At 34.5% G+C, this 144,179-nt stretch overlaps 2 non-coding genes and 2 pseudogenes across 2 annotated transcripts; 1 reads left to right on the top strand and 3 right to left on the bottom strand.

Annotated features, from left to right (window-relative positions):
• Positions 1-5,423: 5,423 nt before the first annotated feature.
• Positions 5,424-63,519, bottom strand: LOC120247658 (annotated as a pseudogene).
• Positions 28,041-28,147, bottom strand: LOC120247668. Its single transcript, XR_005532382.1, has one exon. It is a non-coding gene; the product is annotated as a U6 spliceosomal RNA (small nuclear RNA).
• On the bottom strand, positions 55,595-55,808 carry LOC120247665. The gene has a single exon (XR_005532379.1). It is a non-coding gene; the product is annotated as a small nucleolar RNA U3 (small nucleolar RNA).
• Positions 63,520-65,728: 2,209 nt separating the features above from the next.
• On the top strand, positions 65,729-66,443 carry LOC120247659 (annotated as a pseudogene).
• The last annotated feature ends 77,736 nt before the right edge of the window (positions 66,444-144,179 follow it).

Below are 144,179 nucleotides of genomic sequence, written 5' to 3' on the forward strand. Positions count from 1 at the left end.
CCGGGAGCTACAATGGCGGCAGGCGCGCCACCACTCTGAAGTCTAGCCTCCAGGAGTAGCACAAAGAAGCAGTTTGTGTGCTCAGCCCCCTCCAGGACCAGCTGGCGCGAGGGGACCTGGTGTGCAGGTATTTGGCAAGTACGGTCTTTCCAATGGAGGTTTTTCTCCCGTTAGAAGGCTCTCTCAGTGGATTCTGCGTCTTTTTTCTCCCAATCTCTCAGGTTTTGTAAGGTTTCCAATGTCTTCGGATCTTTTCTGTGTGATGTATGGGCGCGAGTGCAAGTACGGAGCTCCTTACTTCTCCGCCATCTTGCCCTCTCCCAATAACTACACATTTTAATGTCCTTAACACATGAAGTAAATTTAGTTAAAAGACAAAGATTTATGCTAGTTGGACACCTATTAAACCAGAAAATGATTAGAGAACTTGTTAAATGTTACAAACCTGAATTAATTCAATATGTATTTACTGTGATTCATTGAAATAGTAAAAAGGATTATCTAGAGACTACATAAAAGTTGCACCCAGTACAGAAATCGGTTGCATTTTTATACACCAATAATGAAGCAACAGAAAGAGAAATCAAGAAACTGATCCCATTCACAATTGCACAAAAAAAACATAAAATACCTAGGAATAAATCTAATCAAAGATATAAAAGTTCTGTATGATGAAAACTATAGAAAACTTATGAAGGAAATTGAAGACACAAAGAAATGGAAAAACATTCCATGCTCATGGATCGGAAGGATAAATATTGTTAAAATGTTGTTACTACCCAAAGCAATCTACACATTCCATGCAATCCCAATCAAAATTGCACCAGCATTCTTCTCAAAGCTAGAGTAAACAATCCTAAAATTTGTATGGAACCACAAAAGATCCTGAATAATCAAAGTAATATTGAAGAAGAAAACCAAAATGGGAGGCATCATCATCCCAGACTTTAGCCTCTACTATAAAGCTATAATCGTCAAGACAGTATGGTATTGGCTCCAAACCAGACACACAGACCAATGGAGAAGAGAGAACCTAGAACTGGACCCACAAATGTATGGCCAATTAATCTTTGACAAAGCAAGAAAGAGTATCCAATGGAAAAAAGACAGCTTCTTTAACAGATGGTGCTGAGAGAACTGGACAGCAATGTGTGAAAGAATGAAACTAGACCACTTCATTACACCATACACAAAAATAAACTCAAAATGGATGAAGGACCTGAATGTGAAACAGGAAACCATCAAAACTCTAGAGGAGAAAGCAGGAAACAAACTCCTTGACCTCAACCACAGCAACTTCTTATTTGACACATCCCGAAAGGCAAGGGAACCAAGAGCAAAAATGAACTATTGGGACCTCATCAAGATTAAAAGCTTCTGCATGGCAAAGGAAACAGTCCATAAAACTAATAGGCAACCGATGGAATGGGAAAAGATAGTTGCAAACGACATATCAGATAAAGGGCTAGTATCCAAAATCTATAAAGAACTCACCAAACTCCACACCCAAAAAACAAACAACCCAACGAAGAAATGGGCAGAAGATATGAACAGACACTTCTCCAAAGAGAACATCCAGATGGTCAATAGACACATGAAACGATGCTCAGCATCCCTCCTCATCAGGGAAATGCAGATCAAAACCACACTGAGATACCACCTCATACCGGTCAGAGTGGCTAAAATGAACAAATCAGGAGACTAAATGCTGGCGAGGATGTGGAGAAATGGGCACACTCCTACCCTGTTGGTGGGAATGTAAACCAACCAGAGGTGCAGCCCCTCTGGAAAACAGTGTGGAGGTTCCTCAAAAAATTAACAATAGAACTCCTCTATGACCCAGCAATAGCACTGCTAGGAATTTACCCCAGGGATACAGGAGTGCTGATGCATAGGGGCACATGTACTTCAATGTTCATAGCAGCACTTTCAACAATAGACAAATCATGGAAGGAGCCTAAGTGTCCATTAACGGACGAATGGATCAAGAAGATGTGGTTTATCTATACAATGGACTACTACATGGCAATAAGAAAGAATGAAATCTGGCCATTTGTAGCAGCGTGGATGGAACTCGAGGGTATTACACTAAGTCAAATAAGTCAGACAGAGAAGGACAGATACCATATGTTTGCATTTATAGGTGGATTAGGAGAAACTTAACAGAGGACCATGGTGGAGGGGAAGGGGGAAAATAGTTGGGGGGAGGGAGGGAGGCAAACAATGAGAGACTCTTGAATACTAAGAACAAACTGAGGGCTGATGGTAGGGAGGGGCAGGGCGGAGAAAGGAAGGGGGTGATGGGCATGGAGGAGGGCACTTGTTTGGATGAGCACTGGGTGTTATATGGAAGTCAGCTTGACAATAAAACATAAAAAAAAAAAAGAAAAGAAAAAAGTAAACAGCTAAGAAAGAAGTTGCACCCAGTGATTTTTATTTAAAAGTAGTTCTCAAGGGTGCCTGGATGGCTCAGTCAGTTAAGTGTCTGATTCAATTTGGGCTCAGGTTGATATCATGGTTTGAGGAATCAAGCTCCTTGTTGGGCTCTGTGCTGACAGCATGGAGCCAGTTTGGAATTCTCTCTCTCTCCCTTTCTCTCTGCCTCTCCCCTCCTAGTGGTCTCTTAAAATAAATAAATAAACATTAAAAAGAGTTTTTTAAATAGTCTTTAAATTAAATAAACAATATCAATTGACTTTAAGTTTATATATCTTAATAAATTGTTTATTTACATGTATATTGATAGCCTTTTCCACTTCTACAAGTGTTATATACACATTTTATCTCTCACTCTGTTTTTGACCTTTCAATTTTTTGTACCCATACCTTTAAAATACTATCAATTGCTTTGGTGCAGTTGAAGATCAAAATCACATCCTCTCTAAGTTAATCATTGTACAGAATTTTAAAAATACATTCTAGGTTTCTTTTTTGTGAAAGGGTAACATTGTTAAGAGAAATTTATCTTTTCTTGTGAAAAATGGATATCTTATACAATACTTAGTGTAAAATGAATTGAGTCTATTGACATAATATTTTAAATGTTTCTTCTGGAATGTTCATTAAGAGAGGCAAACCATAAAACAGACTCTAACTAAAGAAAACAAACTGAGGGTTGCTGGAGAGGAGGTGGGTGGGGGGATGGGTTAAATGGGGGATGAGTATTATCGAGGGCACTTGTGATGCATCACTAAATTTTTCTCCTGAAACGAATATCACACTGTACGTTAACTAACTGGAATTTAAAAACTAATTTGAAACAAACAAACAAAGAAGACATACTTTTCTAGTGGCCCCAATGGAAAACTGAACAGCAAAGTTTACAGAAAAAGAAAACTTTTTTTTTTTATTTCTGAGAGAGAGAGAGAGAGAGAGAGCAATAGCATGAGCAGGGGAGGGTCAGAGAGAGAGGAAGTTACAGAATCTGAAACAGGCTCCAGGCTCTGAGCTAGTGGTCAGCACAGAGCCCGATGTGGGGCTTGAACCCACGAACCCGGAGATCATGACCTGAGCCGAATTCGGACACTTAACTGACTGAGCCACCCAGGCGCCCCCAGAAAAAGAAATTTTGATTGAGATTCCTAGTCAGTACTGTTCAAATAACTGAAACATGTAAACTCCTTACTAGTTTATAATAAGATATTATTGTTAGGGTTTGCATCATACTGAAATCCAAGTAGAAGTTCAGATGAAGTAATCACATATCATTCACTTGCATATAAATGATATTTGTAGAGTCTTTAATATTGGATCCATCTAGTGGTTCATATCCTTTGTTGATAAATTTAGTAAATCGTTCCCCAAAAGTGAAGAATCAAACTTAATCTAACTAAGGTTATATGATGAAATGCATCAAGCCAAACTTCTCTCAGAAATAAATAATCCAATTTCTTCTATTATTATTAATGAGTACAGGAAGATCCTGTCACAGACACATGGCAGAAAAGTACTGCACTCGTTATGATTTTATCTTCCAATAAGTATAGCAAGAGTCCCAAATATCAGGAAGTCTAACTAGTTAGTTACCCATTCATAATTACTCAAATGAGAGCTAGGAGCACAAATGTAGGGAGTTGGTTTTAAAAGTGCTAATTTGTGAGCCTCTTTCTAAAGTTCTTCAATATATTTACTGCATGTAAGAAATCAGTCCAATATTGTCCACAATTAAACCTTATTATATTACATCTAAATAAAATAAAGCAAACATAACAACTATTTTTTCACTTTTTAACTATAGCCTCAGAATTAGATAAACCTAACAGTCAAACCCAGAATTACTCATTCCATTTCTGTGACCTTGGGTATAATTAGTATTTCTCATATCACTGGTCACCCAAAGAGTTAGAATAATTGCACCACCTTTAGTGGCTCTTGTGTGAATGAGATAATAAATGCAAAGCCTTTCCATTGTAAGCACTCAAATAGTAGGTATTATTTTGCTTTTGACTCAAGTACTTGCCTTTGTCTATATCATTAAAATAAAATACTTTCATTGTATAAGCAATTACATGGAAGGGGAAGCCTAGCCCAAGAAGTAATGGATTTGTGTTTCAAAATGTTCAAGAATATTAGTGTTTGAAGTATGACTATTTAAAAATTATATTATGGGGCGCCTGGGTGGCTTAGTCGGTTAAGCGTCCGACTTTCGCTTAGGTCATGATCTCGCGGTTCGTGGGTTCGAGCCCCGCGTCCGGCTCTGTGCTGACTGCCAGCTCAGAGCCTGGAGCCTGTTTCAGAGTCTGTATCTCCCTCTCTCTCTGACCCTCCCCTGCTCACGCTGTCTCTCTCTCTCTCTCCTAGAAATAAATAAATAAATAAAAATTTAAAAAAAAAAAAATTATATTAGTGTAAATTGGTCTTGTTAGAAAAGATGTCATTTTTTGATTGTGTTATACCTAAGAAAGTCCAAAATGAGGAACTTAAAAGACTGACGGTAGTCAAGTTATATTTAGCTCTTCTAGCTGATTTCAAATGCACACTGATTGCAGGAACAACAAAAATAATTCCTGCAATTAAATGGGTTGCCTAACTTGATAAGTACCTGTATACATTTAGCTGGATTCAAGGCTCTCGAATACATTATAGAAACTTAAGCATATAGGAACATCTAAAAATTGTGTATTTGCAATCAACATCTCTTCTAAATGATGACAAGAAAAAATATATCATTTACCTTTTTCTGAATTTCTAAAGTTATTTTCCAATATGTTTTGTATATTTTATATAAAGTTACAAGCCTATAACACTATGAAATGAAATCACATTTTCTATCAGAAAACAATAAAGTAGTACCCATTCTCTATCAAATTTTTTGGTTAAGATTTTCATGAGCAGAGTGAGAATGAATCAAATAAATCAATATCTTCATTTTGAAATTTTCTTTATTTTAAGTTGTTTCACACGTTTATTTCAGGGTTCCATTTTCATTCCTCAATGGATTTTATGTATTTCTCATATGCTTCTTCACTCATTAATTTATCTAGTTCTGAAGGATTACTGAGTGTTATCTTGATCAGCCAACCATCTTCATAAGCAAGATTTGTTGACAAGTCCCGGATTTTCTGCAAGAGCTTCATTAATCTCAGTTACGTCTTCTGATACAGGAGAATAGAGTTCCCTAGCAACTTTCACACTTTCCAAAGCACCAAATTCAACCTGTTTCTTCAATTTTGTCCCAACTTTGGACAGCCTATAGTAAACATCTCCCAAAGCTTCCTGTGCAAAATTGCTGATTCCCACCGTTCCCATACCGTTTTCTCTTGTCATCCATTCATGTCTGTGAATTTACGCACAGAGAGCAGAGTCTGCGCAGCCTCCAGGCACCATCCTTAGCCCCTAGGGCACTAACATGCAGGATGCAGAAGCCCCTCTCTCCACACAGCTCTCAGCATCGTTAGCTGAGGTCCCAGGTCTCAAGGCAGCAGCCTGCAGGAAGGGGACTGGAGTGTTCCTCGACCAGAGCAAGCTGGCTGGTTCCAGGAGTGGAGGTGGGGCCCCTATTTTGAATTTTTAAAAATAGATATTAAAGCAAACATCTGAATTGGGCATTCTCTATAGTAGCTAGCGTCCTGAAAAGGTGTGTACAAGTCATAATACACATTGGTCAGTCGCATTCTTTCATAAAGAAAATAAATTTTAGAGCTGAGTGGTGCTTTCAAAGGGCAGCAAAGAAAAAGACAGGAAACATAAATTCCTCTTCTGAAGTAATTTTAGGATTTAAGAATTTAGGCTAAGTATATATTTGAATCTACAATACTACCTGCCTGATGGTGCTCCTTGGTCTCTGATTTCTCTCTAGATTTTGAAATTTATTACCCCCTTGCCAGTTTCTTCCTCTACCTCTATCTCTCCATGTACCTCCATGAGCTACAATCTGTTCGTGGGTGCTCAGTATTGTCTATTTATATTTTTCTTGTATATTTGTTCTTGCATATACCAGGAAGAAGTCCACATCTTCAGGAACAATAGAATAGATCAAGTGTTTTGTCTCTCTTTTGGCACAACATCTTTCCTTTTTCAAAAAGAACCACTCTTCAAATTGTGATTCAGAATTTGAAAGAAAACATGTCTCTGAAATATAAAGCCACAAGATTCCTAAGTGTTAGGCAATATTTATACATTGCTTTCTTTAATAGCATGGTGTGATGGGAAGCCTAAGAGACATCCAGGGTTCAGTGGCAGAAGTGGCACATATGCAACCTCAGTAACTCGTAGGTGAGGACTAGTCAAGTTCCTAATTTTTAACCAGAGAAATGTGTGGCCCTGTGTATGTATTACCATGAGGGAATATGTGTATGTTTAACAGCGATTCCTTTGGTAGTAATTCTGTGACCCCAGAGAAGTGGTTCAAAAGTTGATGGACAAATAATAAGATGGAAATTTGATAAATGATTGAAAGATTTTTTAAAAAGGGAAAGGAAAAAAAAGGCAAGATGGGGGAAAGAGAGGAAGAGATAAAGGAAGAGGCCTGGTTGTGAAATAGATTTCAAAGATCTAACCAATTGGCACTCATTTCTTTCTGTCTTTATTGGAATTAGTTATTCATCATAAGTTTTATTCTCCAATTATGCCTATTGTGCTAACTGGCTATGGCTTTCATTTCTTTCTGAGTTCCTATTGTTGGCTCTGCTATTCTGCTCACAAATTTATTCCTCAGGCCAAGAATTGAACATAATCACAATTTTCTGAAGTCCTAAGATCTCGGTTTCATCACTCATTTTTCAAATATTGACTTTGCTGAGAGAGGACATAGCAGAAATAATGATACACAGTACATTAACATACATGGAATGTGAGGAGCTAATTAAGATGCTGATTGATCCTAATGTCTAATTGAGCTCATATCACCTTTAATTTCAATTTGTTATTTGCTCGGAATGAGATCATAGAGAAATGGAACAAAGTAGAGAAATAAATAATAAAATCTTGCATATCTCAGGATTTATATTATGATAAAGGTAAAATTTCAATTTAGTGAAAAAAAAGAACTATCCCATAAATTAGTATGCTTTTCCAATTGACTTTTGATATTGCCACAGTTATTGATATTTATTTGATATTGATTTTGAGTTGATATTGGAGCTCAGGCAAGTCTGATTCTAAACTACAAGCTCTTTCTACTTTAACATTCTATTTTGCCTCCTTAAATAGAAAATTCAGTGAATGTTTTTGGTTTTTGTGTTTAAGACATTTTTGGGGCAATTTATTAAATTTCAAAATTTTAAATAAGCCACATATAGCCAATGTTAACATGGTGTGATATTTCCTTCCAGTTCATTATCTTTACGCATCCAGCTATATCTTTTATAAAACTGGAATTGTAGCCTATAGAGACATAATTATTATTTTATATTTTTAACTTAACATTCTGCTTTGAATTTTTCCTTATGACAATTTTATAAGTTCTTATTTAACCTATGTAATTTTGTTTCAGAATATGACATGATTTATCACTCTCTTCCAGTATATGCTGTTATAAAACAAAACAATTCTATCTTGCTTTTCTTTCTTTTTTAATTTTTTTAAATTTATTTCTGAGAGAGAGAGAAAGAGAGAGAGAGACAGCATGAGCAGGGAAGGGTCAGAGAGAGACACACACAAAGAATCTGAAATAGTCCAGGCTCTGATCTGGCTGTCAGCACAGAGCCCAATGAGGGGCTCAAACCCACAAACTGTGAGATCATGACCTGAGCTGAAGTCAGACGTTTAACCGACTGAGCCACCCAGGTGCCCCTCTATCTTGCTTTTCCTTCTACCATTTTAAATGTCTTTTCTCATTCACTTCTGTATCTTTTTATCTATGTAAGTACTGTGGTTCTCTGTGTTCCATGTTTGTTTCTCTGTTCTTGACACACTAAAATCTCTTCCTTGAATGACTTTATCCAGGATTATGTCTTTAATTATCACCTATATGTCAGTGAATGCTCAAATTGCTTCCAGAATATCTCCATATGGGGGTGCCTGGGTCGCTCAGTTGGTTAAGCATGCAACTCTTGATTTCGGCTCAGGTCATGATCTCACATGTTTGTGAGATCAAGCCCTTCATATGGTCAGGCTCTGCACTGTTAGTGGAGCCTGCTTGGGATTCTCTCCTCTGTCTGCCCTCCACTCCTGACACACACATGTGAGCTCTCTTTCACCACGAATAAATAAACTTTAAAAAAAAGTAAAAAAAAAAAAAAAAAAGAATAGCTCCATATAGATCTTCTATATACTTGCTCAAACTGAAATCCGTTTTCCTAAAAAACAATGATTTGTCTTCTTCAATTTTCCCATTGCTTTGAAAAACATATTTTTCAGTTCATTATTTTGTCAATGCCCTCCAAAATTTTGTTGAGTTACAGATATTAACCAATTAGAGTAAATTCCTTTTAGATAAATTAATGCGTGTATAATTTGCAGCAAAATTATTTTGAAAGTTCATAGAGAAGGTACTTCAGTCAAAATCAGATATTTCATGAGCTTGCTATTCAGATTTTTTTGTTGTCATGGTGCTGTTACTCTTTGCTTGGCATGCTTTAGGGACTAGAAAATGAGTAACTTAATCAAACCTGTCTTTGTGTGCTAAGGTGATCTCAGAAATGCTTCCCCTGAAAACTCTCGACTCTGTTTACCATAATATTCGTGTTATTATTGTTGATTCCACAACTCTTATAGAAACATTGAGAGGGCTTAGAGCAGATACGCTAACGTGGATCCTACAAATTAGTGCTTAACCAAGGAAGTATTCTTCTTCATCCAGTCTGTGGTGGAGACTCCAATAAAAGAAATTGATCAGTCCTCACCTAAATCAATATCAAGAAGTAAATGTAAGTAACTGTGCTCCGTTTTCCACTGAGTGCTAGAAAAGTTGAATTTATAACACAAAGAATTTGAGATCATCAGAAGGAAGCAATGGTTCATCAATCTGTATAATCACTAAGCCAAGTAAGATTATGTTATACACATAAGTATTGTCACTTTTAAAAATGTAGTAATCTTGCAGTGCTGGGGTGGATCACTCAGCCATCTGACTCTTGGTTTTGGCTTAAGTCACGATCTCATGGTTGGTGAAATCAAGTCATGTGTTGACAGCTGAGAGATAGCCTTCTTGGGATTCTTTTTCTCCATCTCTCTCTGCCCTAGCCCTGCCCTACTTTTTCTCTTTCTCTCTCTCCCTCTCTCTCTCAAAATAAAGAAAAAAAAATTTTTAAGAAATAAAGTTAACTTAACAATATGTTTTTCAGTTCAGCTTCAAAAGCAAATGAATAGATTAAATAACCATTTCATTTTAGTTTTATGAGTTAGCATTCACATAATTCAACATTTAGGCTTGTAATTAAATATTGCAAAGGACTGGCATAAAACTTTTAAATAAAACTATTCTTTTTTTTTTGGACATGATAAATTACCTTTATTTCTATTAAATTAATTATCCAATTGCATTTCGAAACTATTCAACATAACCCCCCATTTACTGTGTTAACTTGGAGCAGCATTGTGACAGGCAGTTTCTGTTCATTTTGAGTATAAGAAACTTGATATCTAGTAACATTTTGGTCACTTCACATTTAAGTTTTTCTTAACATTTTGTTGTTGTTGGCATTTATGAGGTGAAACTGAACTATATCATTATTGATTTCTTTTTCAGCATTGGGATTCTTATATAAATAAAGTTTCCCATATACCAATGACATTTTTAAGAAACTTCTCAAGAATTCACATTTTAGTGTTTAACTCCAAAAAATATATGTATCTCATTTAATCCTGATGACAAACCAATAAAGCATAGGCATTATTATCCCACTTGTCAAGTGGATATAAACATTCTGAGTATGGTTTAAAAATTTTGCTCTAAGTCAAGCAAGTAGTAATAAAATAAATCAGGATTTGAACTCAAGAAACTTGAAACACAAATTCATTTTTCATTTTATAAAACAAAATTCACTGTTTTGTCTTGTTCAGAATTCTGTGATTTTGTTTTACTCTAACAGTTTTGGCATTAATATCATTCTGTTTATTTCTTATGTGAGCATTTCCTCTATAAATAATTTATTGTTCTTAAAATTATTATTAATTTTCAATATGAATAATTTCATGTGGTAGAACTTCCCAGTAGATTTACAAGTAATACAAAAATGTCTGGAAGCTACAAGATTTCCAAATATTCTAGAAATTGCTCATCATGCTCATTCTTAATCCCTGATCTATTATTCATAAGGGTATATCATAAGATGTCCAAGGAACCTTGTAATGGCCCCTGGCTTTTGTTTTTTAACTCCCAATACTAGGTTTCCTGTCTATAAAAAGTTCTGCTTGCATATGCAGAATATCCTACTCACATTATTGGTACACACAATTGTTTAAATCTCTACACAAATGCTCAGGGGAAAATAGTTGTTAATTCCCATGCTCTTTGGAGTCAACGAGTGCAACTTGTTAATTGTTGTTTATCCAGTGTACTTAAATAAAAAACAAATTTCACCTTTTTACCTAGGACATCAAGAATCTTTCTCTATGTTAGTGTGCCGCTTAAATTACACAAGTCATCAGAGTGAGAAGTTTTTCATGTGATTATGGAAAATCTTGCCTTCTGAGTAGCTTTTGCCTAAGAATCAATACAGCATTACTGTCTGACGTGTCCTCTCCATCACAGGCACTCTGTATTCTTGTTGTCCTATACTGTTGATTGCTACAAGTAAGTTCATTGTTTGGATGCCAGAGAGCCAAAGTTAAAAGTTTAAATTTTTCAGTTGAAATTTTAAATATTTATAAAAATTCAAGAAAACAAAAATTCGTATCATTTTGATACCAAACTGAGTAAATTTAGAAATGTTAATGATATTATTTGGAGAATGTCAGCTCAAAATTTATTGATTCCTAAGAAATATATAATATGTTAAACGTATTTTAAAACTGTACACATCTAAATAAAACTAGTAAGTGAGTTTAAACAATATTCTGTCATAGGGAAAACATGCACCCACACAATCACCTTAAGCGTTTTCAACTAAATTGTAAAAAATGATATGAACTCTTTTATTTTTAAATATTCTGTCCCCAAAATTAGGTCTTTGTGTTTTTTGGGGGGGAGGGCACAAATAATATTTGGGAAATCAAATAACTTGTAAAAAAAGTTATTAGTGGTACATACAAACTACTAACACATTGTGATTGTATCATATTGGCTTACATAATTAGCCATGTTGCTATCCATGTTATATGATATATTTTAATAGAATTACATGTAATCTAAGAAGGTAAAATATGCAAATATGCTTAAAAATAAATTAATTCAAGTATTTTGAAATGCACTGCATTTTTACAAAACATTTACTTTGATTGCTGGATCCATTATTTAAAGTTATGAATCTGTAGTAAATAGATCCATAAAACAGCCATGCAGTTTCTTAAACTATTTTTTTATTTTATTAGCCATAGTTCACCATGATATTGAATGCTTTAAAAATTTAATATGTGCCCTGTATATGTAAAATTATATTAATTTGGGTGAGAAACATTTAAAATTAAACCACAAATCATTGTTAAAGGAAAACATGCCTACTGAGTGGGGAGAAGGGAAAGAAAATATAGCATGCCTAGATTATGAATCATAATTAAATCAAGTGAATATGTATGATGTATATATTTGGTGGAGTTGCTTGTAGATTTTTAAAATCAATATTTTTAATCCAGCTTAATAGTACTTTAAGCAGTATACCTCAAGTCTTGAATAATAAATTTGTGGCTTTCCCATATACCACATTTTCTTTTTTAGAACACCAATGATATTTCTAAGGTGCTTAAAATCATATATGGACTGTAAAGCCATAAAATATGGCAATTTCTAATTAAATATACAAAACCACCACTGATATTTCAGAAAAAGTCAGAGTATGAATTTAAACTAGGTCATATCTCATGTTGTCTTATTGTGGATTTTAAACAGTGAGTATATAAAATTTTATTTTAGGGTGTATTTTGAATACGCTAATGACCACCAATCCTTTAGGAATTATACAATATGTAAATAATTAAATATTATGAAAAACGATCTTTAAAATTGAGAATTTTGTTTGGGTTGCAAATTACTTAGTTAGGATGCATTTTCCTGACCAACTGTTAGCTAAATTTAGGGTGGTTTTTTTTAATCTGCAGTTTTCTAAATAAATATAACTTCAAAGATCCGATAGTTTGAAAATACCAAAATTCTCAGAATAAGGGGTATACTAAAATAAATTAAATCTAAAACTCAACACAGTGGAATAAAGCATGCTTTTTAAATAAACAAAATAACGTGTCTATAAATGTGTGTGTTAGATAGTTGTTTCCAAGTTCATTAGACAGCAAACCAGGCTCCCTTATTTTCGGTAGTATTTCCATCAGATAGCTGCAGCTCCAAATTATATGTGAGCTTTTATATTGTTGTTGGTCTTTATAAGCATTATTCACCTCACCTTCGCCAACAATCTTACAAGCTCATAAAATATACATTTTTGAAAAGAGAATAGATTGCACTACCTTCTTGTGGTTTCCTTTTCAAATTGTGGACAGCTAGAGGCTCAGGAAATACAAGGATGAAATCAGTCTGCTACCTTTTGGACGATGTGAGATATTTTTAAAAATGAGCAAATGTCAATGGATCGAATTAAGAAGGTCAAAAGAAAAAGAAAGCCAATAATATTGACCAAACACATTATAATTCATTTTTGTAATATATGTTTAAGAATCAAAGATCTTTATTACATAGAATATTATAAAAGAATAAAAATTCCTTTGACTACAAGCTTTTTGCAATGTGACTGCCATGAGATCCCCAAATATAATCCCATTGCATGATGGAGGGGAAACTGAACTTTTTTGCGACTATATGTAAACAACACATTGAAAACATTTAACTTTTATATCCTGAAAAGTGAATGTACAATGAAACTCTAAGCATGACACTGTAGGAGTGAAGTGATGTTAGGAGTGGGGGGTTTGCAATTTTTGGCTATACATTAGCACTTATGAGCCACTGTGGTCACATTTCCAGTGCTGGAATAGGTCATTTACCAAATAGACTGTGAACTGAAAGAACAAACACACATCCCAAATATAAGCTGCTATTCCCTTCTCACAGTTAGGACCAAGAACAAGTTTAGACACATTTCAACTACTTGTAATTTTACTTTTAATGTTCCACACCTTTTTTTTAAAGAACATTCATCTTCATCACCTGAATATAACATGTTTATTTCCCATTTTGAGCTTGATCAAGAATGATCAGGTGTTTTTATACAGTGTAGATTTAAAGTAACATTTTAGGGCACCTGGATAGCTCATTTGGTTAAGGGTCCCAAGCGTCCCACTTCGGCTCAGGTCATGATCTCACGGCTTGTGGGTTTAAGCCCCAATTCAGGCTCTGTGCTGACAGCTCGCTCAGAGCCTGGAGACTGCTTTGGATTCTGTGTCTCCCTCTCTCTCTGACCCTCCCCTCCTCATGCTGCCTCTCTCTCTCTCTCTCTCTCTCAGAAATAAATAAAACATTAAAAAAATTTAAAGTAACATTTTAGCAGCAATTAATAGAGTATGAAATGTTACAAACTGGAAAAGTTTTACAGAAGTCATATTTATAAATTTCAAGATAAGTTCCCTTTGGATAATAACAAAATAGATTTAATGATATTTTCAGTTCTTCATTTTTGCTAGATAAAGAGAAAATTGAATCTGAACACTCTCTAGTAATCTTGAGACATAATATTTTATCATCATTTACTAAACAGGAAGATAGCTCCTAGTTTTGCACTAATTTTTAACAGACTAAATCAAAAGAAGGTATATACACTTTGCATATATATGGATAATGTGTATGTGTGTGAGTGTATCATATATATGCATATATATATGTATATATATTTCCTGTTATATGCTTATCTCTGTGGTGATCAAAAAGGCAGAAATAATCTTGAGTGCATTCCTTGGCAACCAATTATCTAAAAATACAGAAAAACAATTTTGTGCAATAGTTTCATCTATTACTTTGAATTGCTGTCTGCTTTAATATTTCATTTCCATGTGAACAAATTTTGAGCATATCAAAATGCTAATCAGTTGCCAGAATAATACCGCATTCCATGCAGAATCTTCTTCTGTGCGAGCAAACAGTAGGATCACCTTACATAACCTAGAATAAAATTTTCTTCCTAATTGGCAGCGTATATCTGTCATTTCCTGGTGTTTTCTTGCTGGTTAAAACTAACCTTTGTGGATAGTTTATTTGATCACTGAACTCTCTATATGTACACTTGTGTATGTAAATGATATATCTATAGCTATTATTTTTCAAATGGACATGACTCTGTAAGCCCATTTGGGAGGAATGACAAGGCTGGTTGATGATTTTAGTGGTCTTATAACCATCCCTCCTATACATGTATAATCAACTAGACAGTAAAAACACAGACACAAGGGGCTTTGAATAGTTTGATTTTATATTCACAATATTTCTCTGAGTGACATAGAAGTTGTTTGATGAATTAGTATTTAAAATGTGAAGGCATTTCATACTCATGCTATTTAACCTCTGCTGCTTTCCAAAACTATATTTTCCATTCATTAATTAATGCTCTTTTTAGTTTTACTGATTATTAAATATGTTTAATGGGGAGAAAATATGGAAAAATAAAATAAAAAATTAAGATCCATAATATCACTTACTATTTTGTAGACAGAAGTTTCAATATTCTATGGTTTTGACATTTGTATGTTTAAGTTTAATTTATATCGCATATACAGTTTTTACAAAGCATGAGATTTTGTGATGTCAGTGCTACTTTTTCATATATCACATATTTTATTACATTAATAGAATACTAATTACAGTATTATAGTATTAATTAGCAATACTGCTATTATTGAACATGTAAATGGTTTCACATCTCTTATTATAAATAACCCTGTGATAATCATCTTTGTCCATGTATGCATGTTTGCCTTTGTAAAAATAATTCATTACTGGGGTGCCTGGGTGGCTCAGTTGGCTAAGCGTCCAACTTCAGCTCAGGTCATGATCACATGGTTCGTGGGTTCGAGCCCCACATCAGGCTCTGTGCTGACAGCTAGCTCAGAGCCTGGAGCCTGCTTCTGATTCTATGTCTCCCTCTCTCTCTACCCTCCCCTGCTCATGCTTCCTCTCTCTCTCTCTCCCTCTCTCTCTCTCTCAGAAATAAATAAAACATTCAAAAAATTAAAAAAAATTAATTCATTACTAAGATAAAACTGCTGGCTCGAGATTGTTGCAATTTTAATGCTCTGGATGTGCAATCATACTATCTGTCCCAAGTCCTTTCCTATTTACAATCCCTCTATAAGCTCATGGAACAAAAGCCCGCTTGCCATTGTATATCATTATAAAAAATGAAAAGTGTTTGAATAGTTGCTAACTTGATAGAAATTACCTCTTCTGATTCCCAATACAACTGAATATTTTACATATTGTTTAAAAACATTTTATTCACCTAATTGTGAAAAGTGTTTCCATACAATTTGCTATTCTTTTTATTATCTTAGACTTTCAATTCTTACATCTTTTTAAAAACAAAATTTTTAATTTGTTCATTTGTAAAAATACTTTTATATTTTCTGTTTAACTTTTAGTATTGTTATAGACCTGTACAATGTGCATTTTCTTTCTAGAATTACTAATTTATCTAAATGTTCTCCTTATGCTTCCATTTATTTATTTACCTACTTCTTCAACAAATACAATTTGAGTGCTTATTATGTCAGGCAGTGTGCTAGACGATGGACATAGAACATGCCCTTAAGGATCTTATGATCTATTAATGGAGAAAAAGAGGACAAAGAGAAAAAGAAGAGTAGTGAAAAATATAGCAGCAGTAGTAGAAATCCTAGTGTGAAAAGCATAATGACATGTATGGACAGAGTGGAAAGGGGAAGGCATAGGACATCTACTTGAAATTGGAGAGAGTGAGAGAACATTTCATAGAGGAAATGATCCTTGCAAATTCTGAATTCCAAGTAGAAACTAGCCTGGGGTAAGAGAAAAGACAGACATTCAAAGCAGATAGAACCATGCACAAGTTCAACCAAAGCCACACAATCTGTCAAAATCTCAGACTGGGGTTCCAATGGAGAGAGAGGATTAGAGCACTGTGAGAAAGAAAACACTAGGCGTAAAGGAAGGCCCATTTCTGAAGGGCATAGCACACCAAATTATGGAGCTTGTACTTTATCTTGAAGGCAATGGGAACATGATTCAGGCTTCCACGTGGAAATGGCATTAGAGAGCAATGAATTATGGCAGGATGGCCAGTTAGAAGATTGTCAAAATTTAGGCTCTGGCATTATAAATGTCTTAATACACAAATTAACCTATTGGGAGTTTGTTTCTTCATCTAAAACAGGATTAATAATACCTACCATAAAATTTTGTTGTAATGAATAAATGAGATGATTATCTTTAAAGAATTCAAATTAGGCAGGTATAGAGTAGATGCTGCATAAATGGAAGATGTTATAGATTAAAGGATTAAATGTGAATTTAAATGTCAATGCTTGACCAAAATATTAAATTTTCTACTCTATATACATAGTTTGGATAATTTTATGATCTTCTAACTACTATTTATAATCTAACATCTGGAAATCCCAGTCTGGAAGCTTCACCAAGTCAACATGGCTGTTTCATTAATATTGGATCATATACTCTATGTTTGCTTTATTTTGTCTAACTATATTAATACTTTTCCAGTCTTCCACAAAATTATAAAATAATTTTTAACACTGAGTTGTCAAATAGTGCTTAGTGTGTGACTCTCTGTTACATTATACAATAGGTCTTTCATCCCAAACTCCTCATTTCTGATCTAAGACCACGGGGAAAAATGTATCATAAATCTTGCAATTAATATAATTTCTTTATTTAATTTTTCCTTTTGTTTCATGAGGGAATTTGTTGCATTGCTTCCTTAGCATGGTACACTTCATTTGAAGTGAACTTTTATTTTTTCCCACAGGTCTACTAATATTTTTATATTTTCTAATCTTTAGAAAAAGTGATCTATGTTTGTACATTATTAGGATTGTAATTGAATTTTATGTGAATTTATTAGAAATATTTATACTCTAAAATAAAAGTGGCAACCACAGTTTATCTAATTTTAGTTTGTTCAATCAAGGTTTACTTGCCCATGGGACATAACGCATGAGCAATTAGGAAGCCAGTTCTGCAAAAGTCATTATACTGGCTTCCTGGGTGGTTTCTTTTAGACACATTATGTAAAGTAATTTAACAGCCATTTCCAAATAATTCTTGGGAATGATTTATTCCCTCAGATTTTCCCATGTGCGAGCTTTACCATCAGTTCTTGATCCCTTAGGCCAAAATAACAATTTCTGGTGGAAGGTAGAGAAGGAGATACAGGGGAAATCATTTAATGGTTGGAGAAACCGCCGTTATAGCAACACATTTGGTGGTTTGCTCATTTGGTTTGTTGGAAGCAGCCTAAAAGTAGCTGTGGTATGTCCTCCCTTCCTTCTTCCTTATTATTGTTGCTGCTGTTGTTGTTGCTGTATTTTTCAAGGCCTTATTTTACTTTTTCTTAAATTTTATTCACAAAACTAATGGGGGTGGTAGCTTTTTGTTTAATGGCTTTATTGGGTTATATTTAACATACAATTCCTGGTATCTATTCCAATTGTTAAATTTGATAAGCTTTGAAATATGTACAGACTATGAAACCACTAAATTCAAGATAATAAATATGTCCAATACCCCCCAAAAGTTCCCTCATATCTCTTTATAATCCCTTTTACCCCTTCCTGCTATCCCCCCTACTCTCCAGCCGTAGGTAGCCACCAGTCACTGATCTGTTTATCTAATTATATGTTATTTTATATTTTCTTAAGTTTTATATACTATGTACCTTTTTTGTTTGAATGAGGGAGGCTGAACTTCATTCCTCAGCATAATTATTCTGAGATTTATTCATTTTTTTTCATGTACCAATAGTTCATTCATTTCTTTGCTGTATAGTATACCATTGTATACCTATACTTAAAATGTGTTTATTCTTTCACATGTATGTGGACATTTTGATTGTTTCCAGTTTGGGGCTAGTGAGAATAAAATTGTAATGAACACTCATGTATAAGTCCTTGTATGGACATATGCTTTATTTTCTTGGAGAAATACCCATGTGTGGTATCGTATTGATTTTATAATATGAGTTTCTTTGAAATTTTAAGAAACTGTCAAATTTTATCGGAAGCGGGTCATATCATTTTGTATCTCCACTCCAGTATATAAGAATCACTGTTATTCCACGACCCTATCAACACTTGTGATAAAGTCTTTAAGGTAATCTTGTGGATATTAGGTGTTAATCTATTGTGATTTCAATTTATATTTCCTTAATGTTAATGATGTTGAGTATATTTTTTATGAGTTTGTTCTCTTTCATACATTGCCTGTTTAAATTTTTGCCCACTTACTTGAGTTTTCTTATTATTGATTTTAGGGAGTATGCTGTATATTCTAGACACAGGTTCTGATAAGATATGACTTGCAAATATTTTTCCTAGTCTTTCTTTTGAAGAGTAACATTTTTAATTTCTATGAAGTCAAATTACCACATTTTCTTTTATGGATTATGCTTTCGATGACACGGCTGAGAATTCTTGGGCTTAAACAAAGCCAAAAAAAAAGTTTTCTTTCTAGAAGACTTACATCTTTAGGTTTTACATTTGGGTTTATCTTCCATTTAATAATTACTTATTATTTGTATATAGTATGAGGTATGTATCAAAATTTATTTATGTGTAGATGTTCAATTATTCTGGTGTTGAAACAGTTGAAATGGTTGAAATGACTATACTTTCTCCACTGTATTGTCTTCACGCTTTGTGAAACTCATTTGTCATATTGGACTCTATTTTGTTCTATTGATGTATTCATCTAGACAGACTTTTATATGTCAAGTAGAAAGTTAAAATATCCTACTTTAAATATGCAAATAAAGTTATTATATAGTTTCTACCAATTTATCAAGTTTGTCAACTATCATTATAAGATAAAATTGAAATTTTAGTATTAAAAATAAAGTAATAGTGTTTGCAGCAATGCCCAGTAACAACAACCTTAAAGTGTTGAGACAACTATATTGTTAAAAATCTATATATTCATGTTTTTTCTCCTCCCTATGATTTTCCATGTAATTTCTAGTTTAGTTCATATAAAATTCAGAAGCTCTCATTCTTTCTGGCAATTTTATCTGTGTTTTACTGAACAGAAAGTCTCTAAAAGATTTTGCATTGATTTTTAAATGATTTTACTCTCATAGAAGATCCTTAATGGCTATGGCCTTGTACTTTCACTGAAGACCTTTCATCACCTTATGTACCTTGTTGTTCACTTAGATCTGAATCTGCTGATTTTTTAATGTGTTCTAATCATAACCTTCAGGCAATGTGAGCAAAAATGTTTGGTAATTAGGTCCCTCAATAGGAAGTAAGTTTCATGCTGAACTTCCAAATGACTACCCTATTATAATTTTGTAAAGCTTGCTTGAAATAACACAATAGTAAGTACTACTTTAAACTATATTTCACTTTCAAAGATTTAAATTTATATTAAAAATACTCAATATATTTTGAATCTCACCATGCTAAAATATTTAATTTGCCTAGTTGAGGGCTAAAGCTAATAATTCTACATTGTGATATTTCACATGTATGCGGTAAATGGCTTTATGGCAATATAATAACAATAACATATTCCCTTGGGAAAAGACAAGAATTAATCATTACTTTTGATTTCTCACTTAAGCTGGTAATACAAATTACTCATAGCCTAAACAAGTCATATGAATATACCTATATCTATATCTGTAAGTAGATAGATAGATAGATGATAGATAGATAGATAGATAGATAGATAGATAGATAGATAGATGGATGGATGATAGGTAGATAGATAGATAGATGCCATTTTTTATTTGGTAACTTTTTCATGAAACATTTCTTATTTTTAAATAACAGAAAGAACACCTACATAGAAATAAGATTTTAAAGAACTTGTTTTTGTTATATTTTGAGAATCAGTTGATTAATTTTAGTTACACAGTTAATATGGATTTGACGACCAAAATAAGCATTTAAGAGGGTATTTCACCTTACTGCAATTACATTTTGGATATAATATGTATTCTCTCTATATAATCAAATGCCTCTCATACATACATAGTTGGAAATATTCCTATCATTCAGAAAATAATTTGTAAGTTAAATATTTATCTACACCTAGAAATTAGGTATTTAGATGTTTTCTTCATTTGTCAAATAAATGAACTCTAGCATCACTACCACCAAAACATATCCATTGCTAAATTAAAAATTACGAATTAAAAAGGCACCAGAAAACTGAGGTCAACAGTCACATCTGATTCAACCACCTACAAGCTTTTTGAGCTAAAGTAGATCACTTTATTTTTCCATGTATTTTTTTCGTAAGGCTGGTCATATGTAAGAAAAGTTCACATGTAAAGTCCTCAGGATTTGTTAGTCATTAATTAAAATTTTGTTTCTTGCTGTTCTTTCCATTGCTCTTAATAATATACTGAGAACATAAAGTTACCCATATGGCAGTTTCTAAAATCAAAAGTAGAGACAAAGCTTCAAAAAATCTTATGGTCAAGTTACGAATGTGAATGATGCTGAACAAAAAGTTTTGTCCTGATAAGATAGTTTTGACTGATCTTTATTTTCAATTTGTAAAGTTTTTTCCTTCATATACAAAAGTGCTTCTTAAAACTTGTTAATGTAAAATATCTGAAACCTGAAGGTATATCATCTGGAAGATTAATAATCAGTTGATTTTAATGCACTTGGATTATTCTAAGTTTTCTTACAATTTTTGTTCTCGATATTTCAGGTTACGTCAGTCTATCAAAAAAAAAAAAAAAAAAAAGTAAGCATATGCAGGGAAGCCAGGTCTCGGGTCTCTTAGATTGTATTTCACTTGTGTGTATGACTAATGTATTAGCAGACAAACCATGAGAGGCATCAGTTTTCAATGATTTGAATAAAAAAGATCTTTTTCCTCAATATTTCTTCTTAACATTATTTTGGATGCACAATACTGTAGTGAGAAGTTAATAAATAATTTGGAAGGAGAGGTAGGAAAAGATGGTAGATATAGGTGTACTTTGCTTTTGCAGAAGTTTAAGAATGATTCCAACTTATAGCACTAGTCTTTCTGTTTGTTTTACTTTGTTTATCACTGAACAAATTTTTAAAAATTGGTGTTGATGAAAATAACTTCAAACCATTCATGAAAGACTTAGGGCAATGATTAAGGTGTATTGTTACAATATGGCATATTAGCTGATTCTTCAGCTAAAAGAAATAAATGAAAAATGAGGCTCTTGACTTTGGAATTTTAGCAGTAAGTAAATATCTCTCAACATTTCAGATAAAAACATAGTAAGGTATGACATTACTGTCATAATTCAAATTCAAATATTTTTCCATCATTTTCAGCACTTTTGCTTTTTTTGGTAAGCAGTTCTATGAAAATAAAAAAGAAGCAAGCTGAAAATGATGCAAGCTGTTCATCAAAGTTCTCTTTTATGACAAGTTAGTAACTTAAATTTACTCCTAATGTGGCATTCTGTATTTATCAGTAGATACACTTGTTTCAAACCATGATAAAATATTAGTGTATGGTTTTTAAACTTCTATTTTAATATTTCAGCACAATAATTTTTCTTTGTTCCAGTAAAGTAAAAATTATTGACAGGACTTAGCTTCAAAATGTATAAGTTGGATAGCATGCATTTTTGCCACATTGAATTAAATGCATGTTTAAGTTTATAAATTAAGAAATACTTACTTGGCCCAGAATTAAATCACCCTCTTATTCTGCGTGTGATTCTTACTAAATAAATGGGTCAGCGGCATTTTCCCTTGGGGTTGTTAGACTTGCTTGTCTACTTAATTCCAATGCGATAACCTGGGGCTTGGTGTGTCACTTGAAAAAGTATAATACCACTTTTTGACTATTTCCATAATATTAGGCTTAAATACTCCCCAGTTCTGTTCATTTTTTTAAAATTGAAAGCCCACTGAAATTCAGAAAAATATATTTTTAAAATTTGACTTCACACTTTTAAAACAACAATGACTGCATATATTGGGGGAAAAGTTAATTTGTCTGAAGTGGTGCATCTTTTGCCAATTATAACAAAAATATTTTATATAACTGTACCTTGTGTAAAAAAAGAAAAAACACCATAAAAGGGTCCTGTAATAAAACATATGATGAAAGGTACAGTATAGCTATAGGAGAATTCTAAGCATGTTCTTAAATTATATATATGCCCCAAAGCCACGATGTACAATCAGTAACATTGTAAACTGATAAACAATAGTCCCGTGTTCATAACTAGGTATAGCATATTATATGTCACTATTTGTCAGGTATATATGGATAAAAAGTTAATGAAAATAAATACAACTCACATACTTCCTTAATTATTCAGAATTAACTGAGAAGATGCAAACTGCAGAGTGCTTTCCAGGGTGTGGATAATGCATCATGATCAATAAGCAAACACTGTCCTTAACTTAAAGCCAAATTTAAGAATGCATTATTAAAGAGGCATAAAATATGCAAACGTGCAAGTCTGATGACATTTGCATTGTGATAGGAAATGTAACTTCTTGATTCCACAATTTTTGGCAGTACAATGCTTGAAATACTACATGCAGAGGATCCTTGTCATAAGAAAGAAGAGTAATAATTTAACTATTTGACAAAAGTATCACAAAGCTAAGATTCAGTATCTAATCTGGCTTCTTATCTTCATAAAGCCCATTTAGAAAAGAAGTAAACAGTGAGTAAGTTCATCACCTAACTTGACAATTTACACAGATTTCTAAAACTAAATTTGACTTAGTTAATCTTGCTCATTAGACTTTCTTGATCAGTCTCCATTATTACTGTTTTAAAACTCAAAAAGGAACACTTATATTTGGTATCCATGTTTAAAAAGCCTAGAAAATGTTACACTTAAAAATTATGTACATTGCATAATTTACGTCACTTTGAATATTAGAAAGTTGGATTAGAATATATGTATGAAAATAAGTTTAATTTTAATATTAAAATATCTTAAATTTTCCTTTGATTTATAAATTTTACTAGTTTGAAACATGTTATCTTAGTTTAATAATGTTAATAAACAATAATTTACAATAAGAGAAATTAATTCATTTTCTAAAAATCAAATTACTAAAGCACCGATCAGAAACATAGAAATATCTTAGCTTTCCAAAATAGAAATGTAAGAAAGGCAAAAAAAAGTAATTTTTTAAATGTGGACAATAGAGAGTTGGTTCATTTATTTGCAGGGTGTCAGTCCTCATTTCCTGAATATTTAGCTTTTGATTTACGGTTTCTCTCTCTAGCCCTGCTTACTATTATAATTTCAATTTCCTAGGAGGTGTTCTTTCCAGTAACCTTTAAATAAGCTCCTCTCCTCCAATGTATTTTTTCTCCATCTTGACTTTCTCACTAATTCTCATGGAATTTCCACAGATCTTTTCATTTTTACCTGAAATTCTATGATCTCAATTTTGAATCCCACTCTGTATACCATCCCTTTGAATCTCACTACCTTTTAACCCTAGTCTTATGCCTGTTGAACCCTACAGGGATTTTAGTCCAACTTCTCCCACCTACCCGTGTGGTACACACTCACTCAGAACCTTATCTCCCTACTTATTATCTAACTGAAAGTCCAGGCCATGTCATTATAATCATTCTTCTGCAGGTATACTCAATTCCTTTGCCCTCTTTCACAATTTCCCTAGAAATCATAGAACTGCTTCAGTCTGACTTTTTGCTCTCTTTGAGATGTTAATGCAGATGAGTGTGACTGGAGAGAAACATGCAGTCATATTGACTATCGTCCCTCTAAATTTAAAGGGCTTCACATGAGCCCTCTCGGTGCGAATCATACTGTGTTTCCTTTGTTCATTCACTATCCCATTCCCCCTATAAATCTCAAGTCTTTTATTTATAAGCCAAAGTCAAAAGGCTGTGGAAACCAAGAGATTTTTATATCTCATCTGATTATGAGACTTGACCTGACCTGACCAATTCATTTGGCATTAAAACTTTACCTGAAATTGAGTATAGCTATGTATACTCTTTATTCTAATTAGTATGAATATTCATATACTTCCCTATGGATATATTATTGTTTGGATTTCAGAGTATTACTTAAGACTTCACTGGGGTTTTTCCTAACACATAAAGTATATATCACAGTATTACTCTGTCTATAATCCAAAAAAGTTCATATTTTATTTTATTTTTTTAACATTTTTTACTTATTTCTGAGAGAGAGACAGCGTGAACAGGGAAAGGTCAGAGAGAGAGAGAGAGATACAGAATCTGAAGCAGGATCCAGGCTCTGAGCTAGCTGTCAGCACAGAGCCCAACGCGGGACTCGAACCCACAAAGTGTGAGATCATGACCTGAGCCGAAGTTGGACGTTCAACTGACTGAGTCACCCAGGCGCCCCCAAAAAGTTCCCATTTTATAACATATCTGACTACAAAGGTCTTGGATAAGAATTATGGCCCTTTTATTTTTTACACAATACATTCCATCTCTATGAAGGAAATCATGATCCTATATAAGAGCTGTATTCCCTCTTATATACAGTATAAGGGCAAATACAAATTAAAAATAAGAGGCTTAATTCTCCCTCTTAAAAATAAGTGAAGAACTCCACCTCCCACTTTTTCTCAGAACCCTTACTTTAGAGTACTCATAACCTTTTTCTCTGTCTTTTAAAAATTTATGTAAATCTTTTTAAAAGCTAAATAAGCCACTTGCCAGCTGTGTGACCCAATAATGTCTTTCTCAAGGACCTGGGAGCCATGTTTTTGAAATGTAATCATCAAAACAGCATTCCGACTCCCAGTTTCTGTTGGAGGATAGAAGCCTTACGTCAGTGGGAACCTCATGCTAAGTTGCCAAAGTTCCTCTTTTCACAAAAACGTGAAAGTTATTTTTCCTTTGGAAAAAGCTAGCTAGCAAACACAGATGGCCACCCCAACTACCAGGCAAATCTAGTAAGAATGATGTGTGACCAATGGTACTGTCAAGTCCTCTTATTTAAGGACTAGTTATTGTTTATTGTGAGAACATACATGCCATAGGGTTGTATTTGGTTGGCAATATAAACAGGTAAGATTACTTTCTGGCTTAGAGTAGCCACTCTCTAACAAAGCTGTTTTCTTTCCTTCTACTTTTGTGGAAAGATTTTCTTGGTTGAAAATTTTGTTTTTAATGGTCTTCCCCATTAGCACCTCCATCTAACTTGCTTATTCAAAGACATTGCCCCAGAAATTCTTCCCTTTCTTTCATGCCTTTTAAAACCTTTTTCCTTAATTGATCTTTCTCATTAGCTGTGATTTCTTCCTTCCTGACCTAATACCACTTTCAAAAAGAATCCTTTCTTTCTACTATCTTTTGAATAAGTTATCATCTTTCAAAAGCAGACAAGCTCTTCCTGGCATGTCATTTCTGATAGACACTCTAATTAGGTTTTGACTTCATTACTAAACAAAATTTTTTGTTAGTGTCAGTAATAACCTCCAATGACAAAACTTTGGTCTTCACGTTTCTTCACTATTAGCAATCTTCGATAGAATCGATCACTCCCTCTAGCTTGAAACACTGTCTTCTTACTTCTAGGGCACCACCTCACTTATTTCCACTACGGCTCACTATCTGGTGCTTTTCATTCTTCTTTATAAATTCCTCCTTATCTCCCAAACTCTAAACCAGGGAGTGCCCTGGGATCAGCTTTGACCTTCTTATCAACTTGGTCTCCTTCAAGTTGGTTGCATTCAAACTCATAGCTTTCTATAGGACATCATACTGATAGATCTCAAATATATTTCTCCTATTTAGATTGCTCTCAAATAATCCCGACCATTTCCATATGCTTACTTGACATCTCTTAAATGAGTGAATCTTGTGAGAGATTTACCTAAATCTAAATATCTAAAACCTAAATTGTATATCTAGTATTTATTTCTAAAATCTATGAATCTAAATTTCTAAAATCTAAAATCTAACTACTTTCACCACTTCTGTTTAGTTATCATCCTGTACTGGGCTATCATTGTTTCTGAAAAGGACTGTAGTTTCCACTAATGCCCTTCTACAGTCTATCAGAACACGTAAATCCTTTAACCTACATGCTATCTCCCCATTTCTTTCAGAGCAAAACAAGTAATTCTTACAAATACCTACAGGACCTTATTTGTTTTGTGTTCTACTAACATTCTGAAATTATCATCAATGATATTCCCTCCACACTGACCTTCTTGATCTTTTAACATACCAGACATTTCACACCACTGACTTCCGTGGTTTTTCCTCAGATTTAGAATACTTTCCTTTGCATTAATGCTTGTCTCATTCTTTAACCTCTGATAGGGCTTTATACAAATGGCATATATCAGGAAAGACTGTCCAGAATGCTCCATACAAAATTAGACATGTTTTATCTGGTGTGTCATTTCTGGTCCCCTTCTGTCCTTCTTCCCTTCCTTTCTTCCTTCCTTTCTTCCTTCCTTCCTTCCTTCCTTCCTTCCTTCCTTCCTTCCTTCCTTCCTTCCTTCCTTCCTCTGTCTCTCTCATCTCTCTCTCTCATTCTGTGAATATCTACATGTCCATATACATAGAAATATCTGTATTTATAGAAATGCCCATGTATATATTATATATTATTTATGTATATATAAAGTATACATATGTAACGTAGTTTCAGAATCATTGACTGATACCATACTTACATGAAGCCAAGTAACTGAAATTCAGTATTTTAATAGTGATTTTAGTTTAAATATACAGTGAAATATACAAATGTTATTTGTATACTTTGATGAGTTTTGATAAATGCATACACTTGTAACCATGTTTTATTTAGATACAGAATATAACCATGATCTCAGAAAATTCCCTTGTTCTCTTCCTAGTCAACACTCCTATATCTAAGGCAATCACTTTATTATTTCTTACCATATTAGTTACCATACATTAGATATAAAAAATTACACATTTCTTGTCAATATATATTTTCATTTCTCTTGGATATATACCTAGGGGTATTTATCCTATGTCATATCGGTATTTATACTTATGTCATAGAACAGTTGTGTGTTTCTCGTTATAATACATTGTCAGAGCACTTTCCATTGCACTGTATCATTTTACACATCTGCCATGTAAGAGTTAGAATTAGTCTTCTTACTTGCCACTATTGGGTTTTCCATACTTTTAAAGTTCAACCAAACTTCTAATTCTAGATGGGAATTTTATCATGGTTTTAACCTGAATTTCTTTAATGACAAATGCTCATTTTCTTACTTGGTTTTCTCCCTCTCTCTTCCTCTCTCTCTCTCTTTTTATATTTTACTCCCATTTTATATCTCACTTTGTGAAGTGTCTGTTCAAGAGTTTTGCTCATTTTTTTTCCAATATGGAATGCTTCACAAATTTGCATATCAGACTTCCACAGGGACCATACTAATCTTTTCTATACTGTTCCAATTTTAATATATGTGCTGCCAAAGTGGGCACTTGACCTTTTTCTTTTTCTTTTTTTTTTTTTTAATTTCTAGGAGACAGAGAGAGAGACAGCGTGAGCAAGGGAGGGTCAGAGAGAGAGGGAGTCACAGATTGAAATAGGCTCCAGGCTCTGAGCTGGCAGTCAGCACAGAGCCTGACGCGGGGCCCAAACCCACGAACCGTGAGATCATGACCTAAGTGAAAGTCGGACACTTAACCGACTAAGCCACCCAGGCGCCCCTTGACCTTTTTAATTTATGGTCTTACTTATCATCTTATTGTTACATGGGATTTTTATGTATTTTATTTTCTTTTTTGTAAAAGTAAATTTTATAAATGATTTCTTTTGGTTGTAGTTTACCTACTAATTTTTTAAGTGCTATGTGGTAAGTTCCATTTTTTAAATTTAACAATGTCTGATTTGTTATTTACTCCCTTAAATTTATTTAAGATGTTTTGCCTCTTGTCTAAGAAATATTTGCCTGTCTCCAGGTCATGAAGATATTCTCCTGTGTTTTATGAGATTTATAGTTTTTGCTTTTATGTTTAGTTGTATGATCTGTCACAAATTAGGTTTAGTACATGGTGTGAGGTAGGGATTAATATTCTTTGTTACACAAATGGATATATAATATTCTAAATATTTGTTGAAAAGCCAATTTTACTGAATGGCTTTGGCAACCTTGTCTAAAACAATTAACCAAATATGTGTGGGTATATTTCTGGACTGTTTATTTTGTGCCTTTGACATTTTTTTCTATCACCATGTCAATATGGCTATATTATTACTATTATTACAGTTTTATAATAGTTTTGAAGTGAGATTTATTTTTAAGATTTGGTTAATTTTAGTTCTTTGTACTTCCACATACATTTTAGATTCAACATGTAAATTTTTATAAGAAATTCTGGTGGAACTATGATTGAGATTACTTTCCCTCTATAGTTTAGTTTTGGGAGAATTGATATTTTCACATTATTGACCCTTCAAATCTATAAGCATGGCATATACCTAATTATTTAAATCCTTTTTTTCTCTCAGAAATATTTTATAGTTAAGCATGTGCAGATCTTTAACTTATTTTGCTCAACATAATCCCTAGTGTTTTAGTAATTTAATTATATTAAAATTAATTTTAGTGGCACCTGGGTGGCTCAGTCGGTTAAGCGTCTGACTTCAGCTCAAGGTCATGATCTCGCAGTTGTGGGTTCGAGCCCTGCATTGGGCTTTGTGCTGACAGCTCAGAGCCTGGAGCCTATTTCAGATTCTGTGTCTCCCTCTCTCTCTGACCCTCCCCTGCTCACGCTGTCTCTCTCTCTCTCTCAATCAGAAATAAATAAAACATTTAAAAAAATAAAAAAAATTAATTTTAAAGTCTTTTTATTTTGAAATAATTACAGACTCACAGGAAATATCAGAAAGAATGCAGTGTGACTAAAATGGTTTCTAGTCACAAATGCAACACAGGTGACAGAAAAATATGGTTTCAAGTCATAACTAATAATGCAAGAGGTATAGGCTGTTTCTTGTGATATATGAGAATTCAGGTGAGAGAAAACAAAAGGTTTTCAGTCATTAATTGTAACTTAGGTAATAGAAAAAGAAGGTTTTCATTCATAAATGAAGAGTCAGATGATAGAGAAAAAAAATTTCCATTATAAATTGTAACTCATGGAATTGAGAAAGATTATTTCCAATCATAAACAGTTTCTCAGCTGATTAAGAATGAATGGTTTCTAGTCATAAATGATAACACTTATAATAGGAAAGAATGTTTGCCAGTCATGAATTATAACTAACTCAGGTGGAACAGAAAGAAGGTTCTCAGTCATAAACAACAATCAGATAATAGAGACAGAAAGACTTTCAGTCATAAATGATAACTCAGGTGGTGGAGAATGAAAGGTTTCCAATCATAAATGATAAATCAGGAGATAAAGAAATAAAGGTTTCCAATGATAAATGATAAGTAAGGTGACAAATAAAGAATGTTTCCAGTCACAAATGGTAATACAGATGATAGAGAAAGGTTTTCAGTCATTACTGATAATTCACATGATGGAGACTGAAGCTTTCTAATTACAAGTGATGACTCAGGTGACTCAGAAAGACTGTTTACAGTCATAAATGATGACTCATGTGATAGAGATAGAGGATTTCTAGCCAAAAATGATAATTTGGTAATATAGAATGAAGGTTTCCATTAACAAATGATAATTCAGATAATAAACAAAGAAGGTTTTAAGGCCATGATAACACTAGTAATGGAGAAAGAAGGTTTTCAGTCATAAGTGGTAAGTCAAGTACCAGAGAAAGAATGGTTTCTAGCCATTAATGGTAACTCAGGATATAGGGAAAGATTTCCATTCATGTTACAAAGAAAGAAGTTTTACAGTTATTTTTAATGTTTATTTTTATTTATTTATTTTGGGGGAGGGGTGAAGGGCAGCGAGAGAGGGTGAGGGAGATCTGAAGCAGCTCCATGCTCAGTGTGGAGCTCCACACGGGGCTCATTCCCACAACCCTGGCATCATGATCTGAGCCGAAATCAAGAGTAGGACACTCAAATGATAGAGCCACTCATGTCCTGAGGATTCTTCTGGTTATTTTTGATAAATAGATAAAACGACTGCTAGTCAAAAATAATAACTCACATAATGGGGGGGGGGAAGGTTTGCAATCATAAATGGTGAATCATCTGTTACAGAAGATTTCCAGTCATAAATAACAACTCACATGGTAGAAAAAATGGTTTACATGTATAAGTGACAAGTCAGATTCTAGAGAAAGGTTTCAAGTAATGAAACCTCTCTAGTACTCAGATGCTAGGAAAAGAAGATTTCTAGTCATAAACATTAAGTTAGGTAATAGGGAAAGACTGTTTACAGTCTTATATCATAACTCAGGTGATAAAAAATAAAGAGTTCTAGTGATGTGTGATAACTCTAGTGATAGAGAAAAGTTTCCAGTATTAATGATAACACGGATGATTAAAAAATGAAATAAAATAATTATAAATTGCCATATATATGGAAATAAGTAATATATAGTAAATAAACTTAGTGATCCTGAAGAAATAAATGCAAAAAAAGTTGGTTAATCTCATGCATGTTTCATAGATTCTAAGCCTTTCCATGTGAAGATCAGTTGAAAGTAAAATTGCAGTTAAATGTACTTTTAATACACTACTTATTATAGATCATGGACCAATTAAAACAAATAATACTACATTATGATGTAATGTAGGGAATATATAGGGTAAGATTAGTCAATATTGAGACTTACTGAAAATGGACCAAGATGATTTAAAAATACTACTCTCTTTAAGGGTAGCTTCAAGCCAGCTGGGCAGGAATTTTCAGATTAACATGGCAGCTGTTGTTTGGACTTGTGACCCATTACAACCAAACAGTGAAGAAAAATTTTCCTTAGTATCATACTCTAGAGCAGTTCATTCCAAAAGAACTTTCTGCAATAGACATTTTCTGTATCTGGGCTGTCTAATATCTTAGACACTAGACACATGTGACTATCGAGTACTTGATTAAGCTGGCTGATGTGACTGAAGGACTGAATTTTTAATTTAGTTTAATTTTAACTAATTTGAATTTAAATAGCTACATATAGCTAACAACTAGAGTATTGGACAACACAGGTCTGGAAGAATCCATAGTTACCTCCTTTTAGTCAGCCCATTTCAATCATCCATTCTGGGATTGATCATGGATCTAATTTTCTGCTCCAAAATTCCTTAGGAATCTACATCGTTAACTCAAAGAAATTACTGTGTAAGGTTCATTTTTATTTCCCCCTCCCAGGAATTTATATATATAAATTTATATATATATATGCATATATACATATATACATATATAAATAACATCTAACTATAACATAAAAAAGTTATGTAATATATATGTATATATATAATCTAATATGTGTATATATATGTATATATGTATACATACATATGAGTATATATATGTGTGTGTATATATATGTGTATATATATATATAATCTAATATGTATATTAGACTGGCTTTTAACAATGACTCTGGCATCTAAGCCAATAAATTGGTTTACATCCTTTAGTGATATATTAGGGTAGTCTTAAAAAAAAAAACCTCCTGATCCAATTTGGCTGTAGGAAGACAATCAACCCATGGGAATTTTGAAATAACTTAAGCAAGCAAAACTTACATTCTGCTATTATCTGCATTTTAAAATGTGCTCATTACTTAGCTTCTGGGCAGATATAAGAGGCTAATTACAATACTTAAAGGGATGTATAGTTAAGTTTCAACTTTCCAGTCTACGTGCATCATCAGGCAGAAACCTGATTAAACAGATGGGCCTCACCCCATGACCCTGAAAATCAGTACTGAGATTTTGGAGAAACAAGAAAAGAAAATGCCAAACGGTGTTCATTCTTCATGTAAAACACCCTAAGGCACCTAAACATGCTAATGCTGAATCAGCATTACACTTTGAACCTAGCAAAGGCAAAAAATGAACAACACCACAAAGACACTTTATTATGGTTCTTCAAATCATGAGATATGAGAATTATTAATATTTACTTTAATACACTAATTAATCACATTGAAGAATTTATGGACCTGCATTTCCCTAAAAGGTTATTTCATTATTGAGCTATGTTACAAACTAAGATGAGGCATAGATAAGAACCACACTGAAAGTAACAATTTAAAAGCCCAAAGACACCTTATCATAGGAAGCAAATGGCAAAAATACCAAACATGAGGTCCTGAGTCTCAGTTTATACATGGCTTAAAATTTACATTAATAGTAGCATAGTTACATACGGATAAACATTTCACAAATAGGAGTATACTTTGTGATTATTATCTGTTTCCAAAGCCACACTTGAAATTATGTCTTCTCAGAGTTTAAAGAACTCAAAAAAAAATCTTAAGATCTTTATGTAACCTATTCAGAATTAACATGGAGCAAATTCTCAATAATCTTTACTTAAGAAATCTGAGATTAGAAGCACACCAACCTTATAGCCTTTTTATTTAGATATCAACCTTCAAACTTATATATGTGCATGTAAACAAATAACTGTGTGTATGTGTGTGTGTGTATGTGTGTGTATATACACACATACATTTTTACAGACTTAGATACATACACACATACACACACTACACACTTAGGTTGTTTTAAGTGATGAGGTTAGAGGAGACAGAATAGTGGGCTATCTTTTGAGATGTCAGTCAGAACTCCAAAGGTACACGTTTTTCTCACATTTAGCTATTCATTCATCCTTACATTCATTTATTCATTCCTAAATTCATTTATTTAATACATGATCATTAAATACATGATCATTTATGTCAGATATAGGATAGGTCCTAGGAATAGAATAAATAATGTTATACTCTTCGTACTAAAGAGTCAACTTACTATAAACAGAATGACGTATTAGATACCCAGGAGGATAAATATATATATATTGTGCATATTTTCTCCTTCGAAGAAAAATTATATGCTTATTAAATTGCTTATATAAAGTCTGCATTGCTTATTTATTTGTCTATTTCTTTAGTAAGCTCCATGCCTGACATGGGGCTTGAACTTATTTCCCTGAGACCAAAACTCAGACACTCCACCAACTGAGCTACCCAGGCACCCCAGCATTGCTTTTGTAAAATATGACTTTCATGAGCTTTCAAGTGACATTTGAATCTCATTAGATGTCACTGCAGTACAAAATGTGATAACTGAAAACCAAAACACAATATAATTTTTTACATTTACTTATTATTGAGAGACAGAGAGAGACAGAGCGAGACAGAGCATGAATGGGGGAGGGGCAGAGAGAGAAGGAGACAGATTCCAAAGCAGGCTCCAGGCTCTGAGCAAGCTGTCAGCACAGAGCCCTATGCCGCCCGAACTCGCAAACAGCAAGATCATGACCTGAGCCAAAGTTGGTCACTCAACTGGCTGAGCTACCCAGGCGCCCCCCAAAACACAATATAGAGAGAGTATAAGGAACAGAATAATGACATAGAAATCACTTAGTACTTCTACTATGTTTACTTGAGAAGGATTCCACACTCTGAAAGGCCCCTAATTAGAGTATCTATTTATAAAATGTATATTCACAAGGATGAGCTAATATAGTTCCTTGACTCTTTCAAAGTTGTTCATCAGAAATAGAATATAATTCCTTAAACATTTTTCCCTCTTTCTCGTTTTACAATTTTTTTCCAGTAAATATAGAAAAGTGCTAGATATACAATAGACATTCATAAAACAGCTATTTGATGCAGGAATGGATCAATCATTCTTCATCTTATATCCTGCACTGGCCAGTTGATTGGGTTGTCAGATGTCAAATATTCAATATTGTGATCAAGAACATGGATCTTACCTCTAATGGGAGCAGAGAGAAAGATACAACTAACCTAGCACATTTAAATTGTTGTATTTCTTACTATCACTTAGTGCTTCATCTATGATAGAGGCCCTGTGGAAGGGCAAGAACTATCAATTCAGTGTTAGTCACAGATTTTGGCCTTAACCCTAATGTACAGTTACCTAAGCTGAAGAGAATTCGAGTAATAAGATGTGAGGACAGTAAAATTTTCCCTCTACTCTCTCCGAGTTTTTAAGGCTAGGCCTGAGAATTAAACTGACTTAAAACAGATTAGCAGGAGAAAAGCACAGAAATTTATACAAAAGCTTCATGTGATATGGAAACCCTCATAAAAAAAAATGAAGACTCAAAGAAAAAAGGAAAACCTACATACTTTTATATTACGTTGAACAAAGAGAAGCGATTGTGGGAAAGTAAACTTAAATGCAGAGGCTAAAGGAAGATAAAAGTTATTTGAACAAGATTTGTTTGTATAGGATTCTCATGGCTTTGACTTACTGTAGAAGAGTGTTTCTTTTCTCCTGATACAGGATAGGCACCTTTCATATGGGAGTTTTATCTTCTGTTTTCAGGAAGAAAATGAGAGATTAGAATGCCTTACACCTGCTGTTTTTTTAAGTGCCTTTAGCTAAAATAATCCTTATGTCAAAGTAGCGTATTCTACCATTCTTCAAATATATCTCTTCTTTATGTCTCTTTTTCCTCCTCTCCCTCCTCTCCTTCTCTGCCTCTTCCTCGTCCTTGTCTGTCTCCTTCTTCTTTTAAATAAACCAGAAATATGGCCAATCTAAAATCAACTCAATAGTCCACTTTTCCCTCATTCATTGGGATCACAGTCCAACTTCAAATGTATATTTACTCCTCATGAATTTAGCCAATTTTTTTAAACCCTACTATTTATTTCTCTAGGCACTGAGGACACAGGTAAAACAATGACCTTCACATAAGGTATTTATTTAGACACCGCGACTCAAAATGACAAGAAGAGAGAGAGAAACTCAGAAAAATCTTCTGGAACCGGAGGAGAGCTGCCTTCCAAGCAGGAGAAAGTTTTACCTTCCCTTTTCTCACCAACTTTGAAATATGAACTGAAAAGCAGGAAACATCACAGTAAACCAAATTCATAGGGATTCCATTTTTTGTTTTTTAATTCTCAAGATGCTAAACTAAAGTTAAAATTGTTTTACTTGCTGCTTAAATATTGCTACTGTTTCTACTTCTCCTTCCTTGTTTAGGGCTTTCCATAGCCTCTATAGCACTATTGAAATTTTCAGTGAGGAATGATTTAATCAAGGAAAAGTTAATAAAATACATTAATATATATTTAGGATAATGTTTGATCATTCTAAAAATTCTGCTTCCATGCTAATATTCACTATATCCATTTGTAGCTGCTTTTTTCAAATAATTTTGCTAAATGAAAAAAAGGACTATAAACTCCAGGGGCACCTGGGTGGCTCAGTCGGTTAAGCGTCCAACTTCGGCTCAAGTCATGATCTCAAGGTTCGTGGGTTCCAGCCCCACAATGGGCTCTGTGCTGACAGCCAGCTCAGAGCCTGGAGCCTGCTTCAGATTCTGCGTCTTCCTCTTTCTCTGACCCTCCCCTGCTCATGCTGTCCTTCTCTCTCTCTCAGAAATAAATAGAACATTAAAATTTTTTTTAATTACAAAAGGACTAGAAACTCCAGTACAATAGCTCCACTATGGTACTAGAAAGTTCAATAGAATAGACATTTTCTTAAGTTGATTTATTTATTTTGAGAGAGAGAAAGAGAGCAAGAGAGAGCACACACACAATGGGGGAGGAGCAGAGAGGGAGAGAAAGAATCTTAAGCAGGCTCTGCACTGTCAGACTCAAGAACTGTAAGATCATGACCTGAGCTGAAACTAAGAGCCACCCAGGTGCCCCCAATAGAATAAACATTTTATGAAATAACTATTGAACTATTAAGTAAAAGTATGTTGAATCTTAAAATTTATAATATAGTTTCTTCTGCAAATAAACTCGTATTTCCTGATATTAACCTCTCTCTTATCAGAGATGGAACTGACAGATGTAATTGAGGTTACTAAGAAATACAACACTTGTGTGAATTTCTTAGAATTAGAAAAAAAAAAAAAGCCAAAAACCCAGAAGACTTCCTTTGAATTCTAAACTAGTTTCCAGTTCAATGTATTCTCCTTGTTCAAAGTTATGACCCTTAGATATTAGTCCTTTGAATGGCATAAGAACTGAATATTAGTCGGGCTGATTAGAATCTACTTTCTCACATAATCTCCACTGGATTGACATAAGCATCAACCTGTTCTCAGGCTCACTGAGGAAGAGTTCAAGAAAGAACTGTCTTTCAACAGTGAAATTCCCATTTGAATTCTCTTCTAGCATAGATACATTAAGAGAAGGGTATTGGACACATGGCTTGATTAGATCTAACAATGCCCGCTTTGCCGAACTCAGAATTCTCAAGGGACTAAACTTAAGAAAAGAGAAAATAAATGCAGCATACTATTAACTCAGCCTCCTGCCAGAATGTAAAAGGCAGTAGATAAATGTGTATAGAACTATATAAAGAGTTACAGGTCAAACTAATTAAATTAATAAAGCAAGGGATTTGTTATGTCTTAATTAATGCAACTAAGCACCTATTGCCTTTTTCATGCCTTTCACTTTAGCACTAAAAAACTATCAGTTTGGGCACTTTTCATCAAAAATAGCTCGCTGTTGATTTGTAGGTCTCAGTTTTGCACATTTAAAACATTCGTTTTTGGACTCAATTTTAAGTTCCTTGAGGGCCGGACAATATCTTTTCATATTTGTCAATGTACACTTTAAACTGCTTAAATTTAAACACTTTAAATTTGTCAAACTGCACTTTAATCCCAGCCCTTTTCTCCTATTGTCAAAGGTGACCTATTACCATGACCCAAATATTTGACTCTTACATGTTCCCCTGCAGAGAGGTATAGTCTATCCCACAACCCATTACTTCTGTTCTTAGTTCTGTTTTTTTTAGAGCCTTTACATTTATTTCAAAGTTCCTTAATAAATACTGCAGATTTCACCCAAGGTGGGAAATAAATTCAAAATGTATTTTTAGTATCTATTAGCTGCTCTTAGAGAGTTTGGGTAGAGGAAAAAAATAACTAAAGTTAATTTTTAGAATTATTTGAATTATCTGAAGTTTAGAATTAGAATTTAGAATTCTAATTTTAGAATTATCTGAAGTTTTCTTTACTTCAGGCTCTTGTTCACATAAACAGATCATTCAAAGTGCAAACCAGACAGGCAGAAGACGCCCAATCTCTCCACATCATAAACAAAGCTCATGATATCCATCAGAGATATATTAGGACATTTCATAGCTGTGTGCTTACTTCAGTCAAATCACTTAGAGTAAGATCATATGGAGAGCAATATGACTTGCCATTTCTAGTAGTAACTTCTCAGGTACTGTGCTACTTGGGCAAAATCTATTCTGATTTGTGCTCAGAAACAGTGTTAGAAAAGAAACTCCAGAGTCTGTAAGGTACAAGAGATCTGGAAATGTTTCTGTGTGAGGAGGAAAAATAAGTTGATAGGAACAAGAAAAGGAGATAGGCATAGGCTACAAAAATTTTTAGATCCTGAGAAATATCAAGAAAAAGAACTGGATAGAGAACTGGCTGAAATCAGGGCAGCAGGTCCAAAAAGAGCCAGAGATGCAGTCATATTATTGGCAAAGAGCCACACATTCTAATACTTATTAGAACAAGTCACTCATCTTTTTTAAAAATAATTAACATATTTATTATTAAGAAACTGAGAGAGACAGAGCATGAGCAGGGGAGGGGCAGAGAGAAGGCTGAAGCAGGTTCCAGGCTCTGTGCTGTCAACACAGAGCCCGACACAGGGCTCGAACCCAACAAACTGAGAGATCATGACAGGAGCTGAAGTCGGACACGTAACCGACTGAGCCACCCTGGTGCCCTGAACAAGTCACTCATCTTAAATCAATGTGCATAATGAACCAAATCTGCCAGGCACAAAGTTACTGTCTCAGCCTCAAAACCACCTGCACACATTCTGTTTTATAGTATTGCAGCTAGCATTCTAAAACAACATTTCTCCTGTGCCAGTAGGGCATTATAGAGAAGGAGTTGACATGCTTTCACTTGAAAGGGCTGCATAGTAAATACTGTAGGGTTTGTGGGCCATTTCATTTGCTCTTGGTTGCAACTGTTCAGCTCTGTTTGTAGCATGAATGTACCTAGTAAATAAACAAACGAACATGGATGTGTTACAGCAAAACTTTATAGACACTGAAATTTTAATTATATATAATTTTCACCTGTCATAAATTTTTAAATTTATAACATGTAAAAAAACTATTGACTCACCAGACTACAAAAACACGAGGGTGAGATTTGGCCCACAGGCTACAGTTTGCCACTCCTTGCACTAGGTCAATATGGAGGACAGGGGGAAAGACTTGCTTCTGTTTGCTTGTCTTCCAGTCTACATGACTCCAGAGACCATGCTTCACCCTTGAAGTGGCAAACTGATCTCACTCTCCAGCTGTTTGCCTGATCTTGCTCTCTGGGAAGCAGCTCATCATGCTTTCTTAGATCTACCAGAACCAATCCAGTCACATTCAAGCCTTAGCTCCACAGTGCCCCTCCTTGGAGTTCTTGACAAGCACCTGCTGGGTGCTACTTCCCTCTGAGTGCTGCTTCCTTCTCAGAGTTCTGGGTCATAGCTCTGTGGGCCTTTCCTCCAAGATCCTTGGGAACCAGCATTCTCTTATAAGCAATCGCTGCTCTGAGATCCCTTAACCACTCCCTTGTCCCCTAAGCCATTAGGGTTAGAGCTGCCTCTTGCAGTTACTATCTCTGTGTTAACTCAGTGCTCCTTTTCTGCTTTCTTCAGTTCTCTACCAAATGTTTAACCAATTGTTTTAGTAAATTCCCTCTGTTGAAGTACCAAGTATAGTTTCTATTTTCCTAACAGGATGCTGATTGATATTCTGATAGACGTCTTCCCAGTGACAGCCTATATTACTCAGGCAGTAATTACTGATTACTAGTTTGGGGTGGGTCATTATCTTCCAGTTCTGATTATTTTCTTTCCTTCTAGAAGTTCCTGTCCAGGAATATCAAAACAGTTCTGTTCTCGCTTCCTAAGAGGTGTTCTAAATTCTGTATCTCTCTCACACTAAGGCAAGTTAAATAAATTATTCCAGTCACACAGTATCAATGATTTCTTTTAAAGTCCCCAGGCATAATTATCTTCCTAATTATATAAAACAGAAAATTTCAAGCTTTTTATAACAATAACAACCACCGACATTTATTTGCCAAACATTATGTTCAAAGAGAACGTACTTTTTGACTTTTCTTATAATAATTTGTGAATAGATAATATTTACCATTAATTTCTCTTACATAGACACTTTAGCATTTAGTTGACAATTTTTTCAGTCACATATATAATAAATATCAGAATCATCACCTAAACCCAAATATTTTGACTCCAATATCAATCTCTGCTTTTTAATCACTATCATGTATTCTCTCCCAGCATATTGACTGTTATGCATCATGCTGGTCCCCCTTTTAGACTATCAAACTGAGTCCCTTAGCTATGGGCTATGCTGCCAGTTTTCTGGAAGTTGCTCTGGTCTTGAAAGAACTGCTTCACTCAAGGTCATACTACCCAGAGGCAACTGGTATTCAGTGTCATGCTCATCTGCCTCATTATAATGAGGGACAACTATAAGGACCATACCAGCTCAAGCTCTGCATGTGGTCAGCTGAGGCCTTGAAGCCCAATTTATCCCTCTATTCAGCCCTATTTCCTTCTCTTCTTTCTATACCAGTTGATAGGAAGAGCTTTTTAATAAATTTACTGCATGTTAGTCTCAAAGGTGGCTTCCTGGGGAATAGGACTTCCAAAACCCAGGTAATTTAAATAAAGCCAAATTTATTTAACATAATTTCATACAGACATAAGGTTTATGAACTAAGGAATGAAAATCTTATGATTAACATGTAAATAAAGAATATTTTTAAAGTGCTAATCCTAAGTCTGTTATTAAGTTTGACGCCAAACATATTTTCTCTAATATAGCCATGAAATAAATAGAGCATCATCTAGTTTCAAAAGAGGGTAATTAACTTGCATAAGGTTATAGACAGTTATAGGGCTAGATAGGAACCCAAGTCTCTTAACTCTAAAATCTATTCTACTTCTTACTGTATTCTATGACTATAAACTTGCTTGGTAAAGAAAGAAGGCCATCTGTTTATGAAAGTTAAGTTAAATATACTTAAAATTCAAACTCGAATGTTTACTTGAATATAGCTAGATTTTATCTGGCAGCACTGTAAACACTTATATGACTACTATTAAAAAACAAAGCTATATAGGATTTTTTATTTTGTTAATTTTTTTCCAGAATTGATAAAAAAATGGGTTCAAAAATCAGATTGTTAATTTCTAATTTGGCAATGCATTCCGTGATGGATATATTGCTGTACAAATGAGTTGCAGGTGGGAGAGATTTCTTTAACATATTGAAATATAACAATGTATTACCTCATTTTTCCCCCCTAAATTCAGCTCATAGTCTCTTCCCTTCTGAATTTCAGTCAATTATTCTTGAATTTAATCTGCTATTAGCTTTGCTTTCATTAGTAAATAGAGTACTAGGTTGGAATTCTGAATGTAATAACCTAAAGTCCATGTCTGCTACCAAGCCCTATAGCTCACACACTTGACAGGGTTTCCCGTGGGGATGTTAACAGTAGTTGGAATAAGTATCATTCCCTATCATTTTCTGCTCTGCAACATCTCCACCAACCTCCCATCCAATTGTGCTTAATTGTCTAAGGATCTCTGGAAGGTGTTTAATCAATGTTAATTATTATTACCATTGTCTTCTTTCTTTTCATCATGTAAACTACTGCCTTAACAAATAATTAGAGATATCTTCAATGGTACTCCATAAAAGTTAGGTTAATTGGGAGAATATTAGTGTCTCTAGGCTAGGAATAATCAAGTCTCTCTTGGGTCAATGGCTAGAATAAAAAAGGGACTTTTCTAAGAGGGTGGTTCAGCTTATATTAAAGCTGGCTTCTTGAATATTTTATTTATTCTGTGAAAAAATGCAAATAAAATATCCATTCAGTTACCCTTTTGTCAAAGAAAGTCTCCTTTTGAAAAGTAGATACTAAAAGGATGTCAGCAGGAAAGTTCATCCACGAGAGCCCCAGGTAAGGACGTGAAGTCCACCTGAATTGCCTTGGCCTACTCTACACAGATAGTATGTTTCTCAAAGGCAATTCACCACTATCATTTGTTATAAAATTAAAGTAGATATAGATCCATGCTTATTTACCTGTGTTTCTATTTAGAATTCTAGAAAAGGATTTAACAGAAAGAGCCATGTATTCACTCCATAAGTCTTCACTGAGCAACTGCACAAAACACTAGAATGCAAACCATGCAAATATGAAGATGAAGCAGATACAGGCACTTTGATTATTGAATTTAGAAGAAACAATAAAACTTCACAAGTGTACATAAGAGAAGATGCTTCATATTGAGCACCGTGGGTAATGTCCATCGCACATGCCACAGGATTACATAGGAACTTGACTGTGAATCCAACCACTTCATTTGATAGATTGAGAGAAAGAATCAAAAAAGATACGTGGGGTTCCCTAAGCACCTAGTTAATTGAGCAGGTTTCCAAGTTATTTGAACAAGACTGAACTCTAGGAATCCACTTGTAATATGTGTGTATTATGCATAATTAAAATTCTTTGCACAGGATATGATAATGGAGAAGCTTCTGTTCTCACATGAACAGAGACTGGGCTTAAACTTCACCAACATGGTCCCTCAACCATCTGTCTTACCTGGAGCTAACAGCTTTTCATTGTTTTCCAGAGCCTCAGAGTTTAATAGGAAGCAATTATCTCATTAACCTTATTTTAGGTCAAAGAGAGAGAGAAATGTATACCCATATTGGGGATAAATATAATCATGGAAACAAGTAAGTGTCAATGATAACATTTGTATCAGAGTTGATCTGATACATTCAAATGCAGATCTGATCTGCATTGAAATAGACCTTGTAGTCTTAGACCTAGATATTTTAGCCCAGGTCAGTGGTTCTCAAATGTTATACTGTGTCAAAATCACCTGGATACTTTGTTAAAGTATAGATTGCTGGGCTCTGTCCCCATAAATCTAGGTGTGGCTTGAGGATTTATATTTCTAATAAGCTCCAGATGGTACATATGCATCTAGTACAGAAACCAACATTGAGAACCACTGTCATTGTCATTACTGTGCACATGTAGAAAAAGGAAATTTAAGCAAACAAACAGATTCTTTCTGAATCTGCCTTTACATGCAGAATCTAACTTTTAGAAGTACCACAAAACCAGAGGAAAATGGACAAGCACCTATATTTTTCAAATATAGCCTACGAAAGTATTTCTCTCAACACTGGAAACTTTTCAGAGACTATCTGGCTCTCCTTCTAGAATGGTACCATGTAGATAATAATGACTCTAAGGTCTTTAATTGAAAAGTGTACCTCATTGTATAATAAACCTTCAATTATTTTTGAATATCAAATATCCATTTGCCATGAAATATTTTAGCAGTCTATGTTAAAAGTTTTAATTTGCTTTACTCACAAAAAATAAAATATTTGTGCATAAGTTGAATCAAGAGAGCTCTACCACAAACCCTGAAATTCAGCAATCATCTATAAAAATGACAACTACCTATCCTGCTCATATTGCTTAACAAAACCTCTTGAAGCAGTATGGTTCCGAGGTTGAGCTAAGAAGGTGACATTTATCTATTCAGTATTTTTGGAAGATTCTTCAACATCAATGAATTCTCATATAGAAAACAATGAGTCACAGGCAAGTACACAGATTCTTTCTAGTCCAAGCTATATGAATAGCTGTATACTTCATATGATTGATTCAGTGGACCAATAATAGGCCAAAATCCAAGTTTAGCTACAATGTCAGACACTGATGTTTTCATCTAGTTGAACATTAAAGGTAAATCTAACAGTTGTCATAAACTACTTCAAAATATTATCTGTTTTGAAGTGAACAATTGATAGAGTCACGGAAGCAATGATTTACTTTTCTAAGATACAAAAATAAATCTATGATATTAAAAATCTCTTTTTTCCAGGGGCTCTTGGGTGGTTCACTCAGTTAAACCTCTGACTTGGGCTCACGTCATGATCTCACAGTTTGTGAGTTCTTTAAAATGGTGAATGTTTAGCAGCAAAAATCTTAAACATTTAAAAAATTATTTTGTCCCTTTTATATTAATAAATAATTAATCTTCCTATATTTAAAACCATCAAAAGTGCAGACATTAAGGAAAGATAATATTTGAGAACTTTATCAGGCCATTTGAGATTTCTCAGAGTGACAATGATCATACAGTTTTTAAAAAGTGCCTCAATAAAATATTTTGTTGTTGCTTTATCAGCTTTTACTTTTAAATGTGGCATTTCTTCAATTGCTAATGTGCTTTTGGCAAATATATACAAATGATTTTCTTTAATGGTATGAGTACTGGGATTTTAATATTCTAAAATTAGTTTAAGTATTTCCCCTACAGACTATTATTACTCTTCCATTTAGAGGAAAATTTCTTCTCTAGGATTTATAAATGTAACTTATCTTGATGAATCCTTTACATATTATAGAAAATAATGAAAATATGCATGCTAGGGACTAAATCCACATCGTTTAGGGTTGGGTTAAAGATAAAATATATATTCATACACCCATGGGATAAACCATGTCCTTTTTTCTTCCATCTCTAGTAATATAGTTTTGGGATCTCTGTATAAAGCGTATTTAGTGAGGACATTTATTTTATACTTATTTAGTTACTTTATTGTCAGTTGACCCATTCCTTGTCCTGAATGCTTTAGGATCATTACATCTTCTGAAATGGTAATAATTTTGTAACTATTTAATTTTCAAATTCAAATAAAAGACAAATATGTAGCATGTTTATATCAGAGTCATTACTATTACCTATTCAAAATACAGACTTGGTATATATGAGACTGCTGTATTATAAAGGAAAGAATACATAGCTTAAAGTTACAGGGCTTAGGCCTAAATCCCATCCAACCCTTTACTACTTCTTGTGGCTCTGGGCAATTATATATACACTACTAGGGAAATATATCAGGAACTTTAATAAACCATGATGTCAGACAAACTCATGTTCAAATTCCATTATGTTTTTCCAACTTGTGAATAATAATGACTTTGGGAATTTTTATAACCTACTCAGAGTTTTACTTTCTCTAACTCTAAATGGAGACAATAACATTCATATTACAGAAAAATTAATTTAGGACATAAATAAACTATCAAACATGAAGCATGGTGAATTCTCAGCAGATGCTTCTTCCTTCATTCAGTTCTGTTCTAGTCCCTCTTTGAACCTCTGTATGGATTATAAAACTTTTGTAACTTAGAGATTAAGTTAATTTTCTGCAGAACCTCTAGAATTAGAATATATTTTTATAGAATCTGAATATTTTTTACTTTGCTTTAAAGAACATTTTATAGAACAAAGTCAGATGCCTAGACTGACTGAAAAATGATTCATGCTTATATCTAATGGGTGTTGATTTAGAACCTAGCAGGTGCCAGGGAAATAGTGGTATTTTATCCAGAGAAAATAGTGATAAGCAAGTAAGATACATTCTGCTGTGTTTTGTGGACCTTTAAATGGGACAGGGAGCTAAAAACTGAAACAAACAAATTACATTTAAGTTATAATGAACTATTCAATGAAGCAATGAGAGAAAAAGAGAAACCATGAGAATAAAAGAATATATGTTTCTAACCTATCTATGGTTAGATAGGCTTCATAGAAATCCATAGTCAGAAACTGTGCTTGGAATGGAGAAGCACTAATGATATAAAAAACGGGGAAAAGAACATTACAGACAGAAAGAACCTCTTACGAAGAAGCCATTGAAGCGAGAAAGTTGAGTTTGACAGGCTTAAGGAACTGAAAGAGTATCCCTGTGCCTGTGGTTAATTATACCAAAAAAGACTAAGGGCACAAATTGGAAAGACTAGGAGGAACATACCATTCTGGGGCTTATATATTATCAGAAGATTTCTGGATTTATCTTTCAGTGCCATGAGATGCTAGTGAAGGATTTCAGGTGAGTCAATGACATAAATGATTTGTATTTGAAGATTCCCTTGCCAATAAATATAGAAAGGTCTGAAGGAAGGCCAAGGAGAGGAGAAAGAAGAAACTTAGAATGCTATTTCACTAAGTCTAGACCAAGATGTTAGCAGTAGAAATAGAATAAACAGGATTTGTTTAAGGATCAGCAAAAGAGATGAAGGCAAAGGGAGAAATAAAAGATGGTTTCTGGATTCCCACCATGAGACATCTGGATGAATGGTAATGTCCTTCACTTCATTCACTGAGGTTGGAAATATCTGGTGATGAAGCAGAGGGTATATTTAGATTGGAAAAGCTATACACATTAAGTATAATTCCAAACAGAGATTTCAAATAGGTAAATATTTTCCTTGAACATCAAGTTTACAGTGACTACCTTATTTACAGATTATTCCTAACATATGAGCTAGTGAATTCTTCACATTTCTTATTATATTTGAAAGAAACTGTGTAAAAAGAAAGGCAATATCTCTTAAGAGAATGCTTCTGATATTCTGGGGTATAAATATTACTTAATTAAAATTAAATATTACTTTAATTAAAACTTAATTAAAAAATTTTATATCAAAGAGTTTAACACAGTATAATGGGATTTTTGAAACTTCTATTTTATACCCATACCTGCCTCTAAATTTGCGCAGCTTTAATGTTATTTTATCTATATCATTTTTACTAAATGATTCTTTTGTACTAAATGTATTGCAGTTCCCTTCACTTCCTGTTCTCACATCCTGAGTGGGAATGATTTTATCTATATCTGCCTATCTGCTTAACTATAGAGCCATCTGTCTGCCCGTCTGTCTTTGTATCCACTTATACATACATACACACACATACACACATACACACACACACTCTTACAAGGTACTATATTATAGTATATATAATCATGTAAACTATATGATTAGTACATGTATAGTGTTCTAAGTATTCACAGTGCAAAATTTGGTATAAAGTGAATGTATTTGAGACCTGGACAAAGAAGTTTAAGAACAACAAATATCAAGTTTATCAATATCAATTAATTCCAATGAGGAAGGTTAGAGAAGTAAGTAACTTGTTCATTGTTATGCAAGTTATAGACAAAGTTTATCTCTCTGATCAATTTAATTCTAAAATTTATGGTACTAATCATTATACACTACTGATACTGAATTTAAAGTAATCAGATGTAGCCAGATTTGCAGTGGTATCTAATTTTCCATTATACTTATCTATGTATACATACACACATATATACATACACTAATGAGACTTACCCTATTTGGCAAATATGGGATCAATATTAGACTCTGACCAAGGAATATAATTACTGACAAATCAAATACACTATATAGAATATATCCAAGTGGAAGTGCTACTTGAGTTACTGGTATTATACTTTCTGGATTAAAATATTTTCTTCAAGAGTGGAGTGTTTGAACTCTCCAAAGGACTCAGTACCTCAGTACATAAATTATCTTTACCATGGAGTACTAAACAAGTCGTTAATTAACTTCTTTTCAGGTTATTTTTTTCAGCATTTTAAGAAAAACAATTAGCTAAGCATAAACTATGAATACCAGTAGAGAAGGTTTACAGTGCAAGAGCAATAAAGGCAGTGGCATAGGGACAAGCACATTTTCAGTGATGGTACTATGTGGACCCAAAGTCACATAAATGTGCTGACAAATCTACACTGAAGTTTTATAAACACAGAAACTGAAATGTCACTGAATTATGTACTAATTATATTTTAAAATGTTACATTGTAGGAAATAAAATGTTTTCTGAAAAATACAGGCCTTATCTTCATGTCTGTGGCATGCCACTGATATTGTGTCCACCAACAGGGTTTGCTCCCTCTTTTCCTTCTGTCAGGGATATTATAGCTATGTTTACTTTTTCATACTTACATTTCTTTAATATTCTTTAGAATTCTTCTCCCAAATACATATACTTTAATAGAATGTTTTCTCATTTTCTCATTACTCTATATTTCACTTCAAAATACATGACACAACATTTCTAACTGGAATCTTAGACCCCAGTGAATGTGGAACTCATTTGTTTTAAGCTGGATAAGTAATGAGGATAGATAATATTCACTAAAGTACCTAAGAAAAAAGTCCCTACAATTTAATGGCATAGATAAGGTTTAAAGGCTTATCTTCACTTTTTCTTGTAAAGATACATATTAAAGAATGATCATCTCCTTAAGAGATAAAAGGTTAGTTATCATTCTTTGTTAATTGTAACCATTGCTCTTTTATGTAAAGGTTCATTTGTAGCTAACTCCATGCATTTGTCTCCTAATTTAGAGCTGTCAAAACACACAGGGAAGATTCATTATCTTACATCTGACCAGAAAACAAAAAGTAACTTTTATGTCTTGTCTGAAGCTTTATATGGTACAAGTATCACAAGGAAGGGAAGGGCTACTCACAGTAACTAAGAGCCTACTCTGTATAAGAAACTGTGCTAGAAACTTCTACAGTCACTTTAATAAACCAGTGAGGTGTGGTTTTTAATACAAATGTTATGATGACAAAATCTAGAGTGAGAATGGGAAACCTTCCCGAGTTCATACAGGTAATATCAGAGTATGGTTTCCTGATTTCAAAGCCATTTTGGCCCATAATATCTCACTACTACTCTGTGTTTTTATGGCAATTTGTTCAAACAATTATTTCAAACAGTAAGAAGTTAGTAAAGTTAAAAACTGTATTCTTAACATTCATAGATAGCACCTGCTTTGACTCTCAAAAATTCAGAAGATAAATTGTATGGTTACCTTAGCTACAACAAAAGTATGATCCTATGCTACAGCACTATAAATAATAGCAGCCCAAACGGACTATGGATCAAGACAAGCTTTCTAAAAGGTACTGCCATCTTTATTTAACTAATAAAGAAATCAAAGACAATAAAATTATTTGTTTTACCCAATGTGACAAAGCTGCTGCCAAGTGGAGTCTTCACTGAGCTTAAGCCTTTAAATTTAATACAGTATTGCTCTTTCACAGTATGCAAAGACTGAAGCTTTCAGTGCAGGGCATAATTTAAGACCTAAAATCATAGCCATTTCCTATACTGGAAGAGAGTGTTAGTTCAAAAAGAATATGCCAGAGTAAACTAAAGCATCAAAAACTCATTAATTAGCCCCACTGATTAATTTCTGTGATAGTTGATATAAAACACACTTGCAATTTAATCTTTACATAGTTTATAAAACTATTTTATCTGTATCCTGCTTTACATGATGTCTTGAATAATGTTCTGCAGGAATCAGTTGGGTCCTATGTTCCTGAATTATAGCAAGCTTCCCTGTTCATTGTCAATTCCATTAGCAGTGGTCAATGGAAAGCCTTGTCCAACTCCTCCAACAAGAATCAAAATCATGGGGCGCCTGGGTGGCTTAGTCGGTTAAGCATCTGACTTCAGCTCAGGTCATGATCTCATGGTTCATGGGTTCAAACCCCGCATCAGGCTCTGTGCTGACTGCCAGCTCAGAGCCTGGAGTCTGCTTCCAATTCTGCATCTCCGTCTCCCTCTGACCCTCCTCTGCTCACTCTCTCTCTCTCAGAAATAAATAAAAAACATTAAAAAATTAAAAAAAAAAGAATCAAAATCAAATCCCACGTTCTGGATCAAACATGGTAGCTACTTGTTTCTATTCAACACTGATGACACTGTATCTAGTCAAAGATGGTTCATGAGCCCAGAGCAACAATTACCTTTCCAAAAGTTCATTTTTTTGCAACAATTACCTTTACAAAAGTCAATCTTTTTGCTTTAATTGCCATTGATCAGGAGAAAGCCCCAGATTTCCATTTCTATTTCCTAATACTCTAAATATCATTAGAACTATCTCCCTTGTCTAATATAAATTGCATTATCTTCTTTGTACCTGTAGATCTAGTCTACAGGGACCACATGAAAGGCCCAAGATTCCAAAGTCATGTCTTCATGTTGTAAATTCTAATCTTATGAATTTATCTAGTTACCTTACCATAAACCCATCACATCTCTTTACATTTTAAAATACTCCCAGTGTCTTCTTTGAAATTTCCAAACCATCATTACCAAAATCTCTATAAACATAGTCTCTTATCTGAATGACCCAGTTTTTATGGAAACCTACTCCTGAGAACACCAATTTCCCTGTAACCTTTTCAAGTGCCAGTGGGTTTTATCCCAGAGAAACACCCTTTTTATAATCTGTCCTCCACTATATTCCAGACTCTCATTCCTTTGTTTATAACCCTAAATAGAATATCACTAATAGATGTCATCTGTGACACGCCTCTCATTCTCTTCAATACCCTCTATTTTCCAGGTAGAGGAATTTTTGCTTTGTTGACTTCCTGAAGATAGGGTGCCAATCTGTTGATTCTGTTACCTATTCACATACACTGCCATTTCAATTATGTCACCACTAATGTAACTTCTTCCCGCTGCACTTAAACTCCATAATGAATCTTATAAGTCACCCTATTGTATATATCCTCAAACTCCCTTAACCTTCATTCATTTTTCTTTTTTTTACCTCAGTAAAAACACAACGCTGGTTAAATCTAATTCTCCAGTTACACTACACTTGTACCACTCACAAAATCAAACTGTTAACGAAACAATATGTAAAGCAATATAGTAGCCTGGATTGGACAGTCATCTGCTTAACATCATCAAATAGTTTTCATTTCGATGCAAAAGTGAGCTGGAGTAGAATAAGCATAATAGTGGATGACAGATGAGGTCAGACATACAATGGAAGGCTCAACTGTCAAAGCATTGTGGACTACAAGAATTTGTGCTCAATCATAGTGGCTTCTTTGGTGATTTTAAAATACATGAGTTATTGTTTCATCTCAGACCCTTTGAACAAATTTTCCTACTTTTTACAATGCTCTTTCCAAGGAGACGGCTCATTACTACCTCAACTTTTTCAAAGGCCACTTCTTTAAAGAGGGCTATACTCATTTAAATTTGCAAATGAACTTCCTAAGGAATTATAGAATAAAAATGGTCTTTAATAGCCCTATGTTTGGATCCCATTCACCCACATGGCTGAATGCCACTTCAAAGCCATATAAACAAATCAATTTTTTTAAATGGCATTAGATGGCATTTTTCATTTGACATATTTTGTGATATCTGTTTTATGCTTCTATCTATTTGATAGTTCATATTTGTGCAATGTGATATAGTATTTATTCTGTAAAAATGGCAGCAAAACATCAAAGTGTTAACAATGTTTAATTTTAGGTGAAAGTAATATAAATGATTGTTATTTTATTTTACCCTTTTCAATGTTATTTAAAATTCAAAAATAATTGCCAAATCTTCTGTGACTATATTAGTGCTCAAACACATTTTGTTAATGTTAAGTCTTGTGTTCGTGTCCTAATTATGTGACATTATATTTCACTAATCTTGAGGAGAAGTATTTCAACATTCAAGGAAAACCTTTCCTCACCTGTAAAATTGCATGGTTTTCATGGTGCTCTCTGGAGTCTCTTCTAGCTCTGATCTCTGAGCTTAGGATCTTGCTAGAGATACTGCACATAAAGGAAAATAAAAATAAAAGTGAATAATTTTGAACATGCTTGTTAGTAAATGACATTGACTTTTCCATATAATTACTCTAACTTACTGGGGATTTTCTTAATAAGTATTTTTGACCACTTGGAAGGAATTATTAGAAAGTAACAGTTACAATGTCAGTGTCATGACTCCAATACTTAGAGGGGGTTAGAGAGTGGAAAAGAAGGTAATGTATTTCTATCATTCTTAATTTCACAAAACCAAGCAAAAAGTAAAAAATAATCCTATACCACAGATTATGCCTATGACACTAGAAAGCTTTACCTAATACCTGCCAGGGGAGTTATGTTTCCCCATTCCTCCTTTTTAATTGCCTCTGTAGTGAATTATTAGAAGAGAAAGAGGGGGAGGGAGAGAGAGAAATAAAGTACAAAAACACCACTTTGAAATAAGCCAAAAAAACAACTTCCACACACTCAGGTGAGTTTTATTTACTTGTTTCTATGTGTTTTGGGGTTTTTTTTTTGTTGTTCCAATAGGCAAAATTTCCAAGGAGACACAAAATCTGCAATTGTTTTCCTATATTCATTTTCTATTGCTGTGGTAACAAAGCAACACACATTATATTAGTTTAGAGGTCTTTATCTTAGGTCAGAGTTCTGGGCATGGTTTGGCAGGATCCTCTGGTCAGGGTCTCAACAAGGTTGTAATTAAGATGTCAACAGGGCTATGTTCTCATCTAAAAGCTTGATTAGTGAAGAATTCCCTTCTAAACTCATTGAGGTTGTTAGTAGAATGCATTTTTTTTGGCATTATGTGACTGAGGACCCAGCTTTTTATTAACTGTTGGATAAAGGCCATCCTCAGGTCATAGAGAGCACCTAACATTTCCTGCCACATGACCCTCTCTCACAATCTAACATTTTGCTTCTTCAAGGCCAACAGGAAAACCTCACACTCCAGTAGGCTAAGATGTAGTCTTATACAATGTACTCTAATCACAGAAGTGATATCCTAACATCTTTGCCATTTTCTATTGGCTAAAAATAGGCCATAGATTCCAAATGCACTCAAAGAGAGGAATTACACAAGAATCTGATACATTGGAAAATTACTATAGTGTATGTTCATGGCAATCTCCCAAGATGCCAGAGACCACAGTTTTAGTTTAGAGAATATTATAGAATTAAGGGGAGGAGATGAAGACCTTACAGATCATCTTGTCTAAATGCTAATATTCAGAAATTGGAAAACAGTTTCAAGGAAATAAACCATAGTTTTTCATGTATTCGGTAGCAGAGCTGATTTGAAATCACAGATGTCCTGAATCACCTGTCCAACCTTTAAAGGCAGTGATTAAATTATGTCATTGAACCAATTTATTTTATATTGTAATACATCACTAATTTCTCAATACATACTACTAACGGAAAAACCAGTTTTCTAGATATAGTAATTTACTTCTAAACAAATTTTGGAGTACAGAAAATTAATTAGCAGTCATTTGTATTGCTGAAGGATTTTGTTCTCATCTGAACCTGACCAGTGGTCATTTTAGCTATGTACTATTTATTCTACTATTCTTTTTTTTAAATGTTTTATTTATTTCTGAGAGAGAGACAGCGGGAGCAGGGGACGGACAGAGAGAGAGGGAGACACAGAATCTGAAACAGGCCCCAGGCTCTGAGCTAGCTGCCAGCACAGAGCCCGGCATGGGACTCAAACCCACTAACAGGGAGATCATGACCTGAGCCGAAGTTGGACCCTTAACTGACTGAGCCACCCAGGAGCCCCTACCTTACTATTCTTGAACATAAAGCTTAAGCACTAAAGTAACTATTGTTTAATCCTTCCCCATTTGACTCAGATAAAGAGATGCTCATTATTCAAATATAATGCTGTAATAAGTACATAAATTTATTCATGGTTAAGTATATTGCTAAAGGAATTTAGGTTTTGGTTTATGCATGTAAAAGTTGATTTTTTAGACCTTTGAAATAGAAGTCACATAATTTTCAGTAAACAACAATGATGATGATGTTAACATTGATAGTACTTGCTAAAATGTTATCATTTAATTTCTCCAAAATTCTTGATTCATCTCAAAAGCAGTTTGTTTTTATGCCAACTGTTGTGCAATGGGACAAGACCAGGCCACACTGGTTATTTGGTCTGTAAGAAACAGCTTTATTCTGCAGCATTTCAGAGGAATCACCAGAAAAGTGGCACATGATAAAGGGAACAAACAATACACAATCCTAAAACAGTCAAATTAAGGTTTCCCTATATCAATAACCCATATGACTTGCTGGAATTTAGAAACGGCTGCAACCTACACTAGTCTCTACTAAAAAAGAAACACTGTCTTGTTCACTCATCATCTGGAGAGACGTTCTATGTTCACAAAAGTTCTATGGTAACAATTTTGTCAAATAGTGAAAATGAGCAAAATTTTAGCTTTTTTTCTGTATGATAATTAAATTTGTGTTGAAATTCTCCATTCAAGGAATGAATAAGTAATATCCTTCTTGTTTTCTTTTTATAAATGTTTTTTTTTAATGTTTAAATTTTTTTTTTATTTTTATTTCTGAGAGTCAGATAGAGATAGTGTGAGCAGGGGAGGATGAGAGAGAGAGGGAGATACAGAGTCTGAAACAGGCTCCAGGATCTGAGCTAGAGGTCAGCACAGAGCCCAACGCGGGACTGGAACCCACAAGCCCTGAGATCATGACTTGAGCCGAAGTCCGACGCTTCCCCGACTGAGCCACCAAGGCGCCCCTTTTTTGTTTATTTTCTAGACATAGGCATTTTTTTAAGGACAGTAGTGGTCCTTCAATTTTTATCTTCAGAGCTAAACAAATCTGTCTTCTTTTTTTTTTTTTTCATAGTTTCTGCTACAGTATGATGGTAAAAAGAACATCTTAGGTAAACATTTCTAAATATGGCAAATGTCCAACATGTCTTTACATTGTTATGCTTTCCTTTAGAAAATGTATCTGTGAAAATCGACGGTAAGTTATGTTTAATTTATTCAAGTACCCGTCTTTGCTAGGTGTTATTCAGGGTGATTTCACCTGTCATGTTCCTTGCCTTCAATCATATTCTGGAGAAACTATCAAAATCTGTGCAGCAGATTCAAACAATTCTTATAATAAAATAAGAAAAGGGAAGTTAGCTTGAAAAATGTTAGAGAGATGTCAAAAATAACAGCTATACACTCTGATTTAGGATTTAATGGTAAATTTAGCATGAGCAGAAAGTTTTTATGATTCATTTCACTGGGATTGATTTGAATATTTGAGCACCTTTTTCTCTTTTAGTGGAAATATTTGTTCCTGAGTACCCTCACAAAAACAATTAGTTAGTATGATTGCAAAGCACATGTTTACTGGCAGATGTTGAGAATTTAATGCATTGGTTGATGTACATAAATAAGGAAAATTATAATTTTGTCATAATTCTAAATATGAAAACATTAAATTGAGTTCTATGGCTCATTAATTGTCTTATCAGTTTAATTTTCATATTAAGAACTATAAATTAAACCAGGCTATAAAAATGGGCTAAAATGAAGTTTTTATATAACATTTCATATCATTAGAATAAAAATAATAACTATTTTATTAAAATATCCAAAAGTCTGAATATTCAATTATTCATGAATTTTTAATAATACCTTTGCATCATAAAAATTGTTTTTCAGCATAATACTGTAAAATGTGCACATACTAAGAAGTGAACTAAAGCATAACAAAGATGTATAAAACAAAACTATTCATTGCCTTCCTGTACCCTACCATCTCAATTTCCAGACCTGATTTAAACAACTTTATCTTTATGCCACATACACACACACACACACACACACACAACTTAGAATTTTAGTGGACAACACCATAGACTATTATTATTTCCCATTCATGAATAAACTCCTTTATCCCTATAATAATGTCTATATTTTTAAAGTAATAAATATATATATAATAAAATATACATGATAACTAAATTTGATTTAAATGCTAAGGTAATATTAGCTAAGGTTTTTTTTCAAAATAGTTAACAATGCCTTAGTTTTTATCTTTTGAAGACATAGATTAACATATCAAATTTGAATAGTGAGGTAATTCTTGTGTCATCCTTTCTGTGATTGATTTGTTCTGAGGATCTTGTACAAAAAAGAAGTAGGTAAGAATAGAACATAGGAAAAAATAATAGGTATAATTTTGTATTTTTTAGAGATAGATACAGATACAATTTTTTTCTTTTTCTTTCTCATCACTCAGACCTGGTCCTCTTCCTCTTTCTCCTCCAAAGGAGAAGAAGAATGATCATCAATGGCAATTGTCTGTCACAGAAAAAACACCCAAAGTCAGCTTCATGCTCAGGAGAGAACACTGCACCTCCTCCTTGTGGTTTCGGGTACTCTACATTTTTAGAAAATCTTCTCTAGTAACAGAATATAGATACGATCTTTGAAAGTATAGTCTTACAGATATAATACTTCTAAGAAATTTAGGACAATTAAGTTGAAAAGAACTATTATTTCAAATTAAGTCACAATTCTAAAATATTTTTCACCAAAAATGAAGTTACTTGCATTTCATAAGAGTATAGCTTTTTAAATAGATGGTTACTAATTTCAAAGGTCAGCTGACTTTCAATCAGAATGATTTTATAGTCAACAATCATGTTATAGAACTATATGAAAAACAAACAAAACCCTTTCTGAAGTCTATTTTAGACCCAGGATGCTAGAAGTTAAGTGGGACTAGTTCTAAAAGTAATGAAAACAGCTTGAACTGTACAGGTTTTTTTTTAAAGGATGAAATAGTCAATATTCTAAATTTCATATACAAATGAACTTAAAGAATGAAACCATAAATAAAGAATGAATGTTTGCTGACTTTACAGAGCAGTATATGGATAGGGTTGAGGTTTATTCCAAGAAATGTTAAAATTTACTTCTCAGTGGTGTGACCAGAAGGCACAATAATAATGAAAACAGAAACAAACCTAAAGAAGGGGAGATAGCAGGCAGCAATAAGGAAAATAAAAGGATTGTAGATAAATAATAGTGTCAGATTCAGAGAGAGAAAGAGATTTTAGCTAGTGACTAAGTAATCAAAAAGTACCACAACACAAATGTTTATAAGTAGTGTTTTACAGATAAAATGAAGAGATTGAGTAAATCCTGAGGAGGTGAGATAGATGGTTTTACCACCAGATGGGTTTATATTAGATGGCTATTATTTAGTGGTAGTGAACAGAATTGCCTGGCAGTTCCATCCCCTAAGAGTAGCAAGGCCCATTTCACATCTCCAGAACAGCTGGAAGATCATCAGATGCTCATTCCAATCAAATTAGCTGCTACTGGAATTGGGATAAATTCTTGTACAGGAAGCAAAAGGAAGATAGTAGAAGAAATGAAAGCAATGCCTTGGTATATACAAGCTTCATGATGGTATCAGAATGAATTCTTCCATATTATATATACATTGTACCTTCTTCTCCAGTTCCTGATAAGTGGCCATGTATTCATTTGGGCTTTGCTCTGCTAAATGTACCTGGTGGAGTTTATAATGACCAATCTGGAATACTATTTATTTATGTTAGTTTTCTAGTAAATCTCCAGTGTATTTTCAAGTAAGTAATATTAAGCACTATTCAAGGATAAAGTCAGTTAAACTTTGAGTTAGTTAGAAAATGATTTACATGTTGATGAAGTAATTAATACATAAAAATATTAATAGATTCCTATTAATATATTCTCACATTTTAAAAGAAATTATCTGTTAAAATATGCAAGTAACAATTGAGAACCTATGATATTGAGAACTGACCTTTAAACCAAACATAACGGAACATAAATAATAATATTTTTAAAAAAAAATAATGAGGGGCTCCTTGGTGGCTTAGTTGGTGAAGTGTCAGCCTCTTGATTTTCACTTAGGTCATGATCTAATGGTTCGTGGGTTCCAGCCCTGCACTGGGCCCTGTGCTGGCAGCGTGGAGTCTACTTGAGATTCTCTCTCTCTCCCTCTCTCTCTCCTCCTCTCCTGCTCACGCTCTCTCTCTCTCTCTCTCCCTCAAAATAAATAAAAATAAACTTAAAATTGTTTTTAAAAAATTTAAAAATTACTGAGCTTGGCTAGACCACAAAATGTCATAGAGGGTAAGATGTGAAAAGGATGCACAAATGGTTTTCACTTCTGTTTGTTCTTGAACCAACAAAGGAATTGTGCAAAGGCTAGTTGAGCATAACCAGGAGCATTGAAGCAGAACTGAAAAAATGGAAACCATAAGCAACTGTATTTTTGCTTTCACAGCCCCTTCACAATTTTCCTAGTCAATGACGAATAAACATTTCAGGATTCTTCATAATTATGGTGGTACTTTTAGGTAATCAAAAGTCCTACAGTCAGGGGTGCCTGGGTGGATCAGTGGGTTGAGCCTCCGACTTTGGCTCAAGTCATGATCTCACGGTTTGTGAGTTCCATCCAGTCCCACATGGAGATCCGTTCTGTCAGCTCAGAGACTGCTTCAGATCCTCTGTTCTCCTCCCTTTCTGCCCCTCCCCAGCTTGTGCTCTCTCAAAAATAAATATAAAAGAAAACAAATTTTAAAAAGGTCCTACAATTACATTAATTAACAAACATTCAATTTGTCTGGTCTTCAAACAGCTGCAACTTACTTTCACCATTTCTCCTGCGGGTTTTCCAGGCAAACGTTTAGCCTTTGTCCACTGCGTTCTCTAATCTCAGGGGGTATAGGCTCACATTTCTGGGTAGTCTCGCTGAAGCCCATCTCTCTTGACTTAGGGGAAGGCCAGCATCCCCTTTTTGAGTCTGGTATTGTGTATTATGCAACTTTCTCTAAGCTCTCTCAAAAAAATCCTTCCTATAATCCCTAAGAGTCTTACCTTTTTTTTAGTCAGTAGAAGTAATGAGTTCAAGACTCATAATTTTAGGATTTCCTTTTTGAAAGATCTGCAGATTAGATGGTCGAACACATCACCTGTACCTTAGTACTTCTATAAACCTTTCCAATTACCATTACATATCAGTAAATTCGTGCAGCTGCCTTATTTCCTCCTTAAAATCTTTGAACCTTCATTTGCTTCCACCTGCTCTAAACAAAGCAGGCCAAAAGCCAATGATGAGCAAGCAGATAAAGAAAGGGAAAGAAAGGAGAGAGAGAGAGAGAATGAGAGAAGGAGGGCGAAGAAGGAAGGAAGGAAGGAAGGAAGGAAGGAAGGAAGGAAGGAAGGAAGGAAGGGAGGGAGGGAGGCAGGCAGGTAGACAGGCAGGCAAGAAAGCAAGCAGATAAAGAAAGGGAAAGAAAGGAGAGAGAGAGAGAATGAGAGAAGGAGGGCAAAGAAGGAAGGAAGGAAGGAAGGAAGGAAGGAAGGAAGGAAGGAAGGGAGGGAGGGAGGGAGGGAGGGAGGAAGGGAGGGAGGGAGGGAGGAAGGGAGGGAGGAAGGCAGGTAGACAGGCAGGCAAGAAAGCAAGCAAGTAAGCAAGAGCGAAAGAGATCACATTTCTTCTTTATGTATGAGTAACCTATCTATAACAGGCCTGAGGAATATGGCAAGGAATTAGTGTGAACTTGACATGAAATATGAAGCTATACCTATTATATAGAACCCGACAAACTAATTATAGGGTGGAGACTCTATTTTGTGACTAAAATGACCACACACTTTTTTAATTTTATAAATGTCATAAATAAAATTCTCCTGTCTTTGAAAAAGGCATATTATAAGCAAAAAATAGTAATAGTTGCCTGAAAGAAAATCATTACTCTTTGGAAACGGTTTAATATTCTTAGTAAAATATACTTATTTTATAATTCTACTTTTTTATTCTTAGTATATACTCTACCTTTTAATGTATCTTTATTTTCGGAGGAAAAAACAAAAAGTACAGGCAAGGTAAAATGATGAATAAAATAATAAAATAATAGAATACCATGTAATCTTAGCATCCAATTTCCACTTAATATTTGATGAGGTACCACTTTCTGAGTCATGTGCAGGGAAATTAATGCTTCAAAGAAGGTGACATAGTACTCTCTTGCCTTAGTATCCTCCAAATTTGCATTAGGATTTTACTTTTATGTAGAATATAAAGTCTCTGTTTACTCATATGTTTACTCTATAGTTATCTATTACCAACATTTAATTTTTTGAATCAATCTTTATTTTTCAGTGTTTCAATGGAATGTATTTTTAGTTTGTTACCTACATAATAAAAGGCATCCTTGCTATCCTTTAACTGAATTTTAATAAACCAGATGGAGTTACTAAAAAATGCCATTTATTTGTGTAAGTGCATTTATGAACATAACAATGAAGGTGTTCTTGCTTTTCAGTCATAAATTATATAAATTATGTTCTGTTCTTTCTCAACTGTTCTGAGGCTTATTTTTTTTTCCCTCTCAGGTGTCTTTCTAAATAGGGTTCGAGTGGCATTGTATATTCCTTTATGATAGAGTGGCTATTGTACTGTCTTAAATACATATTATTATATTATTAATATAAAATTATTTAATTTAATAATTTAATTTCTAAGTATAAATTATTAAATTCTTTGATTAATTTTTATATTAATAAAACAATTAATTAAATATAATATATAATGACCTTTTTTCCTCAATAGATTGTAGCACCACCGTTTTTGAAGCCACACCTATTAACCTATTAAATATATAATAGTTTTTAAGAGACTATTTGTTAACTGAATTAATGAGGGTTTAACCATAGGAAATATAAATATTCTTTTCTTAACTGATAATATAGGTTTGTGTTGGTTTTATTTGGAATTTGTAATTAAAATTCTTCTTTACCCTCATGAATGGATTACATAAGAAAATAAATATGAACTATGTTATTAATTAAGCTTTCTTGAAAGTGATTTTTAGAAGTTAGCAATTTCATCATTAATTAAGAAAAGTAAAACTGCCCTTATGTATATCCTTACTAAAGGAAAGAGATGATCTAGTTTTAATTTACTGGCCCCTCTCAGTTTTCTGTATGGAGGTATATGGTTAAGTGTATTCACCTCAACCTCAAAGGAAAAAAATGTCAGGTCTAAAACAAAGACTTAAGTTGCAGAAAGAGGAATGTGCAACCTGCTGGTGTTATTGTAAGACAAAGGAAAGGACAAATGGACAACAGGATTTTTGCCTGAAGAAGAATATTTAAATTAACTTGTGCATAAGTTGTGCCAAGATAACAATGAATGAACAAAAGAGATAAAAATAACATTGTAACCCAGAAGGCAGAAATTTAATGTCTCAAATCCACTTGATTATATATACTTTGCATAATGATTAAAATGAATTCATTGAAGATTGACAGTGGTAAGCTTCTAATATATCACTATAAAACTTTAACCACTAATTTCAAAGCAATTCTAGTAATAGTTTGAATTAATTTTAATCATATTTTAATTCACCTTACTGAGACAGTGTTTCCTTTGGTAGGTTGAATTATTATTTTAACCTGGATTCTGGAGCATGGAGACAATATGAAAATATTAAAAGAGTAGATGGTTCTCTGTCATGAAGGAAATGCTTATTCAATATTTTGAATATCACTAATTTTGAATATGACTACAAATAGCACATGTAGCTTCCTCAAAATGAACTATGTTTCTGGGGTTAGTGAATTATTTCTGATCTTGTAACAGTGATACTGATTTGGTAATAATTACATAGTGGTGCATGCATTAAAAGTGAGAAAACAAATATAGATTGTAGGACAAGAAATGATAACCTATTGATGCCTAATAATAATTTAAAAAGTTCTTAGTTAACATTAATCGTATTTCAAAGACCATACATGTTTGCAGATTTTTGCAAAGTACTAAGAATTGTCACTCTACTATATCATATATTACATAAAACATGGAATGTGAAGGTGGTTAAAAGGTCCTAATACATACCGCCAATCAGAAAATTATTTTTCCCTTTTGCTTGAAAATAATCCTTAGTTTAGAAACTTATAAGGAAACTATACCCTCATACTTTTTTTGTATATCCCTAAAACATACTTTTAGTGACCCTATTATCTGCACATCAGCTTATTTAATAAATTATTTTATGTGCTGTTGATGGTCAATCTATTTTATTCTAATGGCCTCCCATTGCTGCCTCATTAAAATATAGCATTACAGATCCATTATATTCCAATGGCCAGTCATTGATTTCCTTCTTTTATTAAAACCACTCAGCCTCAACAGGAAACCTAATCACGATGAATCATCTCATCCTCTACAAAATGGGATGGAATATTCCTAAATTTATTTTTGCACATTGAGAACACTCTGTACCTCTTAATGGACATAAAGTCAAACGTTTTTCCCCTTTGTAAAAATACATATTTCTTGGTATGAACATACTTTTCCATAATAATGATTCTCATCTGTCCCTTGTAAAATTGATACTATTCCAATGGCCACTGAAAACAGAGATTATAGCTTTTACTATTGCATGTAGAATACATTCTAATTCCTGTTCTTGCAGAATATTTACTTCATGGTTTATATATTTAAAACCAATATTTTGTTTTTCTAACTCAGATTAATCTTCTACTAAATATGTTTTATACACACACACACATATAGAGAAAGGATGTATGCATATTTATGTGTGTGTAAGTATATATATATGTATATAGATGTGCATATATATATACACACACACACACACACATACATATACTCTACAGAGTACCTTCTTAAACATACAAAGTTTATTGATTCACGACTACCCCTAGCAATCTAAAATTCTAGTTTATGAATGATCAGCTGTGAGTTTTTTTTATCTAATTTTGGAAACTAACTATAGCTAGAGTTACTTCATATAATCTTTACCATTCCTTTAAAATTTTGATCTATCACATAAGGTAAAAATATATTTGTTTAAGAGAAATAGATATCTAGATCATATAATCTTAAATGTACAGTGAGTTTTACCTGATATTTATTACTATAAATTCAGGTTGTGCATAATCAAATATATATCAAACTGTAAAACTGTCAAACAATAACAGTAATAAAATTCTGAATATTAGTGGGTAGATTTTTGCCTCTTTCTCCTTTAGCTATTATAGCATAATCCTAATTTTATTTTCAAATTCTTATTCAAATTCTTTTTCAAATAACTCTGAATCTTATCATAGTTGGGCTGGTACAAGTCTCTGCACCTCAGGCCATCTTGGGACCAGATGTCTCTACAGAGCTTTTTAATATTTGTTCAATTTCTCTGTTTAATATCTTATTTTTAATCTGACACCACTTTCAATGCACATGTTTTCTCCCACACTACCAAGTAATGAAATCAATTCTGACACTATCTACCTGGAGACAGTATCTGATCCCAGATGTTAAGGGTTCAGTCTTACAAGACTAAGTGTGTCAGAGATATGTTCTTGTAGTGCCTGGGTGACTCAGTCAGTTTAGCATCTGACTTGATTTCGGTTCAGGTAATGATATTACAATTCTTGAGTTCAAGCCCTGCATCTGGCTCTGTGCTGACAGTGTGGAGCCTGCTTTGGATTCTTTCTCACTCCCTCTCTCTCTGCCCCTCCTCCACTCATGTTCTCTCTCTCTCTTTCTCTCTCTCTCTGTCTCAAAATAAATAAATAAACTTAAAAGATATGCTCCTTAGTGGAGTAGATTTATTAAATTGGTTTGGGAAAATAAAGACTGTGGACATATCACATCATTTGACAATGCACTGCAACAGAAATACATTTCAGAAAAAACAAATAAACAAACAAACCTCAGAGTGAGTAGCCCCTGAGTTTCCTTGTTAGTGTTCTTAGACGTCTTTTGAGACAGGCTCCAAATCGTTCCACTGCCTTCAGTCCTTCACAGATTGTATCCCCATGTCCATGTTCCATACGGCAGCCATAAATTCAGTTATGTTACTCTCCTGCTTAAAATGTTTGCTTGTTTTTCATCTGTTTGTGGACAATGCCAGATTCTCCTCTAATTCTCCCCAACTCCCATATGTTTATCTTCTGCTCTAGTGATGCCAAACTAATTTTGAATTCCACAGTGGTAGCTGGCTCACAGATATCTCAGCTGCTGTTCCTTTCCTGTCTAACTTCCCCACCTCTCTAACAAGTGACTCCTGTATTTGCCATATAACTTACTTGTACTGGAATATTTAGAGCTTGCTTCTGCTTTTCCATTGCACCTGCTCTTCAAATCTATGTCTGCCTCAAAGATTGACCTCTTCAGGCTGAGTTAAAAAAATTTTCTCCTTGCCTTTTAGCCCTGAACCAACCCTAGTTGTTTAGCTTCTTTGTCCAATTAGACCATTTTTTTCCTGCTTTGAAATTTTCTTTTTCTTAATTCTTTTTTTTTTTTTTTACATTTATTTATTTTTGAGATGTATAGTGAGACAGAACATGAGTGGGGAGGGGCAGAGAGAGAAGGAGACACAGAATCCGAAGCAGGCTCCAGGCTCTGAACAAGCGCTCAGTACAAAGCCTGATGTGGGGCTCAAATCCACAAACTGCGAGATGGTGACCTGAGCTGAAGTTGGACACTTAACTGACTGAGCCACCCAGGCACCCCTCTTTTTCTTAATTCTAATGATGTAAATTTCTCCATAGATATTAACTTAAATAATAAATAAATGAACTTTTTTTAAACTTTTTAAATGTTTTTTTAAAATTTATTTCTGAGAGAGAGAGAGAGAGAGTATGAGCAGGGGAGGGTCAGAAAGAGAGGGAGACACAGAATCTGAAGACAGGCTCCAGGCTCTGAGCTGGCTGTCAGCACAGAGCCTGACGCGGGGCTCTAATCCACAAACAGTGAGATCATGACCTGAGCTGAAGTCTGACGTTTAACCGACTGAGCCACCCAGGCGCCCTGATAAATGAAGTCTTAAAGGTGAATAATATCTTAGCCTGCCAATGATAATAAAAGGGTTTTTAAATAGTTTAGCTCTGATCTTTTCTCTCCCAATTTAAATAATATTATATCATAGAGATATTGATAGTACCATGTATACATGGGAAATTAGAATATGATAAACATGGCAATGAAAAAGTTATGGGTTACTGAGAAAAATTTACCACATGAAATAAAAACAAAACTGATAAGAAAGAAAACAGTAGCAATTGGCATCTGAGAGCTAGGTCTCCATGTTGCTAAGAGCTGGTCTTTCACTCAGAGCTTAGTGTTGATGTTATATTGAAAATAAACAATTAAGTGCCAGTGTCAGAAAAGGTCATTCTGTGACCATAATGAGTTAAGACAAAGGAAGATCATGTCATAACCATGTATGAATGTCACCAGCTAGACCCGAAGCCCAATCTTTGCTGATCACCGTGTTCTTGTATCCAGTGACCTTTGTCTCTCATTTTTCATTATGCTCTTCTTTGTAGCTTATCTCTTAACTCGGGCAAAAGACCTGAATCCTGTGATGGAAAACATAACTACCCCTCAAGCAATAAGAATTGCCCAAAGAATTCTGGCCAGCCAGACCACCCAGGTCAGTTTGAACTTAACTTCTGACTCATGCCTGCACAGATGGACCACAGTGACCAAGAGTTACTTTTAACTCATTATAATAATAAAATCTCTACCCAAGGAGGAATACAAGCCTCATTTACATATCATATAATATATATATTGTCAAATTTCCTTAGGGCACTTGTGCCACCTTATGTCTCCCTCTACAGATAATGTCAAGGCTCTCCTATCTAAATATTCTTCCTAGCCCTAAATAAAAAGAACCTATTCACCCTTGCTCAAAGACTCATGGCCTTAGAAGTTATTCCCAATGATCAAATAAAGTTTTCTTCCTGCGAAAACTCACCTGGTGTAGTTTCTGTCTGTGATTCACTAAGGAGCAAACTCATTTTGTTTGGTTACATGAACACAGGCAGCAATGGACATTTTTTTTTTATTTTTATTTTTTAATGTTTTATTTATTTCTAGGAGAGAGAGAGAGAGACAGCGTGAGCAGGGGAGGGTCAGAGAGAGAGGGAGTCAGACTGAAACAGGCTCCAGGCTCTGAGCTGGCAGTCAGCACAGAGCCTGACGCGGGGCTCGAACCCACGAACCACGAGATCATGACCTAAGTGAAAGTTGGACGCTTAACCGACTAAGCCACCCAGGAACCCCAGCAATGGACAGTTTTAAAAACCATAAAAATTATTGACTTTCTTCCCTTCCTAGTCGAAATGAGTGACCTCTGTTTCTTTTGTTTTGCTTTTGAACTATAGTTTCACCATCACTTCATTCTTTTACCTTGTAGGTAAGATTTGGTATAATACCAAATCATCGTATTATCACAACTTCCTGACAGCACATATTCCAGAGCAAAGACTTGATTCTTCTCCAAAATGATCTAAAATGTGCCCGAATATTACAGTAAGTCCTTTCTAACTCTGGCGCATAATGACTGCCATCTCCTCCCACGTGGCCACACAGACCCACAGCCTTGGGTGGGGGTGATACCTAGCCTGGCCTACTGCACCTTCCTCTTGGTGGTCAGCCTGTCCCGGGTCTTCCTCTTAGCACACTTCCCCCACCAGATGCTGGGTGGCCTAATAACTGGTGTTATGCCGGGCTGGCTGATGGCCCCCCGGGTACCCATGGAGCGGGAGCCAAGCTTCTATGGACTGACCTCACTGGCCCTCTTGCTGGGTGCCAGCTTCATCTACTGGACCCTCTTTACCCTGGGCCTGGATCTTTCTTGGTCCATCAGTCTGGCCTCCAAGTGGTGTGAGCGGCCTGAGTGGTAGCACTTGGATAGCCAGCCCTTTGCCTCCCTGAGCCGTGAATCAGGGGCTGCCATGGGTCTGGACATTGCCCTGCACTCTCCCTGCTATGTCCAGGTACGGCGAGCATACCTGGGGCACAGGCAGAAGGTAGTCTGTCTTGTGCTGGCCTTGGGGCTGCTGGGCCCCCTGGACTGGGCTATCCGCCTCAGATCTGCCTTTTCTACATCTTCAATTTCCTCAAGTACACCCTCTGGCCATGCCTCATCCTGGCCCTTGTGCCCTGGGTGGTGCATACCTTCAGTGCCCAGGAACTACCACCTGTCCGCTCCTCCTGACTTCAGGTGCCTCCTGTTGCCACTTGCCCCCCCACGCCCCACTCCAAAGCCAACACTCTGTGACCTCTCCACTCCAGGAGGCAACCCCATCACCTTCCATCTCCCAACAGGCCCCAGCCATCCTCAGTCTCCCATTTCTCCACCATCTGGTCTTTGCCCCACGAAATGTTGGTCCCTGAGCCCCTGGGGAGCTAAGGCAACATCAAAACCACTGGGCTCCTGGGACACTGTGAGGGGCTCAGAGAGGCCCAAATAAAAGCCCTTGAACACTTCGGGGGGGAAAAAAAAGACAGCTCCATAGTGAGCTGTCTCACTGATTTCAGCAACCTAACACTACATAAAAAAGGTGAAATCACTTCTGTTACACTGATCTATATTTCTAATATTTTCTTGTTTCTTTCTTAGAATGCCTATCACTCCGTTACTCATCTCTTGTATGTTATCTATTTTTTATCCAGTAATGTTTAACATATTTACCATAGTTATTTTAAATTCCCTTTTCAATAATGTAATTTGTGTCAGGTTTGAGTCTGGTTCTGATTCTTGCTTTGCTTCTTCTGACTGTGTGTTTAATTGCCTTTGTCATGCTTTGCAGTTCTTCATTGTGTTTTAAAAAACAAAATTCAACTGAGTAAATATGAAGAACTAATTGAATTTATTCAATGATTCATGAATTGGGCAGCATCCCATTTAGAAAATAGAAAAGAGCTCTGAAGAGCTGTGCAAATGGAAGATTTTATAGGAAGAAAAGGGTGAGACAAAGAAATTATTATTTCAGGCAAGCTCACCTCCCTTTGGGGAAAGGTTGGGGACTATCAGGCAGATTATCCTACTAATGTTGTCCAGATTGACTGGTTAAAGGTCACATTTTGGAGAGAGGCTGAAATTGCAGTTAGGCTGGGTTTTAAGTCTTGATTTGCTGGTATGGGTCTTAGTACAGGTGACTCCAGTTGAGTAGTGTTGTTTCTTTTTGTGACAGTGGAAAGCCCTACATGATGTATTGGGTAAAAGGAACTGAGGTGAATAGGTCTTTCGTGTGAAGTTTTATGTAACTCTATGTAGTTATTGGGTTATGTTTGATGTTTGCCATAGGTGTGTAGGTGGTTTTCTTTTTTCTTTTTTACCTTCCTCTATTTTAGGCTAAGTACTCCTCAGAGAGAGTCTGCTTTTTACAACTCTTTCAAATGGAGGATTCTTGATGTGGTGGGTAATATGGTAGCTGGAAGAATTTAACATTCTTTTTGTTTTGTTTTGTTTGTTTACTTTTGAGAGAGAGAGAGAGAGAGAGAGAGAGCAGGCAGGGGAGAGGCAGAGAGAGAGAGAGAGGGACAGATGATCCTAAGGAGGTTCTGCACTGACAGCAAAGAGCCTGATGCAGGGCTCGAATTTACAAATCAAGAGATCAGGACTGGAGCTGAAGGTGGTCAATGAACTGACTGAGGCACCCAGGCACCCCAGATATTTAACATTCTTATGATTAAATATCCCTGGACTTTGATCTTTGAGTGTTCCTTAGCTTCCCCTCTCTCCATGCCCTTTAGGTGAGACAAGGCTAGAAGGATTGGAAAGAACAAAATGCCATTCCCTCAGGTGGAATACTCCAGTATAAAGATTTTTCCCTAAAGCCTATGCCTTTGTTATGGAGACCTCTGCAGATATATTTAACAAAGGCTTGTCTTCCCCCTAGTGGGGAGCTGCTAGGGGATATTTCTTTGTTCCCTGTGAGAACTGGGTGGGATTCTTGGAGGTAAAACCCAATAACTTGTAAAGGGCCTTGGAAGACTGAAACCCAGGAATTTCTCACTCTGAAGCTGGTTTACATTCAGATTCCAGCAAATCATTAATACTGTCATTTATGTCTTCCTAACAGTTTATGAATCCCCCGGTGAACAGATCTTGATGTTCTGGATTTCCCTATTTTCCACATTTTGAGGTGGCTGTTTGTCTTGTCTTCCCTCTTCTCCAATGGGTCAAAAAAAGTCATTGCTTTTTAGTTTGGTTAGCTTTCTTTTGTTGTAAGAACAAGAATGACAACTTCAAAGCTTTTTACACATTAGAGCTAAAACTGGAAGTCACATTTGAATACATTATAAGCAGCCAATTCTCTCTGTCAAATCATCCTTTTTTAGAGTTTTCCTGTCTTCTTCAGTTAATTTTGAATAATCAAAATAGGTAACTGAAATGAACTTTGTGCAAATACTTAAAGAAAAATAAAAAAAAACTTATTCTTTCTTTTATTGAGAAAATGAGCAAAATATTTCAAATTAAGAATAAAAATATTTAGATTTCTTTCTGAATTATAAAGACATACAAGTATAAAAATATTTGCTTTTTTCATAGTTCTAATGAAAATATGCATGTATAAATTTAATGTTAATAAATAATAGCACTTAGTGTATTAACTAATGACCATATGATAAGTAGCATAGAATGTAATAATTTGCAAAGGAATGTTTCTTGTTAGTCTGACTACCACCAGGAGTATTTGAGGTATCTCAGAGAGAACAGAATTAAAGAGAAGAATTTTTTTCAAATAATTAAAAAATTTTGAGCCTTTCTATCAAACTTCAAATTAATGTTTAGATAAATTAAATAGAGAGACATTTCTGAATATTTAAAAATCAAAATTAAGACCCAGAAATAGACCATAATATGAAAAATATATATTTTTATTGTTAAAATATGGAGAGAGAGGTAAATTTTAGTAAATTTGGTAAATTTTGCCAAAATCAATTTTAAGTAATTGAAATTCAAATAAAAGCATTTACAGATACCTCAGGATTTTGGGTTTAAAAAGCAATATCTAAGACAATATACAACAAAAATTTCCCTTTTTTAAATGTTTGTTTATTTATTTTGAGAAGGAGAAAGAGCATTAGCAGAGGAGGGGAAGTGAGAGAGAGGGAGAGAGAATCCCAAGCAAGATCCATGCTGAATGCCTCATGAACCATGAGATCATGACGTAAGCCAAAATCAAGTGTCAGGTGCTTAACCAACTGAGCCACCCAGGTGACCCAACAACAAAAGTTTTCTGTGAATTCAGTAACACATCTAGATTATTTTTGGCTTTTCTTACCCCACAACAACAAATACCTACATTAAAAATAGCATCACATAAACAAGCTTTATTTTTCCCCTTATTCTACAAGCAATGCTTGCAAATTCTCCATAATATACAGTGGGGGACTAGTACTATAATTGCTAATAATAACAGTTTTATTTTCATTTAAACTTAAATCATTTATTATATTTTCATATGTAATTAAATTATTTAAAATTCACTGTAATTGCTTAATGCTTTTTCTACTCATAAGGCCTTGTATACCTCAATAGCTATTCATAGTTATTTATTCAAAAAATGTTGTTAAGCTTCTACATATGTCAGGCATAGGTGCAGAAAATGCAGCAGTAAATTTAGAGGCAGAAATTCCTGTGCTCACAGCTTACCATTCTAATCAAAGATAACAGAAATTCTATGTCAGAGAATAAACACACACACAAAAAAAGCATAAACTAATCAATAGGATTAGGAAATGTTGAGAAGTATAACTTTCTAGATAGGATGGTCAATAAAGACCTTATTAAGGGCTAACATTTGAATACAGTCTTAAGGAAAGTAGGGACATAAGTCATGCAGCACCGAGGCAGAGGAAAGGAGTTCAAAGTTCCTGAGACAGAAAGTTCTTAGAAGGTCCAGGGATGATTACATATCACTGTGGCTATAGTGGAGGAAAGAAGCGGAAACAGTAGAATGAAAGATCTGGAAAGGGGAAGAGCAGTGCTATTCAGTATGTGGACTCCAGTCTATTCTGGACCATGAACAATTTGTCACTAGTCACAGGGAAAAAGACACTAGAAATTAAGAGTAAATATTGAGAAACTTTTATAACAACCTGATATAGTACTATAGCAATTTTTCTATTAAAATTAATATTAAAATATCATGTTCTAATTTGCTTCACTTTTCTAATAACTCATTTTTACTTATTGTATAAAATTATTGGTCCATTATAGAGTGAAAATAAACAAATAAACAAATAAAAATGAACTTCACCACTAATAGTCTGAGAAGTTCTGTCTAATCTAGAGCATTACTGAGTGAGGGAAGAAAATTGGTTTTGTATAGGAAAATGGAATGATCATATATGGATTTTTAACAGAACCATAATGGTTGCTGTGCTAAAAATAAACTAGAGGTAGGGGCAGAAGTGGGGAAGCGAAAAAAAAGAGCCCAAAGAGTATGAAAAGCTGTAAAATTCTAGGTATTTTAAATGTCCAGTCAACAAGATTTGTTGACAGATTAGAAGGGGTATATGAAGGAAAGCAAAGCACCACAAGTAATCTAGTTTTGGGGCTTAGAAAAAGGGGGAATAGCATTACCATTAATCAAGATGAAAAAGAAGGCAGGATCATTAGGAGAAGAAATATCAGGTGCCTGTTTTTGATATGTTAAGTATGAGAAACCTACTAAACATTCAAGTAGAATCATATGAATATGGAGTTTGGTTAAGATTCTGGTATTCAGTCAGGAGAGTTTATCTGTGCTTGAGAAATAAATCTGGCAGTCATTAGCATAAAAATAGTAAGTAAAACTATGAGACTGGATGAACTCACTTAAACAGTGAGTGAAGATGGAAAAGATCAAAGAGGTGAGCCCTGTGTCATGCCCAATGTTTCTAGATTAGAAGATTGGAAGAACCAGTAGAGGAGGCTGAAGTACTGTGGGAGTGATCAAAGAGGAAGAAGAAAGATTAAATGCATGTAGTGTCAAGGGAAGGAAGTATCTGAAGGAGAACAGGGATTACTGACTTTAAATTCTGTAAGGAAGGAAATGAGAAACTAGTGGGATGAGGGAGGATGAAAGGAAGCGTGAGTAAATCAAATGAAAGATTTCCTAGAGTCGAGGATTGCGGTGTTGGTATACAAAAGGCAGAGCACGGGAAAAATCAAAGGTTATAGTTAAGGTTGGAATGCTTGAAGTTGAGAGGAAGGAGGATCTGTAGTTAAAGTTTAGAACAAAGTCAGGGTACTGTGATGGCGTAAGAGGGCCAGGGTGGGGAAAGGACAAGATAATTGGAATGTAGGTTGTTACAGGATCGAGATGACAAGGAATAAGAATAATTGTCTTCATTAATATTGAGATTACCAATTACTATGACAGGGATGATATGGGAAAAGAGATGAACTGTCCTTTAAAGTTGTTATTATAAAATAAAACACAAGACTAGATTTGTATATCACATATCTAAATATATGTAATCTTTTACTTTATTCCCAGAGGTTCTGAATTTTGTGGTAGTAATTTTGAGCTAGGACTCTGAAATTTGCAATTAAAAGTATAATAACTTCGGATTATGTTGGTGCACTGACAGATAAAGAAACTGTTGTCTTACAGTAACCTGATGCTAATACAGGCTTTAGATTTCATCAAGTATGATCCTTAAAGTTATTCTTCAAGTACCTAAAAAATACCAGCTTCAATTCATTTGATCACTGTTGTTCCAAGCAATTTCTTAATATAATTCAATTTTATAGGTTAAACTTAGTACAGGGAAGTTTGCATAATGAATTGATATAACAAATATGTAACTTCATAAGAATCATTTTATAAGTTAATGTTTGTAATAGATTTTCTTCCTCTTGAAACACTTCTATTCTCTCATTCTAATTAATATTTAAAAGATATTTTAACAATGAACTTCTAAGAAGTTTTACTTTCAATTGTAATTAGTTTTAACTTTTATATTAACTCTACTTTTTCTCCAATTTTAAATCAATTTTAATAATAATTCAAACTTTTCATTTACTCTCTTTTTGCTTTCTACTTCATCTATTAAAAATATTATGGAAAGTTGGGGTGCCTGGGTGGCTCAGTTGGTTAAGCCACCAACTCTTGATTTTGGCTCAGGTCATGATCTCATAGTCATGAGATTAAGCCCCACATCAGGCTCTACCCTGAATGTGTAGCCTGCTTGGGATTCTCTCTCCCCTTCCCTGGGTTCATCTGTTCCTGTGCACACACACGGTCTGTCTTTATCAAAATCTATGAATAAACTTTAAAAAAGTCCATCCTTATAAAAAATATTTATAGAATGTCAAGTGCTTTTCAAGGCAGTAAGGAGAATTTTTAAAAATAATATTTGAACATAGGTTCTTCATAATTTAATTGAAATGAGAGGTGTAGAAACAAACACTTGCAGTGATGGCACATGTTTTCTAACCCAGGTGTGGTGGGAGAAAACTTCTAATTGCCTGATGATGGCATGAGAAGATTCCTGGAGGAGATAATGCTTTCTTTAAGACAATGAAGGCTGAGAAATTAATTTCCTATGTATAGATGGCTAAGATACATCAGGAGCAGAGTGGAATATCACATTAAAAGGTATAAAAAGCAGTAAAACATGCTGCTTTTCTGGAAATTGTAACTATTTAGTTGTGACATAAAATGAGGGGTTTTGTAGAGAGACAGCAGAAAAGGAAGCTAAAAAAGTAGATAGTTTTGGAGCACTTAGGGCTATTTGAAGAAACTAAGATTTTTCCTTTAGTTTAATGTGTTTACTCAAGAAAGGCATGATATGATTTTGGTTCATATGGGATAAATAACATTTCAGTTACACATAATAATGTAGGTTCCATACTGTCAAGTTTTTTTCAAAGAGTAACCTAGTTAGCACCAATGTGTACCATAGGGAAAACAGCCTATAGTTTTGTGGGGGAATAAATTAAAATTATATTCAGTTTTGTAGTTTTTTGTATGCCCTTATATCCCTATGACGCATTTCTTGCCAACATTTTTCAAGTCTTACACAAATGCATCAGACTGGTTTACAGGTGATGAATGCTAACAAAGGGCATAACAAATGATTGGACAAAATTCAGTAATAAAGAAAGGTCTCGGGACACCTGGGTGGCTCAGCCATTTGCCTGCCCAACTTTGGCTCAGGTCATATATTGAAATTTGTGAGTTTGAGTCCTGCATTGGGTTCTGTGCTGACAGCTGGGAGCCTGGAGCCTGCTTTAGATTCTGTGTCTCCCTCTTTTTCTGCCCCTCCTCCACTTGAGCTCTGTCTGTCTCTCTCAAAATAAATAAACATTAAAAAATTAAAAAGAGAGAAAAGTCTAGTTTTAATTCCCATTACATATTCAGAAGCCAGAGGACAGTGTTTTTAATCCTGGATTATAGGGAAATTGGTCATTGTGATTTCTAAACCTTCACTAAATTTTAGTAAAGTGTTTATGTTCATTAAATCATACATATTTATATATGATTATATTTATATATGGATATTTATATTTGAATATGAATAAACCATGCATATAATATTGATTTATATATTCATTAAATCATGTATATATGATGTATATATATACATATATATAATATTAAAATCCTCAAATCTTAAGCATGCTATTAGTTAGCTATTAGTTTAAGGGTAAAAACTGCTTCTGAATCTGTATTGTCAAAATAGAAATTGATATTGTTAATTTGTAAGTAGCAATTGATGCAACTCTTTAAATAAACCTATAAAATGATGTCTAAATATTTCTAAGGGTTTAATTTTCCCAAGGAAATTAGTATTTTTTAAAACTTATGAAAATAACAATCTACCCACAGTAACAGTAATACAGCACTACTATCAGCCTGTAATAAGAAAAAAAAATCTAATTTAGGGAAATGTATTTATAGGCAATCAATAATTTGATCTAAAACAAACAAAACATCTTTGGATGATAATTATTCAATGAAAGAGAACATGTAAAAAAATGTAATTTGGACTTCTAACTGTAGTACTTTTTTCTAGTCCATAAGTTTGTGTAGTGTGTGTGCTTTCATGTGAGGATCCTGTCAGGTTGAAAGAAACAGATATTATTTAGGCAGACTCACATGATCCTGGCTCATTGTTGATATTGTCTAGAAAGTGAACTTATCTCAGAATAGAGACTATCCGAAATCATGAACTGACTATTTGGTATTGATATGACATCATATACATTGCTGTAAATGAAGTTCTGCTTTTCTCTCCCACGCACCTTGCTTTCCTACTACCTTAAGACCTCTCTGTCATCTCCTATGGATTCTGCTTATTCTCTGTCATCTCTACTTCCTAAGACATTCTGCTAATGCCTTCTTTTAATATATTTCTTAGTTTCTGATCCACTGTTAATTTTTTATCCTTCATGAAAATTTGAGTGACTTAGTCACAATTCAAAATAAAGTACTCAACAGGCCAGATTTCTAATATGCTTCTATTACTAGTGGAGAATAGAAACAACTCATTTTATTTTTCCATCATTGAGTCCTGTTATAATCAGCTGCAGCTCAATCAACAGGTCCATGTTAAACAAACAAACAAACAAACAAACAAGCAAACAAATTCTGTTCAGTAGTGGGCCACTGGAAATAGCAACTAAGTTTAAAATGAACCCTCTGTTTGTTATTTGGGCTCAGCATTTTCCAAGAGCAACTGTGCTCAATTTTTTCATTTATTTTCACAGATTCAACCTAGATTTGTTTTTTGTTTGTTTGTTTCTACAAATTCAGTGTTATATTACCAAGTATTCTTAAAAGTATGAATTTAATGGATATACAGTAGTTGTGTGATTTTGTTCTATCTTACTATCATCATCACACTTTTCTAATATCCCTACTCTTTTGCAGTGTTGAGGCAAAAGAGTCCCTGGTTCTATTCATTTTCAGAGACCTGATATCATTCTGATCACTGGAACTCAAGTGACATCTCTTATCAAAGACAAACAAAGCCTGACACTAGTTAAAGTGGTAAGGACAGATGTTAATCAGTAATAAACTACTGCAATAGGGAAAAAGAGCCCAGCATGAGATGAACTCAATTTCTATTTGTACAAAGGTGATTGAGGAATGAAGGAATAAAGAGAGGGTGGGCAGCGGCTCATTAGAGTCAGGGAAAGGAAAAATTACAAAAATCAAGAAGAGATTTCGATCCATGTAAAACTCTGGGCTTGCTAACTGGTGGTTTGGAAGGTTAGGCTCCTACTCTCCCACAGAAGATGAGAGACAGGGGCCTTATCTTTAGACATTGGCAAGAAGGAATAGTAAATTTCTTTGTTAGTGTTGAGTTTTCTCATTTTAAAGATGGCTAGAGGTCATGATGAGACCTTGAGCTGTTAGAAGCTGTGTTAGTGTTTGTTCAAGACTTTATAGACCAATGTTAAGTCTAGTTGAGAGGAATGCTCAAGGGAGCCTGGCTACAGTTTGGTAAAAAGGTGAATCTCTGTCAGTCCTTTCCCACATAATGTTTTGTCATTTTCTGCTTAAACAAAGTTGAGATAATTACTGTCGACACAATTGAAAGACCCTAAATAATAAATTAATATTTCCCTTGTACAACAACAGCTTTCCATGTGCTTGATTATTTACATGGAGTAATTTTCAAAAAGTAAAATAAATGTATCAAAAATGTATTTAAAAAAAGTAAGTCTCTTGTAATATGTCATTATATTTCTTTCCAATTAATGTTCCTACAAGCTACTGAAGACCCTAACTGATGTGATCACAAAGATAATTGTAACCAATTAATTTAAAAAGTGTATCATTGCTATAATTGTGACTATAATTTGCATTTTTTTTTTCTTTTTGGTTTGTTAACTTGCACAATATTTCATTTTTTCTCTTATAAGCTGTTTATGATTTACGCTTATTTTTAGTTAAGGACAATGTTTTTTATGTTTAAGGACATTATATTTCTATTTTGTACTCTTAATACTCAACTGTGTGATTCTAAATACTATACACCTTTTAAAAGTTCTTATTATGAGTAATTTGAAACATGATAAGAAACAGGCACAAAACCATAATTACCTACCATTATACATCACCGAGTACCCATAACTATGAACCCATAGCCAATTCTGCTCAATCTATACTCCTAACCACTCTACCCTTACATATTATTTTGATGTAAATTTTACCCACAAACATATATAAATAATGTGTCTTTAAAAATATAAATATTTTGTAGTTATGAGTCTGTTTCTTGGTTTTCCACTCTCTTTTTTTCCCTTTGCTTGTTTGTTCCTTAAATTCCATGTATTAGTGAAATCATATGATATTTTTCTTTCTCTGACTTATTTCACTTAGCATAATTCTCTGTAGCTCCATCTACATCATTGCAGATGGCAAGATTCATTTTTCATGGCTAAATAATATTCCATTGTATGTATATATACCGCATCTTCCTTATCCATTCATCAGTCAATGGATACTTAGGCTGTTGCATAATTGGCTATTGTAGCTAATGCTGCTATAAACATGTGGTGCATGTATCCCTTTTAATTAGTATTTTTGTATTATTTGGCTAAATATCTAGTAGTGCAATCAGAGAACAAACCGGAGGGAAGGTTGGTAGAGGGATGGGTTAAATCAGTGATGGGGATTAAGGAGTATACTTGTCATGAGCACTGGGTATTGTACAGAAGTGTTGAATCACTATATTGTACATCTGTAACTAATATTACGCTATATGTTAATGAACTGGAATTTATATAATAACTTTAAAAACAAGGTAACTACGTGTTTTAAAATGTAACTACAATGTCATCATCAAGCCTAAAAACATTAAAAATAGTTATTTAGTATCATCAAACACTAGCTAGTGTTAATTTTACAACAATTGAAAAATGTCATAGTTTTATATGTTAATTTTTTTAAACTTTTTTAATGTTTTATTTATTTTTGATAGAGAAATAGAGACAGCATGAGCAGAGGAGGGTTAGAGAGAGAGGGAGACACAGAATCCAAAACAGGCTCCAGGCTCTGAGCTGTCAGCACAAAGCCTGATGCAGGGCTTGAACGCATAAACCGTGAGCTCCTGACCTGAGCCGAAGTCGGATGCTTAACCCACTGAGCCACCCAGGTGCCCCTATATGTTAATTTTTGAAACAGAACCCAAATAAGATGTCTGTATTTTGAGTAGTTTATATGTATTTTACGTCTTTTTTTCATCTATACCTTCTGTCTCTCTTTAAATATCTTTCTCTTAAATATATACATATCAAAAACAGCAGTTGCTCAAAATCACTTGTTTTCCTATAAAGTCTTGTTATTCAAAATACTTTCCAGGCATCAGGCACACAGAAACTTCAATTATAACAAATAAACTGGGAGCTTATTAAAAATGCAGAGTTTTCAGGCTCACTTGAACCACTGAACCAGAATCTGCATTTTTGAAAAAAAAAAACAGGTAGGTTTTTATAGATATTAAATACTACATTTGATATTTCAGTCTGCATTTTGCTGAAGAAAATATGAATAAAATGTTGGATCTCATGGCTTTATCATACATATGACACACATTCTGTGTGTGTATGCGTGTGTGTGTTTGTAAATGTATATATCACGGGTGATGCCCTTCCCAAGAAGGGACATAACATTTACTTGTGTCTCTTTTAGTAAGGGTAATTCGTATATAGATCAATTAGTTCATTAGGCATTGCAATGGAAATGTAATCCCCATGTTTATCTCTTGCATTGACTTAGTTGGGATACTTCCATAAGAAGAAACTGAATCTCATATACCCTTAGGTTACTCTGTCACATATTTTGTTGAAAGAAGGCAAGATACATGTTCAATGCTTTTATTACCCAATTTTGAAAATAATTTTATTACCCTATCATCCACCAACAAGAATCAGTTGGGTTTTTTGTTTCTTTGTTTTATTGGTGGAATATTAACACTTGAAATGTGACAAAACTTACTCTTCCTAAATATAAACTGTCGCATCACTGTTATACTTTTTAAACTGCTCCAAGTAGAAATCACCTATTTTAACTATATGTTACTTAAATATCCATGTTTAATAATATATATATGTATGACATATAGATGTATATATGTATGTGTGTGTATATATATATAACAGTTAAAACTGCAATTGAAATTAATGTATATGATAATTTTGGCAAAGAGATAATAGTAGGCCTTTCTTTTATCGAACTAAATGTGAGTATGGAGTCCAGAACTGGAGAGATGAAGGACATACTGGGAATAGGAAAAAGTACAGGAAAAGCCTAGTTCCTAAAGGTTTCCAAAACTCTGGCGAGAGTGGGAAGTTTGATTTTGCCCAAGAAGGCAGAACAAGAACTTTGGGGCTATATAAATCTTTATATTTCATTAGTGAATTTTATCATTTATTTTTATAGTAAGTATTTAAACTCATGTCATCTTAAAATGCCTTTTAATTTTTATCATTTTTATTCCTTTTTTTCCCCCTTTATTGGGACGTCGCCATATGCATCATGTTTCATTGTTTAAATACTTTTAATGAGTTGCTTTTATAAAATAATACAGCTTTAGGGGCACCTGGGTGACTCAGTCAGTTAAGCGTTGAACTTTGGCTCAGGTCATAATCTCACGGTTTGTGGATTCGAGCCCTATGTCGGGCTCTGTGCTGAGAGCCTGGAGCCTGCTTCAGATGCTGTGTCTCCTCTCTCTCTGCTTCTTCCCCATTCACTCTGTGTCTCTCAAAAATGAATAAAGGTTAATTTTTTAAAAAGTAATACAGCTTTCTGTGAGGTATTAAAATTATTTCTTTTCTTCATCTTTTCATATATCATATGCACTTCCTTGCTCAAGAGATACATATATATATATATATATATTTAATTTTTTAAATATTTATTTTTGAGAGAGACGGTGTCAGAGCATGAGCAGGAGAAGGGCAGAGAAAGAGGGAGACACAGAATCCAAAGCAGGTTCCAGGCTCTGAACTGTCAGCACAGAGCCCGATGTGGGACTAAAATTCACAAGCTGTGAGATCATGACCTGAGTCAAAGTCAGATGCTTGTCTTAATAAGTGATGATATATCTACTCAATGGAATTATATATTATTACTAGGTAAAATATGTATGAATGAAGAAACAGTGGAAGGGAATACACTTACAAATGATAACAATTGTTTATATAAGAGTAGTGGCGTTATTATGTGTGATTCATTTTGCTGTTGGTTTTACTTTCCATTGGCTCTGTAATATTTATATATTTAAAAAAGAAAAGCAAAACTAATTTTAAGGTATATTTGGCATACGAGGGAAATATAATTGAATTTTAAACATTTGCTTAGTAGTCCAATTTTCCTCCAAAAAAAAAAAAAATCCAATCAGAGTTGCCCATTGCCTAAAGTTGTCCCAAATCCCTGAAATGTAAACAATCTAGGCAGCATAATGGCCAGTTCTTCTAAAGATCACTGCCCTTGTAAGCACACTGTAAACCATATATAATTATAATTTCTGAAATGGAGTAGAACTGTGAGACTGTGTGTACCTTCCTAAACATCCATCAAAGAAAATATTGATCATTACTTTGTACACAATTTTTATTTGGCTTTTGAAACTGGTGCTGCATTTGATGTTTTTTGTTTTTGTTGTTTTTTTTTGTTGTTGTTCTGTTTGTTAAAACCCCCACTTTGCAAATACTCTATTCTGGAGTCACAGCCAGTCATGTTCTAAAATAAACTGAATTACCAAGGGAAAAAAAAAAAAACAACAAAGTCGGATGCTTAACCAACTGAGCCACCAAGGCGCCCCTATGTTCTTAGTATATTTTTGATGATAGTTTTAAACATTCAATATTATTGAAGCTTTATTTTCCAACTGGTGAATTTACACTTTCAAAATTAATAGTTTCAGAAAATGTATTTTACTTTGCTGCTATAGTTTATCCAGTAAAGAGTTTCCCAAAATGTATAAGCTATACATAAACAATACTTCATCCATACCCTAAATAATTCTTTAGTTTTAAAGAAATGTGATAATTCATTTGCATAAATGGCATACATATATACAAAAAAGACTGAAATTGCCAAGAAATGAATTACTCTGATTTTTCATTTGAATTCTATACATTGAAGAATACCCTGGAATATTAAAAAAATCAAAGTATATGGAAGGCCTGCACTGTAGAAATATTTACTTTAAATTAAAAAAAATGTGTCATTTAGGTTTGTTTTTATTGGTCAACTTTTTTTCTCTTTTTCTAGTCTATTTGAATAGCTGGTAATCTTATCGGCAGCCATTTTGTATTAAAAGAAAAACTGCATGTTGCCAGATAATGGGATCTTCCTCCAGAAAGGGATAATCTTATTTTCTGGTTGGTGGCCTAAGGGGTGGCGGTGGTGGTAGTATATTACTTTGATCCAATCAGTAATAACCTGACTTGAGGTAGCACTGCCAGTTTTATAAAACTCCATTAACTCTCATTCCATGGTATTTCTGCATGTTTTGTGTTAGCCTTTGTTCCAAACTATCTTCTCAAGGATGTTTATATGACAAAGAGCCTTGGAAGATAAAGATGCTATTCTCTCCAAGGTAAAAAGTAGAGGTTTTTGCTATCCAAGATAATATTGATGGTTCCCTCAAGGGCAAAAATTAGTCAGGTTTGCTAACAGGTCCCTTGTAAGACTGGCAGGGTTCTGAGCTTAAGGTTTCTCTTTTGTGACACAAAATCACTGTGTGAACAGTATCCCAGGATTTGATTTTACATTTCCCCAAAGGGCCTTGAGGGCCAGTGAGAATCCATGCCAACATGGTGCCTGCTGTGTTGTGAGTAATAAAGTCCTTTGCTTCTGACTCAAGAGTCTTATATGTTTATGAGGTAAAATCTTAGACCCTTCAGATTTCTTACCTTCCTCAGTTTAAGGCTTCATAAATCTCAAATGAGAATTTGGCATATATAGTAGGCTCCTTCCTCCTGATCTCTGATTTTTATCTTCTTAGCAGTATGAGACTGTAGAAAATGTTATTCTGCTTTTCATTGGCTTTCTGTTTGGCTTCTTAACCTCTGGTCTTGAGCATCTTAAGAAATCAACTAATGATTTGAGGGGAAATCCTACTGAGGAAGTGTTTCTCTCTTCTCTGGATCTTGGCCCTCAAGTCTTGTTACCTGAAAAATCTCAAACATCCCATTTTTTTTTTTATTCTATCACTATGAACTTTAAGTCTTCTTGGTTTATCTATCTTTAAAATGTAATCTTCTGTCTGGGTTTTTTGACTTGTACCCTACTCAAAATTAAGCCCAATCCCTGAGGAAAGAAGCTACTCAAGAGAATGTTGGTGTACATCTCTGCATTTCCTTCTCTCCAGCCTCTAAGTTCTTCAAGTCCAGGTTGCCTCAATAGTTCTGAGGTGTCTTCAGAACAAGATTTTTTTGTTTTTGTTTTTCCTCTGTTCTGTTCTCCTTTCCTTTCTCTCTCTCCTGCTCCCTACACTCCTCTCTCCCTTTCTTTCTTCTTTATTGCTTTTCTAGTTATCACCACGAATTTTGTTCTGCCACAAGCTACTTCATTCCAGCCAGCTGGCTAGTTGTATAACACTGATATAGCTTAGATATACTTTAATCAAAAAAATGGATGAAATGAGCATTTGAGGTACTTCAGTCAATGTGTCTCTGAAGAGCTAATTTGTTATGTCAACTGTATAGGCAGACTTTACTATCAACAGATTGCTTCCGCTACAGATGCAGCATTTTATAACTATAACAGTGTAAATAGGAATCCTTATAAAATTCTACTCATCTAATCAAGCCATTGTTGACATTACAAAAATATGATCTTGCCAATTCAATGCAATCAATCATTTCAACTAGAGTCTTGGATTTAGGATTGGCTGAAGGCTTGAAGTGCATTTTCTGCCATTCAGTATTCTCCCTGTGTTTTCTTAGCTTTCATGTGTACTGTGGTTTCTACCTGCTAGGGTATCCACTACATGGACATAATATGCTAGTTATTACCACATCTTTTTTTTGGGCATAGGCAATACACAAAGATGACTCTGGAGAGTTGTGAGTTTCATTCTTGCTGGCGGAGACTTCAGCCTCACCTACTGCCACTCCTAATCTTTGAACCACAGCCTTATCCTTGATACTTCCCACTTTGTCCTTCTATTTTACATTCTCAGATCTAGGGTTTTCTTGCCTTTTGATGCTACAGCTCCCTGGTAAACATCCAGTTCTCAATTATGAGCAGTTTTTTATGCTTTATTTGGGCATGTGTGGACACTCCATGTCTTCTCCCTATCCTGTAGGAGCTGAGGGAACATTTGGAAAAATGAAGTGAAGTTGGGTATATGAGTTCGTCTCTCTACCTATGATAATATTGTAGTAAACCCATCTGGGATGGTATTCTGAAGGTGCTTCCTGTCATAAATTCAAATCAATAATGGGAAATAAATCTCTACAGAGTTTCAGAATTATCTGGAGGTTTGTATTAATCCTCTTTGGTTTGTTTTCTAAAAAGGGGTCAGGGACTTCTATTTGCTCTCTTTTCCCAACCATATTAAATTTCAGAATAGGTTTTTGCTCTGTCACTACACGGCAGAAAAACTGTTTATGTTATTATATTCTTTATGCTACTCTATGTTGTATGATATAAAGCTTACGCTTCAATGCCTCCAAGCTTTGATTTGGATAGGCAAGGCCAAGTTTTTGATTTTCTGATCACTTTTTCTCTCTCATTGTGTTGTGTTCTAAGCATAACTGATGAATGGATAATTCATAAAGGTGCTTCTTATTTTAACTTATAATCTCTGAGTTTAAAAAGTAATTCCAATATTCAACTAACTGCTTTCTTTTGGACTATGTCTGCCACTCCAAAAACAGTAAATGCTACTCTGACTTGGTAGTGAGCTGTGGTACACCAAAATTTATGTTCCACAGGAAGGCCAAAAGAAAACACCATTCATACAGTCCACCAGGGCTGTGTTGGTGAGATGGATGATATCATTGCTAGAAAGATTGATGTTTTCTCTCTGTTGGTCATGGCTCATGGTAGGTAAGGCCATGAATATCAATGAGACTTGAGAGGGTCCATATTAATAGGACACAAGTGGTAACACTGAACCATCAGAATTCAGGAGATCATAATTACCATAACCAAGTATACAGCCAGAGGGATTGATCCAAAGTAAGTTGTGGAGCTGGTTAATAGGGCATGCTGTCTTAGAGGTAGAAGAGCAGCATGGGCAAGAAGTTCTGGTAAGATGCCAGAGTCAGAAGCACCAAGAACGTGTCTCTCCACCCAGACAACAATTGTACTGGCAGAATCTCTTTGCTGTAACTACAATGGATCTCTGAGGTTTATCAAAGGTTGACAAATTCCAGGGGAAGATTTGGACAGTACATTAATTACAGGAATTAATTTCAGTCAATTCTGTTCTTAGTTTCACAACAGTTACCCATCCTCCAACACCCAGATCCATAGCCAGCAGCCTTGCATACATTCCTGGAGCAGCTTGCACACTGCCTGCAAGGAACCAAGGTGAGCACTAAGGATCCTGTCCTCCAAAAATCAAAAATCTGTACTCTACTTGCTAATTACTGCTTCTGATCAGAGATGCAGACATAGAATCTAATATATTGAATCTAATAAGTCTACTATGAATTGGACAGGATTCTGGCAAAATCTCAGTTTGCAGTAGGGTAGATAAATCCATGTACACACACAGTAGTTATTTCCCCAACCTGTGACATATATTTGGAATTGATATAGTTAAATGTTGGAGTTATTTTCAGATTAGGCCCCTTATCTAACGTGGGGGAGACCTGTCACAGTGGGGAAGACCAAGTAGAAGTCTTTAAAAAGCATACACACTCATGTTTTCCCTTGTTCTTTATCTCTCTGTCTGTCTGTTTCTCTCTCTTTCCCACTTTCTCTCTCTCTCTCTCTCTCTCTCACACAAACACACACACACACACACACACACACACAGCCAAAATAGTAAACCAGAAGTAGTACTGCTTTCTAGGGGAGATTAGGCTTAAACAATAATAATACTAATAAAGGCTTAAATAATAAAACAAGTGATAATCTCTATCATATCTGCATTTAATCTGCCAGAATGGTGCCTGCAGAAATAAGATGAATTCTATAGAATGACTGTAGATTATGGCAGAATAATCCAAATAGTGATGCCAATATCAACCGGTACCATTGCAAGAGTAGATTAATAGAGACAGAAGTGCGTATTTCATGGCCATCAATTTGGCAAATGCATTTTTTCCCATTTCAATGAGAATAAAAAGAATCAAAAACAGTACATTCACATGGGTTGGGCAACAATACTGACAGTTTTTCCTGAGGACTATGTTAATTCTCTTGCCCTCCATCAAAATGTAGTTTAAAGAGTTCTAGATCACCTGGCTATCCAAGATTGCACTGATACACTGACTGGGAAGGACAAGTAAGAGCAGGTAAGGACACTAGATGCCTTGGGAAGACACATGTGCTCCACAAAATAGGAGATAAACCCAACAAAGATTCTTCAGGAACTTGACATATCTGTGAAATATTTAGGAGTCCAGCCTTCAGAAGGAGGGCAGATATTAGATATCCAAAATAAAACAAAAGATAAATTTCTGTAGCTTTAAACACCTACCACAAAATATGGAGTAACTGGTAGGCCTTGTTCTATTCTGGAGGCATCACATTCAACACCTAGCACATAAATCCCAAAAAGCTTCCAGCTTTAAGTAGGGGTGGGGAGTGAGGGGTCCTGCAGCATGCCCGGACTATTTTCTAACAATAGTTCTCTTCCTTGTCTCACAAATATTTTGACTACACAGATGTAATGTCTTCTTTTATATAGTATTCAAAACAAATATAAATCATTTACATCTCTCCAAGACCAGGCTCCCATATATGTCCCCGGATTGTCTCTTAACTATTCTCACTTCCTATGCTGTACTGGAAACAAATCACACTCACACACTCTCTGCCCATGTTCAGCTATTCTTGATTTTCTCAATATGACATGTTGCTTGTGAGAGGGCTAGTTCTTCTATTTGCAACTCATTTTAGCGGACATTATTCTCATCTCTTGCTCTTCTGAAAAATTTTCTATTTCCCATTCTCAGGTCAAATTCAGGTCACTTCTTTCTTCATAAATTTTTCTAACTTTTCTTCTAAAACTTCCCATCTTCCTTTACTTAGAACTCAGCTCAGTTAGCTTATGTCCTCCTATATCTCTCATTAAAAGCATTGATCATGCACTCTGTTAATCGGTTCTTTATATTTTTTACTTTTTCTCTAGATTATAAAATCCCTTGAAGGCAGAGATAATGATTTAGCCACCTTATATTTCCAGCACTTCTGATGGTGTTTGCTACCTGGGAGAAACAATATTACTTACTTATCAAATGATTTTATGAATCCTAAATTATACCCTAACTTTTTCTAATATTTTATATTTTTCTAATATTTTCTAATTCTTTCTTTTAGCAAACTCCCTTCACCTTAACCTCTTTTCATAACATACTATTCCTCTACCTTAAATGAAAGTACATTTTACATCAAAGACACCACTTCCTTAAAAGCCCCTCTAAGAAGGGTACATTTTTAATCACATGCTACAGGGCATTGGCATATTCTAAACATTGCACTTATTTTTTCCTACTTTTTATTTTTATTTTTTTATTGTTTTATTTTTTTTAATGTTTTTTATTTATTTCTAGGAGAGAGAGAGAGACAGTGTGAGCAGGGGAGGGCCAGAGAAAGAGGGAGTGACAGACTGAAACAGGCTCCAGGCTCTGAGCTGGCAGTCAGCACAGAGCCCGACGCGGGGCTCGAACCCACGAACCGCGAGATCATGACCTAAGCGAAAATCGGACGCTTAACCGACTAAGCCACCCAGGCGCCCCTTTTTCCTACTTTTTAGATAAGAATTATTTTACCTGTTGGAACACCTCTTAACCTCTAAATCTTAAAGCATACTGCTAAATAATTTCTACTTTTATAACAAAATAGAATTTTACTGATGCCTAAGTTACAACCTCACATTCTTTAAAGACGAATTTTCCTAGAACTGCAAATGTAACGGCAATTCCAATGTCCATATGAATGACAAATCAAAGAGCCTAACCTCATATTTCACTGTTTCAATTCAAATGTCTTCAATTTACATTCCATTTTAGCTATGTCCTCTGATGTCCATTTCTCATAATCCAGGTGCATTCCATGTCATAAATATTAATTTGAAGATCAGCATCTCTGATTTTAATCCTCTGTTCTTTCATATTCCTACTTCTAGTAGCCACTCCTTGATCTCATTATGTTCTTGACTTTTTTTCCTTTCCTTTTGAACCTGGTTGATCAAAATTCCTTTTAGATTCATCAGTTTTGGTAGCAAGCCTGAAGTCATAATGAATAAATCCATTAGTCAGGAATTCTCATTTGAAATAGCAGATACTGACAACAGGTGATTTAAACCAAATCAGGAACTCTGAATTATCCGTAGGTAGCTAATGAAGGACTAGAAATGGAGAAGCAGGTTCCATTGGTTATGTATTCATGACCACAGCCAACATTATCCCACAAACATGTTCCGTTGATGACTTCTCTGGCAGCGCTAATAGCTACCAGATAAATTGGCAGGTACCGCAAATAGAGCAAAATGCACGCTAAATAATACTGATGACATTTCTGTCATTATGTGCTATGGATTTTTTCAATACTTCTGGGCCGCAAACATGTTTCTATTGTTTCCTAGTAAATTTTGTTAGCAAAATCAAAATCCAGGTATATCCAACTGGATGTGAATAGATGATTTGGTCATGCCCTATAAAAAAGAAAGTCAGAAATACTGAGTAATAATGGATTTCAGCTTGCACAGTGTGAGTTGGTTTTCATCTCTCATCAGGAGTCACAAATTGCTCACCCAGCAGCATATGTCCAAAAAGGTCAATTGCCAGTTTCAGCTTCCAATTCAAAGGAATCTCTTTTGTGTTCGTTGGTGAAACCATTTTGCCCTTGAGCTTAAAATTTTTCAAGCAGTGAAGATCCCAAATATGGAGGCACTTTTTTTTTTTTACAAGTTGACAATTTTAATGAAATAATAATACATATCTTTTCTTGGTCTTCATTTTAATTTTTAGCAATGAATTTAGTTCACAGTTTTTAATCCATGTTTAAACATTTTTGTGAGTAATTCTCTAATCTCTTTGCTTCCAAGTCCTTATATATTTTATTAAACCATTTGAGATCACCCATGACTTATCACTGACCATCCGTATTAGGATAGGATAGAATATGCTAAAGACCAAACAATCTTGCTGTCTCAGTTACTTAACAAAGCAAACATTTCCTTTTCATTCCTGTTGTAGGTACACTGTAGGTGGAGAGATCAGAAGGGGCTCTGCTCTGAAAATCACTTAGAACCACACTTGATGGAAGCTTCACTGTCTTGCAGCTGCACCATTTGGAAGATGAATCTTGCCCAGTTTCTAAGGAGAGGAAGAAAAAGCTGAAGGGCAGTGCTGAAATTTATTAATTTCAATTATAATCCTTGTTGCCAGATGTCATCATATCACATAATCCTACCTACCTAACTATAGGAAAATGTAAAATAGACAAAAATGTTTAGAAAGCACCAATTTATTATAAGATTTATTCTCTTAAACAAAGAAAAGTACCTCCCCATGATAAGATTTCTCATTTCTATGATGCTTCGGAAAAAAAAATCCACTCATAGGTTAATGTCATAGCAGTTCAATTTCTATTGGTACCACTTTAGCTTGCAGAGCCATCTCTTTTTAAGGGCTAACTTTTTTCTCTTAAGACAACTGGTCACGAGAAATTTCTTACAAGGAAGTGACAATACTGACAAAATAGGCACACAGGGAATGTGAAACACCTGCTGGTGAATTTATGTGTGTTATTGTGGCCCCTGGGGGAATTCCTTGACATTCCAAAGAACACTGAAGTCCCCAGTGACTTCTCTAAGCTGGCTGCTCTCTGAACTATGTTGAAACAAAGCTCCCACCCTCTCGCATAAATAAAACTTCCAAAAGAATCTAAGGTATCTGCTTTGTCAGTTCTCTAAGTCCTGATAGCCTCTGGGCCCTTGGGATTCTGCCCTGTTTACTGAAATCAGGAGACGTTTTTCATTTAGCACATTCTCCCAAAATTATCACTCTATAGAAAAGAAGCCAAAAAAATCCCCACTGTTTTAAGATACTAGTGTTCTATTAATAAAAATATCTCATCATGCTTTGGTGAATGGAATATTTTCAGGACATCCTTAGATGTCTCGGATCCTGGACATAATTATGGGATGGGTGCTGTGTCCCACAGGATATACCCATACTGACCTGCCCAACTACTTCACTCATTGAATTTCTTCTTTAATATTATTTTAAGGAATTTCTAGTATCATAGAGAACAACACAGATTCATGGATAAGAGCAAGAGACCTGCAGCTTATATGTAAAATTTAGTATCAATTTCCCTGCCTTCCTTTTCCCCACCTGTGTAATAAAGGATGATAATCCTATTTTCCTCATATAGATGTTGTAGTAAATAAGTGAATTAATCCATGTATAACACGTAAAACTTTCCCTGGAATATACCAAAAATCAACAAGAATAAAACTTAATATTCAAATATATTTATCACAAGCCACTATTGAGCCCATGATTTATGCAAACAACTGAGCAAAAAATTAGTAAGACTTCAAATTGCCTGTTAGTTGTATTAACCCCTCAGACACGAGGTGGAATTCCCCCCCATAACACACCCGGAATTTAGTTTGAATGTCAGCACTGATGATGATACACAAGTACTGGGAAACGCTGACTTATATAATAAGGTTTTGGGAGAGGAAAAGAGGCTCTTAAGCAGGTCCATAAATGGCTTGAGAGAGCACAGTAGTAATTGGTTTGGGGTTTTATGGGATTAGGTTGTAATGAGCGTTCCCTCACATGACTAGGATTTGTGTGGCTTCAACATCCTGTCAGTGCTAAGGGGGAAGCATCTGGCTTTCTTATCAGAATTCCCACATGTAATACAAGAGTGCAACTGGGAAGGATAGGGATTGAAATCTGACAAGAGTCAAACATCAAAAACCAAGTCAGACTCTTCATGATATTAGCACAATGAATTTAGGACTTTGTGTAAGTATACCACTATCAGTAAATTTTCACCAAAATACATGTTATCCATAGCTTATCACTATTATATATTTCTTAGGGTATTTATTAAGTACCTACTTTGTCTCAGGTATTGCGCTCTTAACAAAATTCAACAGAGTGACACATATAATAGACATGGAAACCAAGGTGCAGAGAAATAGAAACATTTGCCTGAACTAATAATACCTAATAAAGTCAATGACAGATGAATGTGGAATAAAGTGGTCTGTCAGATTTCAAAGCCTTTAACCTTGTCACTGTGACATACTGTTTTTCTGATGATCATGGCACACACTACAAAATTATGAAACTATCGTCCAGGAGAAAACTAAAAAATGGCTCCAACAGTCAAAAATTATTGAGATTAGTAAAGATAATCAAAAGGTAACATTTTTATTTGCATTCAGGTTTGAATGAAAATAATACTTATTAACTAAGTCCTAGTAATATGAGTGATCATTTGAGTTGACATATTAGGGAATTTACATTTAAATCCTTATGTGTTGAGTTAGGAATAGCTCTTATTACTACCAGAGAGAAACCAGTGCATACAAAACATGAACCTTCAATATCATATCAGTTCTCTTATAGATGGTTATGTTTCAAATATTTAATGTAAGTATCGCATACCTATTTTAGAGTGTTAGATTCCTTTCCTCTAGCAGGGTTATTTTTCTCAAGATTCAGCTTTCTGCACTTTGTGTAAGAAATTTAATCTAAAGTAAAATATATCAAATAAAAAACCATCCAAATGTATCTTATTTAAAATTAAATGTTCTTTTATTATAGGAAAAAATCATAACCCCTAAATTGTCAAAATTCTCCTAAAATTGTTTAATATATTATAGTGGCAATGACATGCAACTAATAATAATGAAACTCCATAAAAGGGATCTCTAAATTCATGAATTGCCCAGCAGAATCTATCATTTTGATAGGATTCTAGGAACAGTTTCTAAAGTAATTTCACACTATGATGCACAGCTTCTTACCAAGTTTGTAAATTGTCTTATAAGACAATATAATGAAGAAGGAAACATAAACAGCTAAATCATTTATAAAGACTGAGAAGGTATTTTAGTCACTGCTTAACAACATATATTATTGTTGTTTAAATGTGACAAAGATGAAAATAACCCCAATTTTGGGGTCAACTGAAGGTATGAATTCCAAACAATATGCTTTCTCTTTCTTTGTATCATAAATATTGAATGTATCGTTTTGAACTTAAAAATTTCAAGCACAAGTCTACAAAGATTTATCACTTCTTTTTAGTGTAGGTCATAATTTGAACTAAATTTTCATGCCTAAAAAAATACATCTAAAATAGTATTGACTTAATGTTATCGATGTGTGACCTTATTCTGTTTTTCATTCTGCTTCAAATTATAGTTAACATTTTAAAAGAGGAGAACATAAAAATTTAGAAGTATTACTCTTTTTTATTTGTATTATAATAATAAATTATACTTATATGTACAATTTAGTTGACTGTTATCAACCCTTCAGAATATTATTTTGTATAGAATATGAAAACACACACTATGATCCCACTGCATAAGGAGAATAGCATTTATGTATAATGAAAAACAGCTATTTTTATTCTGCCACAACTGGATTCTTGACAGTTTTTTGAAATTTTATAAAATAGAGGTCTACACATCATTTATCATTTGCATATTATAAGGCTTTATTATGAGGCTTTATTTAATAAATTCATAGTTAATTATAAATTGAGGAAATATGTGAATAAGGATTGCAAAAGAACTCAAAATATGTTTGCAGAGATAATTTATTTGTTGGTTTAATAATATAAATTAATCTGAAGGCTAAAGTTTTGCTGAGTAGTTTCTGCTAAGAAATAAAAAGTTATTATATTAAAAGAAATTAGTATATATACTCCTTTAATTTGACTAAAACCTTTAAGTAGATTAAAACAGATATTTATAAGAACAAATGATTAACTTCAATCATGTTTACTCTATATTTAATATGTAGAATTTTTAAGCTTTTTCTCCAGCTACTTGACTCATATCAGATTTGATATAGTAATCATACATTTAAAAAATAATTTCTAATGTTCCAAGAGAGTTGAGAAATTAGATAATTGCTGCAGTAACTTATTCAATAAAACAGGGAAAACAAAATTAATAAGTGAGTATTATTAGCTACAAAAATACCAGACTAAATTTAGGTTACAAGACACTTATCTCTACCTTAATTTAGTTCAAAATTTTTGATTTTTATTAATTATAAATGTAAAAAGATAAGGTCCTAAATCTTTCTCTACACTATCAGAGGTCTCACAGAGGCAACTTCTCTGTCTTTTCTTGACCTCATGTCTTCAATTTGTAAAGTCGGTTAATTGAAGCATATAATAAAGTCATTTTAAGGTTTAAAATCTGTAATTTAATTGCCAAACTCTGAAGTTTATAGAGTTTTATTAATAATTTTTAAGGGTACTTTCCTAAAGACCAAAATATGTAGACTATATTTGTTTAATTATTATATTTATTAATTTAAAAAAATTTTTTTTAATGTTTTACTTATTTCTAGGAGAGAGAGAGAGAGAGACAGCATGAGCAGGGGAGGGTCAGAGAGAGAGGGAGTCACAGACTGAAACAGGCTCCAGGCTCTGAGCTGGCAGTCAGCACAGAGCCTGACGCGGGGCTTGAACCCACGAAGCACGAGATTATGACCCAAGCGAAAGTCGGACGCTTAACCGACTAAGCCACCCAGGCGCCCCTATATTTATTAAACTTTTAAAATAAAACTGCCTGAAGCAACAGAACAAATGATACTCTAAAAAAAATGCTTTGGTTAGAAACGGCAGTCATGGTTCAGCAAACATATTTTGCATATTTTTTAGGAGAGTGTATATGAGCAGAAGTTTGGAATGGGGTCATTTTAGTAAAGCTTTCCTCCCTCATTGGTCATTAATTATTTCATCCAGTCAACATTGTTTACTGTCACCACTCACTGTGCTTGACTCTGAAGCTAAAAGAGGAAAGAGCAGGAAAATATAATCAAGATAAGAAACATGGTCATGATGTCACTCTTGGGAATTGTAGCAAATCAGTGTAGAGAACTTTGCCTAATAGATGAGCTAGCTAAACTTCCTTCAGATGTGGCTTAATATTATGTCAGGATAATCCCAGAACATGTGAATATGTTATGTTACACAGCAAAAGTGAATTGGTTGCAGATGGGATTAAGGTTGTTAAACAGGTGACACTAAAATTAGTGAAATTATCCTGGACTTTCTGGGTGGGCCCAATATAATCCCCTTTACGAATGAGATCAGGAGCACCTGTGTGGCTTAGTCGGTTAAGCGTCCAACTTCAGCTCAGCTCTCGATCTCACTGTCAGTGAGTTCAAGCCCCACGTTGGGTTCTGTGCTGACAGCTCAGAGCGTGAACCCTGCTTCGGATTCTGTATGTCCCTCTCTCTCTGCCCCTCCTTCGCTAGTGCTGTGTCTCTCTCTGTCTCCCAAGAATGAATAAATGTTAAAAAAAAAAAAAAGTTCTAGATTCTGTAGAGGTAGAGATGTCAAGAAACTTTTCTAGTAGGGGCAGAGATGGAAATGAGGAGTATGGTAGAGAAAATACATAATGCCTTATAAAATACTAAAACCATCATAAACAGACTGTTGATAGAAATCTGGACTTTTTTTTCAAAAAAATTTTTTTAACATTTATTTATTTTTGAGAGACAGAGAGCAACAGAGAATGAGCAGGGGATGGGCAGAGAGAGAGGGAGACAGAATCCAAAGCAGGCTCCAGGTTCTGAACTGTCAGCACAGAGCCCGATGCGGGGCTCGAACCCACGAACCACGAGATCCTGACCTGAGCCGAAGTCAGACGCTCAACCGACTGAGCCACCAGGTGCCCCTTTTCAAAAACAATTTTAAATGTTTTCTTTATTTATGAAAGAGAGGAAGAGAGAGAGACAGCGTGAGCAGGGGAGGGTCAGAGAAAGAGGGAGACACAGACTCAGAAGCAGGCTCCAGACTCTGAGCTAGCTGTCAGCATAGAGCCTGACTCGGGGCTCGAACCCCTAACCGTGAGATCATGACCTCCGCCGAAGTCGGACGCCTAACCGACTGAGCCACCCAGGCACCCCAGAAATATAGACTTTAAGTTACCACTGGTGAAACATAAGAAGGAATTGAGGAACACGCTGTTGGGTTGGAGGCAAGGAGTTCCTTGTTATACTGTGGCAGAATACTTAGCAGAATTGTGTCTTGTATTTGTGTTGAAAGAAAAACTTATAAATGATGAAAGTGGACATTTAGCTGAGAAGACTTCTAAGCATACTGTTGAAGGTAAGCCTAGTTTCTTCTTCAGGTTCATCGTAAAGTTCCAGTGGAATGAGATAAATTGAGAAAGAAATGTTAAACAAAGAGAAAATAAGGCATGATGGGTTGGAAAATTCTCATTTTATCTAGATTGTAAGAGACTAAAATTAAGATATTTACTGTCTGGAGACCATGTTCCATAGAAAAGTCCATTCATGTGGCTGGAAAATCTTTTGCTAATACCTTAGAAAGATAAAAGATGCAAATATTCAGTCACTGAGAAATCTCTTTGAAAAGATTAAGCATGTGACTCAGAGATCCTCTCAACCATCTCAGCAGAAGCCAAAATATAAATGGGATTATCTAGTAGCATAATGTCTAATGGAATGAATTTCTGTAACAACATAAAAAAAATCTATGAGGTTCTTGAGAATGTTATATAAGCAAAAAATCCTTCCAATTTTAACTGAAAAGTATAGAGATAGGACACAATAAGAAAACGTGGTCAGACATTCAGAATCCATGCTGATAAACTAACTCAGTTGCAAACATGTACTACCTCTAATGGAAAAGGTAGGATAACAGAAGATGGAGCCTCTCGCCCAGAGTTTGTAGCCACAAGACACCAAGGGTCATTCTCTGGCCTTAAAACTAAATGGAGTTTCCCTAGCTGGATTTCAAATTGCTTGGGACAGTTGATTCATTTTTGCCTTCTATTTTCTCATTAAAGTTTTTTAAATGTTTATTTATTTATTCAGAGAGAGAGAGAGAGAACAAATGGGGGAGGGGCAGAGAGGAGGAGGGGCAGAATCCCAATCTGCACTGATGGTGCAGAGCCTGATGTGGGGCTGGAACTCACCAACTGCGAGATTGGGGCCTAAGCAGAGATCAAGAGTCAGATGCTTAACTGACAGCACCAGCCAGGCACTCCATTTTCTCATTTTTTTGAACAGGAATGTTTATAATTGATTCCTATGCTGTTCCACCAATACATTTTAGAAGTAGGTAGCTTATTTCCTGAATTTTACAATTCACAGATGAAGATAAATTTTGCCCCCATATAGAGCATATCTATAGTCTCAACCATAGCTGATTTAGATGACAAAGTTTGAGATATTTGAGCTGATAAATTTAGATGAGATTTGGGACTTAGAGTCACTACTGTAAGAGATGATAAGATCTTTGGGGATATTGGAATGTGGTGAACATACTTTGCCTATGGAAAGGAGATGAATCTGTGGAGGCCAGAAGGCAGACTGTAGTAGAATAATAGTCTCATAGAAATGTTCACATCCAATTCTTCAGAATCTGTGATACATGTTATTTTACATGGTAAAGGGGAACTAAGAATGCATATGCAATTAAGGCTGCTGGTCAGCTGACTTTAAGATAGGAAAATTATTCTGAGCCAAGAAATGCTGCCAGCCTCTCAAAGTTGGAAAAGGCAAGGAAATACATTCTCACCTAGAACCTCTAGAAAGGTGTGCAGCCCCACTGACATATTTATTTTGGCCCAAAGAGATGTATTTCTTATGTCTGCCCCACCGCTTGATTTCTGTTGTTTCGGGCAGGTAATTTGTGGTAATTTGTTATAATAATCGTAGAATCCTAGTATAACATTTTATCCCAAACAAAATTTCTTCAAGAAGTTAAAACTACAGTCATTTACTTTCTTAAAATGAATCATTTAAAGCTTCATCTCTCATATCATGTTTGATTGAGAAATCAATTTCATTCACCATTATATATTTCTCTACCTCCTTAAGTTTTTGGTGTCAAATTCAAACATTTAACATTTTTTATAGTTGTTTCAGATATAGACCATTGAAACTATCTTTTTAATATAATTTCTTGTCTAGTGGGCTAAAATACAGTGTATGCAGTGTGCTCTTGGTTTTGGGGGAAGATTCCTGTGATTCATTCTTACATGCATCACCCAGTACTCATCCCAAGTGCCCTCCTCAATGCCCATCATCCATTTTCCCCTCTCCCCTGCACCCCCATCAATGCTCAGTTTGTTTTCTGTATTTAAGAGTCTCATCATAAGCCATTGAAACTATTAACTATTCACTAATCATCTTAATTTTGTTAACTGGTTTATAGACTGGTTAACTAATTTATCTGTGACAGGAGTTCCCTTGGAAAAAAGTAAAAGGCTAATACTAGTAATGAACTAAGCTTATTATTACTTTATGTTTAAGGAGATATCAAAAAGACAAGATTTATTAAAGCAGAGAAATAAAGAAGCAGAACCTTTTTATAAGCCTATTGAGGTTTTAAAATTTCACCAGGTTCTTTGTGTACTCTAAGTAAGAGTGTACACATAAATTGTGAGATCATAACCTGAGCCAAAATCAGGAGTCAGACACTTAACTTTCTGAGCCACCCAGGTGCCACATATAATGCCTTTAAGGTCCATTTCTGTTCTTGCAAATAGCAGGCTTTTGTTCTTTTTTATAATTGAATTTCGGTATGTGGGGTGTGTGCATTTATCACATTTTCTTTATCCACTCATCTGCTAATGGACATATAAGTTGTTTCCATGTCTTGGAAATTGAAAATACTACTGTGATAAATATAGGGGTATGAATATCTCTTTGGGATAGTAACTTCATTTTCTTCATATATATACCCATAAGCAGGATTCATTAATCATATGGTAGTGCTATTTTAATTTTTTTGAGGAAACTCCATATTGTTTTGCATCAATTCGTATTCTTACCAACAAAGTACAAGGGTTCTCTTTTCTCTACATCCTTACCAGCATTTATTATTTCTTGTCTTTTTGATGGTAGCCATTCTAAGAAATAAGCGATAGCTTAGTGTAGTTTTGATTAATAATGTTGACTACCTGCTGCGTGTGTGTGTGTGTGTGTGTGTGTGTGTGAATCTTTGCTCTACTGAGTTGTGTAAGTTCCTTATATACTCTGGATATTAATCCTTATCAGATGTGTGGTTTTCTCCCCTAATGTAGGTTGCCTTTTGCATATTGTTGTTTTCTTCTACTATGAAGAAGCTTTTCAGTTTGATGTAATCCCACTGGTTTAATTTTTATTCTGTTGCATGTGTTTTAGGTGTCATATCAAAAAAAAAAAAAAGGCTGTTAATACTCAGTGTCAAGATTTTCCTATGCTTTCTTCTAGAAGTTTTATGGTTTCTGGTCTTACATTTTAAGTTTTTAATCCATTTTGGGTTAATTTTTGTGAGTGGTGTGAGATGAAAGTCAAGTTTAATTTTGTTTCACGTGCAAATATCCAACTTTCCCAGCTCTATTTATTGAAAAGACTGTCTTTTCTCTGTTGAGTATTCTTGGCTCCATTGTCAAATATTAATTGACCAAAAGTGCAAGGGTTTATTTATGGGCTCTCAATTCTTTTTCTCTGGTCTATGTGTCTTTTTTTTTTTTTTATGCCAGTATCATATTATTTTGATTCAAATAGCTTTGAAATGTAGTCTGAAAGCACGTAATGACTCCAGCTTTATTCTTTCTTCTCAAGATAGTTTTGGCTATTTGAGGCCTTTTGTGGTTCCATGTGGATTTTTGGATTATTTGTTCTACTTTAGTAAAAATATGCTACTGGAATCTTTATAAGGATTGCAGTGAATCTATAGATGACTCCAGGTAGTATGGACATTTTAACAATATTAATTCCTCCAATCCATGAAAACAAAATATTTTCCATTTATTTGTGTCTTCTTCAATTTCTTTCATCATTGCCTTACAGTTTCTAGTGTAGGGATCTTTTACCTCCTTGATGAAAGATGTTCATAAATATGTTACTATTTTTGAAGCTACTGAAAATAAGACTGTTATGTGTTTCCCTGTTTTGCAGTGTTTTCAGTGTCACTGCGTAGATTCATGTGTTTTCTTGATTCAAGTCTTGTAGGTTGTTAATATTGCATACAGATCCTACTTTGGGCTGAGAGAGTTTGTCTAAGAAGTAAATTTTACTTCCCTAGAGAGAACTGGTCTTCTGTAGAGCTCCAGGTAAACCTCCTACAGGCTGGTGCTTAAGGCAGTTAAGTCAAGTAGAATACTGTGATGGCAACTTAGTCTCCTTCTTCACTACAGTATATGCTGAAGCAATAAGGATTCAACCTTAGCTTTTAATTTATAGCACAGAAGGGGCTGGTGTTTGCCAGTCATACACACTGAGTTTACAGGAAAGCATAGCTGGAGGACAAAGACCTGCCTGCTAATTGCTATAGATAACACCAGCAGAAGGGTAAAGGCTTGGGGCGCCTGGGTGGCTCAGTCAGTCAAGCTTTTGACTTCAGCTCAGGTCACAGTCTTACAGTTTGTAAGTTTAAGCCCCGCATCATGTTTTGTGTTGATAGCGCAGAGCCTGGAGCCTGCCTCAGATTCTGTATTCTGTATCTCTCTCTCTCCTCCCTTGCTTGTGTTCTCTCTCTCTTTCAGAAATGAATCAACATTAAAAAAAAAAAAAAAAAAGAAGGGTAAATGCTTCCCACTCCTATGCAATTAAAGGGCCAGTATATCTTTCCTAGATTCTAATGTCTGATCCTGCCCCATTGTTGTGTACTGTTTGAGATGTTGAAACAGTACACTTACTTTAATGCCACTGTCTATGCTTTTCCACTGATAAACTTAGGTCCAACCAGCCTTCTGAATGGGCTACTTAGTCACTCATTGTCTTTTGCTTGATAAGAACTTTGCTTCTTATACTAGAATATTCCTTTAATTTCAGAGAGTTAAGTAAAAAAGATATATATTTGGTTAAGTGTTTCATTTCCCCACCCCCATTCTTATATAGTATTGATGGTACATGCTAAAATAGATGGCATCATAACACAGAGGAATGTAATGCAATATTTCAAATAATTTAAAAAAATGCACCTATCCTTATCATCAAAAAGAATCCAATAACATTCACAGGGCATCTACTCTATATATCAAGTGAATCCCTGAGGTAATCATGTCCATTGTTTAAGAGAGAGTGTTTTAAACATAATTGCTTTTTTCCATGAGAGAATCATAAATGATACCTGACAGTCTATGGTAACCATTCAGTTTTATACTGTTGAGTATGATTTTATCACATTTTGAAAGAATATTTGTCCTGAATATAGAACCCATTTTTTCCTTCTAATGGCCATTTTTGCTTGCAAAGTTAGATCACATTTCTTTAAGGAAAATTATTGTTTCACATTCCTTTTTTATACCATAATGCTTGACAGAACCTAAAGTGTCAAGAATATTACACAACTATCTCATACTTGCTTCAGCTCTATAGTTAGCTATTCACAAATTATACCAGTCATAAAAATCCTCTATGTTTATTATATAAACTCTTAAATGTATAGTAAGGTGGGCACAGCTTTTGCTCTTAACAATGCAGGTTGTTTCTGTGCCTTTGGATAAACAGAACCTACCTACTCCAAGACCTATTATTTAATCAGCCTTATAGCATAGGGGGCCCATTCTACTTTTACTATAAAAAAAATCAGAAAGCGTAACATAGTTGTAATAATAATGGGGTCATTTTTACTGTTTTCCGATTTAAACATGTTTCGTGTCATTAAAAGATATAAAAAATTTGGAGAAATAGACAATAGAATGCAAAGGGTAAGTATGTAGAACTCTACATACTCTACTGTAACTGATACAATAAGCCAACAGTTTCTATATGACTATACTGTCATGTATAAGAATTTAGACGGTGATACTAAAATTTAACATTTAAATAAAATATGTGTAGTTACTATGGATGTGCTGGTGAGTTGGGTCAGCCCCTGGTGTTGCTGGCTAAGAGGCTTGGCCACAACCGTTGGAGGTCTGCTGTGGCATGTGCACACACATCCACATGTGCGCATACAATGGAACATTACTCAGCCATAAAAAAGAATGAAATTTTGCCATTAGCAACAACATGGATGGACGTAAAGGGTATTATGCTAAGTGATATAAGCCAGACAAAGACAAATACATCATGATTTCACTTATATGTGGAATCTAAAAAATAAAACCAATAAACAAACAAGGTAACAAACAAAAAAACTAAAAACTCATAAATACAGAGAACAAACTGGTGGTTGCTAGAGTAAAGGGTATGGGGTGATAGGCAAAAAAAGTAAAAGGGAGTAGAGGTACACACTTTTTATTAAAAATAGGTCATTAGGGGGTTCCTGGGTGGCTCAGCTGGCTCAGCAACCAACTCTTGATTTCAGCTCAGGTCATGATCTCACAGTTGTGGGATCAAACCCCGTATTGGGCTCCGTACTGAGCGTGGAACCTACTTGGGATTCTCTCTCTCCCCCTCTCTTCCTGCCCCTCTCCTACTCACCCTTGTGCTCTCTCTTTCTCTCTCAAAATAGATAAACTTAAAAAAATAAATAAGTATAAGTCATTGGGATGACAAGTATAGCACAGGAAATAAAGCCAATAGTATTATACTACCTATGTTTGATGACAGATGGCAATTACACTTATCATGGTGAGCATTTCATAATTTATATAATTGTCCATTCACTATGTTACATGCCTGAAACTATGCTGTACAATATAATATTATATGTCAATTATGCTTCAATTTTAAAAACCAAACCACTATAAAAGCCTCAACACCAATGTTCATAGCTGCATTATTCGTAATAGCCAAAAGGTGAAAACAGCCCAAATATCCACCAACTAATGAATGGATAATTAAAATGTGGTGTATTCATACAGCAGAATATTACTTGGCAATAAATATGAAAGAAGCAAGTGCACATGCTACAACATAGATGAACCTTAAAGATATCATGCGCACTGAAAGGAGCTAGACAAAAAGGCAACATAGTATATGATTTCATTTATATGAAATGTCCAGAACAGGGAAATCTATGGTGACAAAAGGTAAGTTAGTGGTTGCTTAGGGCTGGGAAGGGAGTTTGGAGGGAATGGAGAGTGACTACTAACAAGTATGGGGTTTGTTTTTTGGGATGATGAAAATGTTCTAAAAAGTCTTTCATTTACTATATAATAAATAATGTAAATGAAGACGATACTATTCTACATCTCACTATACTTTTAGCAAATTTGCTTCCTATTTTTTTTTCTACAGAGACTTCACTGGGGTTAGTTAAGATGCATTCATACACAGCTGTATACATTTCCCATGTACAAACCACCCCGAGTCACAAATCAAGTACTTGGCACTCTCCAAACAGGAAAGCCCCTTGCCCTTAATGGCCCCCTCTCAGCCCCAGGGGGATTAATTTTAAATTAATAAAGAATTACAATTTACTGCTCCAGCTTTATCGTTCCCAAACTTTAAAGTACATATACATATGACCAAAGGCTTTCTGATCATGACCTTTCTGGAAACACAGCTGGTATTTAATTACATAGTGAGTCTAAAAGCCTCCAGGTTAATTTGTAATATTTCCTTTTGCACTGGTTTATAGATGATCTGACTTACAGGGCACATTTAATTAAAGGTTGTTTAGATTTCTTGTTTTTATTTTATTAATTAAATTATATTCAAACTGTCTTAATATACTACTGAAAAAAAACGATGGCTTGGTGACCAGCCCCATCCAGGAGCCCACTAAGAGTCACCAGGGATATTCCTGTCACCTAGGAAATTACAAAGGTTTGAGGAGCTCGGTGCTAGGAATCAGGGGCAGACACCAATATATTTTCTATTCTCTCATATAGGTACAATAAATTCTCAATATATTATCCTTAAATGAATGGGATAATAATAGCATAATAACAATGTCCCATAAACACTTTTAGTGCTTTGCTAATAAAAGACACTTAGCAGTAAAATAGGAATGTGTTCTTACTCATTCTTTACAGTATTCATTAGTGATCTTCAGTTCTGTTTGTGCTTGTGAAGGCCTTTGAATTAAACAACTAGAAGCAGAACACAAAGATTTACCCACTTGGCTAGAACTCTTGTCTACAATGGAACTCCTAGAACACGGTCGAACCCAGATGGACCACAAAACAGAGATACAGATAATAATTTAGAACTCTTGAATAGTAAAGATTCTAAGGAATCACTAAGTTTACATTTAGTTTATCAACACATTTATCTCATGAAAATGGTAGAAATAATCCAATATTCTTAAACAATGCATTTCAATATTTTTAAAATGTGTTGAACAGGTTTGAGTGATTATACAACTGTAGAGAACTATTCTTAGCTACTTCTTTCATCTTCCCTAGTCCTAGGACCTATTGCACATTATTGCAGCCAGACAATTTGTTAACACCTGTAAAGCGGTAGAGGCGGGGAGGGTGTTCCCACTACTTTCTAAGCAATATTTGACAAATGACATGAACAGATATAAGGAAAGACATGACCAGTGGATCATTTCTACTGCAGTGCATACCTTTCTATATGTAATATTATTTACTTTGTAATGATTCTTAACATAAGGCATTACTCTGACTGCTAAGTTAGATATTAGCTCTAAATAGAAATACACATGATCTGCAACATATTGATTTCTTGCCGTAGCACAGTTTTGTAAATATGAAAGTAAACAAGGTATATTTGTAAGGATTCTTGGATGTGGATCCTAAATTGCTGTTCATCCAATCTGAGAACTGTAGAGAATTACCTACAGATTTGGAAACCATCACAGTTTTCAGTTAGATTCTCTGGGAACCAGTCTGAATATTCAACCAATATTCAACCAATATTGAATCAGTAGTTTCTAGCTAATACGCGTATCTTTTGTGTGTGTGTGTGAAAATGCTTAAACTTATTTTTTTCTATAAATTTGTTCATTTCAGGAATACATAATCCTGCTGATCCTGATGACCCTCACAATTTTCTTGGGACAACTCCTTCTGGCCTCATATCCTTGTTTCCCTGATTTGTCCCTTCCCAAAGTATGAGATGGAAGGCTGAAATCAATCAAAGTATGAGACGCAAGGCTGAAAACAGTCAAATACACATCATTTGGATTGGGTAGTGGCCTTAAAAGATGTCTAAAGTGACTAAAATTGGAAAAATGAAAGGGGTGGAGATGGAGGTATTCCAAGCAAAAGACACACACCATCAAGGAAGAATCTTAAACAGTAATGAGTTTGATCAGATGGGGGAACATATTTTATTAATCAGTGTAGGGTTTATGTTGATGATTAGTGAGAGATAATAATACAAAGGTATGCATGGTGCAAAAAATCAGGTTGCTTTTGAAACACAACCTTAGATTACGCAATGGAGAGAGAAACATAGAGGCTCTGAAAGGAAGTGGGGGTTATTGCTTGATGCAGGGGTGAAACTGAAAACTAAGACTGCAAATGTTAAGTCACTTCTCTAAGGTTCTGCTATACATCCAATCTGAGAACTGTAGAGAATTATTCTGTGCTGTACCCTTTGCACCCTATTCTATGGGGAAGAATATGGATGTAGTAAGAATACAGAATCTATTAAACAATATAAATTGGAATATTTCTTCCAATACTGGATTTTTTTTTTTAATTTTGGAGGGCCAATTTGTTGACTCATAGTTTCCTCAGTAAAATAGCATTATTCTATCTATTTTTATGATTGTATTAGGAGTAAATTAATAACACTTAAAATTCCCTATTTTTAGCTAAGAACATAAACAAATTTCCATGATGTTAAGTTGTTATCTTTCCTGAGACTTAGGTATTATGTGAAGTTTCGTCATAATATCCTAAACTTTATCTGAGACCTTTGCACTTCTCACAAAAGCATTCATTTACTCATTCATGCATTCATTTCAGCCTCAATAAATGAATTAACATGTAATATATGGCATCTCACGTTAATAGCACACAGTAATAGAAACATTTATGATAGTAAGGAAATAGTTTCCTGTAGTATCTGTTACTTTTGGTAATAATTTTTTTTCTTCAAATTGGATACTGAAATTAGAAAACTCTAAAATCCTGAGGGTTTTAAAGATAGGGTATATTATTTATCTTTGAAACTTTAGCATTTACCATATTTGGTTCTTAGTTAAAAAAGACATGTTGAATAAATGAATGATTGCATGAATGTAATAATGGTTTGGTTGTTTGCTCTGAATGGAGCAATGGTTTACACTTACTAGGAATGAATAAACCAGAGTAGGAAAGACAAAGAACATTTAGAACTGTTAACTCTTATTTTCCTTCATTATCCTCTTTATGTTATTTTTTAATAAAAATTTAAAATATATATTTTTTTTAATTTTTGAGAGAGTGTGCATAAGTGGGGGAAGGGCGGAAAGAGAGAGAGAAAGTGGCGAGACACAGAATCCGAAGCAGGCCCCAGGCTCCAAGCTGTCAGCACAGAGTCCAACATGGGGGCTCGAGCCCACAAACCGTGAGATCATGACCTGAGCTGAGGTTAGACTCTCAACCAACTGAGCCACCCAGGTGCCCCTATGTTATTTTTTTAAAATTTTTTTAATGTTTTATTTATTTCTGAGAGAGGGAGAGATGTGGGTCACAGAGAGAAGGAGACAGAATCCGAAGCAGGCTCCAGGCTCTGAGCTGTCAGCACAGAGCCAGACTCGGGGCTCGAACACACGAACCGTGAGATCATGACCTGAGCCGAAGTCAGACGCTCAACTGACTGAGCCACCCAGGCGCCCCACCCCCTATGTTATTTTTTTAAGTAAATAATATCATATAACACTGAGATTGCAGATGATATGTGAAAGCAAGGATGCATATGTTAAGGTTCTGAGTTTGTGCAGTGTCTGTTGCAGTCAAATAAAACTTGGTTCCTGGTTATTTTAAAACTTAAATTCATTCAGGGTGCCTCTTATTCTGGCACAAACGTGACAAGGAGCCACCACACTTGATACTGCGCATGTTCAAAGACAAAAGACGCAGCTTACACCTGATAATGGGATGTCACTAGCTAATCAGGTTGCAGATATTCTAGTTTGATCACTGAGGTACAAGGTTGGTCAAGTGTGTGAATCTTGATTTTGGTTCAGGTCATGATTTCATGGTCAAGAGATCAAGACCGCACTGGGCTCTGCACTGAGCATAGAGTCTGCTTAGGATTCTCTCTCTCTCCCTCTGTCCCTCCCTCTCTCTCTTTCTCTCTTTCTCCAACAAAATAAAAACAAAAAATATTTAAATATACTTATAACTCCCAAAATAATTTCTTTAGTCCAGAATGATATGGAAAACTAGATACATAAACATAACCTCCATGTTTGCATGTCTTACAAATATCTGAAATTTAATTTGTCCAAAATTGAGCTCTGCTTTCTAAATATAACATTGTGTCTGCTGCTCTGTCCATGTTCCTCATGTCAGCCGGTGACTTCTCTATGAATACTCTTGTTTAAGCTGAATGCCTAAATGTTGGCGATGGGTGAGCAAGAGGAGGCAGCAGAGATAAAGACCAATCACTAAATGTTGTCAGTTTTATCTACAAAATATAATTCTGTTGTTTGATTCTTCTCCATTTCCTTTGTTCCACCCTTTAAAGACCACACTTTTCATCTGGCCTCCACAGGGGCTTTCTTGGTAATATCTCTAGTCCCTATTTAGCCTTCAGATGACCACCATCTCCAGTCTACTTTGCTCTATTGGTATTTTCAAAAGGTAAATCACATCAAGCCACTTATAAAGTTAGATTTTTTCAACTAGTTCTTATTGATCTTAAATTAAGATTGAAGTCCCCAATTAGACATGGAAGAAATAAGAAGAGAGAAAAAGAGTGGAAGGATGGAAAGAAGGAGAAAGGGCTTACATGATTTTGACTTTAGTGACCAAATCATCCCATTTTCTGTCATCTCACTTGTGCTCATTATGTTTAAGCCACATTAGTTTTATCCAATTTCTTCTGGGCTTTCAATTGAATTATTTTCTAGATTAGAATGCTGTTTACTACCCTTCTTTTCAAATGCTTTACTTTAATATCCTCAGAATATTTAGTTTCCTAAGAAAGAATTACTTGCCTTCTCAAATCTTATTTCTTTACATGATGTCAAAGTACCATGTATACTTTTCTTTTCACAGCACTTATCACAATTATATTCTATGTCAACTGCATGATTATTTGCTTAGGTTTGTTCTCACCCGAGATTGTAATTTGTATGAGGACAAGGACATTGTATGTTTTACCTTTCTTTCCTTCAAATTTTTACTGATGCTTCATGCATAGGAGACTTTGAATACAAATGATCATTGCCTTGTTTCCTAAAGATACCAGTGAGGAAGTGAGGAGGGAGAGGGAATTGGAGAAAGGTGGTCAAAAGGTATAAATGTCCAGTTACAAGATAAATAAGCACTAAGGATGTAATGTACAACATGATGGCTAGAGCCAATAGTGTGTATGATACAGAAAAGTTAGTAGGAGAGTGAATCCTAACAGTTCTCATTGTGAAGAGAACATTTTTTTTCTTTTCTTTTATTAATTTCCTTTCTTTTTATTGTATCTGTGTGAGAAGGCAGATGTCAGCTGAACCTATTGTAATCATTTCACAAACTTATACACTGATGCATGTCTTTTATTTCCCAATAAAACAGGGGGAAAAACCCACAAGATTTTCTTGTAAAAAAAAAAAAAGGGGGGGTCCTCAGTTGGTTGAGTGTCTGACTTCAGCTCAGGTCATGATCTCACGGTTTGTGAGTTTGAGCCCTGCATCAGGCTCAAAGCCTGGAGGCCAGATTCTCTATCTCTCCCTCTCTCTACCCCCTCCCCTGCTCATGCTCTGCCTCTCTGTCTCTCAAAAATAAATAAATGTTTAAAAAAATTTTTAAAGATACCACTGAATGGCATCACAATGATTGGCAGCAATGAGGTGAAAACTACACTTAAAAGTAATGGTGGTAAAAGTGGCAGGGTAGAGAATTCCAGACCCAAATTGATTTTTCTATCTATAATCCAAGAGATAGATAACAAATGCTGGTGTCCTTTACCACACAGCAACGTTTCTCAAACGATTATCAGAGAATGTTTTAACATGTCACAGAAGTCTACATTCTAAAGACAGATTAAGCAATGACAATGCCTTAAAGAAAAATCTAAACATCACACTGATGTACAACATACTATATCTTACAACAGTGTTCTTCACATTCTGGTCCCTATACTACCTGGACCAGGACGACCTGCAGTTCTTGATAAAATAGAGATATCTGTGTCCCGTCACAAACTCATTTGAGAACTGACCAATTATAAAATGCCTATGTAGCCAACACATAACTACATCCCTCACAAGTTGTCCCACAAAAGAATGGAAATGATATCAACTGACAAAAAAGAAAGTTTCTGAAGCTCCTTCAGAGAATGCTATCATGCCTTAAGTGAAAGTACTGTGGTAGAAAAAAGACTATAAAATATTGATGGACTATTGACTGGAGGTGGCAGAGGAAGGTAAAAGCTAATTATCTGAGAGCACAGAGAAAGTGGCTATCTCTATGTCATGGAAAAGAGTTTCAGTAGCAACAACAGTAATGAGTAATCAACTGAAATGCCTTTTCCTTTGTACCATACCAGAATTATATTCACCTCAGTTTCAGAGACACAAAAGGACAACTTTTTCTTCCTTTCAGAAATATGTTTTCTAGAGAAAGAAAAGTACACTTCAGAAAGGCTATTTTAAATATAGATCTTGTGGGGCGCCTGGGTGGCTCAGTCAGTTAAGCATCCGACTTCTGCTCAGGTCATGATCTCCGGGTTCTTGAGCTAAAACCCATGTAGGGCTCTGTGCTAACAGCTCAGAGCCTGGACTCTGCTTCCAACTCTGTGTGTGTGTGTCTCTCTCTTTTTCTGCCCCTCCCCCAGTTCCTCTCTCTCTCAATCTCTCTCTCACTCTCTCTTTCCCTCTTTCTCTCAAAAATAAACATTAAAAAAATAAAAATAGATCCTGTGACCATCAGAGGCCATGGTACTATGGCTACTTTCATGAAACAGTGTAATAGTTTGGGCTGTTTTGGAGTTCTCTTGGGTTAGGTCTAAATTCCAAATTTTTACCAAGTTTCACCCATCCAAATATTGTTCAAGACAAAAAATATGTTCATAAAATTTAAACATTTCCATTTTAGGCTCCTGCACTCAGTTGCTGAGTCTTGCTGGAGAAAATTACACTGCAGCAAAAACTGGTAGCATGACAAATTTATGGTTTCCAACTTAAAGTAGAATCCTAGACTGCATAGCAATCTACTTTCATGATATTACACCTGAAAAAATAAAAACGAGAGAAATATCTATAACAGCCAAATTATAGAAACAATCCAAGGGTCCACTGGCTGATGAATGGATAAAGAGGATGTGATAATATATATTTATAGTAGACTATTACTCAGCCATAAAAAAAAGAACTCTTGAAAAAAATGAAGTCTTGACATTTTTAACAGCACGGATGGAAGTAGAGAGTATTATGTTAAGTGAAATAAGTTAGAGAAAGCCAAATACCATATGATTTCACTCATATGTGAAATTTCAGAAACAAGTGAGCAAAGAGGGGAAAAAAGAGAGACAGTGGCATACTGAGAAACAGACTCTTAATTACAGTAAACAAACTGATGGTTACTGAACAGGAGATGGGTGGGGGGAATGGGTTTTGTAAGTGATGGAGATTAAGGAGTATACTTGTGCTGAGCACCTGGTGTTATTTGTAACTGCTGAAGCACTATATTATATATGTGAAACATATATTGCATTGTATGTTAACTAATTGGAATTTAAATTAAAAACTTTTAAAAAAGAATTGTGCACACACTTTTTTTAAAATTTTATTTTGTTTTAATTTTTTAAATGTTTTTTATTTATTTCTGAGAGAGAGAGAGAGACAGCGTGAGCAGGGAAGGGTCAGAGAGAAAGGGAGACACAGAATTAGAAGCAGGCTCCAGGCTCTGAGCTGTCAGCACAGAGCCCGATGCGGGGCTCGAATCCACGAACCCTGAGATCATGACCTGAGCCGAAGTCGGACGCTTAACCGACTGAGCCACCCAGGCGCCCCCCACTTTTTTTTTTTAATAGGACAAGATACAGAATGCTGGTCTTGATTGAGAGACTTGATGGATGCTAATTACCAAACAGTGGACTTTGTCTACAATTTGCTCCTGACTGAGGAGTCAAAAATTTGGAAGCAGCACTTTTCCAATTTACATAGAATCTTCCTTTAAGAACCACTGTTTAGATAAAATATAACCTAAAATCTTTTGAAGTAATGACCCTCAAACGTATTTTTGGTACAACAGATATATTTTTAAAATATTTATTTATTTTGAGAGAAAGAGTAAGAGAGAGAGATAGTGCACATGCACAAGTGGGGGAGGTGCAGAAAGAGAGGGAGACAGAATCCTAAGCAGGCTCCACACTGTCAGCACAGAGCCAGAAGTGGGGCTCAGACTCATGAGTCCCAAGATCATGGGAGCTGAAATCAAGAGTCTGACACTTAACCGACGGAGCCACCCAGGCATCCAATAGAGCAGACATTTAAAAAACAAAAATTAATGTTTATTTGTATTTGAAGGAGAAATAGAGCACAAACAGTGGAGGGGCAGAGAGAGGGTGAGATATAGAATCTGAAGCAGGTTCCAGGCTCTGAGCTATCAGCACAGACATGACCTGAGCCTAAATCTAACGCCCAACCGACTAAACCACCCAGGCACCCCAGCAGGTATTTTTAACACAACTTTTCTGTAAATGATGGGGCTACTGATTTCCAAGTTTGTAAAAAGGAACTGAGGTAAAATCCATGTCTTGACTATTTTAGAGAATCTTGTTGAATGTTTTATGACTGCCTTGCTGTTTGAATAGTGGCAAAGGTATAAATAATAAATTAACCTCAAAATATTTAAAAAAAAACAAGATAAATAGGAAAATAAACACAAAAGATGTGTATTCTTGTCCACAGTACTCTTTGTGAAAGTTCTTTTATCTACTTCCCCTAACCCAAAGAATTTCTCTTTTTCTTTCAAGATCAAGCTCAAATATTATATATTCCTTAAATTTATCTTGACTCTACCAATCCTTTTTCTCCTTTAACGTCATAGATGAACTTTTTTTACATGTGTTCATAATATACTCTACATATTTCTATTAAACTGATATCTTTAATGAGAGCATATAATCTTTTTTACTAGTCTTTGAGATCTCAAGATCATGAGCATACATATGAATCATATTTCTGTCTTCATGGCTTTATGTTGTGAAACCCAGAAGGTTCAGTATCTGGCTCTGTATCTTGATGGAATAGGGATTATGTAAATGTTCGAATACATGACATATTCAATACAAGTATACCACAGCAAGTTTCAGTAATGTTATAATTGTAAAGAAAATGAAATGAGGTGAGATTAAAAAATTATATAGACAGCCTGGATACCTAATTATGTTTACACCTCACTCTTCTATCTCCTATAATTTTCTGATTTAAGACATTTTGATATCTATGCTGAAACTTTAATAAAAGAGGGGTATATTTTATCAGGCAAATTTCTGGTATATCTCTCAAGTGGGTACTAACATAATAGAAAAGATATATTATTTGGTGGGTAATTATCTCTTAAAGTTCATTTCATAAAATAGTCCAAGATGCATGCCTGGTAGATGCAAGACTTCTTAAAATTTCTTTACAATAGAATTTGAAATAACCTTATGTGGTAAATTGACATTTTCACCATAATTTGAGTTGTGTTTTATATGATCTTATTTAGGGGTTAATTGTGAAAGTAATGAAAGTATAATAAAAACATGCATGAAAATTTCATTAGCAGAAAATACAGGTCAAAAGATGTTGGCAGGATGCCCAGTATTTAAATAATCAAAGATTGTGATTTACTTACTAATATTGTAAGCCCAAATCCAGTATTATGTCATTGATTTTTAAAGAGCAAATTTGCATTCTACATTATCCACTATTTTTTAGTACTTGAGTCACTATCATTGAGAACAGTATTTTAAAAAGTGAAATGACTGAGCATACTGTATGACTCCATTTACATCAAATTAATACTAAAGACACACCTACATAAATTTACCCTAACTCATGACATTTATATGATCTATTCTTTAAAATACATGTCCATGACATACAAACATGCACACAGAGATACATGCATATTCATTGGGTAGAAAGAAACTCAACAACACTTACTAGACTATTTTGGTCATGTAACCTACCTAATTCTTCATAAAAATGATCTCTTTAGCTTCAGTTAGAAAAATGTCAGGACTTCTATTAAGTTACAAATGCATGATGTTTTTATCCCATTTTATTCATTATTTAGCATAAAGAAAGATGACTTCTATCTCTTTGATAATTTTCTTTGCCTTTCTCTGAATTGTTTCAAGAAATAACTCCCCTTCAGTTCTTCAGTTTCATGCCTTCTTTCCCTTGATAAAATCTAAATTCTACTGAGTTGAGTTTCCAGAGATGGATAATTCTCTTGTCTAGCACTTGAGTCAGTCTCAGTTTTACCATTGCAGAGACAGTGGTATTACCTGCAGGCAAATGTCACAGAGTGAAAGAGTAATATTTTTAAGGAAACCGAGGGAAAAAAAAAAAAAGGAAAGATAAGTATGAGCAAAAGCATGTCCAGACTAGAGTTAAAGCTGTCATTGGACAAAAGGAAAAGTTACTTTGCTTTGCTTCATGGATAAAGGGGAGCCAGATGAGAGTGATATAATCACAATATTTAGCAAGAAATAATTTGAGAATTCCTTCTTAGATGATTGATTTGGGACCAGGGGAAGGGATTAGTATGCATAAGGAATAACTGATCAAGGTCTAGATTACTTGTGTGTACATTATCAAGTAACACATCTTTATTACCCTGGCCCTAGGCCCGGCAGTATATGATTCTAAACCCATGTTGAGTTGGGTGTTTAGAGAACTCTTGATGTAGATTTTTGAATATTACTTAGGATATATGGCAAAGAAAAATATGCCTGGAAGTACACTTTGGAAAGACACTTTGCGAGCACTGGTGAGAAATAATTTCAAAACACATTTGTGAAGTTACACTGAAGGAATTTTTGACATACTGATAGAGGTATAAAACTGTCAAACTGCTCTAGGCAATTTTTAGGCTGCATTTTTTTTTTCTATATTCATAGTACTCTAACAGACTTTTCCTAATTTTCTGCCTCTCCATGTCACTTTGTCATTTTTTTCGTAACATTTACTATTTTTTTAATGTTTTATTTATTTCTCAGAGAGAGAGAGATACAGCATGAACAGGGGAGGGTCAGAGAGAGAGGAAGATACAGAATCTGAAGCAGGCTCCCGGCTTGAGCTAGCTGTCAGCACAGAGCCCGACCTGGGGCTCAAACCCACGAACCATGAGATCATGACCTGAGCCGAAGCTGGACGCTTAACTGACAGAGCTACCCAGGCACCCCCATAGCAGTTACTATTATGGAGATATTCTGTTTACCAATATAACCCAAGCATATAAAAAAAGTACTTGGGATATGATAGTTGCTTTATAAATATTCTTGAACACATGAATCATTTTTAGCAAGAACTTTTAATTAGAATTTTATCTGGTAAAATATAAAGTATTTCTTGTGTCTTGTCACCATATAAAACCTTTGCTGACTCTTGAAACTACCGTAGAAATTATTCTAAATTGCATCTTAATTAATGAAGCAAAGGTGTCAATAAAAAGCAATTCTATTGTCTCTTAAATGTATACATTTCATGTTAATAACATATATTCTTTTATTTCATCAGGGGTATGTTGTAGTTAGTATTTAAGCAGTGGACCCGCAATCTGTTAGCGGCCTTACTTCCTAGATAACCTAATGCACATCTCATTCCTTTAAGTGAGTTATCCGCAAATGCCTGGATCTCTCAAGGAGCTGCCTGCCTCGAGGGAGAAGATGATTGAGGAGAAAAAATAATGTACATGACACTAAAGGAAACCATCAAGAGCAACCCAGGAAAAGCAGTGCACTCTTTTGTTATAAAATATTAAGAAACCCTCAACAATAATAAGATAGAGATATAAGAAAACAAAGAAAGAAATTCATGCCAGCAGAAAACAGATAATTCAATTCAAAAATAAATCCAATTCTTCTCTGTGAAAGTTTAATTTCCAGAGTACATAACAGAATGGACAGTAGAGTTTTGTTTTCTATTTAAAAAATTTTTTTTGATCTTTATTTATTTTTGAAAGAGACAGTATGAGCAAGGGAAGAGCAGAGAGAGAGGGAGACACAGAATCTGAAGCACGCTCCAGGCTCTGAACTGTCAGTAGTGACCCACACGGGGCTCAAATTATGAAATGTGAGATCATGACCTGAGCTGAAGTTGGACACTCAACCAACTGAGCCACCCAAGTGCCCCCATCTATTTTAAGTAGGCTCTTAGCCTAAGGCTGAGTCCAATGTAGAATTTGAACTCATGACCCCCATATCAAGACCTGAGCTGAGATCAAGTGTCTGACACTTACCTGACAGAGCCAGCTCGGCACCTAGGATCAGCAAACTATTTTAATTTGATTCTCCTTTGGGTACTACATTTTCTGGTTCTAATAATTATCTGAATTTCCAGGCTGGAAGAATCCTTTAAATATCATTTTTTCTCTTGGTTAGATTTTTTTTTAACTTCTAAGAACCCTTTTTTTGTTCTCTGGTTGCTCACATACACCACATAGTTTTGGTTGTCCCTTTATGCATGCGATACTTATGTTGTTTTAACTCTAAAAATTTCCTGGACTTTATTTCTTTTTCCCCTAATTATATTTCTTCTAGCATTATTTTTAAAAACTGATCTTGTCTTTATTTAGCTTGCTTTTAGTTCTCATTTTTCTGGTGATCTTTGATGGTCTATTAATATATTAGGGGACTAAATAGACTTTCATTAGTAGTTCAGGGGAATTTCGTCATCTACTATGGATGTTGGTGTGTTTGCCAGTCCTATCGTCTGAAGAGAAAATCTGTAAAATTTAGTGCGCAGAAGAAGTGTTCTGGTTGGTAAGGTTTGGTATAGTTTTCAAAAAGGGAAGGGAAGGACTTATTTTCGAGTGCCAGAAACTCCTTTCCCCTCACCAATTCCCAGCAACACACCTTTGCCCCAACAACACAATTTCACCTTCTCTGGAATTTAGCCTAGCTTTCTGAAATCAAGAATTTGATTGGTATAGCTTTTACACAGCAAACCTTTATATTAAACTCCACCTGATTCTGAGCCTACACTGCAGAACTTGATCTTGAATCTCTACAAAATCACACTTGTCACATCAGCCATCTCTTCAGTTGTATACTTTATACTCTTCAGCTCCAATTCTCTCATATCTATTTGGGATTTTAACTACCTCCATATGCTTTATCTCACAATAGGCTTCCATTGGTTTTCTGTCTTCCAGAATTCAGTAAAGTCTCATCTGCTATGGAATCCTATTCTACCTCTGCTCAGAGTTGTGTTCCATTGTTTTTGAATGTATGTGTATATATATTCAAATATATACATATATATACCATATATATTCAAGTATATACCATATATACATGTGTGTGTATATATATATGTATATATATATATGTATACATAGTAATTTCAATATATAATAGCAGAAAGAAGAAACAAACCAATGTTCTTTGTTGACCATTATTATTTGAAGGACTTAGTCATAGAAATAAATGAGAACCTATCCTTCTAGCAACAATTTAAAAAGGATTAACTATGGGGCGCCTTGGTGGCTCAGTCGGTTAAGCATCTGACTTTGGCTCAGGTCATGATTTAACGGATCATGGGTTTCAGCCCTGTGTTGGGTTCTGTGCTGACAGCCAGTTCAGAGTCTGGAGCCTGTTTCAGATTCTGTGTCTCTCTCTCTATCTGACCTTCCCTTGCTCATGCTCTCTCTCTCTCTCAGAAATAAACAAAATATTTAAAAAAAATTAAAAAGGATTAACCAATTTTATATTAGCATATGAATACTAAAAAATCTACCTATTAATAAATGTTCAGATAGAAAGAAAAAAATTATCAGGGCAAGTGGAAAGGGGCAAGAACACTATAAAATTATACAGTAGAATTAAGACAGCAATAATAAAAATTTAAAATAGATATCACGGTCTAACCAAAGCTGTAGATTTTTCACATTTTTCCTTAGAAAATAAGATTTAAAAGTATATGTTAGCAGGGCACCTGGGTTGTTCAGTTGGTTAAGCATCTGACTCTTGATTTCAACTCAGATCATGATCTCTGGTTCATGGGTTTGAGCCGTAAGTTGGGCTCTGTGGTGACAGTGTGGAGCCTCCTCGGGACTCTCACTCTCCTCTCTCTCTGCTCCTCCCCTGCATTTGCCCTTTCTCTCCCAAAATAAGTAAGCTTAAAACTTTTTAAAATATATACTAGGGCTTCATTGGATATTAGTTGAGAGTTCTTATATATTAAGTTATGCTTAATAGTAGACATATTTTAATTTCTCTCATTCTATATTGTTAATAGTTTGTTTCTAATTTGAACGCTTTGATATCTTTGTCAAGTCTTGAATTAAACAATTCCTTAAAGACTACACTTAGACTATATAGATCAGGTGGTTCCTTTCAGAACCTTAAGGATTTTTACTGCTAGAATGGAAACATAGGAAAGAGGTATTCCTTATAGAATGATGTATTAACAGGGCTTAATTCTGTCTAGGTATGTAGCACATTACAGAAATAACTTGCAAAATTTCCTATAAAGGTTTAGTATGGAGTTACCTACTGTTCATTAATTAATTCACTCATTTGGTTTTAATGAGTTAAAAGTTTAGAAAATAACAATTGCTTAAACATATAATGGACATACTCATGGTAGCTTTAATTTTTATTAGTTTTACTACATTAATAAATACAACTAACCTCTTTTTAAAATCTTTTTAATATTACAGATAGATTCCAAGCAATATTTCATGTTACTTTAAAAGAGACTTAACTAGAGTTGGAATATTCAATATTGAATAAATAGTCAACATCAGTGCATCAAGGAGTTGACTCAGTAATCAAAAAGGTGCTTAGAAGGTAAGAAATCATAGCAATGAATGTAAGTCCTCTTCAAGAACAGGTATAAAAATGTTGTGTATATGACAATATGGGCAAAAAGAAGAAGTCATGAATGCTACACAATGACTAAGATTAGCCAGCTATTTAGTGTGGCAAGTGTTTAGAATTCATACAATCTTATTCTTGGATTACCACAAGTGGAAACAAATCCATCTTGAGGCTACCTCTTTGTCTAACAGGCAAAGTCCGCTTTCATTTTCAAGCTTATTTCCCATGACTCAGTCGTCGTCAACAAATTCAATATTCATTAATCATCTATTGTATGCAACAGAGAAAAAAGAATGTGATATGATATTAGGAAATTTAGAGTCTGGTGTTTGATACAGAAATGAATTATGACATTTTTGTACATCTAATACCTCATTGTGGGTGAGTTCAGAGTGCTATCAGAACTAGTAAGAAGAACCTTTCCCAGACTCAAGGAGTTACCTAAGGCTTCAGAGAAGAGCTGAGACCTAAGATGATTCCTGGGTAGTGATTAGGTGTTATCTAGTTTAGGAAGTACTTGGTGGGACAGGAGGGCATATTCAGAGGAAATAATTGGTAAGAAGAAGAGAGATGAGTGAAAAATGACAAATTTAGGCAAATGCATTTAGACAAATTTCATTCAGGAGCTTAAAATGTTTCAGAGATTGTGATGGAAATGAGAGGGGGAGGGAAAAACCAAAAGCTGAATGTACAGAGAGGTAAGGAAGAAAAAAATTCACAGAAGGGTTTTGTATGCTATATAAGTTTTATAGCAGTTCAAGATAGCAGTTTGTCCTGAAGGCAACAGAGAGCCTATTAAATAATTTTAAAAAACATAGTAATATTTAAAAATATAATATGAATGTGTTATCAATAAATTTGGAAAGAACTACACTTGAAGGAATACCAGTTATGAGACTCAGTATAAATCAAATGAGAGATAAAATCAGATGGAAAAAAGTGAGCTGGAAAAACAAAAACAAAACCAAAAACAAACAAAAAGACTAGAAAAATATCAAAGAAGAAAAATCAGTAGGTCCTAATGGTTGATTCAGTACCAAGGGAGGGGAAAGGTAATCGTGGGGACTAGACAACAAACTGAGTCTGAAATGTCTGCACTGGCGAAGCTGGTCACCAAGGCAAACAGGAGGGGAACATAGTTCACCACCAAGTTCACCACAATGGACCAAACATTGTTTCCATGTAGAGAGGACAACTACAAACAGCAGCTTTGCAGGCGAGCCCCACCCATACCATCGGATCCAACTGAACAGGAGCTAAACAAATACTTACTATTACATGCAGCTGAGTTTTGTTGGGAATTTGTTATACAAAGATGACTGATACAAACTGTTGGGGGATTTCTTTTTCCATATTAAAACAAAACACCACATAAAAATGACAATGTTTCAGGATTTTAGGTTTCCCACTAAAACAAGAGAATATGTTTCCCTGTGTATATCATCTTTCAAAGTCTGGTTTTTAGACAGAGGATCTCTGTCTAGGTGTCTTTTTATGTAGAAAATTTAAGTGTCCTCCCTAAGTCTTATCTTAATCCTATCAAGCTCAATATTCCTGTCACACACTCAACTTTGCCTCAAGTGGGTCAAATAAAAGGGAAAAAAACAAATGAAACAAAATAGCACGATGTTTAGACATCTAGCAACTATCCAATTGTATAAAAATATATTGAACTAAATCGTAAGGATCTTCTGCTCAAAAATCACATAAGTAAGTCTATAAACCTTATAGAGTCCCTTGGGACACCATACTTGAGACCTATTATAGAAAGTGACAGAAACAGAGCTTTACAAGAAAATGGTTAAGAAAAAAAGAAGTCAAAATTTAAATCATGTTGCTACTTTTCTTTTTTCTCATAAAAACTCATATGAAGCTTAATGATATGGATTCAGACACCCAGTAATTGCAGTAATTGTCTGCAAATAAGCACTGCGTATATGATAATACACAGAGAGAGAGAGAGAGAGAGATGAGTCACATCAAGGTAAAATGTTAAAAATTATTACATTAAAGAAGAAGCAAAAAAAATTAGTAATGGAAAAAATATAAACGTCAAGGATAAAAATGAGAAGTGCCATTGCTATATGTTTAGTTTATTGTAGAGAGATAACACATTTTAAACTGTACATGATATATAATTGGAGCTGGGATAGTTATGTAATTAAGATGGCTTGCTGCCTTCTATTATAATCCCCACCCACTTAGAGAGATGACAGATGGGTAATTTTAAGCTTTTAGCTGCAGAGAGGGAATGGGCTTATTGCTTCATCTGTCAGGTAAGGCATTTTGCAGTCATCTTCAACTTCATTAAAGCTTCCCCATCTTAGAAGAAATACATTTCAATATGGAAAATAGGTTGTTTGGGGATATTTATGATTCACCTCTCTCATTGCTTCAGCTGTCCTATGTCAAATGTGTACTCAGAACTCTTCCGCAAAGTCAATGATAAATTTGCCAGTGTTCCTGCAACCCTCAGAAACATGATAATTGGGCCTGGAACTTCAATCAGCTCTCTGTATCTAAACATTTTCTTTTCTTCCAGGCTGACCCTAAACAAAATACAAATTAATATTTTCACCCTCTTTCTCCTTTGATTCTGATAATAAACCCTCCTTTCTCTAATATTATATCATTTGCTCGTTGATTGTACTACAAGTTTAGAACTAGTACACTGAGCACTGAATGCATTTATAATGCTGTGGTCCTATTTTTCAGAGCATGCTCATTTTACACATTTTAAATTTAAAGCATGATTAATCATAAGGCACCATACTTAAAAAAAATTTTAAGGCCTTTTCATTTTTTAGAGAGACCGACAGAGCACAAGTGGGGGAGGGGCAGAGAGAAAGGGAGACACAGAATCCGAAGCAGACTCCAGGCTCTGAACTCTTAGCACAGAGTCCGATGTGGGGCTCAAAATCCCAAACCATGAGATCCCATGGCCTGGGCCAAAGTCAGACGCCCAACCAACTGAGCCACCCAGATGCCCTGATAAGGCACCACATTTTATTTTTAATATTCCTTATACTGGAAAACACAGAGAAAACAAGTGATTTCAAAAACTTTTTAAAGGGTGAGCTGTATCATATGATTATAAAAATAATAAATGGTAGAAGAATATTTGAGAAGAGCTAGGGGAAGGAAATTCCTGCAACTATCATATGCCAACAAATCCAATTATTCTGTTAGCAAATTGAATAAATCACATGAAAAGCCCAAGATAGTTTGATTGTTTCTTTGTTTAAAGAGGACTATGCTTGCAGTCATCAGTTGTAATTAAAGCAGGTGAGAGAATCTTGGTGAGAACAGTTTTATGTACATCTAAATATAGGAAGGCATTATGTGCTTGCTATTAAATTCACCAAATGATACTAAAATGATTAGAGTTTATCTCTTAAATTATAAGCATAGCATGAGACATCTAAGAATTCTTAAGAATTTTTTCACATATAAGATATAGTACACTTATTAAGCTAATCCTGAATATAAAAATATAAAATTTTTTTTATAAATTTTTTATAAATTTTTTAATAAAATTTTTATAAAAAATTTCTATTTTTACATATATTAGCTATTCAATTGATTAAACTCAATTGTCTGTGTGTGTAGAATTTAACAATAAACACTGTATTTCTAACACTCATAGCTTGGGATATATAACAGCCAATTTGTTTCTTTCACTCAGCTACAACAACAGATTTCCATTTAATTAAAGTCTTAAATATTGCTTGATTTCACATTAGAATTGTGATGTTTGCTAAATGAATAAATGGATTTGCTGGCATATAACATTACAATATACTGCAGACTGACTTTCCTTTTGGCAAAAATAAAAAAAAATCCTTGGAATTTCAAGCACTTTATTCATATATTTATGCAAAATCGCTGATTTAAATAAATAGTGAAAATGCAATGGGCCAACCATCTCGTTCCACTTTTTTATTTCATTTAAATAAGATATAACATGACTTTCCAAGTTCCAACTTCCACTGTAGCATTTTCTATTGGAAAACAACATAGGCCTATGTAAAACCGAAGTGGGAGTTTTTACATTTTAGGAAAGTTATGTAAACTCATATTTTTAGGTTTTGAAGCTTATAATCTGTACTTAACATTAGACTATTATCTTTGAATAAACGTGTGCCTGAAATGAAATACTCACTAAAAATTATGTTTGTAATCTATCATACTCACATTTGTAGGCTATTTTTTAAAAAAATTTTAACGTTTTTATTTATTACTGAGAGACAGAGAGAAACAGAGCATGAGCATGGGAGGGGTAGAGAGAGGGGGAAGACACAGCATTAGAAGGCTCCAGGCTCCAAGCTGTCAGCACAGAGCCCAATGCGAGGCTGAAACTCACGAACCGTGAGATCATGACCTTAGCCGAAGCTGGACGCTTAACAGACTGAGCCACCCAGGTGTCCCTTGTAGGCTATTTTAAAATTACTATTATACTACGAATATAGCAAGCCTAACATTTTAATTTTTTTTATTTTATTGTTTTAAGTTTATGTATTTGTTTTTTAGTAAGACAGAGAGAGTGTGAGTGGTGGCAGGGTGAGAGAGAGAGAGAGAGAGAGAGAGAGAGAGAGAGAGATTGAATCTTAGGTAGGCTCTGTGTGGTCAGTGAAGAGCCTGACGTGGGGCTTGAACTCACGAACCATGAGATCATGACCTGAACTGAAATCAAGAATTGGACATTTAACTGAGCCACTCAGGTGCCCCAAGCCTAACATTTTTAAAAGAGAAAATTATTGGTCTGTCTATGGATTAAAAAAAAAAAAGCAAAAATAAAAACCGTTGAGCAACACATTTAACCCTAAACAGAGGAAATTTCTTCTTCTCTCAAATGAATTAGAAATTAGAGATGAGGGGCGCCTGAGTGGCTTAGTCGGTTAAGCGTCCGACTTTCGCTTAGGTCATGATCTCGAGATTCGTGGGTTCGAGCCCCGCATCGGGCTCTGTGCTGACTGCCAGCTCAGAGCCTGGAGCCTGTTTCAGAGTCTGTGACTCCCTCTCTCTCTGACCCTCCCCTGCTCACACCGTCTCTCTCTCTCTCTCTCCTAGAAATAAATAAAATAAAATAAAATAAAAGAAATTAGAGATGAAACCAAAAACCTGATAATATTTTCCTGAATTTAACTTGATAAATTTAACTTTAGTAACAATTGATAAAAAATGTTATATACTTTAATTATTCTGTAATACTTCACATGAAAGATAAAAATAATAAAAACTAACATTTCACGACTTTAAACTGGAAACAGATGCACCAGGTCCCAAAAGCATCAAAAGATATGCATTATATGCAGTGCATTTTGAAACATAAAGAAAAGGGAGAGGAGTATACGCACACCAGGCTTATCTGAATGAAGGGAGGTGGTTTCAAAGGATCAAAATTTTCATTCATTTTGGAGGAGGAATACAAGAGGTGCAGTCAGAATGCAGAAAGAATACCCAACAAGAAAACTATAGAACTATTTTTTATCTACCAATAAAGCTAAGTTTTAGAAGTAACAGTGGTTCCTGTAAAAATGAGAAAGAAAAAAAATAATTCATATATATTTATATATAAATACAAATATATATACATTATTGAAAGTTTTGAGTAAATATTTCTTTATGTTTTATATTTTATTTATTTATTTTTTTAAACTATTTTATTTAATTTTGAGAGAGAGATAGAGACAGCATGAGCAGGGGAGGGTCAGAGAGAAAGGGAGACACAGAATCCAAAACAGGCTCCAGGCTCTGAGCTGGCTGTCAGCACAGATCCCGATGCGGGGCTCGAACCCACGAACTGTGAGATCATGACCTGAGCTGAAGCCGGTTGCCCAACCAACTGAGCCACCCAGGCTCCCCTCTTTATGTTTTATATTTTATATATTTATGTAAAATATAACCAGTACCAGAACAAAATAATGACCAGTACTTTTATACATAAATATATAAAATATTTTATATATAAATATATTAAATATATACTAATATACGTTAATACATAGTAAGTATATACCTAATATATTTTATATATACATTTACTGTATAATTTTATATAATACATACACATACATACATATATACACAGTTTGTTTTCTCTAACTTGATATCCTCATCAGAAAAACATTTAAAAGTTATTAAGTCTCAGAAATTAAAGGGAAAATACACCTTGAATCATAAACAAATAGTTCAGATATCAGTCTAACTATAAACACTTAAATAAATTCTTTTAGAAAAATTGTACAATCTCAAATAGAGGGTTTTCTCTGAATAATGAAGGCTATATCTTTACAATCTGGTGAACCATTAGTAGGGCAGAAATTCAAACAGAAAATGGTTGGAAAAACATTTCCAAAATTAGATTTCCAAAGTTGTTAAATCATCCTTCTCAGAGAACCAAGGAGATTAATAGAAAATGTTCTTTCGTAATTTTCTAAAGAGACCACCAAATGACTTCCTAAAAAAACAGAGAAATAATTCCACTTACAATGTTTTTTGTTGCCTGCTAGACACAAACTGGCCAAGTAAAGAGCAATTGTCCAAGAGCCATAACAAAATAATGACCAGTACTTTTACATTTCCAATGAAGAAAAAAAAAATGTAAAGACATAAAAGAAAAGGGACATAGTTTTAAAACATAAATTGATATAAAATCAGAAAAGAGTAAAATTCAGTATGCTTGATTATCATGCAAGAAAACTAAAAACACGAACTATGAAATATAAGGGATAGAAGCTAAAAATGAGTTAATTAAAGAAGTGTGAAAAAATGAATTTAAGGAAAAAATATGTCACTGTATAACTTAAAACATAGTAAGTGACAGAAAATATTACATTTGCACTTTTCTTATTTCAAGTAATCATCATGGAAAAAAATTCAAAATATTATGGTGCATTAAGAAACAATAGAGGTGGGGCGCCTGGGTGGTTCATTTGCATCAGTGTCTGACCTCGTCTAAGGCCATGATCTCACAGGTCATCGGTTGGAGGCCCCCGTCAGGCTCCTTGCACACAGGGAGCCTGGAGCCTGCTTCGAGTTCTGTGTCTCACTCTCTCTGACCCTCTCCTGCTCATGCACTCTCTCTCAATCACTCTCTCTCTCAAAAATAAATAAATATTAAAATCATTTTGTAAAAAAAGGAACAACAAAGGACAACACATTGAACGACTAGCCAATGGGGATGCTACAAAAGTTCTCTATTTAGCTATGACAGAGGATTTTATATATGATAAATCTCTCCCACCAAAAACAACTATGACATCTATATAATATGTAGGAATGCCTGATTAAGTGAATTTCAGTGAAATCAACAGAGAAAAATTTGAGAGATTGCTACTGAAAAGAAAAATAGAATGAAATCACAAGCAAATGAATATCACCTTACCATAACATTTTTCCTGAAGCCATTGATCATGCACTCCTGTGGTAAGTAAGTCTTGGCAGATTACTGAAGCCACACTGGGCTGAGGAAACAGAAGCTGAAAACTGAATTAGTTAAAGTGGCTAGAAATAGGGGGAAAAGTCTGAAGGAAAGAGAAAATCATGGGAGTGATCATAAAAATCTACATGTAATCTCCCTTTGAAGAAACTGTCTGCAACTGATTACATCATATACAGGATAAGGCTCAAATAAGTCTCGCATAAAGCAGAAGCAAGAGAGGCTAAAAAACTGAGATTGTAGCAGATATTCACTGCTGAGGAGCTAAGGTGGAGTTTGGAGCCAATGTGGAATGGCTGTGGTAAATAACCTAGGCTTTTGGGTAAGATTCCAGATGTCATGCAACTAGGAAGAAAGGAATACTGAAACATCAGTGCTGACAAAGCATAAAAATAAACGTTTTCCAGAAATTAGATAATCTAATTCTATCCTATGTTCTTGACAGAATAGAATTTAACCTTTACAGGAGAAAAAATAAAAACATAGTCAAAATTGCCTACAAATGTTAATGTCTGATGTCTAATATCCAATTAAAAATACTTCATAAGGTATCTATAAAGCAAAGCCAATTGATTAAAGATAAAATATAAAAACCTACTATGGAAAAGAGATATAGAAGTGACTAGGATTTTGGCAAATCAAACCGAAAACTTCAGAGTCAAAATTTTAAAATAGTTATGTTAATTATGTTCAAGCTAATTAAGTAAAGTGTGAAAAATTTAAGAGACAGCTTAAACTTTTCCAAATAATTTAATGAAGATATTAAAAAAAGAAAAATGCTATAATTGAAACTAATAACTTAATTGATGAATTTAATAACAGAATAGACACAAAAGGAAAAAATTAATGAAGTAGAGATCACGTTAGTAGAAAGAAAGTCAGAGAGGGAAATTAAACAATGCAAAAATACAGAAATTGTCATCAAGGACGTGTGAATATGGTGGCAAAGTTTAATACAAATGTGATTTAAGTTCTAGAGGAAAGAAGAGAAAATGGGCTAGAAAAATATTAGAAGACCCTTCAGAAATACAAGCAAATATCAGGGAATACTATGAAAAATTATATGCCAACAAACTGGACACTTTAGAAGGAATGGACAAATTCCTAAACACACACTCACTACCAAAATTCACACGGGAAGAGATAGAAAATCTGAACACATCCATAACTAGTGAAGAAATTGAATCAGTTATCAAAAATCTCCCAGCAAATAAGAGCCCTGGACCTGATGGCTTCCCTGGGGAATTCTACCAGATGTTTAAAAGAGAATTAATACCCATTCTTCTCAAGCTAATCCAAAAAATAGAAATTGAAGGAAAACTCCCAGACTCATTTTATGAAGCTAGCATCACTCTGATTCCCAAGCCAGACAGAGATCCGGCAAAAAAAAAAAGAGAACTATAGGCCAATATCCTTGATGAATATGGATGCAAAAATCCTCAACAAGATACTTGCATATAGAATCCAACAGCACATAAAAAAAATTATCCACCAAGATCAAGTGGTATTCATTCCTGGGTTACAGGGCTGGTTCGACATTTGCAAATCAATCAATGTGATACATCACATCAACAAAAGAAAAGATAAAAACCATATGATCCTGTCGATAAATGCAGAAAAAGCATTTGATAAAATACAGCATCCCTTCTTAATAAAGACCCTAGAGAAAGTTGGTATAGAAGGAACTTACTTACACATCATAAAAGCCATCTATGAGAAGCCCTCAGCTAACATCATCCTCAACGGAGAAAAATTGAGAGCTTTTCCCCTGAGATCAGGAACACGACAGGGATGTCCACTCTCACCACTGTTGTTTAACATAGTGCTGGAAGTCCTAGCATCAGCCAAAAGACAACAAAAGGAAATCAAAGGCCTCAGAATTGGCAAAGAAGAAGTCAAACTTTCACTTTTTGCAAATGACATGATACTCTACATAGAAAATCCGACAGACTCCACCAGAAGCCTACCAGAACTGATCCAAGAATTCAGTAAAATTGCAGGGTACAAAATCAATGTACAGAAATCGGTTGCATTTTTATACACCAACAATGAATTAACAGAAAGAGAAATCAAGAAACTGATCCCATTCACAATTGCACAAAAAACCATAAAATACCTGGGAGTAAACCTAACCAAGGATACAAGAGATCTGTATGATGAAAATTATAAAAGAACTTATGAAGGAAATTGAAAAGACACAAAGAAATGGAAAAACATTCCATGCTCCTGGATAGGAAGAATAAATATAGTTAAAATGTCATTACTACCCAAAGTAATCTACACATTCAATGAAATTCCAATAAGAATTGCACCAGCATACTTCCCAAAACTGGAACAAACTATCCTAAAATTTGTATGGAACCACAAAAGACCCCAAATAGCCAGAGTAATACTGAAGAATAAAACTGAAATTGGAAGTATCACCATCCCAGACTTTAGCCTCTACTACAAAGCTGTCATCATCAAGACAGTATGGTATTGGCACAAAAACAGACACATAGACCAATGGAATAGAATTGAGAATTCAGAATTGGACCCAAAGGTATACAGCCAACTAATCTTTGACAAAGCAGGAAAGAATATCCTATGGAAAAAAGACAGCCTCTTTAACAGATGGTGTTGGAAGAACTGGACAGCAACATGCAGAATAATGCAACTAGATCATTTTCTCACACCACACACAAAAATAAACTAAAAATGGACAAAGGACCTGAATGTGAGACAGGAAGCCATCAAAACCCTAGAGAAGAAAGCAGGAAACAATCTCCTTGACCTCCACTGCAGCAACTTCTTACCTGACACATCCCCAAAAGCAAGGGAATCAAGAGCAAAAATAAACGATTTGGACCTCATCAAGATTAAAAGCTTCTGCACGGCAAAGGAAACAATCCATAAAACTAATAGGCGACCAACGGAATGGGAAAAGATAGTTGCAAATGACATATCAGATAAAGAGTTAATATCCAAAATCTATAAGGAACTCACCAAACTCCACACCCGAAAAACAAACAACCCAGTGAAAAAATGGGCAAAAGATATGAACAGACACTTCTCCAAAGAGGACATCCAGATGGCCAACAGACACATGAAACGATGCTCAGCATCCCTCCTCATCAGGGAAATACAAATCAAAACCACACTGAGACACCACCTCACGCCAGTCAGAGTGGCTAAAATGAGCAAATCAGAGAACTCTAGATGCTGGCGAGGATGTGGAGAAACGGGCACCCTCCTACACTGTTGGTGGGAATGTAAACTGGTACAGCCCCTCTGGAAAACAGTGTGGAGGTTCCTCAGGAAACTAAACAATAGAACTCCCCTATGACCCAGCAATAGCACTGCTAGGAATTTACCCAAGGGATCCAGAAATGCTGAGGCATAGGAGCACATGTACCCCAATGTTTATAGCAGCACTCTCAACAATAGCCAAAACATGGAAAGAGCCTAAGTGTCCATCAACGGACGAATGGATCAAGAAGATGTGGTTTACCTATATGATGGAATACTACATGGCAATGAGAAAGAATGAAATCTGGCCATGTGTAGCAACATGGATGGACCTTGAGGGTGTTATGCTGAGTGAAATAAGTCAGGCAGAGAAGGACAAATACCATCTGTTTGCACATATAGAAGTATTAAGAAGATCTTAACGGAGGACTGCGGGGGAGAAGAAGGGGGAAATAGTGGGGGAAGGGGGGAGAGGCAAACCATGAGAGACTCTTGAATTCTGAGAACAAACTGAGGACTGATGGGTATGTGGGGGGATGGGGGAGATGGGCATGGAGGTGGACACTTGTGGGGATGAGCACTGGATGTTCTATGGAAACCAACTTGACAATAAACTATTTGTAAAAAAAATGAAAAAAAGAAAAATATTAGAAGAAACATTGGCTAAAATTTTTCAAATTGACAAACAATATTGAACTTTATATTTTTTAAATAATATTAAAGCTCAGAGAAACTCACAAAAATTAAGTATGCAGAAAATCATACTTAGGTACATTATAGTAAAACTATGCAAAAAAAATATTCAGACCAAAAAAAAAAAAAATAAAGACAACAAAAAAGAAAGTACATTATTTTCAAAGAAGCAAGAAAAAGTTCACAGATTCTTTTAAGAGAAATCATGAGAGGCAAAGAAAATGAGATAAAATCTTGAAAATGATGGATGCTCAAAAGCACTCATCATAAGGGAAATGGAAATGAAAACTACTTTGAGATATCACGTCCCACCTGTCAGAATGGCTAAAATCAAAACCACAAGAAATAGCAGGTGTTGGTGAGGATGTGGCATAAATAGGAAATCTCTCCTTTCTGGTGCAGCCACTATGGAAAACAGTATGGAAGTTCCTCAGAAAGTTTAAAATAGAACTACTCTATATCCCAGTAATCACACTACCGGGTATTTACCCGAAAAATACCAACACACGAACTCAAAGGGATACATGCCTCCCTATGATTATTTACAATTACTGTACATTATTGACAATAGCCAAATTATGAAAGCAGCTCAAGTGTCCATCGATAGATGAATGGATAAAGATATATATATATAATAATTATATATATATGTATATATATATATATATATCTAAATAATGCAATTTTGTCATTTGCAACAACATGGATGGAGGTACAGAGTATAATGCTCAGTGAAATAAGTCAGTCAGAGAAAAACAAATATCATATTGTTTCACTTATACGTGTAACTTAAGAAACATAACAAATGAGAAAAGGGAAAAAAAAAAGAGACAAACCAAGAAACAGACTCTTAACTATAGAGAACCAACTGATGACTACCAGCGGGGAGAAGTATGAGGAAATGGGAGAAATAGACAATGAAGATTAAGGAGGGCACTCGTGAGGAACACTGGATGATATATGGAATTGTTGAATCAGTATATTGCACATCTGTAATTAATATAACACTGTATGTTAAGTAACCTAGAATTAATTATTTAAATTTGTAAAAAATAAAATAAATAGGGGCGCCTGGGTGGCTTAGTCGGTTAAGCGTCCGACTTTCGCTTAGGTCATGATCTCGCAGTTCATGGGTTCGGGCCCCGCGTGAGGCTCTGTGCTGACTGCCAGCTCAGAGCCTGGGGCGTGTTTCAGTCTGTGACTCCTTCTTTCTCTGTGACCCTCCCCTGCTCACGCTCTCTCTCTCCTAGAAATAAAAAAAAATAAAATAAAATAAAATAAAATAAATAATATATTGAAAGAAGAAAAAAGAATGTCAACCCAGAATTCTATAACAGATAAATTATTCTTCATAATAATGGTGAAATAAAGATATTTTTAGACAGGCAAAAGCTGAGAGAGTTCAGAACCAACATATCTTCACTAAAAGAAGAAAAATAATATCAATTATGACTGAAATAAAACAAAGGATGAAGAGATTTGACAAGGCAAATAATCTACTCACAAATACTCATCATTTAAGTGATTATTATGATGACATTAGTCATGATTATTATGATGATATTATTATAATATTGGGTTCAAAATATATGTAGAGATTATACATATTTTCATATACGTGTATTTTCATATACATGAAAATTATAGCACAAAAAAGGAAACAGCTATAGCATAAATATATGTAAGGTTTTCACATATTTATAGAAATGATAAAAATACATTTTAAAAAATATCTTCAAATATTTATTAATTAAGCACTTTAAAATAATCGTAACTTAAATATAAAATTCACAATGGACATCAGAAAAATTTTGATATAAAAGTCAATGAAAATAGGACTTTCAAAACGTGTAAATTGTAACTAAAGCTGAAATTCAAGAAATGTTTATGCATTTAAATGAATGTATTAAAAAACATGACCTAAGCTTCCATGTCATATTACTAGAAAACATAACCAAAAAGTTAGACAGAAGATAATAATAAAATTCAGTGAGATAGCCATCGACAAATGCTGGTAAATGTCAATATATTTGCCTAAGGTAGCTTATAATCAATTAGCTTTATAATGATTAAATAAATAAATAAACTTGACAATGGAAACAAATTTTCTGAGGAAACCAGAATTTTAAATGAAAAAATGTGCTGAACTTGAAAAGCATTATTCTATTTGGTAATTATGTCACTTATTTCAAATGTAAGAGAAAATTGGATCATGGGCTATTGGGGCCATAGTATGCTCACTCTGCTGCATCTGGGGGCTGGATGGGGTAGGGACACCTTGTCTTCTTGACCATACCTACCTTGCAACATAAGGTTGGGAGGTATGAGAACCACCACTGGCAGCCTGCCCCTCCCAAGAGAAACCTTAGCTTAAGACTGGGATCCGGGGGTTGCTTGGGTGGTTCAGTCGGTGAAACTTCAACTTTGCCTCAGGTCATGATCTCATGGGGCTCAGGTCACAATCTCATGGTTCGTGGGTTTGAGCCCTGCATCAGCACAGAGCCTGAAGCCTGCTTCAGATTCTGTCTCTCTCTCTCTCTGACCCTCCCTGACTCACAATCTGTGTCTCTCTCTGTCTCAAAAACAAACAAACAAACAAACAAACAAACTACTGGGATCCGGGAAGATAGATCCTGCACCTGCCTGGAGTTGAGCATACAGCATAGAGTTTTTGTAATTAGGAGCTGAAGGGAGTGGGTGGTATAAGGTAGCAAGGTTGTAATTAAAATACCACAGACTCTTGTTATTGCCAACAATAAGCAGATTTTCTTAAATGAAGAATTCTCCATTTGCTGTATGCCCTTAGGACAAATTCCAGAGAATATAAATATCTTTTTAAAAATAATTTTCACAGTTAAATTGTGTTGCTCAGGAGAAGATCTGCTAAACTCCATACCCACACATTCTGGAAACCACCCATTAAAATATATTCTAAAACTCCATTACAACATTTGAATATAAATACTTGAAACAGAAAGAAAAATGAACAAAACAGAAAAGTCAAATTAGATTCAATAATGTCTGTTAATTTTTTATTTAAAAATTTTTAATGTTTTATTTATTTTTGAGAGAGATAGATAGAGACAGCGTGAGCAGGGGAGGGCCACAGAGAGAGGGAGACACAGAATCCGGAGCAGGCTCCAGTCTCTTAGCTAGCTGTCAGCACAGAGCCCGTCGCAGGGCTCAAACTCAGGAACTATGAGATCATGACCTGAGCCGAAATTGGATGCCCAAAAGACTGGGCCACCCAGGTGCCCCTAATGTTTGAGTTATAAATGTGATAATGATATTTCAAGTCAGTGAAAAGTTTATTAAACATTGTTTTTGGTAACTCATTAAAATAAAAACAATTGTGGGAGCCTGGGTGGCTCAGTCAGTAGAGTGTCCGACTTGGGCTGGGTCACGATCTCACAGTTTGTGGGTTTGAGCCCCACATTGGGCTCTGTGCTGACAGCTCCGAATTCTGTGTCTCCCTCTCTCTCTCCCCCTCCAGTACTCATGCTCTGTTTCTGTCTTAATAATAAATAAAAACATAAAAATTTAAAAAAAATAATAAAATAAAAACAATTCTGGTTTGTCTTTACCCTAATTTACTCACATAAATTCCAGATTAGAATCTTGGCTCCTGTGATTTAAGCCAATGTCACTACTAGATTAAAAAAAAAAACAACCAAAATACTGCTTTGAGAAATTCTCCAATGTTTCATCTTCTTTTGTCTGTTGATTCAGTGAAAATCTTTAAGTTTCTAGGCCAAGGCAGAGCCTTTAGTTAGGAGTCTGGGTTTCTAGATGTCTGCATGGAGCAGAGTCCTCCAGACAGTCTACAAGGATCAGTAATGTGAGTAATCAGTAATAAGTAAGCTGCTGTTGAACTGAGCAAGCAACCCAGAGAAGCAAGACAATTATAATTCATCCAAAGGCACCAGTGATGTCCACTATCCATAGGCAGCAGCTATAATGCTCATGATCAAGTGACTGCTGAGGTACAGCTTTGCCTGCAGTTTTGACCTCCTAACTTTCCTTTGGTTGTGATTTTTTTCTATGAAATTTTTGAGATACATAATATTCTCTACATAAATCTTTTTCTAAGTTACACAGAGATGATTTCTATGGTTTACATTTAGAAATCATTTTTAATTTACTTTTTTATTGAGTTTATCTATTCATTTTGACAGAGCTAGAGAGAGCACAAGCAGGGGAAGGGAAGAGGGTGAGACAAAATCCTAAGCAGGCTTTCTGCTGCCAGTGCAGAGCCTGAAGCAGGGCTCGAACCACTAAACTGTGAGATCACGATCTGAACTGAAATCAAGAGTTGGATGCCCAACGAACTGAGCCACCCAGGCCCCCCTACATTTAAACATTTAACAGTGTTACCTTTTTTAATTTAAAAGTATTCTTATAAATCAGTATGGAAGAATAAATGATTTGACAAAACCCATTACAGAGTACATGCATTAAGTCCCTTTCATGTTCAATTCCTTTCAAGGCAGAGGACAAACAAGAGGAAGTATAAAAATTATTACAATAAAAATGAAAAGTAAATATCATGTCAAAGTAGTGAATTTCAAAAAGCAAGCAATACTAAAAAATGAGTAAGTTGCAAATACCACAAAGATGAAAATAAGAAAATAATTATTTTGGATTTGGCAAGAAAGCATCATTATTAAACATTTTGAGATTATCTTTATGAAGTCACAGGATCTAGTAAAGAATTAGCTATATTTTAGTTATAAAATAAAAAAAAAAGGATAGTCAGTAGATACTAAATGATAGGAAGATATATCAAGTGCAAATCTACTGTAATCTACTGTAAGAGAGTACTGAAATGTTATATCCTTTTCCTTTTCCTATGCTTGCATAAAATCTGAGGGTAGATGGACAGGCTCTACATATTTTTTTTTAACATTTATTTATTTTTGAGAGAGAGACAGAGACAGAGCCTGTGCAGAGGAGGGGCAGAGAGACAGGGAGACACAGAAACTGAAGCAGGCTCCAGGCTCTGAGCTGTCAGCACAGATGCCAACACGGGGTTCGAACTCACAAACCGTAAGATCGTGACCTGAGCTGAAGGCGGACACTTAACTGACTGAGCCACCCAGGCACCCAAGCTTTACATATTTTTGAAGTATTAAGGTTGTCTATCTTGGGAGGGATTTTTTTTTTATTTTATTTTATTAAGTAAAGTCCCTAGGTTTGAGTATTAGTTCCCTAACCTATTCTATGAAAGCAAATAGTTGTGGGCAACCACAGTGGCTCCTCAGGATAATACTTACCTGTGTTATCTCTTCATAGAAACTTCATAGAAACATCCAGGCAGAATGGATAGTAGGATAGGGGTGACAAGTCACAGTTAAAACCAGTCCTGTGACTGAGTGAAGAATACTACATAAAGATTGAGGATTTTGCTCTGTGAGGAGAAATATTCATTTATTCAGAAAATAGCCTCACTGTTTGGTTGGTCTTTCTGTATTCAGAGCCAGCTGAAATCTACACATGAGAGATATCAGAGAAAACTATCTATGTCTGACAATTAATTTTAGAGTTATAAGTATTTCTGGAAAAGTTGATGTCACAAAAAAAAAAAAAAAAAAAAAAAAAAAAAAAAAANAAAAAAAAAAAAAAAAAAAAAAAAAAAAAAAAAAAAAAAAAAAAAAAAAAAAAAAAAAAAAAAAAAAAAAAAAAAAAAAAAAAAAAAAGGAAAAAGCAGGCCAGCCTCTCCTGGAAATACTTCATTATCACACACACACAAAAGGTTTTAGTTTTCCATGGATGAAAAGGTTGCTGATTAGGAAAAGATAACAGGCAACATCAACAATGAGTACTATATGTACTCTACTCACAATTATCTGTGAGTAGAAAGTTTTATTTGGTTAAAAAAAAATCCTGGAGCTTCTCTCCCAGTGTGGCCAGGAGACCCTACACCATGCTATACACTCTGGGGCCAACTCCCTTCTCTCCAGGGACATGCACCACAGCTCCACTCTGAGAAAGTGCGCATGCTTCCAAAATCACAGAATTTGAGCTCCAAACACCCTTGGAAAACAAAACAAAACAAAACAAAACAAAAAACTGCAAAACTCAGTACTTTTTGCTCTCCATGTTTTTGGTCTAGTGAGGTTTCCCTCTTGTGCAAATTCAATGCTGCACCTTCTCAACCCCTATCTTCCTTTTGTCTTTCCATGCAAATGTTTCCCTCCCTTCCATGGCACCACCATTTTTCTCTCCCCCAATTCACTTCCACTCATTTTTGCGCCTGCTGAGCTGTCTCACTCCAACTATAGAGATCCTTCTGCTCCTCCAAAGATCGATTCCCTGGTGTTCCAAGTGATCTCACCCCAATACAGCTATGTTTCCGGGATGAGAAAAGCCGAGGGTCCCCCTACTTCTCCTCCATTTTAACTCTTCCTGAATGAATTTCTAAGCAATCCTCTCTATAGAACACCATGGCAATACAATGTAAAATTATATTATAAAAATTTAATATTGTATTCATTTGCACCTAAGTATGTGAACAATTTCTACAGAAAGAAATCAAATATGCAATGTGTCTTAACAAGGAGACGGAAAATCAATACATCCTCATTAACTTTATAAATCATATGAATATATAGGTTATTAGGCATTGATTGGGACATGCTTTGGTGCAGGTATAAGCCACTGGCTGCCAAATTTCACAGTAATTGCCTGGTAAAAGTTTTCTGAGCTTCTAATAGCATATTCAATAACATCTAATATAGCAGATTTCAAGAATGGGTGAAGATAAGAAAGAATAACATACAAATCCAAAAAACATAAGTAGAAGTAGAAAGTTTACTTTACAAAACAGAGATATGATATTTACATAATGTTTCACACTTTTTCCTTTTTAAATTTTTTTGTTAAAAATGTTTTTTAATGTTTATTTGGAGGGGGGCTAGAGTGGGGGTGGGACAGAGAGAGGGAGATATCAAATATGATGCAAGCTCCAGACTCTGAGCTGTCAGCACAGAGCCCAATGCAAGGCTTAAACCCACAAACTGGGAGATCATGACCAGAGCTGAAATAAGATGCTTTACTGACTGAGCCACCCAGGCACCCCATATTTTTTCTAAAATAAACAGAAAAAACAAACTGTGAACTTTCCCAATCCCACCCATATGCATTAACGAATATATTTTTAAAAATCATACTTATAAATAACATAGTGAAATTGCACAACATCAAGTGTATAGATACATTTCTTTAAAAACCCACAGTCAAAAGGGAGATTAGCCACAAAAAAAGCCAATTATTCTGACAAGAGGTATCCTCAAAGGCATATGTAAAAATCGTAGTCAACTTAGTTTTCTATACCCAGATAAACTATATTTTGAAATAAAGGTGAACATATGAATAATAATTGAAGTTGGATGGTACATATCAATTTATTATTCTTTAGAAATGTTTTAATATAAAAATACAAATATTAAATACAGCGAAAAAGAGATAATTTTCAGATATCAATTGTAGAAGTGTTTCCTGCTCATTAGCTCTACTATGATACCTACTTTAGCAAGAAAGTAATTGACTCCAGGGAAGTGATCGGATGAAATAAGCAATGGTAAACACTATTACTGGTAACATATAATGGTATATTAAAACGAGTTCAAGCAATAAAAGCAAAAGAATAGCAACACTTCTTTTTTAAAATAAAAATATTTCTGGCAATTTTATCTGAGAAGATACAGTGAGAAAATTGAGAAAACTGAAGCAAAGTGCACTAAGCCATATCTTGTTGAGAAAATGCATACAACTATCCAATAACTATATTTTGGCTAAAATTTATAGTTAAATGTATGTCAAAAAATATATATCACAAGCCATAAGCTGTAAATCAATAGAGATGATATAAATGTAATAAATAAGATTTCATCTATCAAAATAGGAAAGTAATGAGGAAAACATGAAGCAAAAACAAATCATGGCAATGCAAACAACAGCAACAAATCCACACACCCAGGCAAACAAACATGCAGTTTTAAATACATAACATAGCAGAATGAATATTTTCAAATAGTACAAATTTTTTTTAAATCCTCAAATTTAGCAGCCTTCTCCAAATAACTATGAATAGCAGAGTAAACTCAGGATTGGATAGAGTAGGCTAAGCAATAGACTGTAAGAATATATTTGATTCTAAGTATATATTTATAATCCATATCATTTACAATGTAAGCTTCATGAAAATAAAATTGTTAATGTTGATTGTTGCATCATCAGTGTCTTGAACCATGTATATAAGAAAAAGTATTCAAAAATATTTTTGGGGCTCCTGGGTGACTCAGTCAGTTATGTGTTTGACTCTTGATGCCAGCTCAGTTATTGATCTCACTGTTTGTGGGATCAAGCTCTGTGCTGACAGTGCAGAGTCTGCTAGGGATTCTCTCTCTCCCTCTCTCTCTGCTCCTACCCTGTTTATGTGCCTGTGTTCTCCCTCTCTCTCTCAAAATAAAGAAATAAACTTAAAAAAGTATTTTAAAAGGTTTTTTAATGTTTCTTTATTTTTGAGATAGAGAGAGACAGAGAGCATGAGCTGGAGACAGGCAGAGAGACAGGGATTTACAGAATCTGAAGCAGGCTCCAGGCTCTGAACTGTCAGCACAGAGCAAAATGTGGGGCTCAAACCCATGAACCATGAGATCATGAGCTGAGTCAAAGTTGGACACTTAACCAACTGAGCCACGCAGACACCTCTAAGAAATTTTTTTGAAAAGAGGTTAGAAAGGAAAAAAATCCAAATGGATGCCTTCATGGAAATAAATGACATGGTGATACATTACTAAAACAGCAGAAGGACTGAGCTGTGGTAAACAAAGTAAACAAAAATGCTAACAAAATACTATACCAAACTACAAAATTTTGTGTCATCATTTTAAATTTTGTTACTATTTTAACTTTTAGCTATTTTGAATTTACATAGTTAAATATTTTATTGCTTAATTAAATCTATTTTCCTTTACAGGTCATGGTGAAAAAGTCTTCTTTTTCCCATATTTTATTGATTTTTCTTATGTTTTTATTGGATTTCTCATAGTTTTTTCTTTATTCTCTAAATCTTTGTATCACCTGGAATTTGGCATAGCAGTCAATCTTTATTATTTGAGTAACAACAAACCTTTGGACTGTTGCTTTGTAAAATTCCTTTTTTAAAATTCATTTGAAATACCATCTTCATTATATTCCTCTTTGTTCCTTATAATTTAGACTATCTTGATTTTTCTTTTACCTTTCTTATGTTTTATTTAACATCAACCAGTTAAAATCTCAACATGTTCGAATCATATGGATTAATTTTTTTTACATGGAGCATGAGTCCCAATTTAAGACAAACATATTTGCAGCATAAATAACAGTATAATATTCATATCCATAGTGTATAAAGAACAAAAAAACCTTGAAAATAGAAATGGAGTGGGTATTTGTAAAGTGCAAATCTCATAGTTAATCTACAGTGAAAACTGCTGATGGCCAATAAATATGGAAACATCCAAAGCCAATTAAATAAAAGTTGAAAGTAAAGGACTACATTTCTTTATTCTTACCAGTTTAGTGAAGGTAAGACTAACTGATGCAATGCTTCGTGTCAGGCCAGTGGTGGAGAAACATATACTGTCAAATAATGTTGGGACAAACTGGTTAACAATTCTGGAGGACAATTTGACACTACCTAATAAAATTCTTTGAAGTTTTGACTTGTCCCATCAATTTCACTTAAAGGACCTCATCATATTTGCAAGAATGTGACAAAAGATGCTTGACTTGATTTTGCTATTTATATACAAAATTAATTCATCGTAAAAGGAAAAGGTATCATAATAATGAGGTACAGTGTTGAAGACCACTTTTTATTTTAAAAGCCATTATGTATGATGTGATGTGTATTTATGTGTGTATCTATACGTGTGTATATATTTCAAAGTGTAAATAAATATCAAGTGATTTCTTTGACAGATTAAAATATTTGTTTTCATTGTTACACTTCGAATTATTCTATAAGAATATATATACTTCAAGCATATTAAATATTTTAAAGAAGTTTTAAGATATTTATTTAGCATCTACATTTCCAGCTCCTACTATTTCCTACTTACCTTTCTATAATACTTATAGGCAATTGGAACTGTTTGTTATTCATTTAGAAAAACCAACAATAACTGACAACAGCTAAATTTTGAACATGAATGATGAAGAGTTTGATTATATCCATATCAAATATAGTTTGTAATTGACCTAGACAAGTGTGTCAGATTGAATTTATAAAAATGTTTTGATATTGATCTATCTAGTTTCAGCACATCTTTTTAGGGTAGATTTCTTTGAGACTACATGGAGATAATAAGGAGAGTCTGTTTACCGTACACTGTTAGAAAATGACAATGAATGTTTTGAATCTAACAGAAGCCTTGATTTTCAAGTAAAAATTGGATAGTGATATAATTTCAGATCAAACTATAAAATTACCTACTAAGAATTTAAATTTTTTAAAATATTTATTTTTGAGAGAAACAGAGATAGAGCATGAGCAGAGAAGGACAGAGAGAGAGGGAGACACAGAATCTAAAGAAGGCTCTGAGTTGTCAGCACAGAGCTTAACACCGGGCTCAAACCTATGAACCACGAGATCATGACCTGAGGTGAAGTCAGATGCTTAACCGACTGAGCCACCCAGGTGCCCTGAATTTTAAAATGTAATGGGGTTGCCTGGGTGGCTCAGTCCATTAAGCATCTGACTTTGGCTGAGGTCAGGAACACGCAGTTTGAGTTTGAGCCCCATACTGGGGTCTGTGTTGACAGCTTGGAGTCTACAGCCTGCTTTAAATTCTGTGTAATGTCTCTCTCACTCTGCCCTTCCCCTACTCTTGCTCTCTTTGTCTCTCTCAAAAACAAATCAACATTACAAAAAAAATTTTTTTTAATGTAATGAACTTTTGGGGCACCTGGGTGACTCAGTCAGTTAAGCTTCCAAGTATGGCTCACGTCACAATCTCAGGGTTTGTGAGTTCCAGTCCCTCAGAGCCTGGAGCCTACTTCAGATTTTGTGCCTTCCTCTCTCTCTCTGCTCCTCCCCTGGTTGTGCTCCTTCTCTCTCAGAAAAAAATAAACATTAAATTTTTTTAATGTAATGAACATTTCCTCTTCAATTATCAAAAACATAATTTTCCTCTTCAATCATCAAAAACAAAATTAACAGATTGTAACTATATTGAAGAAAAACTAAATGAGAATCCTTAAATATGCATATGTAGTAGAGGAAATACAATTTTAAAACATTTAAGAATTTATATCAAGACTATTATATACACTATTTATTCCCCTAGTATAATAATGCTAAAGTCAACATCTGTCCCAATTTGTCTTCAAAAGGTAGTTCTTGCTTATGCAAAATTACCATAATGTACTAATGTTTGTGAGCTACATACAAATGATAATATATCTTGGTTATTTTGCTCTTTTTTCCTGTGGCTGCACATGAAACTAGATAAGAATGGGCCACCTCTTTCCTGCTATCTGCTTTTTTGAATTGCCAGAGGCAAACATCATCAATTTCAAGACAATGAGAGATTCCACTGAGCTACAAAGTGATTTGAAATTCATGAATGTGCAAGTTTTGTGCATCAGAGGTCATTGTTCCACCCACCAAATGGACAGAATCAGCAATTTCAAGCTACCTGTTCTGAAGAATTATAGATTCAAAAAGTCTATATGTTGCCATTTAAAATTAATGACGGTTCTCCCCTTGTGAGGACAGGATTATTTTTTAAATATTTTTGTTCTTATATATCAGAATTGCATTCATAGAAAAGAAAAGATTTTATTTTGGTTTATTTGATGTATAAAAGAATTTTAATTTATTTTTTTTAGTATGATAAATGGCAACAAGTGGACAGAATAAATATATCTATTAGTTATTCTCACAACTGAAATCAGAAAATACAGAGAAAGCTGTTCAGTGAATATGAAAGAAGAAAACTCGTTTGATTACGTTAATTTCCTGTTATTCTTGATGAGAAGGCTAAAGAAGACTTACTCTGGAATTATCTTGTAGCCACTTTCCAAGATTTACAGAAGGAAACTGGACAAAATTATCTAAGTTATGCCTGAGATGTGCTTGCATACCAAAATGAGCAGGCTACCTGAAGTCAGAAGGTGGCTGATGAAATACAAAACAGAAAAGTATGGGAGCAGAAGAGCAGATATAAATAGGTAAAAGATGAAAATAACCTTTATGAGAGAATGTAATATGTAGTGTTTATCATTTTAAATTAAAAGATATTCCAAAGCCTTTGTTATGCACTTCAGTATAAAGTCATTTAAATGTGAAAGGGGATGCTAAATAATTGTAAGCAGATGAAAATGAAATATAGTTAAAAAAACATAAATTCAGATTCTATATTAAATAAAGGTTTATCATTCCCTATGTTACAGCCAAATAACACTTAATATTCAGTTAAGTCTTGACCAATTAATTTTTCTAATCACTTATGATTCCAAAGCAATTCTTTGAGAATGATCAAGTTCATCTTAAGAAATTGTTGGAATGAACACTGGGTGCTCTATGTGAGTGATGAATCATGGGAATCTACCCCTGAAGCCAAGAACACACTGTATACACTGTTTGTTAGCTAACTTGACAGTAAATTGTATTTAAAAATAGCAATCAATCAGTCAATCAAATACTTTCCTTAATAGCACCACAAACACACAAAAAGAAATAAAATTACCTACAATTTTATTAGACTTCAGCAGCAACAGATACAGCACACAAGAAACATCATGCATAAGATTCTAATGCAAATTTTTATCCTTTTTGCTTAAAACAAGCAAACACAAACAACTTAGCAAAAATCTTCCCCCACCCCCGATAAGGGAGGTGAGCAATATTTTTGTGAACGCAGTGATTCCTTTCTGTTCTATATTGCCCTAGGATTTGCAGATCTCTTCTCCATGTTCTCTGCTAGTTGGGCTGGACAACTGGCTCCTCGTTATATTTAGTCCACCAAACCCAGTTTGATTTCTTTCTTGTTCAAAGATTATGTTTTATTTGTAATTGTATCAACTAGAAAAATGAAATGTTGCTTCGTTCCAATGTGCTGTTTGTAATGCTGCCTGCTTTACATGCAAATCCTTCAGATGGTTTCTCCGTGTGCTTGGTAGGTGTTATGGTTCTGCTTTTACAATGAGAATGCTGTAAAACCTCCTCACTTGAAGTCTCCACTGAGAATATGTTTTCCCCTATTAGACAGAAATATATCCAACATGATAATATCAAAAGAGCTGGTCACTTTTAATCTTCAGAGTCTCCCTTCCATCTTCACAGCACTCAGATGCTGTTCCCGTTGAGCCCTGTGGTATTATGAATAGTCGGAATTATATGGTGCCTGCACATCAATCCTGGCTTGACCTCTTACTTGCTTTGAAGCCTTGAGCAAATTATCTAATCGTTGTGACTTTCTTTCCTCATGTCTAAAACAGATAATTATAGTACTTGCTTTATGAATTTATTTTAAGGAAAATATAAATTAATGCTTGGAAAAAGTTCCAAACTATGCTGGCATATAATAAGGTATCATTGGCTATTTCTTCTATACTTCCATATAGCACAATTGTCAATCTAGATAATTATTTACATTAAAAAAACAGCTATAATATAAATAGGCATTATATTATAATTACTTATGCTGTCATTGTAGTTTGAACATGTTTTAATATATAAACCTTTGCAGAAATTACAAATGTTTTACTTAGGTAACTATGTGTCAGCCTCAAATTTTTTCAAAAGTAATGGAACTAAGCTTTACTTTGTAAATTTACTCTGTAAATTTCATAGGGGGGAAAACCTGTCACTTCATGAAATCTTATAAATGACAAATTTCAAATCTTAATATTACCAACTCTATCAGTACAACTCCCAGATCGACATATTTTTAAACATTTGAAATACACACTGTATAAATCAACTCAGGACAGGCAAAGTGACAGTGCCTGTGGAGTTCACTGCCTGTCTTCCTTTGGTAATGAGACCAACTGATAATTCTATGCTCTAAATAACTAAACTTCACTAATATGAACTCAGATCTATAAATTATATTTTATATATAGCTGACTAGTAAGCAAATGTGATTTCATGCAAATATTTTGAAGTGGATTAGTAGATGGAGAAGCCACATCTGAATGCTAATAACATGCCTCTATATATACACAGGATAAAAATTCCTTCAATCCACAGGAAAGTGTCAGCATTGATAAAGCAATATCATGCTATACTTCCCCCATAGCTGGCCTATATTGACATGAAAAATTATAATGATAGAAATATAGAACTTTTCAGATATAAATAACCTCACTGTGCTATGAAATTTTTATCAGGAAGGGATAACTAGAGAGAAGGAAGAAATCAACTGTAGAGAATATTATTGCCATCTATTGACAGTGGGATTTATGATAAAATGTAAAATCTATTTTCATTATATAATTTTGAATGTCTTATTTATTAAATAATGGCATATCACTGTGCATTAAAATGATTCTGATTTAGAAGGTATATATCTGGAGGTTATAAACGGGTGTTCATATCATTTTAAAGGTTCTTTAAGATGTTATTTCTATACTGATACATATCAAAATTTCAACATTTTGTACCATGACTGATAAAGGCATTTAAAAAGGAGGTGGTATTTTTTGTTGAGGGTTAATGTTCACATCTCCAAATACTGATTATAATAATTCCTTTCACAGAATAGTTACTAAGTAGAAGATGGTAGTTCAATATTTCTTGAATTCCCAAGATGTCTCTGTCTGACTCATAAACTAAGTGATTTGATTTTAATTAACTACTATAAAGCATATGTGGTTGCCTCTATGATCAGGTCAAATACTTTGACAAAAAGGATTACAAAAACCCAGCCTACCAAGGGGTCTTTCAGGTAAAAAAAATAATCTCTGTATTGATGAGAAATATTTTAAAGGTGTCCTAAGTCTCTTATCTTTGCATTGGCATGGTCTTAATTTACCACTGCCATCAGCTCCAGTGTCTAGTCTTTTCATCCTACTGACACATTTTGATATCTATATCATTAATTTCAATCAACTCAAATATCTACCTGTAAAATATATACATCCCCATAAAAAATTATAAAAGGTAAAAAAAGGGAAAGCTAGGGAAATAAATTAGCTTTAAACATAAAATCTTACTTTCACTTGGTCTATTTGAGTACCTTAAAACCTTGGGCACACAGCTCTGACCATATTTTCTGCACTAAAGAACTAAGACAGAATATGATGCTGTAGGATCATTGCTTCTTCCAAATATGTACACTTAAGGCCAAGGAAATAGCTTTATCCACTTGTTCAATCTCAGTATATATTTCTAGAATAGCAAGAGAAAATAATTATATACACTGAATTATCTTAACATAGAGTGGCTGTTACCCAGAAAAGCGTACTGAAACCTTTCATAATACATATGTGTATATTGCCTTCTTCTCATACTTCAATTTTAAAGATAGTGCTGGTTTCCTGTACATGGTGATGTATCCTATTATGCTGTTACAGGAGCTGTAATTGTTAGCTTAGGTAGAGTGATAAGTAATTGTGGAAACAGATGATGATTGTAAGCCATTCTAAACCTATTACAACAAAGCCATTTAAAGTAAACTCTAGCGGCAAGATCAGATTCCTCTCAGACCTAGGTTAAGATCAAAGACAAAGGCAGGCAATTGAAATTGTACCTATTTTATAAGTGGATGTGTATAAACTGTAAACTACAAAAAAAGTTTCACAGTGGTAGAAGAGGCTTTTTGTTCTTTTTATAACATCTTGTAAAACAGTTCAATTAGTATTTTTCCTTATATGAAATTCTGAACATTTTTATAAGATTTGGTTAAAGTCTTAATCAAAGGCAGTTAAATAAAAATGCAAAAATCATTTTTTGTGTGTGTGGCAGCAGTTTTGACCCACATGAGAGGAAAGTACACAGATAAATGTGTATCTGTGTGTATGTATGTGTGTTTATTTGGTAACCATTTCTTCCTAGGAATAAAAGAAACAGGTTTTTAATGGGGTCCTCATCAAATCAAAAAGGAATATATTGCTTTATTCATCACATTAAATTTAATATGGGAAATTCTATAGGATATTTATGAATATACAATGTACAACTTTTAAAGATAGTGTTTATATGAGTACAGCAATGTTAAGTATACTATGTTAAATATAAAAAGATATGCTAAGATTTTACAGAGAAAGAAAATAAAGCTCAGAAATATTGAGTAACTGATCAAAAACAGCTATAAAAGAGAAGCCCATCCTCAACCAAAGTCAGTTAATTCCAAGTTTTTATGCTCTTAACTACTAGTCTATTCCATGCATGAGATCTTTGAAATAAGAAGTACATATTCAGAGTTAAGCAATATATTATTTGTAACAAGAAGTAGTCAGGGGCAGATTCTTGGAGGGAGTGACATTTAATCTTTGCAGAGAGGCCCAGAGAAGCCACAGACAATGAAAGGAGCAGTCCTACGCAGAAGGAACTTTAGTGAGTGGTTTGGTGAGAGTTCACCCATGGCATGTTTGTTCAGAAAGCTCAATGACCAATTTTAGGCAATTTGAGTTGATATGTGACTGTAGTCATAGGCACATATGCACAAATGGCTTGGCCAAATTGTGGAAACTAAATAATTTGACTAGAAGACTGGATTTTATTCTGTAGACAAAGAAAGTGTACTGAATATGTTTAAAATTTCAATTAAAATTGCTTTTGGAAAGGGGTGCCTGTGTGGTTCAGTAGGTTAAACGCCTGACTCTTGGTTTCAGCTCAGGTCATGATCTCACAGTTCATGGGTTCACGCCCCACATTGGGCTCATGCTTGGAATTCTCCTTTTCTCTCTGCCCCTCCCCTACTCGTGTGTGTGTGTGTGTGTGTGTGTGTGTGTCTGTGTCTGTGAAATAATTAAATACAGACTTTAAAAGACTGCTTTGGGGAAGGTTAATTTGTCTGCAATATGTAGGATGGTTCTTGATAAGACCTACATAAAAACTTAAAATCTACTTAAAACCTCTCTATGTAGACATGACTAATTAGCTCCTTTCAAATCATTAATTAGATTAGTTTACTATGATTCTTATATCATTAACAATTTGACCATGGGATGTGTGTGTGGGATGGGGGGAAGGTTAGAGGTGCTAAAAAATGGCATCTGGAGTGGTTTTTAGTTCAAAAAGCTTAGACCCAGTGATTTTT

The sequence above is a fragment of the Hyaena hyaena genome, unplaced genomic scaffold (genome assembly GCF_003009895.1).
Source record: "Hyaena hyaena isolate Hyena2069 unplaced genomic scaffold, ASM300989v1 scaffold_540, whole genome shotgun sequence".
NCBI lineage: Eukaryota > Metazoa > Chordata > Mammalia > Carnivora > Hyaenidae > Hyaena > Hyaena hyaena.